At 32.6% G+C, this 144,179-nt stretch overlaps 7 protein-coding genes, 1 long non-coding RNA gene and 1 pseudogene across 14 annotated transcripts in view; all 9 read left to right on the top strand.

Annotated features, from left to right (window-relative positions):
• Window positions 1-50,349: 50,349 nt before the first annotated feature.
• Window positions 50,350-54,238, top strand: LOC128185744 (perlucin-like protein; annotated as a pseudogene).
• An 11,980-nt stretch (window positions 54,239-66,218) lies between these two features.
• Window positions 66,219-69,551, top strand: LOC128185742 (perlucin-like protein). The gene is made up of 5 exons (XM_052855386.1): window positions 66,219-66,297; window positions 66,835-66,932; window positions 67,789-67,885; window positions 68,376-68,586; window positions 69,510-69,551. The coding sequence occupies exons 1-5, from the start codon at window positions 66,249-66,251 to the stop codon at window positions 69,541-69,543; spliced, it is 489 nt and encodes a 162-aa protein (XP_052711346.1). The 5' UTR covers window positions 66,219-66,248; the 3' UTR covers window positions 69,544-69,551.
• Window positions 69,552-76,033: 6,482 nt separating this feature from the next.
• LOC128185741 (perlucin-like) lies at window positions 76,034-79,448 on the top strand. Its single transcript, XM_052855385.1, has 5 exons — window positions 76,034-76,118; window positions 76,677-76,774; window positions 77,639-77,735; window positions 78,229-78,439; window positions 79,343-79,448. The coding sequence occupies exons 1-5, from the start codon at window positions 76,070-76,072 to the stop codon at window positions 79,374-79,376; spliced, it is 489 nt and encodes a 162-aa protein (XP_052711345.1). The 5' UTR covers window positions 76,034-76,069; the 3' UTR covers window positions 79,377-79,448.
• A 6,965-nt stretch (window positions 79,449-86,413) lies between these two features.
• On the top strand, window positions 86,414-89,941 carry LOC128184942 (uncharacterized). The gene is made up of 12 exons (XM_052854594.1): window positions 86,414-86,573; window positions 86,771-86,874; window positions 87,042-87,152; window positions 87,307-87,410; window positions 87,545-87,618; window positions 87,876-87,955; window positions 88,043-88,225; window positions 88,316-88,459; window positions 88,551-88,685; window positions 88,772-88,841; window positions 88,989-89,330; window positions 89,520-89,941. Exons 1-12 carry the CDS (start codon window positions 86,414-86,416, stop codon window positions 89,777-89,779), a joined length of 1,767 nt encoding a protein of 588 aa, XP_052710554.1. The 3' UTR covers window positions 89,780-89,941.
• A 768-nt stretch (window positions 89,942-90,709) lies between these two features.
• Window positions 90,710-114,465, top strand: LOC128183842 (arrestin domain-containing protein 17-like). 7 transcript variants are annotated; one of them, XM_052853017.1, is made up of 8 exons: window positions 90,710-90,946; window positions 104,693-104,824; window positions 106,216-106,326; window positions 106,881-107,107; window positions 107,527-107,709; window positions 109,252-109,434; window positions 110,913-111,171; window positions 111,462-114,465. In XM_052853017.1, exons 2-7 carry the CDS (start codon window positions 104,707-104,709, stop codon window positions 111,153-111,155), a joined length of 1,065 nt encoding a protein of 354 aa, XP_052708977.1. In that variant the 5' UTR covers window positions 90,710-90,946; window positions 104,693-104,706; the 3' UTR covers window positions 111,156-111,171; window positions 111,462-114,465. The 7 variants fall into 7 exon arrangements, with proteins under 7 accessions (XP_052708977.1, XP_052708979.1, XP_052708976.1 ...); XM_052853019.1 differs by lacking the exon at window positions 90,710-90,946 and adding an exon at window positions 93,844-94,068; XM_052853016.1 differs by lacking the exon at window positions 90,710-90,946 and adding an exon at window positions 100,482-100,893 and having other exon boundaries at window positions 110,913-111,160.
• A 1,791-nt stretch (window positions 114,466-116,256) lies between these two features.
• On the top strand, window positions 116,257-119,014 carry LOC128183841 (uncharacterized). Its single transcript, XM_052853014.1, has 2 exons — window positions 116,257-116,304; window positions 116,398-119,014. Exons 1-2 carry the CDS (start codon window positions 116,279-116,281, stop codon window positions 118,415-118,417), a joined length of 2,046 nt encoding a protein of 681 aa, XP_052708974.1. The 5' UTR covers window positions 116,257-116,278; the 3' UTR covers window positions 118,418-119,014.
• A 3,001-nt stretch (window positions 119,015-122,015) lies between these two features.
• Window positions 122,016-130,108, top strand: LOC128183844 (uncharacterized). The gene is made up of 4 exons (XR_008243655.1): window positions 122,016-122,120; window positions 127,388-127,551; window positions 128,417-128,559; window positions 128,918-130,108. It is a non-coding gene; the product is annotated as an uncharacterized LOC128183844 (long non-coding RNA).
• LOC128183843 (uncharacterized) lies at window positions 123,326-124,982 on the top strand. Its single transcript, XM_052853023.1, has 4 exons — window positions 123,326-123,707; window positions 123,829-123,901; window positions 124,020-124,364; window positions 124,585-124,982. Exons 1-4 carry the CDS (start codon window positions 123,675-123,677, stop codon window positions 124,842-124,844), a joined length of 711 nt encoding a protein of 236 aa, XP_052708983.1. The 5' UTR covers window positions 123,326-123,674; the 3' UTR covers window positions 124,845-124,982.
• An 11,333-nt stretch (window positions 130,109-141,441) lies between the features above and the next one.
• LOC128185120 (uncharacterized) overlaps window positions 141,442-144,179 on the top strand; it is a 7,561-nt gene continuing 4,823 nt past the window's right edge. Inside the window, exon 1 of the mRNA XM_052854796.1 lies at window positions 141,442-141,955. Coding sequence (XP_052710756.1) covers window positions 141,442-141,955 — 514 coding nt within the window. The remainder of the gene's footprint in view (window positions 141,956-144,179) is intronic.

Genomic DNA, 144,179 nt, shown 5'->3' with positions numbered 1-144,179 from the left:
TTCATTTACATTTCATTTTTCTAGTGATATGCAGATGTCTTTTGAGACTTGTTATAAGTGATAAACTACATAAATGTCTTAAAAATTAATATCATATTTCAAAGAGAGAGAGAGAGAGAGAGAGAGAGAGAGAGAGAGAGACAATGTCGGTTTACTATTGGGAAGCGAGGATAGGTTACAATGAACATTTTTTATAAAACATTTGATTTTTCACAATCAAGCAGTAGCACATGAAAAATGTCGATAAATTGTCTTATAAGGCCGAATTCATAGCAAGCAGATGGAATTTGCTTTAGAATATACTCGCCAAGGTTTCCCGATTAATCCATGCTATTCTTGGTACGCATGCGCTAAGCCATCGTGCTTACTATGAATGTTTATAAATATTTTAATGTGTAAATGTGACATATATGTTTACCAGTGCTGGCTACGCCTAATCATTATATAATCCACGTAAATAGTAATATCCGCCATAATGTGTACTAATGCACTTCCAGACTCATGACACTTACCAGCCGTCTGTGTACCCTGGAACACAGTAACATTCTTATTTCATTATGCGACAATCCTTGCTCATGCATGGATCTAAAGAGGGGTCCGCCCCTCCGGAAAATTCAATATTAATAAGTTCACGTAGTATAAGGGGAGAGGGAGTCCGGGACCCATCCCCCTGGATAATCAAATTTTATTAATTTTACGAAATAAAATTTCCAAAATATGCCCTCGGAACCTTTTAAACGATCGATAGCTTCGCATTTATAAAAAGACGAAGGCGAAAGCACGAAGATGCGAGGGCGAAAGTGCGAAGTGACGAAAGCGAAGGAGCGATAGTAGAAGCGCTTCTTTGCCGTCGCACCTTTGCACTTTCATCATCGCAACTTCGCACTTTTTCATCTTCGCCTTATAGGCGAAAGTGCGAAGGTCGAATTGGCCCCATTGGAACACCATATGTATCTCATTATTACGAGTGACAACACATTAAAATTATTTCGAGATACAAGACACTATAAAACAAAATTATGTTTATTGGTAATGAAAGAGGAGACTCGATATTATTTATGAGTTATACTTGCATTGACGATTTTTCCATACAACAAACTGTTGGTTACGCAAGTGCATCACCCAGAATTAATGATGAAACCAAAATTATGAGAAGTTAGCAGCAACTAACAGCAGCCATTACGCCAGTAGATGTTAACGGCCAATAAAGACAATCGTCAAGGAACTGAATGTACTTGAACAGAAAATATATTTTACTTTATCATCGACATACTTTAATTGATATCAAGATGGTTAGTGCATCAATAGTCTGTATGAGCATTGACAACTTTGGCTGCAGTAAAGATCGTGTGATCAAATTCAAGGGGAATATAAACCCCTTATATGAGCCCGAACCCTGATCAACACTTTTAGAAACAATCCCTTCTTCTTATAATCGATCAGTGTTTATTATATATTTAAGATTTACTATAGTCAGGCACTCTTCACACATTTGCTCTAAAAGAATGAATTCTCTTCATGATCACAAATACAGTATAAGAACAAAATATTGAAAAACTTGAAACATTAATAAATTTAATCACGAATGTCCCAAGTACATCTTTCTGTTTTGCTTTTTTATCTTTCTTGTTTCTCTTAAAATAGGAACATCTAGATAAAAATTATCAAAAAATAATACTTAACCTGAAAATTAAAATGCATTTTTTCACATTTCAAATAATTTTCCGATAGTAAACTTTTTTTCTCATCCCGCGATTTTATAAATTTCTTATGACTCAAACAATTTGTATCTAATGACATGATAAATATCACGAGATTTCTACTTTGAACACCTCCCGTGAAATATTTACCAATGCTCATCTTCCTAGGATCTTATTATTCAACTTCCCATGGAATCTGTTTCTGTGCTATCATTTTATCATTGCTTTCAAATACTGCCTCTTATCCTAAAGTTTATATTTAATGAGATAAAAATTTGAACTTGAAAACGTGAACCATAGTTGACTATGTTGGGAAAGAAACTACTCATATAATCATATATCATTTTATTGTTTATTTCGATAAACAAAATGTCACAAAATGGAGGTGTCCCTAACCACCTTAAAATAAGTCAGAAAATGTGCCTTAAAATTCAATTAATTGTCCTTGAGCTTTACAACTCATCGGATTGCAAAATAAACATCCCAGGTTTAAGACAATTAAACACCATATTATAAGTTAAATTATGTAACTTCACATTTACATATTTTCTCTCGATATCTTTTTATAATAAACTTAAATAGTGCATTAAATCTTATATTTTCAATTGTCATTATATAATTTATGATATTGATACATTTAAATCAGGCCCCACCTTCACCAACTTTCCTCAAGTCAACACTCAGCATTTTTACTTGTAATTTATGGGGTAATTACTTAATAGGATTTGAGTTGAGGAATGATTTCAGTGATTTGATGATTTGTACATAATGAATTGATTAGCACAATAAAATTGTCATTTTTTACAGATTTAAGGTGGCTCTATACACCCACCGTTTATTCCAATTTTCAATAGAAGACCACAAAACATATACTTATCAAATATTAAAATGACGATAGGGATACTATAGGTATTTTTAAAGAATTATTTAATGTTTTTTCGTGTTTTTGTAACAAAATTTTAAAAAGACAGCTATCAACAAATTGAGAGGAATTATTTTGACATATGACGGATATTTCCTTCGGACACATAAAAAAAATATAACACTTCTTAACATTCAAAAATGTTATTATTGCAATTTTTTTTAGTATTTCCCCAAAACATAATTGTTCATATTTTCTTACTCTGTTGACAAATCATCTAAAAAAAATTGCTTGATGTTATAAGAAAATGTATTTTAATAAATGTGACATAAAAAATTGAATGAAAACCATTGCAAATAAACACAATTTTTTTTTAATTTTATTTGGTATTAAAGTTCCTCATGTAAGGGTTATCGTTCCTAAGTCCCAAGGCCCAAACACCTTGGGGACTTTTCATTTCTGAGTTGAAGAAAATTTCCAAAATATAATGTTGGAATGATAAATACATACATATTTCATCATAGACTTTGCCCTGTATAAGTGAATAAATTCGCTTTAATGCAAAACTAAGTTAAATAAATAAAGGGGAACATTGACTTGGCCAATAGGATTTATGTATCCCAACCTGAGAGAAATTCCAATCAACCCTCTCATCCCCGTTAGGTGTCGATATTAATGTGCATTAAAGTATATTGTAATTGAAATATTTTCACCTGTTTAGAATTTTTCTTTCACGGTATTCAACCAAAAAATACGTTTTAGAAATTTTTGGAAAGTTAGAAAATTTATTGTTCTCAACGGGAATCGAACTCATGACCTACTGGTTTGTAGTGAACCCACTAACCCACTGCGCTACGGTGTAACATATCGATGATGCTAAAGAAACTTTTTAAAAATTTATACTTGCTGATATTGTTTATTTCGATAAATAATACCACACAACGTGAAGGTGTCACATACCACATTACTTGTAAGTAATGAATTTTCCAATTATCAAATTAAATCTATCCATTTAACAATTTTTTCAAAATAGCGGTTCCCATACAATTCACCTCAGTTTAAATCAGCCAGTACCGGAAATGTATGTTTCCAAATTTACTTTTTTGCGTACTGCGTCATCAAAAAGTGGTGTATAGAGCCACCTTAATATTGAAAGTGATAAACAGAATATTTGCAGGAATACTACACTTCTTATACGTATAGTTGGTCAACAGTTGTGGATCTACATTTATGTAAGTGACCTAAGAGTATGGAACTAAGTAACTGTTATATTTTTTAAAATCTGCGCACATATTTTTAAGGATGTGTTTTATTGCTGAAAAAGTTTTATGCAAGTTGCTTACTACTGGTATTCAAATACCGTTAGTTGAGAGCATTAATCGCGTCAATCCTCTGAAACATGTTTTGCAAAGTTCTTTCTGTTGCCTTCAGATGTTTGTTGTTGATACTTTTGAATTCCCAAGATCAAAACTCATGAAAACTAGATGTTATCTGTTGTATATATTTTGGGAAATATTTAGACTAATTAACATGGATCCCTCTTTGTAGGGCACACTATTTGATGTGTAGGCGTTCAGTGTTTCACACTGTAAGACGTGAATTGACACCATGGCACTGTATCTGGAAGTCAGGAGCAGTGCATAGATGAACCATCTAGTATACACATGTCAGCTAATATTATCTCACTGAAAAATCAAACAGTCATTAATATCCAACTGGGATGACCCTTGCTTTCTACATGTTGTTTATTATCTATATTGGTATGTAATAGGAAACTAATGCAGCAATATATTCTTAAACTATTGTATTAGTTTTAAATCATTCAACTTTATTAGATATCATGTACTGAATGATTATGATGCATCATTATAATGAAAGTTTTTACTGTGTTGAAATCAAGTACAATGAATAAATACACCCTGTGTACAAAGAACTGGAATTATCCATTTTTTTCCTTTGTTCACATGCTCTACAAGACTAATACCATCTACAGCAAAACTCGTTTATAACGAATTTCAAGGGACCGTAGAAAAAACTTCGTTATAGCCGTAATTCGCTATACGTTTATAACGAATTCGTCTAAAATATTATAGCGAATTCGTTATAAAATAATCGGCTTACAGTTTTCCACACTATCGTAAGTTATAAAAATGGTATCACCGCAATTTTCAAAAAAATGTCAATATAACCATTTCATTTAAATGAAAAAAAAAATCCGTATACTATTTGAATTTGAGTATCTTATATATGCATCTTAACATTGCATGTATCTTCAATGAAATTTGAAATGGAAAAAAATTCGTTATAAAAATGATAAAATACGTTAAGATTTTGCCAGCGGGGGTCTTAAAATTACTTCGTTATAGCCGTAAATTCGTTATAGCCGTGTTCGTTATATACATTAATTTTCTAAAGGTTTATATAAGAAATTTGCCGGGACATGAATAATAATTCGTTATAGCCGTAAATTCGCTATATCCGTGTTCGTTATATTCGAGTTTTGCTGTAATGGGAAATAGGCTAAACTAGCAAGATTTTGTGATTAAAAAAATTAAGATTTTCAACAGAAAGTGTTTATTGAAAACAAAATCATCATTGACGGACTCATGATTTCTGAGTGTTTACTGAGTTAACTTTTAGAAAGTGTCCTCTATACATCTCTCTCTCTCTCTCTCTCTCTCTCTCTCTCTCTCTCTCTCTCTCTCTCTCTCTCTCTCTCTCTCTCTCTCTGGCATTTCTGATATTTCCTTACCAGAATTTAACTGTCAACAACTATTTTTCTAATGTCTCTTTTTTTAAATAGATACCTATAAATAGAACCATTTTTACAAGACCTTGGACTTTTATTAGTATGTAACGATCTATTTCTTGCGTCAAAACAATTAACAATGACGCTGGTTTGAAGCAAAAAAATACACCAGTTGCGTAGTCTTCGCTCAAAAGCCAGACAAATCGCTGAGTGACTTACAATGAAATAGACAGACCTACGTCACATTGTCGTTTGACTCAACTACCCAAAGTCCAAGCTCTTGTTAGTATGGTTTTGAATAAAACTGGTGTTTTCCAAACAATTTTATCTTCCTGGTTTTTTGATACAATTTTTAATTAGTTATAAAGTATCTTGGATTTTGAAAAAAAATTAAAATTGTTAGATTTGAAATCAAACAGTTCCTAACATCTTCATTTATAGAATAGATCTACCCCTTTTTAGAAGATACCGATAAATAAAGTCTAAAAATGACCAGAACCATCCAGCTCTCAAAGTATGAGAAAAGTATGCATGTCACAGAGATACAGGAAAACTGTATCTTATCTTCTATTACCTTGTCACAATTTTTTTGTGAAAATTGATTTCACCGAAAGGAAGTTTATTTCTTAATCAAGGGGGATGTTTAAATTTTGGTAAATGACAAGCCGATGAGAAAAAGATTTTTAAACCACTCCAAAAAGATCGCTACTCAAAACCTTCTGTAGCGATCTATTAGGAGTGGATCAAAGATCTAATTCTAATTGGAATGGCAAAAATGTATGTTCTCTGCTAAAGCATCACAGACATCAGCTTTCCTTGTACATGTATCAAAGATATAGACCTGTCACCATATACAAGTTAACAACTAGTACAAGTTGTACTAACCATGTGAAACACTCTTACTATGAGGGTTAATTCTGTGTACAATATGAAAATGACTTCTTTTTGTTAAAATTGTGATTAAACAGTATCACATATTTTTCTTCGATGAAGAGAGCATTCCGTATTTGTAACTATTTGTCTAAGGGCCGAAGAGAAAAAGATGTAAAATTTTTATTTGATTAAAACTTGTGAATGCCACTTATTTCATATTGATTATGGAGTCTCTGTAAATTTTATCAATGTTTTATTATATTTTGATGCATTTAATAGTTATCTTGTCAGGAAATAAATATGTTAGTCTGAAAATACTATTATTATCAGACTTAATGGATAAATATATTTATTATGTAAATGATACATGCATTTTCTGACTCTCCATATAGTAGAGGAGTCTCTATTCTTTTTCGTAAAGAACTTAATATAGATATCCTCAACGTGCATAAATCTGAAGATGCAAGAAAACTCTTAGTAAATGTAAAAATAGACGATACTTTAATTTCATTTATTAATGTGTATGCACCGAACACGGAACATGCGAGAATAGGATTTTTTAATAGACTTAGGTCTTTTACTTCTACGCATACAATTCTGGGGAGTAAAGTGTTTTTGTGTGGTGATTTTAATTGTAGTTTTGAAAAGAAAAATGATAAATCACAGAAACGCTTATCTGAAATCTTACATAAATTAGATCTTGTTGATATTTGGAAACATAAATATCCTGATAAAAATGGTTTTACGTGGTGCGATGCAGATAGCTGCCCTAAGAGCAGAATAGATTACATATTTGTTAGTAAAGAAATTTTAGATTTGACGAAAAATATGATTATCAGACGCATTCCAGGTACACATAACAAAAACACGAGAATGAGTGATCTTAGATATCTAAAAGCTTGTGTTGATCTTAACAAATTAGAACGGGGTTCCGGGTATTGGAAATTAAACATTTCTCACCTTGAACACAGTGAATACATAAAAGGAATCATAAATATATTTAAGGATTTAGATAAATCATTAGATTCAATATCAAGATGGGAACTTTTTAAAGTAAAAATCTGAGACTTTTCAATAAATTACGCTAAACAATCAAAAAATAATATAAAACTAAGGATTAAGCTTACTGAAGATAAAGTTGAAGAAATCGAACATCTTCCAAGTGCTCTAATTAACATGAATGAAAAAAGAACTCTTGAAAAGGAATACGATGATATGTACAATCAAATAACAAAAGGTGCACAAATTAAGTCTAAAGCTCAGTGGATAGGACAGGGTGAAAGATATACAAATTTTTCCTCAGTATGGAAAAGAAAAATCAGATAAACAATACAATATATGAAATAAATAATGATAATGGAACGTTTTCTTCCAACTCTGATATCTTGAACGAAATGTGTAATTTTTATGAAAAACTTTATAAAAGTACGTCAATCGACGACAATTACATATCAAACTATTTAAATGATATACATTGCCCAACACTAGATGAAAATGAAAAACAAAATATTGATACATTACCATCAATAGACGAATGTAAAGAAGCAGTTTTTAACATGAAAAATAACAAGTCTCCAGGTTTAGATGGAATACCGTGCGAGTTCTATAAATGTTTTTGGAGTCATATTGGCCCCTTATTTTATGAAGTATTATTATCCGTATTTGATAATCAGGAAATGTCCTTTTCACAACGCCTATCCCTTATTACCCTTTTATTCAAGAAAGGAGATAAAACCGATTTTAAAAACTATAGGCCTAGACCGTTAAGTTTGACAAATACAGATTATATAATTTTTGCCTTCATATTTGCAAGACGATTACAAAAAGTTATTGATAAATTAATTAGTAAAGAGCAATCAGCATACATCAAAGGGCGATTTATTGGAATAAATGCTAGAGTTGTCATAGATATTTATGAATATTGCATGGTACATGCAAATGATGGTATTCTTTTATTTATAGATTTTGAAAAAGCGTTCGATTCGGTGGAATGGAATTTCTTATTTCACGTTCTTAAAAAAATTTATTTTGGGGATAATTTTATACCTGGGTAACATTTGTAACAAAGGCAATCGAAACTGTTGAAAATGTTTGCAATCATGCTGGATCAAAAATTAACCAATAAAAACACAGTGCATACTTTTAAGAAATCTCAAGACAGGTACACAGAAGGTTGTGACATTAGTGTTACCAACAATGCTGTTCGTTGTTTAGGTATCTTTATTGGTCATAACAAAGAAGAATGTTATAATTTTAATTGGTTAAAAATCTATGAAGATATGAAGAAATTATTTGAATCATGGAAGAAAAGAAAGTTACGATTTTTGGAAAAGCATGTGTATTTAACTCCTTAGCCGTATCAAAATTAATATATGTTGGTTCAATCTTACCTATTCCAGAAAACGATTTAATGAAAAAAATGAAAAATAGTATTTTTAACTTTATATGGAATAAACGTGATGAATTAAGAGAGAAACAGTAATAGGAAAACAAGGAAATGGTGGTTTAGGTTTAGTAGATATAGAGCTAAAACTAAAGGCTATTAAGGCATCATGGGTTAAACGATTGATTGATGAATCCAATGTCATTAATTACATTGTAAACAGCTACTTAAATGTAATGAAAATAGATTTGAATTAACTGCTCACACTGTCTGAAACAAAAACCGAAAATTTTACACTAATATCTAAATTGCCCATTTTTTATAAAGAAATATTTAGTAACTTTAATTAATGTAAAAAGATAATATATGTATCTAATTTATCAGACACCAAGTTTGCACGGCAGCCATTGTGAAACAACAATTTGTTTCAATACAAGGGCAAAACATTATGTTTTCAGAATTGGATAGCGAGTAATATTTTGTATGTAAAAGATGTATTTAATGAAAATGGTGTGTTTAAATCATTACAGGAATTTTCAGATATCCTGTCAAATAGGTCCAATTGGTTGTGTGAATATAATATAATTCGAAATGTAATTAAGAAAAAGAGTATTTTGTTTGATATGAAATGCTGTGTTTTTACTAGAACAGACTTTGTAAATACATTCAATTTTCATAACGGTGTTCATTGTATCTTAAAGAAAAAACGGTCATTTTTACTACGAAAATATGTTGTCAAGAAAGTTTAAACCGTCTTGTCATCAATCTTATTTACGCAGAAATTATTGTGTAAATAAAGAGTACTGGCCAAGTATCTATGCAAATAAGATAAAGAACATGTATGACAAGCGTTTAAGTGAATTCAATTACAACCTGCTTAACAATATCTTATGTACCAATTCTTTTTTGCAAAAATGTAAAATAAATTAACAAATTAAATGCAAAATGTGACTATTGTGACATCTCAAATGAAGATATTAAACATCTTATTTTTGATTGTGATAATGTCAAACAGATATGGCATAGTTTGAACAATGCTTTAAATTTTACTGTTAAATGGAAACATGTTGTAATTGGTTTTTATGTTGAAACTAACCCAAAAGTATTGTTTTATAATACAATTATATCTTATATACCTTTTAAGATATACAAATTCAAAATGGGATGTAGAATAAAAAACGAGTGTCAAGATAGTTTAAAATTAAAACAATTTGTTAAAAATTCTTTACTTACGGATATGGATATCATGCTAGATTTTTAAAACATGAATTTGTTTAAAAATATGGTAAAGCGTTTGACAAACCTGTTGTAAATTACTTTTGTTCTGTTATTAGGGTCTTCCGTCTTCAGCGGAAAACCCTTCTATTATTGTAATGTTTCTTTTTCACTTTTTTTTTTATTCTTTTTTTTTCCTTTCCAATTTTTTGTGCAGAAGATTTCTCGGAGTTGGGTGGTCCGATTTTTGTCAAATTTTCAGCATCGATCTATTATTATCTAATGCTGATATGCTTTTTTTTATTTTGTAAAAATCACTTCCGGTTCAGACTTATCCGCCATTTTGTCACTTTTAAAAAAGTTCTTGTCCACACATTTTCTCACAAAAAGAGCAAAGATAGGAAGCTGAAATTTTCAGAAATGATAGATGACCTAAACATCTAGCCTAACGAGGAAAATCATTGTCCGGAAATTCCGAGTACGGAAGCAAGCTGGGGTCAAAATATAGGACACGTTTTTGACGAATACTTCTTGTCCACACATTTCCTCAAAAATGAGCAAAGATAGGAAGCTGAAATTTTCAGAAATGATAGATGATATGAATATCTAGCCTCACGAGGAAAATCATTGTCTGGAAATTCCGAGTACGGAAGCAAGCTGGGGTCAAAATATAGGACACGTTTTTGACGAATAGTCCTTGTCCACACATTTCCTTAAAAACGAGCAAAGATAGGAAGCGGAAATTTTCAGAAGTGATAGATGACATAAACATCTAGCCTCACAAGGAAAATCATTGTCCGGAAATTCCGAGTATGGAAACTAGCTGGGGTCAAAATATAGGACACGTTTTTGTCCGGAAATTCCGAGTAGGGAAGCTAAATTTTAAAACTCATATTAAATGTGTTATAATGACCTCAGACTAATTTTAAAACATAATATCTAAGTTGCACTTTAATTCTGCGTCTAATATAATCTTTTTCAAATTGATGGGATGAAATTCAAATTTTTTGAAAATTTTAAATTTAATTAAATGGTAATAAAATGACCTCAGACTACTTTTAAAACATAATATCTAAGTTGCGCTTAGAATTTTGTGTCCAATGAAATCTTTCTCGAATAAATTGGATGAAATTTAATTTTTTTAAAAATTTAAAATTTAATTAAATTGTGTTAAAATGATCTCAGACTAATTTTAAAACATGATATCCAAGTTGCACTTACAATTCTGCGTCTGATGACATCTTTCTCGAATTGATTGGATAAATTTTAATTTAAAAAAAAATTAAATTTAATTAAATCTTATTAAATTGACCTCAGACTAATTTTTAAATGTAATATTTAGGTTGTGCTTACAATTCTGCCTCTAATGACATCTTTCTCGAATTGATGGGATAATTTTTAAATTTTTTGAAAATTTTGAATTTAATTAAATCGTGTTTAAATGACCTCAGACTAATTTCAAAACTTATTATTTATGTTACGCTTACAATTCTGCGTGTGATGACATCCCTCCCGAATTGATCGAATGAATTTTAAATTTTTAAAAAAATTTAAACTCATTTAAATCGCATTAAAATGACCTCGGATTCATTTTAATTCTCATTATTATTATAATGATGCCAACTTTCCTAATACCCGGGATATCTGGCTTTTGTAAATGGGTATTGTTGTTGAAGTGAAATAAAGCATAATTTTAAAAAAAATGAAAGTATAATTGGATGAAGCACTGACTTTATTTTGATACTGGTTGTATTATATATTCAGTATAATACTTGGGTTATAATGTCCTATACTCTATGTGGGTTTTTTTTTTAAGATTATATTGATTCTGAATGCATAATTTTATTTTAGCCATGAAACATCATCAAGAAATATTAGATATGGCACCATTTGTCAGCAGGACTTTAATAACAGATATTTCAGGAGACCCACTTGTGAAAAGAAGGCCGTAAATATAACTCAACCGACTCAGTCTAAATGTGATGAACCTATTTTGTTGCCAGCATCTGAACCAGAAATGGAGAGTTTTAAACATCAGATGTAAGAATCGGATATGGAGGATGAATTCCTTAAGGGGCATATATCATCAAGTTCATCTGACAGTTCCAGTGAAGTAGAAGTTCTAGATGCTGAGTTGTTTAACGGGTTTTATTTAGATAACATTAAACACAGAGAAAATGAAAGTGAAAAGCAATCTGTAGATATACAGGGGGTATCAAAACTATGCCATTGCAGTGTTGAAAACCTTGCTTGTGGGGCAAGTTGTGCATTTTGTTTCTGATGCAGCATTTTCAGTTTTGTTGTTTTTATTAAGATCTTTGTTTCACCTTTTTTTCATTTTTATCTGATTTAGTTAATTCTTACTACCAAAGTTTCCCAGTTACAATGTACCGATTACACAAATATATTACATCTGAACAAGACAATTTTTAAAAATATGTAGTGGGTCCAAAATGAAATTGTTTGTATGATTTTCAAGGTTGTTGTCATTTAGTTGAGGGCATACAAACTTCAAAACAGTGCTAAAATGTATTAATGACAAATCATGTAATGAGTCATTAATGGAGACCATGTGGTGAATTATTATTGAAGTCAATAAATGTTGAAGGAAAAAAGAAATTGATTGCTAGAGAAACATATTGTTATAAAAGTTTGAAATTGTCTTTGCAAAGATTAGTTATTAGAAAAGATTTTAAAGAAACTTGTGAACTTTGGTGTTTTAGAGAAGTGCCCAAAGATGTTTTCAATGATGTTTAAGATGAGGATATATGGCAGAAATTTAATGGCTTAGAGTATATTGTTTTTTATTTCTGAAAGAAATTAGGTTGTAATGATGAATGTTGATTGGTTCCAACCATTTAAGTACTCAAAATCATTCAGTTGGTGCAATTTATCTAACCATTTTGAGTTTGCCAAGAGAGGAGAGGTTTAAAAAGAAAAAAACATGATACCTGTAGGATTGATTCCAGATATGATATCAAAAACAGCAACAAATTATTTTAAAAAACCTCTTGCTGAAATATTTCTAGAAGCGGGGCATGGGCTAGTTTATAAAGTTATAAGTAAAAAACACCTGTTATTTTAGAATTTGACTTATTATGTTTAAGATGCGAGTGCAAGTAGAAAACGTTGTAATCTGAATGATTATTAGTACGAATTAACAAAAACATTTACGATTTCAAGAACGACTAAAAAAAAATCCGATCGTGTCAAAGTGACTTAAAGAGTTAACAAAAATCGATTTATTTTTGGTACGAGTTAAATTCACATTGAACTTTACACTTTTTATAACCTAGAACGCGGAATCAAAATTTTGTCACCAATATCTCTGCAATGCATCGTCCCATTTTAAAACAGATTTCAGATTTGAATTCACCATGGCAAATTCAATACCACTGTGGTATTGTTTTATTTTGTGAAAAAAATATGAACATTTCCAAAAATTGGAACTACTTCCAGTTTTGAGCAAAAATCTTGATTTAAATGTTAGTCCCAGTACACCATCGAATTGAAACATCTATCATCAGTAAAAAAATTCAAAGCGATACCTTTAAAGTTTATGGAGATTTCCTCCGGACAAAAATTTGTTAAAATTGGAAATTAAAAATTGGCCGTCAAATTTGAACGGAAGTAACGTAAATGCTGAGACTTTAACATCATTGAGGCACGGTTACGTTACAAAAGCTCTGAAAATGTCAATAATATCGGATGATAACTTTTGAGATATAAAACCGAGAACGAGTCAGAAAAAAAATAATAATAAACAAAACCGAAGAAAAACAAGAAGGTCCTCCGTTGCAAACGGAAGACCCTAATGATAACAAACTGTACGAAAACCACCGTTTGAAATGGACGACCTTAATTAGAAAATGTCATGAAAAAATTTACATCAGAAATTACGTTTAAAAAACCTTTTTGTGCAGCAATTAAGTGATCTTTTTATTAAATGTCATATGAAACGATTTTTAACACTATGATTTTCTTTCATAAATATAAAGCTCGGTATAAACAAATGTTAAAATACGTGAATTAAGCTTTTTTTGCCTTTGCATTACTGATAAGTAACTTTGAAAACTCAGCACCTAAACAAATTCTTCCCCGCTTGTCGTTCTTGAGTTTGTGGATTTAGGACGTCACACAGACCCACCAATGTAAACAATGCATCAAAACTAGTGTAATTTTACAGTAGTTTATCGATTTGATTTTAGTAATTTTTGCATATATAAACGTCTCTTTTTTTTCAAATGAATTCATTTGATTTCGTAGTACAGATGAATTAGTTTCGTTAATGAATAAATCTAATATCAGCTTCTCACAAGAGTAAAAGCATGATGAAGATCCCGTACTGCATTGAAAATTTAACGAAAGAAATGCTCCAAACAATAACAGCTGATTAATGAACTATCTTGATCCTTTTGAAATAGAAACATCATTTTCTTCTTTGATACGTATAATGATTGAACTACATTTAAAGGTAATTAAAGCATTTTAATTCATTTGATTTATTTTGCCACATAAAAAAGTATAAGGCAGGCCAATGAAAATGTTTGAGGCATTGTGTACATAGTTTGTATTTAAAAGCTGCTGTAAAATACTGCAAAACAAATCTTAAATTTTATTGTAAAATAATATAAATTTCTGACTTATTGATATATAAATGTAGCAATATCTATAGAAAATACTTTGTGTACACGTGTATTAACGTTTTATCAAATTAGATCGCGGAAATATGGCCTTAAAGGATTTCGAAATGTATCGGTAAAATAAATCGGTTGTTTAATAAAAATAGTTGTGAACGATTGTAAAGATAATCAACAGATTTTATTAAGAACAAGCATCAATAATAATGAAAGAACGAAAGAAAAAAAAAGCAGAAGATGGATCTATGAGTAAACACTGCACACGTTGTAAAATCAAAACACCGCGGCGACTATAAGTACACGTTTCAAAATCAAAAAATTTGAAGAAATTTCTCTAAGACTAAAAATAATTAAATGGTAACATATTTGAGAATTTGAAATCGAAACAAACAGTATAATCGTGAAGCGAATGAGCACAACGAGGCCTATAAGTTGTTTAGAAAAGAAATCTTAATAAATCGCATGAATGTGCAAATGGGAAAAACGATCAGTTATTTTTGAATTTGACAATTTCATTAAAAAGATTGAAATAAAACATATATACATGCATATATTAAAATTATATTGTACTTGCATGAAGATCTATGAAGAAAATCATTTATTTTCCGCGACGTCTCTAAACTGAATATGTATACACGCTATTAAATATAAACGCACACGATTTCATTTCTTGAGAGAAAAAATAATGCCGTGATTGCTTATTGTATTATTATACAAGTTTTTGTTTAAAGTAGTATTTTTTTAATGCTGCAAATGGACATGGATATTTGTATTCACAACATCGCTTTATAAGGCCATTGAGTCTTAATGACGTCATAAGCAAGTGATGTAAGCCGCGTAAGTTAATGTTCCTTTTCCCGATTAAGTGATTTTGATCGAATGTGGCGCTCACATTTTGCATAAAATATTCAATAAACAATGTCAGTCTTATTAAATAGGCACTAATGAACTCATTCCCGTATATAACTCTATATGGTCAGGATATTGTTTCATATGACCTTTAATTATTATTTTAGACTATAGCTAGCGATGTACATGTCCTGCTTTAGATTATTAAAAAGCGAGCATTGATGACAAGTTTGAGAATGAAAATTAAAATAACAAGTATTTAAAGTTGATTAGATTTCAAGTTATTTCACAATTTAATTACTTATGAAAAGGTATCCACCTCTGTGGAAAAAAATCCCTAAATGACAAAGCGTATGTAGATGCAAATAGTGTGTTGAAGATCTATACGTAAATAGCAATAAGAATATTACCCGCTCAGTTTGTTTAATAACAGATGCATTTCGGCATATAACACTATTTTAGAGAGCACTCATAAACATGAAAGGAGTTCTTTTTTAATTTATTAGTTTTCACACAACTTAGTGGTCTGCTTAATTAAAAACATTTAAGCCACCTATAAGGGCTGAACTATTCTTGTGTCGACAAAAAAGCCCACATAACAACTCATTGCATTATCTAAAGTGTGTATTAATTAATGTGGCGACACACACATCTATCCCATGTAACAAATGAGCCTACTCATTGTATTGCCATTTCTGAAAATTTGAATTAGTACATTCTAATCAAATTTTAGAACGAAACTGTAGTTCTGATTCATCATAAGAATATCTAACTTGCGACTGATTCTTTCTTGAACGAAACACATTATAATTTATTGTGTCTGGAACTTTATAATCTATTAATTGAACAATCTAGCCTGGACAAAAATAGTGGACCCCGGGCTGCTTGAAAAGCATTAGGAAAATGCTTCGAGAGAACAAGGTCACAAGCTATAGCACTTGTTTTGAAATTTCAGTAAAAGAAATGTCGAGCGGCGGGGGTATATTGACTACGGTTCACGATATCTTTGCACATTTTCATTTCCATATCACACCAACAAAAATGGGAACACTTATTTGATTCAACGCTTTCATTTTTCAGACATGCAGTAAACTGTTGTCAGTTAACCATGATTCTTTATTCTTGTAATTTAACGCAATTAAAACAAGAACAAGGCGTAATGAGTGCTCACGTAAAACATGAAATTACCAATATCAACAACGTTATTAATTGAATCGCACATAAAAAGGTAAACAAAACTAGAGCCGAGCTTGTTGCAAACCAATGAGGAGGTCTTCTATTGAAACTTATTGTCAAAAATTGATGATTTATATGATAATAGTCATGATGTGATATACGTGTACCAGTGCTTACATGTATAAATGAGTAATTAAATGGATGACATGCGCCATCCCCTTATTGAAAGGACATTTATTCTAATTGAGCAATAATTCAGTCAAGAAAGAAAAACGCATGGTTTTTCTTGATATATATATGACAGTGTATTAATGTTTAAGAATTGAAATATATACAAAAAGAATTTATCAGCAACTGCTTAAGAACTAATGCTATATTTATAATAACAAATTTTCTCGGCAAAGAGATTGACCGATGAAAAGGTTTCAGAATCTTATTTCGATGTATATTTTGTTCTTCGTATTTCAAAAACAGTTACTTTACATGCACATCAATGGGACCCTGCACCTCTCAAATAGCCTTGCTTTATTAATGGATGAGAAAATGAAAATCACGTTGCGTAACTGTTCACTGAAATAAATAGTTCAAGGTCACAGCCCATCCCTTACTTTTCTGGTGAAACTAGAGCTAGATTTGACGAAAGAAGGAGACAGCATAAAATAGATTTCTGTTTTACTTTTGTCTGTAATGATTTTGACCTTTGAATTATAAACTAAGTTTATGATTAGTGCACTCTCATTAACCACAAGTACTGCTTGCGTAAAGCATTGATCTTTATTCTTGCCACTACAGAGAAAAACAATTGTATGCGATGACACTTACTCTCTACATAGAAACTTTAGGTGCTTGATGCCCTTAAAGCAAAAACCAGTCTGAAATATACTACATTGCACCTGACATCATTTAAATAGTGTCCCTCTCAAAAGAATGGGTCGCTAAATTAATGGACATAAGAATAAAAAGCTTTGCATGCAACTTTGTTTAAGTTTTAAATTTAGACTACAGGTCACTGTACATCCTTTACCTACCATGTTTGAGATGGGACTAGCATGCTTTTACTAATTCTTAATTTACATTCTATCGTTTAAATCAATTTAATGATGAATAAAATGATATATATATATAATCGACATTCAATTTCTTTTGGCTTAATCATAAAACCATAAATGTAAAACGCAAGTCTTTTATATATTAGCTCACCGCTGACCGAACGGTAGTCCAGTCGCCACTGAGAATGTCTGGTTTTTTTCATTTTAAAATTTAAATGTTTTTCTAGTGACTTTGTTTTCTTCCTGGTTGCCCTTGAAGAAAACAATTATTTTGTAGACTACATAATCCGGTCAATTTATAGGGTCCTTTCATACACTTAATTTTTCTAAATTTTATCAAAAATAATGGCTTTTAAGATTTTATATGTATATGGTTTTTTGTTTTTGTTTTTGTTTTTTGTTTTTGTTTTTGTTTTGTTTTTTTTGGTTGAAGATTTATGTATAAAGTATTATATTATTAATAAAAGATAAACAAAATAAAACTGACACGGTGCATGAAATGGTCGCATTAAGAGAACATTTCCTTAGCATTAAGATATCGGCAATTAATTAACATCAGGTCTTCTTCCAAATGCTTCCAATAAATGAAGTGAAGTATTCAATCGAAAACGTGTGTTTGGATTAGCAGGGTAAAAATTAAAAAAAATATATATTTCATATTGATTTGAAATGACTTAGAAAATTAAGACGGTCCTTACATCAGTAACATTTTGACAATGTATTAAACGTGATCAAACATCAACAATGTAATAAAAATGGTTCCTACATCGTGTTGTATACGAGCATATTGAGAAAACCAGTCGCGAAATGCTCGATACATGTACGAAAAAACCCCCAGATTTTTAAGTTTAAGTAAAATAATAGATATTCTTTAAAATGAGATTCAAAAATCCATGGACAATTCACTTCCATAACAAGAATAGTACATATAAAATGACAATAACAAACTGTAAACCATATCAAAAATCCTTAAAACGAAATACATATTCAAAGCAGAGCAACACAGACCTCCAAAAAGATAGAGATTGGATCAGGTGCCTAGGAGGAGTGAACATCCTCTGCTAACCGGTCACACCGGCTGTGTGTTCTTTGTCGTATTTGAGAAAAACGGAATTAGGTAATTTATTATGGTCTTACAACTAGTATGAAAAACGTCAGTCAGCATGCGAAAGATTGTATTTGCTAAAAAGGTCGTTGTATCGACCATAGAACTTACGAAAAGATAACTTAAAACGAAATTGTTGACAGTAATTAATTAATTATTTATCCATTCAATCGAGATTGTTAATGGTTAATTTTTATTTAATTGTTTATTGTTAATCCATTACAATTAGAGAGACGATTATCATTATTGAAATACTTACCGATGATTGTGCTATCTTCTTTTGATCCCATCATTGAACATTGAGTGGAATCTTTTTCTGTTGGAATCATCTTGTCATTGCTTTCACACACTGCCTCTTTTCCTAAAGTTAAATATGATTAAAATAATAATATATGTATAATATCTTTGTTAAGTATCTAGTAGTTATATAAACACTAGTGTACTATTGAACTTGTCACAAGACACATATTAGGATCATCTATATATATGAATTAGCTACCAATTAACCAATTAACTAAATGTATATCGGGGGAAAATCATTGTCCTGTCTGTACCTGCAATATAGAAAATTATAATGTAATTTTTATATTTAGAAATAAGTAAAACTTGCTATAACGCGATTTAAATAGAGACCCATTCAAACAATGATCATCCAATGTAAAAAAGAAAAGAAAAAAAAAAGAAATTGTACTAAGAACGCCTCCTTTATCTTTTAAATTTACGGTACGTAGCTTAAAACAACAAGAAAGCCATGGGCCACGTATCGCTCACCTGAACAAAAGTTCTTGTATCATTTAATTTCGAAAGGGTTTATTATGAAGTGAACTCTGAAAAACTATTGTAAGACTCTCATTTATTTCAAGATTTTGTCACATGTTAAGCCATACATAAAAAGGAGCAGAACAATCCCCGACGCCACGTGTTTATATTTTGAGATACATGCTAGCAATATAGTAAATTCAACAAAACTGATGGTTAGGTCCTAAAAGTTGGTGAACGAATAATCTAATTATAAATGGAAGTTTCATCACCTGATTCTTTGTAATATTCTTGATTATAAATGTCTTGTTTTTAATCTTAATTTGATGTATAATTACTTACGTGATTTCATAATTTTGATTTCCTGGATAATTTTCCAACGATGACCAACTGTTAAATTCAACTCTTTAAGAATCTCTTTCAAGTCTTTCTCGTCCGATTCTAGCAGCAAATATAATTCAATGTTCTGTTCCTTAAATTTCTCTACGCAATCTTCCATTTTTATTCGATTTAAGAAAGATTCAATTGTTTCGTTTTCCATGGTGAGTGTTTGTTGAAAGAAAAGAGTTACAGATCTGCAATTGAAATATGTTATGTTTATTCAGCACACTTAAAAGTATTGTTTTATGATTTTTAAATATCTATTTTGTGAGTTGCATTCTCAGATTAGTAGAAACATATTTTAAACAAGAGATATTTTTATCGTATTATGTGCTTATTTTTTTTTTCCACAGTAATCCCAATTTAAACACATGCAGTACATAGCAAAGACTGACAGCACTTAAGGACATGCGATTTTGCGAGAAAATAAACTTTTAAACGAATTCTTCTTTCAACTGCAGAAATGGTCAACATCTAAACTGCAACTTTACGTAATTGCTTAAAATTAAAGTATGTTGTTACCAACTACGAATTTGTTTTCATAGGCGGAGGTCAACACGATTTTTAAATATCCCTACGATAATGAGAACGCCAACTTTTTTACTGAATGCATACATAGTCAGCGCATGTTTGTCTTTTGTTCTCCGTTTCATAGTAGTTGTATATTTGCATTACCAAAGTTTTGTCAAAGGGAGATAAATAGACAAAAATGCACTCGTGGTTTAAATGAAAAAAAACCGTTTCTTCTTACTTTTGCTTTCCCTGTTGTAACCAAGAGTTGATGCATGTTGATTAATATAATTCACCACGTGATTTCTTACCTCAGATATATTTGTGAATACAAAATCTATCACGTGACGTGTAAGGTAGCATGTTATGTGCTAGCTAGGACAATGTTTTCGAACACGTGAGGCAGTCAAGTATTGATTCAAAGTCTTCTGTTCTTACATGGGCGTGTTCTAATTGTTGAAACCATAGTAAATAGTATACTTGTACCATATAGAATAGATAGGGTTATGGTGAAAGAGTGATCACATGAACTTTTATACATGACATTGTTATTCATGCTAGTCTTATTTTAGTACCATTCTGATAATGTCAGCTCCACCTCTCATGCATATGAATATCAATCTTTTTTTTTATCAGGGGAAGATAAGCAAAAATTCTCCTTTTTTCAAAAATTGTAAGAAGAAAAACATAGAATGAGCTTATTGTATCACAGTCTAAAATCTTAATTCATGTTGGAAGTTGACTAGACTCTTTACGAAATTTTAACAAAAGTGATATTAGGTTAAGAAATAAACGCAACAGAAGCGACTAAAAAGGGCCCTAAACCCGGCGCTAAAGTAATCCTTTATTACTTTATGTTAATAGCACTCGTGTTGACATATTGCACAACTTTCATTTTTTTTCTTCCTTTTTTTTAAACTGAGCACACCTTGGAATGAGCAGGATTTTGATGTCTATAAAGATTCTAGAATATACATAATTTACATGAAAGAATTCATCTTTAGTAAGCATTTTTATTATCAAAAGTAATTCCAAAATATTATTCTTATTTATTCTCATTTTGAAATAAAAATTGTTAAAATTAAAATCATTTTTTAGCAATTTAAAATGATTTCAATGACCAATAAAATTTAAAAAAAAACCGCATAGTAATAATTGAAATTATATGCAGCATTGATAAAACCATTGCTGTATTTGCAATGCATATAAATCCAAATAATTATCTGTTTGTGGACAATTACTTGCCAATGGTAAAAATTACGTGATCTCAATATAAAGGTAAATGTATATTTTAAACACCGCTTTTTTGCAATAAATCTTCTGAATGCTATTAATTCGAATTTCAAATTAACCCCAAGGGTCAATTTAGAACTAGAAAAAGGTATTTGACAACTTTTTATTTTAATTGTGGAGGACCTCTTACCAATGTCACATTGCCCATGCAAACAATTTCTTATCCATGCTTTATCAGGCAGCTGCCAAACATATATAATTATTTTGGTCGCCTAGAAATATTAATTTGCTGACTTTCAGACGATAATACGGTGACTGTAAATGTGATTATTTTAGTACGTGGTTAAGTACAGATTTTCTATGGCCAACATACAATACGCATGGGTATTATAAAGGTTGATGCTAGATATATCACACTAAAGATTTGAGTTGTTTACCATACGCGCGGTGGTATTTTACGCGGATTCAAGCTTACCACGTAACTGCTGTAATTTCCCAACGCGTAGATAACAACTTTTTAAGTAATTTATCCGTGCAGAATAAATCATATGCCTCCACCAGAAATGTGTCTAGCTACCACCAAATAATTAATTGACGGCTGCAGCATAATTTATGGAATATCTTTCAGATAAAGTACATTACTGGCACTAATTGGCTTCGGTACACATCAGTTTCTATACGAAGAATTCAACATGGTTTGTAGTCTTTTCATTTCATACAATAAAAATCTTTAAGATATTTACAAAAGTTTGTAGAACAAATAATGTAACGTTCTGCGATTATTTTACATCTTATATCATGAAAAAGGACTGTTTCTAAAATAAAAATTCAGATGAATAAATAATGCAAAAACAAGTTTGAAATAAATTTGAAACAAAGATTATTTTTTTTAAAAACTCGTTAAAAATTATTTACCAACAAGCTTCTCCAGCAATTCTCATATTAATGCCTATGTTTCTCTGTTATGAGATTATCAATAAGCATTTGCTTTATTACAAAAAAAGATAAATAAAACTAAATCTTGATATAGGTAAGTTTCTTTATTTCCCAATAATTATTTATTGGATAAAATTCATTTAAAGCTTACAGACATTCTATCACAAGTGTTGAAAATACTCTTACTTCGGTGCAGGCGTTTCGAAGTTTATGACAAAATGTATTAATTCTTAAGTAAATATGATTGATTTTGCTTGGATTTCAGAAACGTGTTCATGTAATAGAAGCCAACAGGTTTTTTGTTGGATTTTTGGTTGTTGTTTTTTTCTTTTACCCCCACTTTGCTGAATATAATATGGTCTGAGAGAAAGTCTGAAGGAACCGGCCTTTTTTCTTTTATTTTTCAGTGATATATTGAACTGTTACTTTGGCTGTCCTTTCAAGGAATTTGTTATTTATTTTGAACTTTAAATACAGCTTTCAAAAATGCGCAATAATTTTAAAGTGTGTTATACAAATACTTGCATTTAAATAAAGTCATTTTAAATAAAGTATTACGTAAAATTGCAGCATGAATCCATTTAATGCATTTATGTTCAAATGTAGTTCAACTGCAGTGACCTGTTTGTGTTTCAGGAATTCAAAAATATTCATATCAAGAGCAACGATTTAATGGGCATCAAAGAATAAAACATGTGCCTATCAAAATTTTAAAAAGTCGGTATTGAATTTCAAAAAGAAATCAATATGTTTATAAAAGTATGCATTAAAATGTCATGAAAGCAGTTTATATCTAAAAATATGGAAAACGGTTAATAGTCTTAATGTCATAGTCAACGAGAACTAATCATACTAAAAGCATCGTTCCATTAATATGCAATATGGCATATTTAGCATATTAGTCTCACGTCATTGTTAATGGTGAATACATAAAATATATCGGGGGTGGGAGCAATCCAGTGCCAAGATGGCAGGAAGTAATTATAAATTTCTATTTTAAATTAGTAAGCTAGTAAATATAAATGGAACGACCAGTGCGATGAAATACGATGGGATGCATACAAAATGAATCAAACTTAAGATAACTTCTTAAAAACGATAAAATCTACTTTAAAAAAAAAATATGCAAATACCTTAGAAATAGGTTGCAAATTGTAAACGGTACAAATTTAACAATGTATTTTTAAAAAGCTGAGAAGCATTAAATTAAATAATCAGATTAAAAATTGAGTTAAAAGTTATTTATCGTACAAGTTGAACCCAATAAGACTTCAAAACTTTTGCAATTAGTTGTCAATTGAGAAAGGCAAACATATGGCAATTAATGTAAACATGTAAGGCGTAGTTGAAAGGGAAAATATCAGTTTAAATCTACAAATAAATGAAAAATGTATCTAAACATAAATTCTGAACAATCTAAAAGCTTTACTCCTTACCTTAAGCTTGCTGTCTGAAACTATGTAATGTTGCCTGAATTCCGCAATCTAAACACATTTCATTGCATGAATGAGTCTGTTCAGTTTGAACACGAACTAAGGGCTTTTTAAAAGATAAGCAACAAACTAGTGTCATATCCTTATCGGACATTTTGAAATTAACTTTGACGTTGCAACCTAAGCCGATACTGGATTTTTAGAATGGGTTTTTAGCTAACCTGAACCAAAGATTCAAGTGAACTTTTCTGTTCACTTATTGTCCTTCGTCTGTCCGTCTGTCCGTTCGTCTGTCAGTATACTTTTCACATATTTTGACTTCTTCTCAAGAACCAAAGGGCCAAATTTAACGAAACTTGCTACGAAGCATCCTAATGAGGAGGGGATTCTAGATGGTAAAATTAAAGGTCAAATCCCTTCTTAAAAGGGAACTAATCGGAAAAAGTAAAAATAGGATTCATGTCTTACAAATCTTCTTACGAACCACTGTACCAGAAATACCAATATATAGTGAAGACTATAAATTCTTAAAATTGAGACCGCCAGACCAATACTGGGGCCCCAAGAGGGGTTCAAAGTTTAATACATAGAAATATATAGGGAAAATGATCTTCTTGTCAAGATGTATAGCTCCAAGTTGTGATATTACTATGCAAGCATCCTAAAATAATGTAAACTATAAACAGTTTTAATTGTAGTTTTAGGTCCAATTCTGAGGCCTCAAGTGGGGTTCAAAGTTAAACATAGAAATATATATGGAGAATATGTTTAAAATCGTCTTCTTAAGACTACAATGCTACAATTTATGAGATAACTATGCCATCAACCTTAAGATAATGTAGATTCTAAATGTTAATATCGTGACAGTCGACAACTTCTGTTTGGCATATATAAATCCTTGTTTATTTATGCAATTTGGTCCCTACAGCAGTTCTTATACCACGTTTTTTTTACTTATTAACAAATATATTTTAATAGATGTTATAGTTTATTGACAATCAGTTACATATGTAAGATATCACTTTTTCGAGAAAAGTAACAAAAAGTATCTGTAGTTTCTACATTTAGAAACTGATACAAATTAGTATGGTTACCCGTACTATTAACTAGATTCAAATGTCGCTTTTACATAACAGAGTTATATTCAAATGGAGTCAATGCCAAAGTCCTTTTTAGTGTCATTGATTTCAAATTCATGCAAAATCATTTGTACAGTATTCTGCTTTTTGTATTCAGTTCTAAATTCGAAGTTGTGAGATTGGTAATGTTTATATGGTTTTAAAATCAAACATTTAATTTTAAGAAAAAATACATTCTTTTTAAGCCTGTTGTAACATAATAATAAAGATTTGTTTGTGAAAAATATCCAAATGGGATGACGTATGCAATCGATCGTGGATCTAAGGGATGGGGAATTCAAACTTATTAAGGTCACTGATTAAATTAACCTATAATAGGCCTCGGCCCCCCTTCCCACAAATACCCCCCCCCCCCTCCCCAGAATAAAATTTTCTGAATTCACGCATTTGATGAGAAGATCATGTGCCTATTTCTGATCAATGTTAGTAATTTATTTCTCATTGTAAAAGAGACCATGATGAATAATTTTCTCTTCCCCTGTAAATTCACTGGTATCAGTTCCTGTTTAGAATTTGTGCGATTTTCAGAGTGAAATAATGGTGAAGAAATGACAAGTGATCCGAAAAGTGAACTCATACTGGTTATTTGTACAAGGTTATACGATAAAAAAAATCTAAATACCAAGCAGGCAATGCAATCCCTCCTCCCTGCACCATCACCGCCATCTCTATATCCAACCTAAGAAAAAGGAATGGACCCAAAACTAGTAAACATACGGGGTCATTTTTTTACAACCAACACGGAGAAATATGACCCTAAGACCAAAACTTCTTTGCAGTTTCGTCGTTACACAGGCATGAACTCGTAGATTAAAAACCTTAAACATCTAATTTCTGAGTGTCCGTAGACTTACAGTTAATGATAGAAGAAATCAAGTTAAATATGTTCATTTTGCTATTTTTAGCGACACACTTTTCGTCAAGCTTTACTAATGTTCGAGTTTAAAAACTGATATGGTACAAATGTATATTCAAGCAATAGAAATCGTATTTACATTGAATTTTGACGTCAAGGCGGCTCAGCGAAAATACATCAAATTGGTAGAAATCCCAGATGAATACCTTTTTAGGCCAAGCAATTGTCGAAACAAAAACTATACGCTGACAAGGGATAAAGAGTTTTAGTTCATCATCTTGTTTTCACTGATTGTTTAACTAGAATTTAGAGAAAGGGACTAAACTGAAAGTACTTTTTACACAAGAACCAATGTCGATTGTATTAAAATATAAACAAAATGAACAAAAGGACTGCAGGAGACATTCAAAGAAATTTGACTTTCGGGTAAAACTAATTCAATTTTTTCACAAAAAGTAAAGATTGAGAGAAAATGTCAATGATGCCATCTTGAAATAAAAACAAAAAAATGAGAAATATAGAAACTCTCTTAATTGTCTTCGTTTGTAAGGTGATAAAAACACAGGGACAATGAAAAGCGTTAAAATGACCTTGAGAAAAGTTTGCGGTTGCGCCGGGCTACTGGACGAAGGCATGTTGATACGCTTACCAGAATCGATCTAATCATGCAATGGACACACCGCTCAGGAAAGACTTGAACAACTCGACTAAAAATATAAAAAGCTTTTGGACGCCCGGCAGATGACAAGAGACGAATACTTTGACTGGGGCTTTTGAAGTGTAGGAAAGAGCATCTTTACGAAACTTTTAAGAATGAAGCATAAGTTTAGAGGTCAAAATTGTTTTTATTTCTCATTAATATCGCCAGCCATTATATATATATTTATATTTCAAAACAGCCAGGGATCACTATTGCATACCATATGCTGGAACTATGGTAACTGGTTACAACTTATGTAAATCGGATTAAAGATAATCATAAACAATTTCATACATAATATCATATAAAAATATCATGCATCACTAATAGCATTTATCTAGACAATATAGATTTATTTTTCTTAGTATCTCGTACGTTTGACTTGTACAAATTTATTTTCACTTGCAACAACACGCTTCCGTAGAATTAGAATTGTGCACATTCAGATTTCTGAACATTGGCCTCAATGATTTTCTAAATTCTTAAAAATACATTGGTACCATAATCGACATGTACTTATGTTTAATGTAAGAGATTTAACAGTTTGCAATTTAGCGAATATAAGCATAAACACGAAATATGTTTATTTCCGGTAGAAATTTATAACTAATTGTATTTGATCAATCGGTAAATGCATGTACTGTGAACGGCACTTTTAAAATCACTTTAAATATACAGCATATAGTTAAATGTATCATTACATTTGAGTTTGTTTCAATAAATATGTTTCTATAATACTATGATGTACAGTCTTTAATGTACACAGTGCTATTACCATTAACAGATTTTGTATTCAACGAATATGGTGTTTTATCGTTAAAAAAGCACATTATCATAGTGGATAACAAATATGAATGTTTTAGATTCTTTTAAATACTTCATTTTCTACACTGTAACGTAGTTTTGCGTACTTAGTATGAAAACTCTTTCTAACATCATTTATTTTTAGATTATAAAAGAAATAACATTTATTAGATTACAAATGCATTGGCAACATGATAACAAGTTATAAATGCTCGATTTTGATTTTTTAGACATAATAGAGAGGTTTAGCAAACCAACGTGTACGCGTACGTGTACGTGTAGAACGGAAAATATGTGCATTACGTCACCAGTTTGTGTAATGACGAATTTCTACACGTATGTACCCGAATGAACATACGTGTAAATTGCAAAGTACCCGTAAGGTCGAACTTGTAGCCTCTGTTTCCCTGTTGTCTATTAATTTTAATAAAAATGTTAACTTTTCTTAAGCCTGAATATTCAGTGCGAATACTGATATCTACCAACATAAATTTTCATTAGTGTTTAATATGTTATTGGAGTTTTATTTCACGCATCTCTTCCTCCAAAACATGCAGTGGCTCCGTTATCTTATTAATTTGCGATAAATAAAAATGTGCATATATAATAAATGGTGTTTAATAAAATTAACACATGCAGAAATCCTACTTTTCGTTTATAACCCACATTCTCAGCTTAGTAGGAGAGGATATCCATAATTACATTAAAACATTTACACGTACAAGTACACGTTACAACTGCTAAACAAGAAAAGCAATTGAGCTGGTACGCGTAGTTCTAACTTGTAACCTACACGTACAAGTACACGTACACGTTGGTCTGCTAAACCTCTCTAATGTTTTTACAATGCATTGCAAATGTATTTTTAAGATTGTTATATGACAAATATTCCCCACAGTTCCCGTATTACATTCGGATGCCTCAACTCGACTAAAGAATTACTTAACGAGCCGGGTCTAATTTGTTCTGCCCTACATTTTTTAATGAAATTTTTTACATGAATTTCTACTGAATAATTATTATTTTAAGATGAAAAAATAAGGCATTTACCACACCGTTTGTTTAAGGGGTCATCTCAAAGTTTGTTGATTTTTAACATGGGGCCCCATGGGATTTTGCTTGAAATGTATCAATTTTGCACATTTTTTACATATTTTTTAAACTTCTGCCCTAAGGATTTCTTTTTCTGTTCTACATATTAAACTTATTGCTAAAAGGCATCAAATGGTCAAACTAAAAAAACCTTTTACCTCCTGGTTTGTTCCAGGGGTCTTATCAAAGTTGTTTTTTGTATGCCCAATTTCCCAGATTTGTCGGATTATGGCAATTTTTATTTGACTAAGGCGGAAATGTTGATCTTTATAGTATTATTGAAACATGCAGATATATTTACGTAATAAATAAATATATAACATTACATATTAATGGTCATTAATATAAAATACACAGTAACTGTCCTGAAATATATGAATTAATCTATATTTAGGCGGGTTAAGAAAACGTGACAGAAGGCTAGGCTTGCTAAACCCTCTTCACGTTTGACCCGAGCCGAAATATAGCTTATACTTCGAGACATTTATATTTATTCCACAATATAATATCAATTTTACGCATCAAACGAGCTATTTTCAACATATTTCGCTAAATATCTGCAGTTGAAACTATCACGCCATGGCGTCAACAAAGCAAAAAGATGCGTACTCGTTCTGTTCTCGGCCTCGTTAAAGGATTAGCCTATTGGCATTCTTTGCCAACTACTTGTTTTATATAAACATCTTAAACAAGGCATAATCTATAAATTCATATTTTAAGACGTTATCAACATGTGGCTCTCTTAGTTGTCAGTATTTTATTCTCCATTTGGAAGTACTAAATGAATAAAAGAAAAAATGAATAGCTCGTTAGGCAAGAAAATGGGACATCTGTATGTAATTGTAAAAAATTGTGATGCACCAAAATGTTAATCAAAACAGCAAGCGAGTCAAATCAAACAATTAAAAATGGTGAAGTTTCGAAAATAAGTTTTAAATCATTCAGAAGCTTAAACACATTAACCTTAAAAAAAAGTAGGAACAATAGCTGACAAGAATAATTGGGTGCCGCATTTTGATATATGCTTACGATTTGCACACGAGCTACATCTATGAGTGACATAAAGGAGAAATTGAAATCATAGAAAGAGATTAATGCAGGTTGATTTTTATTTGATTTTAGAGTGTTTTTGAAAAATTAAATGTCAAACATTTTTTTCGAAAGTTTTTCCAAGTAACAAAAATAACACATGAAGAAGGGAAAATAAATATCATTTCTTTAAGTTCCCCCGGCGCAATTTAGTGCCTCTTAACCTAGATGTAGATACTCATCAGGTTAAGGTTTTTTTAATAATTGTTCAACATGTCTTTCTCAACTTGAATGGCTGTGCAAATCAATAGCTAAAAACACATTGATTACATCTTTGCATTCTCATCCCTCTTTTATTTTGATTTAGTTTGCATACCCCAAAGCTCCATAACCATAATTTTAAACAAAGAACATGAGCTCAAATACGTAATTAAGCAAAAACAGAGAAGAATACAATGACAAACATTAAATACCCTTGTCAAGATAGCTGATATAAAAATAAAAGATGCTTTAAACTGATATGCTAAACGTGTTTCAATGGAGGCACTGGCCATTGTGATTTTTAATTTAACGCTACTGTAAGGATTCCTCGCAACAACAACAAAATCACGACATAATGTTAGGACCTATTGATAGGTATATTGTGCAATTCGTAAAAAACTTCAAAGAGTTACCATACAACAATAATAAATATTAAATCCATTGCATCAATTCTTTGTAAGAATCAAAAATTTACTTTAGGTTCTGGGTACGCATAATCACTACTTTTTTATATTTCATACATGGTCACACCCACTCACTCATGTCATTTAAAGTAAACAACCCCCCCCCCACAGAATAGAACATGTAAATCTATATGCACTTAAGGTAAAATATCACCTGAGGGTGTGTGTTGCAACCACTTTTGAAATAAAACCACTATTGAAATAAATTATTTCAATAGTGGTTGGGAATGCATTTCATTAGAATAATCACTTTGCAACCACTATTGAAATAAAACCACTATTGAAATAATTTATTTCAATACTAGTTGGGAATGTATTTCATCTGAAGAATCACTTTACAACCACTATTGAAATACAACCACTACTGAAATAAAATATTTAAATAGTATTCCGGGATGTATTCCATTTTGAAAATCAATTTACAGACAGTGTTGAAGTACAAGTACAATTAAAATAATTTTTTCGATCGTAGCTTAGAATGAATTTCTTCATTAATTTTTCTTTGAAAATTTACATTTTTTTCTTTACATTTCTCTTTCTACAAACATATCATGTCCTATGGTATTGTATATTATTTGAACAATTGTACATCTTGTAAATTGCCAGAACTTCTATTCAAACCCCCTGTATATTGAATTATTATTTATTGATAAATATTATTATAAATATCACTATTAATATAAATTATTTCAATAGGTGTTGGGGTTACTTCCTAACGACCACTATTGAAATATATTATTTCAATAGTGGTTTAGGATGCGATTCCTTTCAACCACTATTGAAATAATTTATTTCAATAATGGTTGGGGATACCTTTCATTTCAACCACTATTGAAATAAAGTATTTCAATAGTGGTTGAGGATGCATTTCAGTTTTATGTTTATTATTATGTCTGTTTGTAACACTTTCCTTTCTGCTAGGGGAGTTTCTTAAGAAAAGAAGTATGCCTTATGAGATGATGAATTCCTTTTTGATTATGATGTTCTTTGATTTACCTCTATATGGTCATGTTTCCCAAACCACCTGTCATCTGAAACCGAAAGTGTTATGCACAGTCGGAATAATAGGCATTAGAATAACTTCCTACCACGATTAATTTTTTTTATTTCAATAATGGTTGTAATGAACTGCATCCTTAACCACAATTGAAATAAAATAATTCAATAGTGGTTGTAATAAAATGCCTACCTAACCACGATTAAAATAATTTATTTAAAAAGTGGTTATAATGAAACGCATACCCAACCACTATTGAAATAATTTATCTTAATAGTGATATTCATTATTACATAAATCTATAATGATATATAAGCTATAAATTATTTTTTAATATGCAGGGATTTTGAATAGAAGTTCTGGCAATTTACAACGTTGTCTTCTAGTACAAATAATTTACAATTTCCATAAAACATGATACATCTATAGAAAGAGAAAGGTAAAGAAAAATATGAAAACAATTCTATATGTTAATCTGCGAGGATTGGTTATTTCTGCACAACAGTGAAAATCCTAAAATAAGTACATTTACACATAGTCTTGATTACTATTACCATAAAATATGCAAGTCTTTAGTACCTTAATTGTGTATTTGAATTGTTTGTTAAATAAAAACAAATGTATATGCATGTTTATCTGCGAGAACTGGTTATTTACTTCTACACAGCAGTGAAAATTGTACTATAATTGTGTATTTGATATTATTCGTTAGATTTCTCGCATTTCAAAATAGTTTGCAAATATGATATACAACTTCTTTCTTTCCAAATGTGTTACAGTGATTACATAGTTATGATTATAAGTAATTCATTCCCATCTACAATTAAAAAAAAAATTTAATTGTAGTTGAACTTTAATGGTGCCTGTAAAGTAGTTCTTATCATGAAATACATCCCCAACCTCTATTGAAAGAATTTATTTCAATAGTGGTTTTATTTCAATAGTGGTTGCAAGGTGATTTTTCTAATGAAATACATTCACAACCACTATTGAAATAATTTATTTCAATAGTGGTTTTATTTCAATAGTGGTTGCAACAGGTGTGTCAAGATTTTGAGCCATGCCCATTCGGCAGGTTCAAGGTCATTTAAGAGAAAAGTGCAAAAGAAGGTGTTGCAAAATAGCCGGACTATTCCCTAGCGTGGAAAGAACCTTTAAATATCAGTATCCTTTTAGAGCCATATCTAAACATTGACACATACGTAGACGACTAAAGCGGGTATGTTCCCTAAGTAGGAAAAATAAACATTTTACCCGCACATGTACGGCAACCACTTAAAAAAGTAAGAACGATAACCATATATACTGTATTTGAATGTTAACATATATCAATTTGATTTCTACCGTCCAACATGTTTAAAATATAATTCTTGATATACATGAATAAATTTGATTCTTGCTCTTTAAAACCGTCAGAGTTATAATTATAATCATTCCATGTTCTTATAGTATCTAAATCAACGCTAAGTCTCTATCAAAAGGTACAACAAATTTATCCGTAAATATTTTCATTAACCTTTTGCTTCATCAAGGATTTAAACTTTTTTTAAAGATTTTTGTTTTTGCTTTTAACAACCTGTACATGTATCTTTGAAATCAACATACCAAGTTATTTCGATCATAAAAAGGGTGACAAATCAACTTTCTACATTGATGCATACTGAGTACATTGTTCTAAAATCTCGTGTTTAGGAGAAAGTGTTTATCAAGGTTATTACGGGTAATGTTAAAATATTCGCACGCATGCAAAATATTGCATGTGTTAAAAACAATTATTTTGACATTCTTAAATTACCTATATACATCACCTTTTAATGCAATTACAAGAAATATCTATAGAGAATTTCAACTATTTCTGGATCGATTTGAACCCAGACAAAAAGAGTAAAACATGGTCTTAAATTATTCGAACTGTGTTACCACTTGATTTAACTAAACATGAATGAAATAGTTGCAATTTAACACATCGTTTTACATTTCAAAGGTAATTATAATGATCTTTTCAAAAAGTCAGATGTATTAATTATAAAAGATATGCCATTTTGGAACAAAAATTGAAAGTGGCAGTTTTCAAGAAACTGTCCTACTTTAAACGTTAAAATAATTTTGCATGATGAGGATTCCCTTTTTATGAAGCATGAAATCTCTCACGTTTGTCTTTGTAACCATTTATAAAATAATTTCATGGTCTTTAATTAAATAATAATTAAAAACTTTCCAAATTAAATTCTACACTAATTTATAATTTACAGACAACGATGCATGCAAAAAGGATTTACATCGTATTCTGTAATTCTTTTACTCCTTTAGGAAAAATTAACCAAGGAACTGCTACACCTCATTTGTGTCTGTTCACTATCTTACTTACAGAGAAAAACTGGAAGTTCTTACTTCACACAAAAGTTGCGTATGTCCTGAGGGTCTGTCATTATTTTAACCCAAGGTCATTTGGACAAGTTTAAGGTCCAGAAAGGAAAGGTGAAAGATTCCTGCCCAGTCTATACAATGTATTAAAATATAAACATAGATAAACATTAGAAGTTTACACTTTACAAAACGTTTGCTAGTCATCTAGGGGTGTGTCATGGTTTTGACCCAAGGTCATGTTGGAAATGTATAATTAGCGGGTTTATCAATTGTGAGCTTGCCCACAGAACCTCTAATTATCATTTTACCTGATTTTTAATCTAATATGCAAATGAATAGTAAACGAAAATAATTCTTAATCAATGCTATTCAAATCAGTCCTATCAGTCCTTAATAGCCGATAAGAAAGTAGGACAGAAACAGCTGTTTAAATGATCAGCTGATTTCCCAAGATTTAAAACGGTTTGAACAAAAAATGAGTGATAGTCTCATACTTAATTAGACAGTAAACTATTACAATGAGTAAGTGGGTTTTTTCTTTATCTCTGTCTCTGTCTGTCTGTCTCTCTCTCTCTCTCTCTCTCTCTCTCTCTCTCTCTCTCTCTCTCTCTCTCTCTCTCTCTCTCTCTCTCTCTCTCTGGGTAGAACCGTTTCATATTTGCCAGCGCAGTTAATTCAATAATTTTAAAAAAAGTTTAAACTGTTTTTACAAATCATACAATATAATGATTCTTTGTTGACATGCAATGAAAAATAAAACAAGTTTGTTCTAGACGTGGGCATTTGTAGGTGTATACAATACATCTTTTATGTTAATGTCCATTTCTATGCAAAACTAAAATCTTTAGACTGTAACTAGACATATTTTCATCCGCCTAGTAAAATTCCCTCTATATCTTACGAAAATTGTAATTCATAGCTCTGTAGATACAGGCAGTATTGAAATATACACGCCACGTTTATTATATGTTTATCTATTGGTCGAAAATTTTAGCAACCTACGAAAAGTCACGGACTGCTCGAAATAAGCATTGTCAGACTCAAATTCAATAACTTACTTAATATTACCTATCTTATGTACAAGCGATCTACAAATTTACTAAAAGTAACATGTAAATATAAACAACAAAATGCTTTCTTTAATGAGTCGTCCGGGTTAAAAAGGTTGCAATCATTGCAGCAAAAAATCATATACTGTTTGATTTATTATTTATGATTTATATATATTTATGTATTTTTTCCTGCTATTTCGCAAGCGGCCAGTTTTACCCACGAGATCATAGAAAGTCAAGTAATCAATGCACAAAACTTATATAGATAATAGACATTAGACAGAAAATGCGTTAATCGCTTTCATTTTGTCAATCGTCACTTCCTTTCTCACCGGAAGGGTTCAAACAAATCAAGCTGTTTGAAAGTTTAACAGTTTTTCTTTGATAATTTTAGTAAAATTGATAAACAATAAAGTACAAGTGTTTAATGCTCAAGAAATACTAACTTTTTATTTTCACTGAGCATTTCCGTTTGTCCGTTTCCTGTCAAGAGACAAAATAAAAACCAATTACTCCACGAGATCTCAAAAACGAGGATAACTTGGACAACCAAACTTTGTGGGATTAAAGCCCTAAGAATATTTCCGTGTTTACATTATTTTGTTTGAATCGTCGTTACTTCAAGTCGTCACCGGAAGTACTTAAAAAAAATTCCATATTTGTTTTACATGGAATGAATACCGTTACAGTACCGATCAGACCCAACCTAACAAAAAGTTTTCCCAAACTAAACCCTGGGTATACTTTCTGGGTTTACTCTGGGTTTACTTTGGGTTCACTAGAGTGGACCCAAAGTAAGCCCAAAGAAAACCCCAAGTAAACCCAGAGTGGACACACAAAGTAAACCCAAATCAGAAGTATACTCCTGAAACAGACGCTACATCTGTATTCGCAATATACAAAGGGTAGAAATTAAACGCAGTAAGATGGTAAGACAAAAAACGGTCTGTTTCACGCTTCAGTGCAAACAGTTGACTGCAAAAGCAATTCCTGAGTAAACCCAAAGTTAACCCAGAGTAAACCCCGAGTGGACCTATATTTTCTAAAAGTAAACCCCAAGTAAACCCCAGAAGTAAAGCCAGGGTTTAGTTGGGGTTTACTCTGGTGTAAGGTTGGGTCTGATCGGTACTGTATATCATTACACGATCTTAAAAATGTTAAATAAGCAAACATATTCTACTTCCGGTGAGTTATATCAAATATCTTAGGTACCTAGCCTTTTTACAAATTTGATACCCGCGAGATCATAGTCATTGTAAGTGATTGAGACATTAACTTTTATTAATAATAGACGATTGATGAAGATTTGTTTAACGGGGTTTTTTTTTGTTTACCGTCACTTCCGGTACTCACCAGAAGAGTTCAAACAATTCATCTTTTTAACAAGTTTAACCGATTGTCTTTGGTGTTTCATCTAACATGATAAACGGTGATGTACACTAGGCAAATGTATAAAAAAACTAGAGACGAGCTCGTTGCAAGCAACGATTAGGTTTTCCGTCGTAGCTGCGTCATACTTGTGACGTATTACAAAAAATTGATAGCTGACCATAGTACAATATTAGATGTGTAAACACTGAGAAACAAAGTATTATATACTGTGACCGCGTAGATTTTACGGTGAGAATTCGTCTGGATCTGCATCGGTCGTGTGCAGTACGAACCGGGTGAGGGAATGTTGGCGTAAAGTGTAAAAGGTATAAGGTTGTGGCGCGCTGTGGGCCATAAGCTAAAACGAAGGGTAGGTTTGCCGTATTCCCGAAGGTCCACCAGTATACAGTTCCAGAGAAATAAACAGGCAATTGATGCAAGATTCCACATTATTGGACGAGACTCAACGATGGCAACATTATAACAATTTAACAGACAGACATGTTTCAAACAATTCGGATATGGCCAGTAGTGGCCTCCGGACTCAAGACTCTGGGAGAGTCGGACGTGGCCGGGGCTGGGCGCCGTATTCCAGACTGCACATTGACAATTGTACATAACTATTTATAAGAATCTTAACAATGAGTATAAATTGACAGGTAATAATATAAGTAAGCTGAGTGAAAGGTTCACAGATATAAAATAATGAAATAAATTCAGTGAGTCTTTGATGTCCAAGAAATGAAAATCTGATAATTGCACAATGTTGTTTTGAGAGATTAACAGTCCTTGAGACATGACACTCTGTCTCTTTGAAATCCCATATAAAGTCTGAAAAGTGTCAATCACTAAATAAAAAAGTAACCTTGTAAGATATAAACTGTGAGAAAAAATTACAAATTTTAGAAGTAAAGTAAAAAAAAAATAATTATAATTGAACAGTGCATTTTGCACGACGATACTACATGTTTATAAGCAAATACAGATCTTAACACGTTGTCTCTAGTTTGATTCGCCGCATTTTATTCACAGAGTGGGACTGTGGTTATGCCCGGTACGATGGTAAAAAGACCATTGGCATACGTTTTACACGCATTTTTATTGAACGCAAGCGCCAATGAATCTCTTAGTATATATGCGGAGATCCTGGAAATTTTACAAGGGGTTTTGAAAAATAATTTTGTATTTCGAGGAGAGGGAACATGCGCGGATCAGAAAATTTTTCCGGGATGGGGGTTGAAAGTCAGACGGTTATTTGAGTTTGCCAAGGGATGTCCGAGGCATATTTGGTAAGTTTATAATGTACACGTAATTGAAAGATATTTCGCTGGGGGGGGGGGGGTCTGGAACCCTTCCCCTTCTAGATCCGCGCACGGAGAAGACCGATGCCGGTAATTTTACTATAATTTTAACCATTTTTATTAAATATTCATGTTCATAATTATCAGAAAACCAATATAACCTTTCAAAGCAGTTAAAACTTAAGATACGAATCATTTAGTCTCGGTGAGTATTGCGTCCGCGTACGGAAAATAATGGCAATTTTCAAGAAATTCGGACGGACGATCTAGATCTGTGTCCTAGGTCGTCCATCCGATTCTTTTTCTGACTAAAAGCTACAGACCTGCAGTTAGAGATTGTCAAACTCTTATTGATTATGTCAATTTGTTTGTCTCAAAGAATCATTTTTTAAATCAATAAAGTTTTACCTTAAAAAAAAAGAAAGAAATCGGGCACAATTTTCAATGTTAGCATTTTAGAATTTTATGGTCTAATAAAATTTCAAGAAACAACTCTTCATTGCTTTATCCGAAATATTGCATGAAAAAAAATTTACATCGCATTTTTTAAATTACAAAAGGATATTCAAAATGAACTTGGATTAACCGGTAACAAACAGGCATAAAGAGAGACTGAGAACCAATTTCTTCTCTTTTTTTACATCAAAAGAAATTCAAAAATAAATCAAAAAATATTTTTTCTTTGTATGCGTTAATGAAAATGTAGATCAGCAAGGGGTTCTTTGTCGTGCAAGCACCTACTTACATATATAATGTAACAGATTGTTACACGGGTCTACAACGATGACAAATATCGAAAAGGCAATATTGTGGGTGAAGGATGAATGTGTAGTTTGTTTTTGTAGTTTATTTTTGATACATGTAATTATATTTATCAGGATCGGTTATGTTTGTTAGTTTGTTTTGTTTATTAAAGAGGGGAATAATGAAATGAGTAATTTCCAAGCACGTAGCATCGTTTTTGAAAGGGGGGGAAACTCATCCAACAAATCTTGACAAGCAAAAAAAAGAAAAAAATTTTAAAGAATTTTCCAAAATTTTCAAAATTTCACTCATGATATCATGATTTTCATACCATTTTTTTTTACATGCTACAAAAAAGGGGGGGGGGGGGCAACTCCATGATAATTCAATTTTTTATGTAAATTTTTAAAAAATAGTTGCTGCGAGAAAAAGTGGGGAGAGGACATCTTTATGTCATATAACATGTGAAACTGATTTCATTCCACCCACAAGCTTGAAATAATGAAATAATTTTAAGGAAAACAATATAAATAGACGTCATAAATCCCATATCAAACGACATATTACCACTTGATTCTGCGCGTCTTTTTAATGAATTTATAAACAGCGGCAAATTCTAAAATGTATTTTTAAAGGTAATGTTAGCTGCAAGTCTGTAGACCTTGTTTGAAAAATTTCGGATGGTAGTCAATTTTTCCGGGATACAGACCGAGCGGTACATATGCAGTTAAGGTAACTAAGAATGATTCCAATAAAATACTTTGTTGAGTAATGCAAGCTTATAAGAAAGCAATACTTATATTTGTTTAAAATATAACACCCAAATACTTCGTCTTACATTCGCTATTTGTAGAACAAGCAGAACCAGTATTAGTCTGCCGGCCTCACCATATACATTGTTGGAATTTAATTGTCCTAGCATTGCATTGCTCTGCATGTACACAATTTCTTATAAAAATTAAACACTTAAAGTGTTCATCTATATGGCTACACATAACGTACACACGTGATTCAAAATAACCAACACGGAAAACGGTAAAGAATTCAGTCATTGATTCTACATTTTATAGAACTTGTAAAAAAACACATTGCGGGTCTGAATGTTTGTTGATATGTCAATCTATCAATATACAGTTTGTTAATTATTTTCGATTGCTAAGACTACAGCGTATTTGATGAACATTGAACAACATTTTTTCCATGCCACTTTTTTCCATGGAAGATAGCGAATGTATACAAGTATAAAGCATTTATAAAATTTATTTAATTACCTCTTTAGAATTGTGTTTGGAATAAATAATTTATAAGTTGCTGCTGAAGGTTGTTTGGTATTTTCGTTCGTAGATGTTTTGCAAGTAAAAAACCTGAAACGCGGGCAAAGTCATAATTAATATCCCCAATAACCGTAACTTAGAACTAGCGGCTTTGGATTCAAATATTATCGTATACGAATATTAAGTTCACTTTTTAAAATCATCTCCACGATGATAATTATATTATATCCATCGCAAATCAGTATTTTTTTTTTTTGCTTTAAAAGAATTGTTCTATCGGGAGCAATCCCGCGTTCGTTTAAATTGCCAGCGTACATTTGTCATGTCAGTAACACACATTGTGCTTTATAAGACGGCCGTGTATACGTATTGTAGAAAAGTTGAGTTTAAGTACCATGCATTGGAACCATTTTATTAACACATCTCCCAGTACTGAAACAATTCAAAATGTCTCTGTTACAGTAACACAGTGGGGCGACGCGTTAAACGTGTACGTCCAGCTGCACTATCGTCTAGGCGACGGCCTGAATACAGCTAGCGACTCTCCTATCGATCGGTTACCTGAGTCTCGTAATGCATCTAAATATAGACAGGGGCACAGTTAGGAAACAAACAACAAAAATAAGGTAAAAAAGGTTCATCTATATGAAATGAAAATGTACATATGAATAAAAACATTTGGGAATTTTATGTAGGATTATTTTTTGCGCACTACATGTATCAGTTAGTGCATTACAAGAAGCCCTTTCATAACCTCATAAACGTGCGCACCCCCACAAAAATGGACCGAACTGACAACAATTGTTTCTGCAAATACTGACTATAAATTACGAAAACATTAAATTGAATACTATAGAAGTATTCAAAATCAATTTCTTTACAACTTTGCTTCAATAATGCATTAGAAATGTTTATTCCTTTTTAAGTTATTGACAAGAAACTTTGGACGCCTCTAACTCCGTAATTATAAGGGCTAGCCCCTTTTTTCGGCATACCGAATGAAAGGTCTGAGTAAGACCAAGAACTTTTAAAATACATGTTATAACAAATTTTTATCAGGTAGAAAACTAATACGGAAAATACGCGAATTTTTTTGATTTTTTTTCTTACCTTTGTTTCAACATCTATACCACCCCTTTTATTTGCATTTAAATAATAAATAAAATATATCTCGCACAAATTCAATGTATTAGCTTCCAAACCAGCCCATCTTTGAGACTCTGCCAGTCATCGTTAAAGCTAAACCCCCTGGACAAAAGAAGTCGTTAAATTTTACTAAAAGGGGAATAACTCAAAACCGGATAGGGATTTTCCTCAACTAAAATAAGTAACGACAACATCACGCGGCATGTTATCAGTCCTGAAAATTTCAAAACAATCGGTGAACAAACGAGCGAGATATTAAGGATCAAAGTTGGCGTCTAGAAGAAAAAAAAAATAATAAGAAATTTGAAATTTTTTTCAGAATAATAGTAAGGTTTTCCGCTCCCAGCGGAAAACCTTAAAAACAGCTTTTATTTTCATTAATCACCTTTGTTCGTCCGTTTCCGGTCTCGAACAAAAAAAAAACCCTAGTTTCACCAGGATCTCAGATTTGGCAGAGAGTATCGATATTTCATCGTATCATATGAAACAATCAGACGGCCTACTCGTTACTCGTAACGAGATCTAGTTACAAATACTATTTTAGGGGGGGGGGGGGGTGTTATACCTCGAGTAACTTTGTGTATAGATTGCCGATATGTACCAGTCTTCCTATCTTCTTTTTTTTATTTTATCAGTCATCCACATGATATTATCACACAGTTCTTTAAATCTCTTCCGCTACTACTGCATTTCGTTACAAATATCTCCATTTTCTAACAATGTTGTTCAGATATATGTAACTCAAGTAGCTGTCTATAAAGATTGACAATATCTATAAGGGTTTTCTAATTCAACATGTTATGAGGTCATCCACATGATATTATGACACAAATACTCAGTAATATCTCTTTATGTCGTCAGCTACTAGTTCATTTCGATACAAATATCTAAATTTGAACATTTCATATTCCTCAAGTAGCTGTATATATAGATTGGAGATACCTACAGTTGTTGTGTATTCTAGTAGGTAAACCACTTGATATAAGGACACTTTTACTCGGATATTTTTTAATATTATCAGATACTAGTGCAATTCGCTAAAATATCTTTATTTTTGGCTGTTTTGTCAATATAGCCCAAGTAACTGTCTGTATAGATAGAAGATATATACAAAAAATATATATATACAAAGGATGCTAATTTTAACATTCTCGTAGGTCATCCACATGATATTACGAGACAATTACAAAGATATCTGTCTAAATGTCGCCAGCTACTAAAGTCTTTTTTTAACAAATATCTCCATTTTTAACATTTTCGTTAATATACCTTAAGTGCCTGTAGATATAGATTGAAGATAACTACAAGTGTTGTTTAGTTTTAACATTGTACCAGGTCATCATTATGATATTACGATTTATTTATTCAGATACATCTCTTTATGTCGTCAGCTACATGTACTAGTGCATTTTATTTTACAAATACCTTTATTTTTTAGGGTATGATATGAACCCGTCTTGCTGTTATCAACGCTCTATCCTGTCATCAACACAGTACAACGACAAAATTACTCAGATACCTCTTTCAATATCGTCAGCTTCTAGTGCATTTTGGTTCAATTATCTCCATTTTTAGATGATTTTGTCAATATAACTTAAGTAGCTGTACCTATAGATTGAACATATCTATAAGTAAAGCATCAAACAGAAAGGTAGCTTTTGGCATTACAGAATTGCAGAGATTGCAATGAAGTACGGGACATTAACAAACATTGGGAGTATATGTAGTCAATTAAATGAACTTTTTGCACTTCAAACTTTTTAAAAGAGTTGTCTGTCATTTGGAAAATTTTAAGAATTTGAAAAAAAATTATTTTCAGAAAATATGTGTAAATTATAAACTATCTTAGCATGTTCGAAAAAAGGGAAAGCTTTTGCATTTTTACCGAGACAAATGTTAAAAATTTGCTTGTTCTAAAAATGTATATATTCAAAAATGCATTTTTTCCATTGATTTCAATGTTGACTTCAACATATGATAAATTTGTTAATATTCAATTTTCTCAAATTTTAAAGATGAATCTTAATGAATAGTTATGGATGGATTAAAACGAATCCACAAACCTCACAAAACCGTTAATCCCGAGTTAAATAGAGAGGTTTAGCAAACCAACGTGTACGCGTACTTGTACGTGTAGAACGGAAAATATGTGCATTACGTCATCAGTTTGTGTAATGACGAATTTCTACAAGTATGTACCCGAATGAACATACGTGTAAATTGCAAAGTACCCGTAAGGTCGAACTTGTAGCCTCTGTTTCCCTGTTGTCTATTAATTTTAAAAAATATGTTAACTTTTCTTAAGCCTGAATATTCAATGCAAATACTGATATCTACCAACATAAATTTTCATTAGCGTTTAATATGTTATTGGAGTTTTATTTCACGCATCTCTTCCTCCAAAACATGCAATGGCTCCGTTATCTTATTAATTTGCGATAAATAAAAATGTGCATATATAATAAATGATGTTTAATAAAATGAACACATGCAGAATTCCTACTTTTCGTTTATAACCAACATTCTCAGCTTAGTAGGAGAGGATATCCATAATTACATTAAAACATTTAAACGTACAAGTACACGTTACAACTGCTAAACAAGAAAAGTAATTGAGCTGGTACGGGTAGTTCTAACTTGTAACCTACACGTACAAGTACACGTACACGTTGGTCTGCTTAACCTCTCTAATGTCGGACATTTTAGGCATAGCACAAAGGGGACTAAATAGCATGCTGGGATGCTGTCAAAATTAGTTTTTTATAAATGTGTAGGTTTAGATCGTTCTTTTTTCCGCGGCCCGGCTCTTAAAGCTCGCTTTGCTCTTTGGCGCACAGCGCCAGTCGGCTGCGCTATTATGCCTACATGTAAGAAGTTCAACAACTGGCAATTTTCGAAAGCTTACTAAAAAATCAAAATGCAAGTTATTTATATGTACATTTCTGATAGGCCTATATGTTCAAATTAATCCGCAAAAAAAACCTTCCAATTCCTACTTGAAATCTGATGGGGAAGTTATTCAGCCACCCGCCCGACATTTTCACAATTGAAATGATTCTTCCCACAGGTGATTGAAGACAGGATACCTCCCCCCACCCGCCTCGATAGGGATAACTGGCTTTTTATATAAAAAAAAATTGAACTTGGATTACATTGACAAAATTATCTAAACATGGATTGGTAACTGTGCAAACAAGATTACCAGATTAAGAAACACTTTTGAGTTATCGTGTTGCAATATCATGCGGATGATATAATAGAATGTTGAAATTACCAAAACTTTTCGATTTAATCAATCTATATGTACAGCTACTTGAAAAGTACACAAATATGAAATATATTGAAAAAATGGAGATATTTGTAACGAAATGCATTAATAGCTGACGAGATTTAAAGAGATATCTAGGAAAATGTGTGATGATATCATGCGGATGACCTATTTAATAGAATGTTGAAATTAGCTAACATGGTACATTTTTCAATCTATATAGAAAGATATTTGTATAAAAGAAAATAGAGAAATATCTAAGTAAATGTGTTGTAATATCATGTGGATAACCTAAAAGAATGTTTAAATCAGAAACACTGGTACACGTCTTCAATCTATACAAACAGCTACTTGAGATATCGTATACTGCAAAAACTTCAAAAACGGAGATACTTGTAACGAAATGAACTAGTAGCTGACGGCATTCAGATAGATATCTTTATCATTGTCCATCAAATTATCACAATTCAGCATATCTGTCAAAAGACCTGGTCTAGATGCATTTTCTTTATTAATTCCATGACCCGTAGAGCCCTTTGAAAGGTTTTGGACTGCTTTTTTGGCGCTGTTTACCTTACAAACAATGAGTACTCCTTACGAAAGTCACACTAATATGTTGTGTAACTCTATGTCGCAGAGCTCGCAAATACAAGACGAGCATGAATGCCTCGATACGGTAGATACAATTGATATTGAGACTCTCGTAGTGATATGTGCTCGAATGACGAAAACCTGGTTTGCTGGTACAGAAATGCATTATGCTCACGCACAAAAAACCAACCAGATTGTCCGTCAGGAAAACTTCTTACAAGAAAAACTACATCAGGTGGCTCAAGTATCTCTAAATATGCCAAAGATTTTTTTTCATTTTGTACATATTTCAACAGGGTGAACAATCATGCATCAATGACATTTTCGGTAAACATAAACATATTCCCATCGTTTCTGAAATAAACAAAGTCAATGCAGTCGAATTAAAGACTACCATCCAATCGCTTGTCGAAAGAATGGTGAACTTAGAAAACATATTTAATTCTAAGGATAAAATCATTAGTTCTTTAATTTCCGATCTACAGTCGCTTCAATCACAATTGAATCTAATGCTACGGATTTTGTACTTTTTTTATTTCAAATTTTCTGAAAGTTCTCTGGAATTTTTAGGTATTCACATCTGCTTTACACCACTACTTGAATATACTCTTGTACAGTACGTTTGAAATTTTTCCTTTACTATTTATGAAGGCGTAAAAATAATTGTAGCCTACTAGAACATTTACATATGTACTTGAACCCGTTCTGTATCTTTGATTGTAAGGGTTTTTATGAAGTTTAGGAATTCAATATTAGTAAGGTAATTCAAATTGATTTTAGTTATTGGTGTAGTGTTTGTAATTTACATTACGTATTCTAAGAGTTATAACTCTATGTTATAAGCCCTACTGTGTTATGTTGGGTTATTGCCCCTGAATTATGCGTGACGTTGTTTCCGGTTTTAATAAAGGTCTTCAATGACGAACCTGTTTGATTCATGGCCTAAATCTGGTTAAATTCGTGTGTGAAGCATGCAAGGACGCTACAATTGGGAATATCAAATATAATTAAAACTGACAAATTTTCAAGAATTTCCTCCTTAGAAAGCGAGCTATGAGTATAAGTTGGATTTCCACTTCCAGAATTCCAAGCTTTTTTTCGAAAATACATTTTACATAAATAGCCATACAAAAAAAACAATGTTGTTTACTGCCTTGCCAGCAGGAACCAGTACAAACTGATCGTGCATTTTATCTTGTTCTTTTTTTTTACCTCTAGTTCATCGGATAAAACACTGGTTATGTATTTTTTCTGCAATGTCGCTACCTTTATATCCCGAATGAATCAACAAAAAGAGCATTTTCATAGTAAACTCAGGTGACCTATTGCTATCCGTTTTCGTGCGTCGTCCGTTAACAATTTTACATTTTTAACTTCTTTTTAAAAACTACAAGGCTGAATGTTACCATTTTTAGAGTGAGGCATCTCTATGGTAAGAGAAATCTAGATTGTGAAATTCATGGCTCTACCATCCCCGGGGCGCCACATGTGGGGCCAATTATGCAAAAAAAGCCAACTTTTCAAAAATCTTCTTCTCTACTCCTACACAGGAAGGAAAAAGAGGAAAAATCTGTTGCATAGTTATGATGTCTATGAAGCCCTGTACCAAAATTCATAGTGCCTGGTCAGTAATTCTAGCTCTAGGGTGGGGCAAATATGGCAATATAGTTAAAATGTATTAAATCTTTAAAAATCTTCTTCTCTACTCCCATATATATTTGTTAAAAACTAAATGCCTGGATATGATGCCAATGAGGTCCGCTACAAAAATTGTGAAATTCATGACCCCTGGGTCAGGGGTTCAGGCTCTAAGGTAGGTCCAATATGGTCTTATAGTAAAAATGTATTAATTCTTAGAAAATCTTCTTCTCTATTCCCATATATCTATACAACTATATTGAAATAATAGACTCGAATTTTTGGGCTTTAATACCGAGAAATCGGAAAAGTAATGTATTTTGTTTTATATATTTTAAACATCATTGGTAATTGATTTGTTTTTATTTTTTCTCAATTAAGCTTCGCTTATAATCAGTGAAAATTCCTCAAAAATCTCGGAAATCGTGCGCAATACATTCACGCTAACGGGATCTTTAGTTTATGTTTCCACAATATCATATTCGCATTAATAAACTCAGAAACGATAATACACATACGTGTATATTTTCATTGGAAATTTAATTGCTATATACAGTGGAGCCTCAGTTATCCGGACGCTTTGGTTCCCAAGTCCAAATGTCCGGATAGGTGAAGCGTCCGGATATCTGAAATGTGTCTATTGTTGTCATGAATGATAATGTATTTGTATACAATGGCTCCCAGTATTGATACTAGGTTTTATTTGCCTTTCATTCCATATAGGAACACATGCTAGAGTTGTCTGACGATATGAACGTTTTTAGATATAAAGGACTCTACTTTATCTTATTATTTTGTCATGAAATATTAACCGGACAATAATGATAACCGAATCTAGCTAAATTCTTTGTGTCCAATTGTGATATGTGTGTGATACACTGTTGTTTGCAATTTTCCATGAAAGTGATTTGGGAAGTCAGTGTGTTTATACAAGCTACTCATGAGGATCTAGCACGTAGAAAAGGTGTGAAACTTAATTGACAGGGGTAATCTTTTGTACTGAGTAGGATATAATCATATTTTACCGTCCGGTTAAATGAAGCAGAATTAGTAGTAAATCAGTATTTTGTGGTGAAAACAGACCGTCCGGATCCGGAACGCGGAATTCCGGATAAATGAGACAAAATAACGTATAAAAAATCTGTTCCCAAAAAAAATCGTCCGTAAACTGAGGCGTCCGGTTATCTGGCGTCCGGATATCTGAGGCCCCACTGTATTCTGTTCATATTTATTTATGATTTCTTATGAGAGAAATTATAAAATAACAAATATACATATCTACTTAGTACTTACTTTTGTCTTCGTGATGGCAAAAAATATTTGATTTCATGCAAAAAAATCAAAATATATCTAATATATAGAATGTTTTATCCTTAAAATGATAAAAAATATGTATGTCCTACGGACCCGGTTTTACGATGGAATGCGTTCCGTGTATTGTCTCTCTAGTAAAAAAGAAAATACGTGTACGTTGTTGAAAAAGTGTTGAATTTTTACATTATATGCATTAAATTTTTAGATGAAAGGTATTAACAGACAGTCTCAAAATGGTTTGTTATTATTAATTTCAATGTAACTTCATTATTTTTCTCCAAAATCGTTTGCGGCGATTCTGCAATTTTTTAGCTGTTACATTACGGGTATATTGGAGACATTCTAACTGTCCATGGTGAAGGCCTTTTCTAAGACACAGATAGATTAGATCTATTCTAACTAAGGAAAGTGTAGTGAAATTAAAAGCATTGCTTTGTTATGTGAATATCAACAATATGGTGTGTCAATATACATTGTATCTATTTCGTAAATGTCCTATATGCAATTTCAACCCGTGCACGCACGGGTCAAAGTCTAGCATTTGTTAAAAATCAAATGCATGATTATGATGTCCAAGAAGCCATCTGCCTAAATTATGAAATTCATGACCCTTGGGTCAGGAGTTCAGGCTCTAGGGTGGGGCCATTATGGTAATAAAGTTGAAATGTATTAAATCTTAGAAAATCTTAGAAAATCTTCATCTCTACTCCCATACATATTTGTTAAAAACTAAATGCCTGGTTATAATGTCCATGAGGCCCTCTACCAAAATTGTGAAATTCATGATCCCTTTGTTAGGGGTTCAGGCTCTGGGGTGGGGCCAATATGGCCATATAGTAAAAATATTTTAAAATCTTTAAAAAATCATCTCTACTTTCACACATGTGGGCAAAAAAATGAATACATGGTTATGATGTCCACTAACTCCTCTACCTAAATTTTGAAATTCATGGCCTGCGGGTCAGGGGTTCAGGACATGGGGGGGGGGGGCAATATGGCAATATAGTGTTATTGCATATAATGTTTAACAATTTTCTTCTCTACTCTCACACATCAGTGTAAAAAGCTGACTTTTAATTATGATTACCAGGAAGTCCTCTACTAAAATTTTAATTTTCATGTCCCCTGGAGTATGGGTTTCTACTCTAGGGCAAGCCCAAAATGGATATATAAGTGTTAATGCATATAATGTTTAAAAATTATCTTCTTTACTCCCACACACCTGAAAGGAAAACTGATTTTGTAGACCAGATCTTTAAGTTTTTCGCCAAAATTATAGGTTTCACAGTTCTTTTTGAAAGAGTTCAGGCAGGGAGGTGGTTGTCATTACAAATTTATTATTTTTCTACTCCAGAATGAAATCTTATTAATTAAATGCATATATGAGACTCCTCGACAAGTTTGTGTATGGGTTACTATATGCTGCTCAGGTGACCGTTAAGGCCAATTGGCCTCTTGTTGTTTAAATAATACTAGCTGAAAGTTTAGGTTTCCCTAAATTTTGGACCTTTAGAATAAGAGATTTTAGGTCATCATTATTTACTTTATTTACGTCACCAGTAATGACGTGCAAAGCAGGACTATAGTTGAAGGGTAAAGAAGAACAAGAACACCTTGGAGGACTACGTTTTAGATGCTCGATGTCGAGGCATTGAAGACTTTCCTTGCAATTAAAACTTTGGAAGCAATATCCATGGATAATTGTAAGAATCACAAGAAGTAGACTTCAACTAAGAATATGGTAAAGTACAAGACAGGACGTTCTCTGATTGAGAATATTACTAATTTATAATGCGTCAATTATTCTGATGGCATTTTAATTTTTAATTAAAGAATAAACGTGGATTTTAGCAGTTTCCTCAAAACATGGCGGTTTAAGTAGCCTGTGGTTAACAATATCTATAATACAGAACCGAGTCTGTATTGGGTGTTGAAGAATCAAAAATTGGCATTTCCTTTACTTGTTAAAGCATATTACTTGAAAGTTTCAAAGGGACAAAGTAATCTTTGGTGTAAAGGTGATGGAGACTTGACTGTTTATTTACATAAGGTATAAGTGAATCAAAGGAGACATCGTGAATAATGGGTTATTTGTAAGACCGATATCCATGGCTACGCTTAAGTCTCTATATTTTGTTATTTTTCAACACATTTACATTGTTACACTGTGGACTTATCTGATCAAGACCTATTCTCGTTGTGTACGGAAAGGTGTACTTTGTAAGAGACTATTGTGACGGAGTATGATGGTAAATTTTCTGTAGAATTCTTTTATTGACAAAACAAAGAAATGATCCGCTGAATTGCAGTGTCTGTACAGAAACTGATTGCCAACATTATTTATTTGTAATTGATGTCCCGATATACGTTTAAAAGAATTGTAGAATGAAGAATCCTAACTGTTAGAAAATGAAATGTATATATAATACTCAAGCAGACGACTTAAAATTGTCTTTTTTTAACTTTTTAACAAATATTCTGTTTTTTCAACGTATTCCACATAATGACAAAATATTGCCTGAAAAGTTTCACTATATAATTTCTTTAGGAATTTTTAAATCTTCAATGTATGAAACATTTTTAATAAGGGCAATACACTTTTAAAAGTTTTTCATTCTGAGATGTACATCAAAACCAAAATATAATATAAATTCTATACGACATTTTGTGTATATTCCTCTTAATTTATTTGGCATGGCATGAAATATGCAGTAATTAAAGTCTTTCTCGTCCTCTTACTTTTTCAGAATTACTTTTGAAAGTGTGTTCGGTTTTGTTAATTATATTGATTCAACAAATTACTTTCAACAAGTAAAGCGATTTATACATATACCCCCAAAAATCTTTGTTTTTTGAACAAGGCAATAGTTTGTATACTCTCGTATAGAATGTGCAATGTCAATTATTTGCTAATAATGAAGTCAATAGCTGTAGTTTGTCTAGTTTTCTTACATGTCAAAACCAAATGCAAATTTACTCAACATGTATTTGATTTGGTTTTGCAAATATATCTACGTTTTGAATATGAACTAAATGTCACAGGATATGTGTGATCTTGAGGTAACAATTCTGATCAGTTCATGTACATTAAAGATTAGACATTGAATTCATTGTCTATCTGATAAGGTGGCAATGCAAAACAAACTTCCTATCTGAGAAATGAGGACCATTTGTTTTATTTCCGCCCTTCTTCCATTCATTCAAAGTAAGTTTGTATGTACGTTTAATGAGAATCACGAGAAATATCCGTAGAATTGAAATTAAATAATTTCGTTTATTAAGTTATGACTTTCAATCTAATTTGTAATGTCTTCAATTGAGAAATTCGTTTCAGTTTTCGACGGTCGTATGTAATATGAGCTCAAATGTATAACCAAGCTTATACAAGTCTTCGCATTTCTATAATTCAGAGCGATAAAGATTCTAAGATCATAATACTATTCTATCTTTAGTATGTCAGACTAGGACGTTTTTATCTAGTGCAATATATCTACAAGGAAATGTCAATGCCCGAGAGAGAAGCATAATGAACATGGTCTTGCAAAAATGTATCTTTATATGGTAGACAAAAATATCGACATATTCAACTTTTTTAACTATAGTCTGTCCCAAGTTAATAGTTCCATCACTTTTTGATGGTTTTTAATAAAAATGCATATAACTGCGAAGAAATACGTTGAAATTGATAAAAAGGAAAATATCCAAGATATCTTCATTGACACATTATCATATTTCACTCATAAAACTTCACAGGTTCTTACGGAAATTTAAAATGGGAAATGATTATATCTTTTCGCGATTCGGAATTCGCACGGAATACCTCGCACAATTTTTTACAACGTTTTCACCCGGGCTATTTCATGGCTGATGCAATGCAAAATCCCCGTAGACTTTCTATTTCTGGTTGTGTATTGAAACCTGAAACGGTAGAGGGGTCGTTTCAAAACAGATAACCTGGACATTTTTCATATTAGTGGATGAAATTAGTTTGAGCACAGAGGTATTTTTGATTATCGAAATATCAAGCAAGCAAAAAGTGGTGGAAGCAAAAACTCGGGACAGAGTATAAATGTAAAAAAGGAGTAAAGATATCAGTCTTAATATAAAAGGAGGTCAAAGATCCCAAAAGGTAAAAGAGTTCTCCACTTTTTTTAATGTGATTTGAAGGAAACATTGGGTCTTTCATGACAGTAGTTAACAAAAACTAATTCGCAAAAGACGGTTTCAATGATTGATGGCCTAGGAATAATGGATATAATAAACAATATAGTCTAAAGGATCACTCTTATATCAATTTAAAAAAAGGTATACTTTCATTCACACGTTACACATGTATTAGGTTTTTTTTTCTTTTTGGATGCTTTGTTTAGCATAGTCTGTTTTCACTTCAAGCTTTTTCAAAAAGTGACGTAAGGCCATACTGATTCTAGACGTTTTCATTAAACTTGATTAATCACTGCTATCATTGTTAATTTCATTGAAAGGTGTTTGGTCCGTGGGATGTCCAAACCACTGGAAAAGGCACGGGAATTCCTGTTACCTCTTTATACAGGATGTTCCAGAGGACTTCATCGAAGCCGGGGTATGACAATTTATATAGTGATCTCCTGTTCTCGGAAATTTAAGATATAAAGTTGGCATAAATTAGCTCTTGGATATGCATTATGGCTACCAATGAATTTGTGCTTTAAAAAAGGGAGCAATTAATGCAGCCCATCCAGAATGCGCAAGATTATTTGTTTTATATATGGAAGGTTTTTCATTACTTTTTTTATTATCTTCCTTTTTTATCTCTGGGTAAGTAATATGTTATTTTCACGTCTGCAAAAACATATGTAATTATAATTTGTAGTCATTTTGTGAAAGAAGAAATTCAAAGCTCGTAGAAATCGAAACTGCTGATGAAAATAACTTTTTGCGAGTACAGATTCTTGGTACACATCCACAAGGTAAGTTTATTGAAAGAGACAGCGAGAGGAAGATTTATGAAAGATAATTATATTGACATAATCAATGTAGGGAAATGTCGCCATAAAAGTAAATAAAAGTTTGTACTTCTTGTACATCACCAAATATATGTTATTTTTTATCGGATAAGCTAAAACAGTCAAAGAAAACACAGTTAAATTGATTCGAATTTGATTTAACCCTCCCAGTCACAACCGGAAGTGACGGTTGACAAAATAAAACCCGTGAAACAGATCTTGAATCAAATTGTTATCATCGGAAAAGTTTTTATCTTGATCTTTTACAGTTTCTGACATCTCGCGAGTCCAAAATGTGTTTTTAAAAAAGCTATTTGAGATATCCAACCGGAATTAGAATGTTTTTGTTTATTTGGAATGGCATACATGAAATATTCTATTATAATTCATTCTATGTAAAATAAATTTAATACGTAACAAATAATTTTTGAATTACTTTTGATGACGACTGGAAGTTACGACGAACATAACAAAAGTTTAATGAAGCATTGAATCATAACAAATGTTTAATTAAGCATTGAATCATGATTTTTTTAAAGATACAGTCTCATAACAGCAGCGGTGTGTGCATACAAATTAAGTAATGAAAATCTGTATGCACATATCGCTGCAGTTATGAGACTGTATCTTTCAAAACATCATGATTCAGTGTTTATATTTACATTTTCTTATCGTCTTGCCTTGTCTGCAAATACGATTTTTACCTTTAAAATCTTATCTTATCTTATCCTATGCGTAAGTTCATATTAAAAGAGCCACTGTAACAGCCACAAGCGTGAAGTTTGATTTTCGCTTGCGACGCTGCAGTTTACAGCGTTCAACGTTTGTGACGCCATCATTAAACTCGTCATTTTAACCTTTGAGTACCCTGTGTGTGTTCCAGTGTTATAACTGCCGTAGCTTTTAACACACTTTACAAACAAAAAACATGTGGAATGTAAATATACGCATTTACAACTATAGGTGTTTCAAGTTTGAATGTTCAAGTTTCTACCATTTGTGAGATCTCTAGGTGACAGTATATTTGCCGCAGAACATAAAACTGACGACTGGAAATGAATTTTGAAAGAAAAAAAAAACACCTCGATATAAAATTGTTTTTTTTTTTTCATTCTTGAAAATTTTCAAGAAAATCTATCGAGTCATCTCTGAAATATTCTGCCGACGAAAAAAAGGGAGAATAAATAACGAGAAAAAAAAAGACATTATACAATCACTATAAGGTCTTTTGTTAGAAAACGGAAGACCTTAATAATATTTGTTAAGAAAAACTTTTATAAAGATTGATGATAAAAAAAATGTTTAGCTGTTTGATCAACCAACTTTAATATTGAACATTAGCATCGGGTAGGGTTATTTGGTGCCAATTTGATAATAATAACTTGATAAACACAGCATTACCTTTCGTAGAGGGTTACTGGATTTGACTGTCAGACATCGTGTTTGAGGGGGACTGGGTGTGGACCTCGTCACAGAATTCTGCTTCCTTTACTGACTGGTCCCCCACTAGTCCGGATAATGCTGGAAATCATCAAGATTGTGCCATGTTTTGGGTACCCGATCATTTCCATTGGAATGACCATTACTGTACAGTAAAGGCAGGGTACATCTGTGAGATGGAGTAAGTGAATTTTTTTCCATATTTAAAAGAAGACATTTTCATTTCAATAGCGTGTGAATTGTTTGTAATCTATGTTAAAAGTTATTGTTTCAGTTTTAATGTAGGGTTTCAGGTTTTAAGTACGCTTTAATATTAACAACAGAGCTGTGATTGGTCTCTTAGTTACATTCTTTTGTAAATTAAATTTGAATGTTTTTATCATTACAGTGCAGAAAGCGAACCAGTAGACGTAATAGGATAAACACAGCTAAACGTCATCCCGTTTCTTCAGAAAGTACTCAGAATAACAATTGGGGTGTCTATGTTGTGGTTCTTTGTAACATTACGCCACCAGGCGGCTGGATGAAAATAAAAAATATGAAAATGATAAATCGTCTTTTATTCCCGTAAGGTAACTTTATGAAAATTTCAAATATAATAAAAACGAGGAATTAGTGTATATCATTCCTAGTCCATGTCTTTGTGATTCTAACAAAAATTCGGTACCAATGAAACTTGCTTTAAAAAAGATAAAGTAATTTCTTTTAAAAATGAACATGATTTACACTTACCTATAGTAGTACGACAATATCTTATTAATTAGTCCTAAGTATAATCTAGTACAAATCTACGCCTGTCTTTAACACTATCGCTTCATATATTTAATTTTATTGAGACGGTGAATGTTATGAACATGCGAGGATAAGATTCCTTGAGTTTCTGTCTGTGAACCAAATGAATTAAAATTCATTTGCTTTCTTTATCTTTTGTCAACTTTTTATGGTAGCCCTAAATTGTAATCTTGTGATTGTATTGTAGCTAGTGCAAATATCGAAACTATTCTAATCTTTGTTAATTTTTCAAGGACGGAGCGTTTTTGTTCAAATCTCATAGCATACCATAGCATGGCATACAATATCATTAAGCCCTTCATTTCAATTTCTCATAGCATAGCATACAAATCTCATAGCATAGCATACAAATCTCATACCATATCATAAAAATCGCATAGCATAGCATAAAATTGTAAAAGATATGCATGAAATAACTGTATTTGTCGAAAATTTATTTTATTAACAAACCTTTTATATATAATACACTAGTTTTATGAATATATTCAAGTACATGTATTTACATGTCTTATATCACTTTGTTGGAATGTCCGTTGAATGTCTCTAATTCTTTAATTGCAAACAAAAGTAATTTTGCTCTTTATAAATACACGTTCTAAGCATATTTCTGTTAAATAAAAATTGGAACAATTGGTTGGGTTTTATACATTTTAGTGATTTTTAAAATTTCTTATTTTTGTTCTCACCTTTAACTAATGTAGCATTTTGAAATAGATAGCTGGCGTTGGAAAATATTAAGCAGGAGTTGTTTCCCATTTGATTTAATTCAACAACGCCTTAAGAATTATTCAACAACATTCAACTTGTCCCACTGGAAATTTTGAGGTGTATCGATCTGGTTTTAATGATACATACACAATTGTAAGAACCTAATTCAATTTGATATTGATTATCTCTTGTATGTTTATGACATATTCTTTGGAACTAATTGCTAAAAGGGAAAAATGCAATGTCATATGAAAATTGTCTTTGCAAGGAAACTTCAGAATAATGATGTCGACGTATGAAAACATCCTCAGAATGAATTCCATTAGATTTATTATCAATTTATTCATGTCTCTTATTTTACGAATCATCCTTATTATCGAAATTTATCTATCTCTCTTGCATTAAAAATCTGTTATGTCCATTGTGTACTAGTATTCGTGACATATCCTAAGACACTAGATTTCTCCGAGATATGGGAAAAGAAACATCCTATTTTTATACTGTTGCCTTTTGTTATAACAAAAGCTATTTTAGATATAATTAGGTTTTCATTTCAAAAAATGATACACCCTTTATAATTTATTTTCATGAAGTGGGTAACCTTAATACCTATGGTAATTACGTTGTTCTGAAAACGAAATCTTCCTTAAAAATCATCACATTATATTGGAATTTATGTTATATCTAACGATTCGACGTTATTCTGTCTTTTTCTGATTATGATAGTTTGTATGGATAACTAGGATTAAACTTTTTATTGAAGGATATCACTTCAAACTGAAAGTAATATCAAGCAATGTTTATAGATATATTTTCATCAATAAGTCGTTCCTGCAAGTCACTCTAAAGATGTGTTATTGGCCTACGGTATGAATATACGGTATATATCTATATACATTCTTTTTACATAGATGATATATATGTTATTGATGTTCTGTAAGTATGATATTCATCAATGAATATTACTTGGTGGTGGTACTAATAATTTACCACATCTTAAAATGTACTAAACTTTAAATACAATTTGAGTTATAATACGATTATGTGTCATTATGGTTAAAATGTTGGTTTCCTAACTTTAGTCCATTTAATAAAAACAAGATTTTTTAAACTTTAATATAAGTTTAATTAATATAAATGTTGAAAACTTATTTCGTTTCAGAAATTAACACCCTATTGATATATTTATTTCGGTAGGAGTCCAATCTCGTACAAAAATTAAAATGTGTATCAATTTCAATATACAGATGATATTTACAAGTATTTTTTACCTGCATTTTAGGTAATTAATTACTTATGTATAAGTAACTCCATTTAGATGCAAAGGTGAAGGTCGGACATGCGCAATGTAAGAGGGCTGAAGAAGGTCGTGACCTAGAGGATTTTCTAGTCGAAATACATTATATCCTAATATTCAAATATGCATCAATTGACCATATTTCTTTCTTATCCTAGGCCTAAACGTGTCAAAAATAACAGCATTCGAAAAGAACTATAAGTATTTATAAACACTGACAAAAAGTCACTATGATTTTTATATGTAGATATGAAGGAATGGGGATGCTGGCAAAGTGATATCACCAAACGTAACATATAGTAATTCTTCGGGAAAGGTTTTAATTTTTTACCTACATATTTCTACGTTCAAATGTACATGGCTTTAAAGAGCCAAGTAATAATCCGTGGGACGTGGTTTAAATGATTTAAAGTATACACTATATATGGATGCTTGAAAAGCAATCTCGCAAATTGTAGAATTGAAGTTCATGAAAAGGAAAAGTCTAAACGGGTTTTTACGAAAGCCGAGAAGGATCATTCGAGATTCGAAATTCGAAATACGAGATTCGAAATACGAGATTCGATATTCGAAATTCGAGATTCAATATCTAAATTAACCAATCAAATCAAGGATCTGAAAATATGTATCCTAGCGACATCAAACTGTTCTAAATAAAAATCATACGTACATGCTCTTATATACAAATAAATGCTATGTTCACTTCTCCCTAACTAACTAAATAATTATTTGTATTTACTTTTACACAGAATATCTAAGTAGACTAGTAATAATGCAGTGTGCTTCGCGGATCTAAGTATTTTGTTTGCCCTGGTGCATTTCCACCTGATGCGTTTGAACCCTAAGGTATTTCACCACCAGTAATAGTTTAAAACCCGGGTTTATTCACCCCTTTTGTGTAAAAATGCGGTTATGGTAGAGAACTTCATAAGCGTAGCTAATTTTTTCTGTAGGGGGTCCTAGGCCAATCTTAAAAAATTTTACTATGTAAATTTAATAAGCTCCAATTTTCCCGAGGAGGGGGTCCAGATCCCCTGACCCCCTCCTTTCTAGATCCCTGGCTGGCGTAGTATGCAACTTTAATTTCAATCCTAATTTCCTTACTTTTCATATCAATTTTTTACATTCTCCAAAAAAGTGGGGGGGGGGGGGGCAACTCCATGTTAAGACTATTTTTTATATGTAAATTTTAAAAAATTACTTGCTGCGAGAAAAAGTGGGGGGACCAGGCCCCCCCTGCCCCCCCCCCCCCCCCCCCCTGATGCTACGTGCCTGTAACATACAAGAAGGCGGACGTATCAGGCGGGGATCCAGAACATTTAATTTCAAAAATGATCGGTTGAATTACATTAAATGCTTTGAAAATTGTTTTAAACTACCGCACGGGTCAAAATGCGTGATAGAAGCTATGTACAGTGTAATTGGAAACTTTCATTTTATATCAATATGTAGTATTACCTATTATAACAAATGAGAGTATAGCACAACTGCCACAAGCAATACATGTCCTTTACCGGTGTAACGAAGAATATTGACCCGGGTTGAAAATTGACCCGGGGGTCATTTTTCAACATTGAATATTGACCCGGGGGTCAATTTTCAACGTTGAAAATTGAGACCAAAATCATGAAATTTATACCCGGGGTAATTTTTCAACGGTATGAGAAAGATTTTTCTAAACTCTGATGACCTCGACCCGTTGAAAATTGATCCTGTTGAGAATTGACCCAAACCTCAGAGTTTTGATCTGAACTGGAGCTTACTCTACACGGTTTAAATGTACAGTAATGCACATATTTGAGAGTTTCAGTTTTAAAATGTACAAACTGTCCGATACATATGCGGACGTGGCTAATTTCGTTTAGGCTGATATGTCCAATTAAACATTTAGTTTTTAGATTGAAAATATGATATCCATTTATTATTACAATACTATGTATAAAAGCTAAGAAGATGGTCGTTTGCTTCGGAATGGAGCAGGCAAGTAGGACTAGAATACTTTTTGTCATAGATGACATGGTTTTCATTCCCTCATGTGACAAAAATTTAAAGTTTAAACTTGTCACAATCTCTGATAAATATATCTAACAAACATATTGCCCGTTATCGTCACTTTTAAGGCAATTCAACAGAGCTCTATTCGACAGGCACCTGTATATTTTTCTAATAATTGAAAATATATAACCTCTATACTGCTTTATTGGGTAAAGGGTATATATATTTATATCAAGACAAAGGGATATAATGTCAGATACCTATGCTTAATTTGAAGAAGTCAGAATATTTCACTGACAAAAAAATAAATGATTGGTTGTCATATTTTTATCCTTTTTCATATATACTAGGTTTTTTTGTACGTATATATATAGCATATACATATTTACACATGTTTTTAATTTTTTACGACTTAAAAATAATTTTTCATAAACTTGTCTGATTAACTTTATTGAAGCACCATCCAATTTTCTGCATATACAGTCATAGTTCTTCTTAAAAATGCAATTTGTTTCTATTATTTTGAGTTTTCAATTCTATTATTTACCTGTAAATTAGAAACACAGGCAACTGACGTAATATATTTTCTCAAAATTAAAAACATTTATCCTCTACAGCAAAAATGTTATCAATTTAATAAAAAAGTAGGTTTGCATCTAAATATACAGTCGGAGGATTGTTGATCTAATTATATTAATGGTATATACATGAAAAGGTATGCGAAAAGTATACAACTGATAGATATGTTGTTTGGAGCAACTGTATCAAGGAAAAATCCGAATTGCTTAAACATGTACAAATTGAAGTAACCAGGACAGTTACAGAGATCAGAGTTAATTCTTCTAAAATAATTTTATATAGTGAGCTTAATTTGGAAACCTTGCAATCTCGAAGGGATAACCATAAACTAATTATATTCTACAAGAATATAAATGGTTTAGCACCACAAGATATGTTAGATTGAATTCAATCATATTTTCTTACTGAACATGCATATAATCATAGATCGAATTAGCTTTTTTACTATCTACCACTGTTTACTTATTACAATAGCTTTGCTCCGTCTACATGTAAATTATGGAATAATCTTCATGCACAAAAGAAAATTTCATCAACTTTATCTTTCTTTTAAGTCAAAACTTAAAAAACAAAATATACCTAGAGCTTACAAACCTTTCAGTTAAGACAATAAGAAATATTTTTTTACGTCAATTTCGGAATAAAGCTAGTAAAGCTTACTTATTTAAGGATTTTTTTTATCTGATGTGAGTCGATGTTTATACTGTGGGTCTGAATCTGAAGAAAATGTGATTTCCCCCCTGGATATCCAAGATACACTCAACAAAGAGACGAACTTTTTAAACAACTTTTTGACATTAGTGTACCATTTTATATGAACTATATACTTTATGGTAGTTCTGATTTTTCATATAGATAAAATTGTAAAATTCTTTCCCATGTTTATACTTATATAGATCTCCAAAGCGTTTTTGATTCTCCTAAGGTACACTGTTTAAACCTATTTAAGTATTATACCTGTATATTTACTTAACATACAGTTCATTTTTATTTACTGTTCTTTTCAAATGGGCTGGATCATGAAAATCTCATTCTTATGTTTGTATCTCTGCAGGTATAAATGAAGGTGATATGTTTGTTAATATAGGTGTGAGTGAACATGTCTACCAACAATATGTCATACAATCATATATGATAAATATTCAGATAATTATTTAATATTCAAGTACCTCATGTCTTATATACACATAATATTCACATTTAACACGTTTAAATTAAATTAATAATGTAGGTGGCTGTGATAGGAAGGTCAATCATCTACTCCAACGCTGCTGTTTGATCTTCTACTACTTATTTCTATTCAAAAAATGCAATTTACCAATTTATTGACGAAAACAATTACTGTTAGTAAATTTATGATAAATTTTTGTGATCAAAGCAATTTAGAAACTTTAAAGCAGAATTCTATTGTCATCCTGTACAAAAATTAGGTTGCTAACTTGCTACAGATTCCATGAAGCAGAATTGTTAATGCCTAGAAAAATTAACGATTTGATGATATTTAGTTACATCAAAAGTTATTCTAACGGAACAAATAAAACACCAAAAATCAGCTTTCAAGATATAGTTACTGCAGCATTGTTCATGAAAGAATACAATCATGTTAGCATATCATCATTTTGTAAACTGTTATTGGCTGGATGGGTGTGAATGCAAAATTCAGATAGTCACAGTTTTAACAAACTGAGTGGGTGCAAACACAAAAATCTCAATATGACATGCTGTAATTTTTTTTATTTACACCCACTCAGACAATTTACAATGAACAATATCAAAGTTTCAATTTACTGGGTGAACGTAAAACCAAAATTAAATAATATGTCATTGACGTATTGTAATTTTTTAAAATTATTTAAATTTGTACACTTCTCCAGCAAATTTAAAAAAAGTGTTTTACTGAATTGAATATTTTAACGTGTAACCATGTATACTAATATTATTAAAAAACATATATTTCTTTAAAAATATATAGATATCACACACACCAATTATACGCAAGAAGTTTATTATGAATAAAAAAGTTATTACATGTACATATTTAAAGGGATACTATGTAAATTCAAAAAATAATTATTTAAGTCTCATTTTATTCCCCCCCCCCCCCCCCCCCCGTTGAAAAATGTAAACATGTAAATCTAAAGAATAAATATATAAAAACTGATAATTGTTAATTAAATAAACTCAAGTTATAATATTGATTCGTTAATTTGTGCTTCTTTGCTGTTGAATTTTGAACCGGTGTTGTATAGCAGTTTTTCCCCCATAGTAGCTTTTCCCCCCGGAAAACCTACTATATAGTAGCCTTTCCCCCTGGGGGGAAAACCTACTATATAGTAGCTTTTCCCCCATAGTAGGGTTTCTCCCTCACGTTTTGGTTCAGATTTTATAAAAAATATTTATGGAAATCCAGTAGGGATTAAAATCAATGTTTCTACACTCCCAGGTTGCATACATGTATATCTGCATTCATCTGTACAGGTTAAGTTTCGTTTTGCCGATTTAATAATTTTTATAGACATTGCTGAAAGTTGAACATGTGTGTAATGGAATTACACATAGAACTTAATTTAGGTAATTTATTGAAAAAAGTTTTACAAGTTATACACTTATATGCATAATTCTGTGTTCTGAAATTGTATTAAACGAGAATGTTTTAAGAATTTCTTGATAAATTTATTAGATTGTTTGTCTGTTTGTGAAAATTTCATCCAGGCTAAACCTCTGTTTTAGAGAAATTTTGTTTCCGATGTTTCAGAGCCCGATTTTTAAAATCCTATTATAATAATTATAGTGCATATTCTTTAGGGTCCAATGTCTCATAAACTAGAGATGACCACATCACCATATTTTTATAGTGGCAGTGGTTTACCACTTGAAGATGACTCTGAAAATTTCAGCCCTCAGGGTAGGGGCCCTTGATGTTTCAGGGCCCGATGTTTAAAACCCCATTATAATGATTGAATAGTGTTCTATAAGTGGGGACCCGAATCTCAAATTCTAGAGATGACCAATTAACCATATTTTCACAGTGATAGTAGTATACCACTAGTAGATGACACCGAAAATTTAAGCCCCATGCAGGGTAGGAGCCTTTGTTGTTTTCGAGCCCGATGTTTGAAATCCATTTAAAAGAATATGTATTCTTAGGGCCCCATATCTCAAAAACTATAGATGACCACATGATCATATTTTTACGGTCATTTAAAAGTAAAAATATCATTTAAAAATACTCAATCACTCATATATTTCTTTATCAAAATGATTGAAAATTACGTTTAATTCTGCTGCTTTTTATAAATTTAAGAACAAAATAAGCGCATATACGACTTTTTTACTTGTTAGTTGATTAGAAGAACAAGCTTATATCTAAAAAAAAAAAAAAGTCAGCTCATCACAATATATGTGTTGGTTGTTTTCTGTTTTTTTAATTACCCTTGTTTAATTGTTCGAAGAAATAATATGGTTATTATGGTACACAAGTAAATCTTTATTGCAAAAATATGAAACAAATAGTATTAATTTTTTAGGTAATTGAATCGTATATCTTGATTTATATAGCATCGTTTTCACAATTGTATAGTTATAAATCACGTTGCAAACTTAAAAGTGGAAAAATTAGCAAATAGTGAGTGACAATATAGACATAAAGTTAGTTTAGGCTCCATTTCACATTTTCCAAAGTAACCAGCAAAGATACCGACATTGTTCTGGTTGTGAAGACATTTCATTGTTTTTTTAAATGTTTACATCATAATATCTCGCGTTTTGTAGAAATGTGCTTAAAATATGAATATGCGTAACTTTAAAACGAAATGGTAAACACTAACTTTACACATGCTTTTAATACATAATTAAAATACCCCTTAACCATGATTTAGAACCCCATCAATCAAAGTAAAACTACTGGTAAAACATTTCAGTTTCTCTTCATATCATTGCATCCTGTCTCCCGTTTGATAATTAGAAGAAGAAATATATAATTGTTTTTAAGATCGTCAATTCTAACGGTATTAATTTAAAATTGATAGCCTTTTGGACGAAAGGAGTAATACATTTCCACTTTTTATCCCCTTCCTCTACAAAATTAAGTCAAGATTGGTCAGTCAGTTCCCTGGGAGAAGCTTATACATTGATGGTAATACATTGGAAAATTAAATTTCCAAACCGGCGTATTTTCACTCAAATGTGTTCTCACGTGTTCATAACGTCGAAGTCAAAACTGTACATAAGCATCGATTAGATGAAAAAGATTCGAGGTATTCCGAAATCCGTGTAAAAGGTGTTCAAAAATGGGGTTAGTACAGGTATAATAAACGATGATGACACATGAATGTTATGAAGGCTCATGCCTTAGTTCATATTTGGGGTTGAAAAACCATGTATTTTATTCTATGCATTAATAAATGCCATAATTATCCTTTTTGTGTGAAATTAATATCATATCCGTTATTGCAAATTATTGTCACGAATGGTCCGCAGTAAACATGGCCGGAAAGTAAAAATAGGGGAAAATCCACTATATAGTAGGTTTTCCGTGGGGGTAATCTGGCTATAAAAAGGGGGAAAGCCCACTATATAGTCAGCTTTCCGTGGGGGAAAAACTGCTATATAGCCATTTTTCCGGGGGGAAGAACTGCTATATAGCCATTTTTCCGGGGGGAAAGATGGCTAGGGGGAAAAGGCACTATATAACACCGGTTTCATGATCAAAATTCCACGATGCGGGTCAATTTTCAACGGATTAGGGTCTTTATTCAACACCTTTGGTCTCAATATTCAACGTGGAAAAATGACCCCCGGGTCAATTTTCAACCCGGGTCAAAATTCTTCGTTACACCGGCACCACCTCCCTCCCCATAAAAAAATGAAACAATTGTCGTTTTATTTGCTAAAATGTGTGTGGTTCAAGATTTTTCTAAAGGACATGCCCGATTAGAATTGAAAAAAGAGTCGTACGTTTAAAACTAATTTTGTCAAAACTTTTAGAATCATTTGGTTATATTTTAGTCCATGTGAGTAAATATATGCACCAGCGCAGCTCTAATTTATATATAATTAGGCCATAAATTCAAAATATTTTCAAAAATTAATAGCTTAAATTAAATCCAGTGGATGAAAGAAAAGGAAAGCAAGTCGAACTCGATGAGTGCTAATACCTGTGTTGAATGAATGGTACAGTAGGATATGCGCAAAAAAGTCCCGTCTACTCTTTCCTACCCTATAATTATTGGAATATTAAATCCGATTATAAGAGTCAAATTAAAATCAAGTACGGATATGTACCTGTTTATCAAAAGTAAAACTACTCATAATTTATCTACAGAGCATCGTTATGGAGCCACACAGAAAGTTTTATATTAATTTGCCGAGCCAAATAAAAAAAACCTGGAAAACGAAGAGAAAACAAAGTGGGGACAGAATAACTGACAAATTAATTAGGACTATATAGCCCCCCCCCCCTCCCTCTTGAAATGTATATACTGAAAACAGATTATTGGCGTACAACATCCGCACACAATTTAAAGAAAATTTCATTGTTTTTTTTTTATCATTTTCGCTAGCTAATGTAAGACATCGCGAATACCCCAAGCCCACTCACGGAAAAGGAAATGCTAGGTGATGAGAGAGAGAGAGAGAGAGAGAGAGAGAGAGAGAGAGAGAGAGAGAGAGAGAGAGAGAGAGAGAGAGAGTCGATGTAAATCACAGGTGCGCTAACACCGATAAATTAAAGCTTGCTAGTTGGTCTGCCCTACCCTAGCTACCTCCTCTTTTCTCGTTTTAGAGGCTTAATTATTGTCTATATATGCTCGTAACAAATCAAATCAATTTCAAATTCTAAATCAAACTGAATTTGACACTACAAAACTCTCTCTGTGTCTGTCTGTCTGTCTGTCTGTCTGTCTCTCTCTCTCTCTCTCTCATATCGACAATGGCATTGCCATATCCTACAATACACTATTCTTATCTGGATATTTGTCTTTGAGGTTGTAAATCATTATATCTTCTATGGTTTAAAACTTTATCATAACCTATAGTTTGACATGTCGATTATTTTTTTGAGTTTCGTTTCATAGCTAAAACATTTAGATTAAACAGATCTTTCTTCGCGAGCCGATTTTTACACAGTTGGGGCGAATACACTTCGGGTTAAAATTGTTCGGGGCAAACAAAACCACTCAGATTCGCAAAGCCAACAGTTTTATTTCTAAGTTAATTGTTTATACTATGTGGGGTTACTTCATCAATGTTAATTTAACCATTTTATAACCACTATATAAGAGCTATTAAGACTTTTATTTGTAGGAAAGAGCATGTACGAATGATCTTTATTTAGAACAGTTTGATGTTGCTAGGATACAGGTTTCAGATCCATGATTTGATTGGTTAATTTAGATATTGAATCTCGAATTTCGAATCTCGAATCTCGTATTTCGAATCTCGTATTTCGAATCTCGAATCTCGAATGATCCTTCTCGGCTTTCGTAGGTTTTTCAATTCAACAGTTTAATTCTATGTGGAATTTTGAACTCTCCCTAACTTCGGTTTAAATATGTATATTCTTGATGCCGTGTTTTTTTAAAGAACGCTTTAGGGCGCACGTCCTAATTTAACTGTTTCGTAATTATCTTACTTTTGAAACAGATTTAGCTCTTCATTTAAACAATATAGAATCCCCTTTTCATTAGGTAGTCCTGTACAAAGTTTGGCTAAATTTGGATCAGTATTATGAAAGTCAATGATCTCAGAAGTTTTGATTTTAAGTCAAGAAACTGTACACAACTGGCAACGTCGAAAAATTAACAGGGTGGTTTGAAATACATATAGGCGCAGCAGAATATATCATGCAGTTTCTCAATGTAGAAAAAATGTAATGCCCTTAATGAATAAACCTTTTTCCTCTTTTAGAATTCATTTGCTTATTATTTTTTTTCGTGAAAGTAAAATATTAATTTGACACGCTATTAAATTTATCCTTTATTTTGTATTGAAAACTGAAAACTTTGAAGCGTAGTTTTTTGCCGTAATTTTCTAAATTTTAAATTGCCCTAAAGATTGAGTCAGGAAAAAAAAATAATAATCTTGTTCTATTTACATATATTTATATCCTACGTGTGAACCTTAAATTCGATTATACTTATATTGCGGACCTGATAAGTAAAACAGACAGGTAAAGAGTTTAGTATTATAGAAATGGAGAAGAAACTAATTTTACTTTTAACCATGGTTTCTTTCATATTAGGTAAGTGTACAAGATTAATCTGGATAAAATGATAATGAATACTTAAAATTTTTCAACATTTTCATTCCAAGAATATAGGACCCATGTGTATGGTCGTGTTGTTAATTTCTGGTACTTCGTTTTGACATAATTAAACAGTTTTTAGCGTTTGTCACATTCAGTCAAAACCTGAAATTTTGCTTTCAAAAATGTAAAAAAAAAACCTCTTTGTTTGCAAAAGAATTGCGAGCTCTGTATCTCACTTATAACTCTATAACAGACATTTAAATTTTGGTTTATCATTAGAAATGGGTTTCCAAAGCATTGTTAAATCGGGAGAATAATTTTTGACCAAAATCGTAACGATGCCCCTGTAAAAAGCATGCAAGTTATTCATACTGAGGTAATAGTTAGACCATTCATGTTGAAGTCCATCCTTATTTTTTTTTTTATTTTAAAATTGCCATGCATAAGCAAACATTGTCCCGGCTGATTAAATATTTTACTAATTTATAGGTTTGCATACACAATGATAAAGTCCTGTCTCTCCTTCTGAAGGTGCTTGGTCTGCGGGATGTCCCGACCATTGGAAAAGGCACGGAAATTCTTGTTATGCCTTTATACAGGATGTTCCGGAAGATTTTATTGAGGCCGGAGTATGAAAAATTTTACTTCTGAAATACATTCTACTAGTTATGACAAACACGTGAAATGTTGGCCTTTTCGTGTTTACGATATAGATAGTTTTTTTTAAAGAAATGATGCGTACCTAAAGAGCTTTAATTATAACGATTCTATCAAACGAGGAAAAAAATCGTAAAGTATCGTGATGGTTGAAAACAAGTTGCATTGCCTTTGGATTTTATGTGCATACAGTACTGTAAGGAACTATTACATAACATGTACGTACCAACTTAAACATCGCTCTTGTCATTCAAGAACGGTTTTAATAATATTTTTTTTTACACTTTTGGTATTCAATTATTACTGATAATGCAATCTCTGCACTACCCTGGAGACGGCGCGCATTTGCGACTTTGACATGGTTTGGGACTCAGGTTTCCAGAGATTTTTCTATTTAATAGTTTTTAATCTCTGGGCTTTTTTTCTGGCCGGTCACGTCGTCGATGGAATGATCAGATATTTTGTTTAAAAAGGGTGAGGCAGTGATTTTTTTATATCATATTATATGTACATGATTCATTGATGTATTGTTCAGCTTAAAATTAACTTCCGGTTCCCCCGTATGCATTCTGGGCTAGTCGTCAAATATATATATTTGCTTGTCATTTTTGTAAGAAAAGACTTTAATGTTTAGTACAAAGCAATGCATGTGGCTTCATTTCTTCTGATTTGAACATATTTTTATATCAAAATACAGTTGGGATTGGGCACAAGTTCCATAACTTGTTTCTTCTAGTCTCAATGATCATAGCTTAATTACATGACTGTATTTTTTTTCTTCATTCTCTCGTAATAAAAAACATTGACAGTATGTTTCGAACTTTTTAGTCTTTCTGTGAAAGAAGAAATTCAAAGCTCGTAGAAATTGAATCTGCTGATGAAAATACCTTTCTGCGAACACAAATTACTGGTACACACCCACAAGGTAAGTTTGAGAAAGAAAGAGAGAGAGAGAGAGAGCGACTCACTAATTAAGTCCTGAAAAATCCTGAAAAATGTTTGCGACACAACACTCAATGCTGTTTTCATGAATAGTTTACATTATGTTCCTATGTTTAAGCGTATCAAAGTAACTCTACGTTTAGAAATGTCGAATAGAATTTAAGGCAATAAACAGATATATTTTGAAGACAAAAATGCTTTGAGAATAAAAAATATATTATTATTTATAGTGAAGTGCTACTTAAGAGGCCGTTAATAAAACAACTTGAATAACCCACCTCTTCCATTTGTAGTAAGTTTTTGAGTAGGGCTTTGATTAAAAAATTAAAATAACTCACTTTTACCATTAAGAGAAAGGTTTTAGTAGGGTTTTGTTAAAATAGCTTTAAAAAAATAACAGACATTCTACCATATGTAGATGGTTATTGGGTATACAACAATTGGATTAGCACACCTTTACAATGAATTTTTAGAGGGTTATTGGATTGGGCTGTCAGACATCCTGTTTGAGGGGGACTGGCTATGGACCTCGTCACAGTCCTCTCCCTCCTACACAGACTGGTCCCCCACTAGTCCGAACAATGCCGGACACCATCAAGATTGCGCCATGTTTTATGCACCAGAGAATTTCCACTGGAATGACCATTACTGCACAGTAAAGGCAGCGTTCATCTGTGAGATGGAGTAAGTGTTTTGCAACACCCCCCCCCAAAAAAAAGAAAAAACAAATAATTAAAAACCCCGCATAGATTAATCCTGTCATCAAATTAAACTTGACTGAACTTAAAATGTTTGAAACTAAGCTACCCTCCTACCAGTTTATCTAAAAATAAAAAGACCAAAAAACGACAAACATGTAGTTTATTATAGTTACAGTTTTCCGTAAATGAAGACAGCAATCAAAAAATTCATTTAAAAGTTATCAAACAACGACAAAGTTCATTTAAAATATATCAATCAATTTTATTACATATTTTTGTGAATCAAGACCGTTAAGAATTAAAGATGTATAATTATAAAAAGAAAGAGGGAGCATGCATTTTTCATAGTTTACTGATTTTGCACGTGCATGTTAGGTTTTAATTAAACAGTACAATGCTTTCTTTGGTGATTCATCCGGGGTATGAAGGTGGCGGCATTGCACACCAATTCATAACCCGCGTTAGCATTTTATGTAATTTTTGTCTGCGATGATCGCTTTCTTCATAGTCTGCATGAATAAAATCAAGGTAATCAAAGATATAGTTTTCTATTGTCGATATTTTCATCTTTCTTGTAATAAATCATTGCATTAATCATAAGTACATGCAGTAGGTAAAAGTAAGTATTTTTTGTATATATATCAAAACGTTGGATGAAAAAAATGTTCATGTCTTCGAATTCCTATATGGGAATTTGAGTCTGGCATCATCATGATTATTTCGTACAGTCCGGAATTTTTCTTAGGTTGCTGAAGGTTTCGACCAATCGATAAACTGTTTAGAACTCAATAGTGTATATTTCAATCATTTCTCTCTCTCTCTCTCTCTCCCTCTCTCTCTCGATTGATCGATTGATCGATCGATAGATACACACCTACATGTATTATTATATTTTTTTCATCACAGAGCACAAACAGAGCCGGTAAATGACGTTGGATAAAGATCTTGTACAATGAACTATAAACTGTTCTAAAAGAATATCTTATACATTACAAATCTAGCTGTGACCTCTTTGCATGTGTTGCTTTTTCTTATCTCTTAAATGTTTGAGGTTTGAACCACAGTTGCCACTGTCTAAAGAATCCTTTAATGCAATAGTTTGTAGAATTGCCTTTTTTAAATTTTACTTTATTAGATCTAGATTTTAAAAAAAAGTTCATCGATAAAGTAGAAAGTATACAAGAGAACTAGAAAATGACCAAGAAAAAAAATCTGACTCTAAAAGATTAATTTTGAACCAAACTTTTTTTTATATATACATGCATGTATGCATGTACATCTTGCGTCAGTTAGTAATACCTGTACATGTACTTACATCTTATTTGACTTGAGTAGAGCTGTTGACCCTGTCTGTCGGCGTTGTCTTATCTACGATATATATATATAATATAATAAGTGGGAGTAAGCAACTTATTGACAGCACTAGACTGCAACTGTACTGTCCTTGTAAAGGACACCAAATCACATTGATTTCAGTTCTGAAAGTCAAGATGAGTTTCTAAACAATTTAAATATAATGAAACACTAAAGTATAGTGATTGTATTATTTGAATACATTTTAAGATAGGGCTCTCGAAATGTTTAATTTTTTTAGCGGTGAGGTCGCTACAGATACGCATGTGAAAGTTATCTTTCTCTGAATTCGCACAGACCCCCCCCCCCCCCCATTTCATTGTAAATTAATTCCCTGTTGTCTATTAATTTTGGTTAATACAACGTTTATATTAAAGTTTTGTCATTCAAAGATTCAAAACTAACTAAAACAATTTTAAAAGTTTTGAATTCTTTCAGTTACAAAACTTTAACGTAACACAATTAGTTTACCTATTTATTTCGTTTCAGTCATTAACAGCCTATTGATATAAATATCATCTCGGTAGGGGATCCAATATCTTAAATTTTTTAAAACGTTTATATATGAAACAGTACTGGTTCTATACTTGCAAAAGTGATGTCTGCTGTATCATTGTACAGGTACATGTAAGAGGGCCTGAGATGGTCGTGGCCTAGAGATTTTTTCATTAAAATCAGAAAGGGAAAATATTCAAATTCTAAAGATAAATTATGCGGAATTTTCTTCACTAAATAATAGTTTTTGACTTAAAAAATCATATCTAATTTTAAGGCATGTGTTTAATATTCAGTATCCATACGGGTTATTTGAAACAGAACAGATTTAAATCATATTTAGTTATAAATACAATTTGTACCTTTTCATTATCGATTTTTAAATCAATTCAACATTTACCCGAAGTGCAAGCGCACTTGTTCCCAATTTTACTTTATATTGAAAAGTGTAATACGACGAAACATTCGATTCCTTTATTGTACATAAATATTGGATATTCTTTCATTGTATACTGCTACATGTACATTGTATTATCTTTGGGAAGTGGGAGGTAGGGGTTGAAAATCTAATCAATTTTAAAGCTGCTTGGTCCGATTTTATATCGAATTTTATGCACGCTTTTAAACGATGGTTATGCTAAGTATATCTATAATAATAGACATTGCAGTAGTTTTCCTAGTCAATTAATCCAAATTTCAATGAAGAAAAATACGTACAAAATTTGCTAACAAAACAAACGACATAAAAGGGTACCGCGTTATTTCGCCTTATGTTAAAGTTCACCCCTGACGACGATACGGGTATGGTTGAATTACGATTTTGACATCGCTTTAAGTAAAGGTCGAAATGATCAGACAAATTACAAATAAACATGTGTACGTTTTGTTCGCTAATATTTCTGATGTTTGCTTTCTTTTCAATCGATACATAGCATGCGGGTTGAATAACCCCAATTATTTGGGGGACGAAACCATACCATTTCCTTTTCTAAACATTTCCGTGATGCATTTTAGTTTGTTTTTTCGTTTGCCCAAAAAGAAATTATTTTTATTTACTTTGAATATTTCTAACTTTGAAAGGAGACTGATTTTGCTGGTGTAAATAGGAACAAGAGGCCCATGGGGCCACATCGCTCACCTGAGCAACAATGGGCGTTCAAAAGATATTGTGCTATATGGTCCCTCGGTAGAAAAACAAAAAATAAATATTGTAAAGTATTCGAATTTTACACTTTTTTTGTATACATGTAATCTTTGACATTGTACCTTCATGAAATACTATTTTTTACCAGAATAAGAAAATTCTACGCAAGATATAAAACTAAACATTTGGTAGAGGTATACTGTTAAGTTGTTGACTTCCAAATCCCTATATTTTCGTTCTGCCCCCCCCCCCCCCACTTTGTAAAGCGATCAAAATATATGAGTGCATATAGTTACATTTTTTTCATCAACTACTCACTACTTACTAGTTATTGTTTTAAAAAAAAATAATAGTTATTGTTTTTTATTTTAAAAACCCTACATGTATAGATGTGAAGAAGAAAATTGTACCTCAATGTGCTCAATTTCTCAAATTAAAAACATTCAAAAATTTTATTTGTCTTCTCCATTACAATTAAATGACTGTTATTTACTTCGCGTACAAACCAGGATAATTTTCCGCTGTGATATTCTTAGGAATAGCGATAATTACTTTATCCCCGCAACAGAAATGTGTCAGAAATATGGAAACTGTTTTAAAGATGTCGTTTTTTTTTACTCGTGTCTGAAAAACTATCAAAATTGATGTAGATTTCACATTATTTATTGTATAAAGAGAGGGAGAGTAGATATATACAGAATACTGTGGAATCATTAAATTTCGTGGGGGCCAATTTTCGTGGATGACTTAAATTTTACAGATTCGTGGGGACGTAATTTCGTGTTTTCATATATATCTACAAAAGGGAATATGACTTTATTACCCTAATTCATCAATTCGTGAAGGATGTTATTTCGTGGATGAGAGGTACCCAAGAATTCCACGAAAAATGAGCCACCACGAAATCTAATGATTTCACAGTATCATTATTTTATTTTGTTTGTACAAGTATTTAACATACTCTAATTCATAGAGATTTTCTAATGTTCAACCAAAATTTCAGCGTCAATTGTAGAATTATAAGCAAGATACAGAGCTCACAGTTCGCCTAGGTTTGATTCATATTTTGTTCACATGAGTTTATTACATTCAGCTTATGATTTTTAACTTGGTATTTCCTATTCAGCATTTAAAATGGAAAAAAAGAATGGCCTAAGATTTTATATTCTTTTATTCACTCAATACCAGTTCACTGGTATTTGAGGTTCAAAATCAGTTTATACAAATGTACACAAACACAGTGAAGGATCACATGTACAGTAGGAGTAATAATGACGAAAAAATGTTAAGTTTACAATACAATAAGATGTTAAAGTTGGTTTCTGAACGAACAGACTTTGAAAATTTTCTCAATAAATATTGACAAATTTTTTACTTTTTTAATCTTTAGTTTTTAAGATCTGTGTACAAACATAGAATTGTGAGCAAATCTCTGTATCTTGCTTATAATTTGAAGCTTAACACTCAAATATGGTTAGTTATTAGAAATTGAAAACAATTAAACACAAGAAACATTCACTATAACAAATAAAGAACACAATTTATTTTTTCGAAATGAATCATATAGATACATGTATATACCTACATATTTCCGTCAGCAATGTCAAACTTTATTTAAATTGAATAAACTCGAGAAAATGCCGAGCATCGCAACAAAACCTATTGCATTAATCTACCATTACGCAAAAGATAATGCCGATCGAATTACCGGTAGAATGAATTGTATTTCATTATTTTTTAATACATCAGATTTTGCTTAATTTGCGCAGGTAAACAGTTAACTGTTTGATTTACCAAAGTCTCTGTTTGATTTGATACGTAAAAATCACGAAATAATACAGACGATTGTTCCCAGGTTACAAGCAGAAATAATGAAAACGAAACGATAATCGGAACAAGCTAACACCAACGTCATGTGTGAAAACTGTCAACGCATTGAAATATTTAGCCTCAATTTACTTCACAAAATCGGCAACGATATATTTTGCATGTTTCAAAAATTTCCCTTCATACGCGAACTGTTGCACAACAAGCAAATTCATCATAGTCAGATCGACCCTTTTTCTTATAATGTCATGGCTGCTTTAAACAAAGAACCTCGTTTTAGATGTATGGAATACGAGTCTAGGTAAAATGGGTATGCAAAATAAAAGCCAAGGCAGATCGACAATCGTCAATTCCAAATACGCATTATTTTGCAGCAATATTTACAGCGAATACAAATATACTAGTCCATCAAATATCCTGATATTTTAATGAGATTGGCAGATTAATATCTGCCAATCTTTGTTTTGCCCAGACCAAGTCTTGCCTACCCATTTTACCGGATGCCGGATTACCGGATGCCGAGCCCGAAGCTATTAAACTGATTGAAACACCCATTTCCTTTATTATTATTTTCGTAATAACTCAAATTTGACACAGAATTAGCACTTAATTTTTGCAATTTATATTTTCCTTCCCATAAGGATAATTTATGCTAAACTACGTTGAATTGGAATCAGTAGTTCTTGAGAAGAAGATTTTTAAAAATGCACCCCCCTTTTTCTACATTTTCAAGGTTTTCTCCGCTTTGAATACAGATCGGACTTTTATTTTTGCAATTTATATTCGCCCTCACATAAGGATGCTTTGTGCCAAATTTGGTTGAAATTGGATAAGCGGTTTTAGAGAAGAAGTTCAAAATGTAAAAAGTTTACAGACGGACAGACAGACAGACGGACAGACGGACAGACGGACGACGGACAAAATGTGATCAGAATAGCTCACTTGAGCTTTCAGCTCAGGTGAGCTAAAAAGTCCATAACTTTCTAAGATAAATGGTTTGTATAGAAAAAAAAAATTGATATTGTAATAACAAAAAAAAATTGGACCAAGCAGCTTTAAGAACGACATAAAAATCCGAATGTGTTCAAGTGCGATTTAACAATTATTGCATTATTTTAGGCATGAGTTAATATAATTTTGATCATAAGGTGGCAGGGGACAGTTTTTTTTATCCAATTCATTGTAGCCAAGGGATGCTTGTCTTCGGAACTCTGTAACTAGAATTTCCTCAGTTCCCATTCAGCACAAATACCTTCAATTCAATCTTTATAAGGCCAATCACCAATTTCTGAAGAAAATTACTAATCAAAACCTGTAAATTTCTCTACATACTGGTTTTTATGAGATTTTGACCCTTTCATATTTTGCTAATTTTTCATGATTTTTCAGCTTTTTAGACCTCCCCCAGCTAATTCCTTGCAGAGGGTTGACCTTCCGTACCGCGTGCATGCTGCACTATCACATGTCAGAAACTTACCGGTGTATAGTTTACAAAGTCCCATCCACCTACTTTTCGTGTTATTTTACCTCCCGTCTGTAACTTGCAATTTCACTGTGTAAAGTCAGCACAACAGTCAAAGCCGCAGGTTTCGCATTTTACTTCTGATTCTCATGTACCTAACACAAGGGGCCTACATATTGCATATCAATTTCAACAAGAGACACCCCTCTAACTAATGATAATCATTAAAAATCATTTCATGAATTTTAGCAACACTCATAAGCCTTCAAGTACAGCAACTCTCAATTTTACAAAAATATTGACGAGTACTTTATTCGAAACTGTCCCTTGCTACCTAACACTATTTTCCTAGCCAAGAATGCGGAATCGAAATTTTCAGAAAAACCAATTGTTTACCCCAATATCCATAATGCATAGTCCGATTTTAAAACAGTTTTGAGTTTTAAAGACATAAATTTGTTTAAACACAGCAGAAAAATTGTAATTTTTGTTTAGGGCCCTATATTTCCAAAAATGGTATGTGACATGGGTCACAAAGAAAATAAATGAATATTTAGGTCCCCCTTTATATCCAAGGGGGTTTAAGTTGATCGACATTACTTTTATTTCAGGTGCCAACATCCTTCAGAAGAACGCTTTAGGACACACATCCTTATTAAACTGTTTCGTAATTACAAATTCAGCCGTTCATTTTAACGATTTAGAGTTCTCTTTCCACTATGGTGTTCTATACATGTACAGAATTTGGCTATTTTTGGATCAGTATTATAACTCAAAGATGTCAGAAGTATACTGAGATTAAGTCATTTGTGATTTGAAATATATTAGGCGCACCAGGATATATCAGTTCGTTAATGTAAAAAAAATGTAATGTCTTTAATGAATAAACGTTGACTTTCGTCTTTCGATTCCTTATTTTTTTTTCCGTGAAAGTAAAATATTAATTTGACACGCTTTTTAATTTATCCTTTATTTTGAATTAAAACTGAAAATTTTGAAGCGTTGTTTTTGTCATAATTTTCTGAATTTTAAATTGCCCGAAAAACTGAGTCAGGAAAAAAAAATTGCGATAATAATCTTGTTCTATTTACATATATTTATAACTTACGTATCCACCTTAAATTCGATTATACTTATATTACGGACCTGATAAGTAAAACAGGTAAAAAGTTTAGTACTATAGAAATGGAGAAGAAACTAATTTTACTTTTAACCATGGTTTCTTTCATATCAGGTAAGTGTACAAGATTAATCTGGATAAAATGATATTTAATGCTTAAAATTTGTCAACGTTTTCTTTCAAAGCATATTACACCCATGCATGGTATTGTCGTGTTGTTAATTTCTGGTACTTCGTTACGACATAATTAAATAGTTTTCAGCGTTTGTCACATTCATTCAGTCAAAACCAGAAATTTTGCTTTCAACATTCAAAATATTAAAAAAAAAAAAACTTCTTTGTTTGCATAAAAAAGAATTGCGAGCTCTGCATCTCATTAATAACTCTACCACAAACATTTAAATTTTGGTTTATCATTAGAAATGCGTTTCCAAAGCATTGTTAAATCGGGGCAATAATTTTTTTACCAAAATCGTAACGATGCCCCTGTAAAAAGCATGCAGGTTATTCATACTGAGGTAATGGTTAGACCATTCATGTTGAAGTCCATCCTTATTTTTTTTTAATTTTAAAATTGCCATGCATAAGCAAAGGTTGTCCCGGCTTATTAAATATTTTACTAATCTATAGGTTTGCATACACAATGATAAAGTCCTGTCTCTCTTCCTTAAGGTGCTTGGTCTGCGGGATGTCCCAACCATTGGAAAAGGCACGGAAATTCTTGCTACGCCTTTATACAGGATGTTCCGGAAGATTTTATTGAGGCCGGAGTATGAAAAATTTTACTTCTGAAATACATTCTACTAGTTATGACAAACACGTGAAATTTTGGCCTTTTCGTGTTTACGATATAGATAGTTTTTTTTAAAAGAAATGATGCGTACATAAAGAGCTTTATAACGATTCTATCAAACGAGGAAAAAAATCGTAAAGTATCGTGATGGTTGAAAACTAGTAGCATTGCCTTTGGATTTTATGTGCATACAGTACTGTAAGGAACTATTACATAACATGTACGTACCAACTTCAACATCGCTCTTCTCATTCAAGAACGGTTTTAATAATATTTTTTTTACACTTTTGGTATTCAATTATTACTGATAAGGCAGTCTCTGCACTACCCTGGAGACGGCGCGCATTTGCGACTTTGACATGGTCTGGGACACAAGTTTCCACAGATTTTTCTATTTAATAGTTTCTTATCTCTGTTTTTTTTTTCTGGCCGGTCACGTCGTCGATAAAATGATCAGATATTTTGTTTAAAAAGGGTGAGGCAGTGATTTTTTTATATCATATTATATGTACATGTACATGATACGTTTTTGTATTGTTCAGCTTGAAATAAACTTTATGTTCCCCCGTATGCATTCTGGGCTAGTCGTCAAATGTATGTATTTGCTTGTCATTTTTGTAAGAATAGGTAAGACTTTAGTGTTTAGTACAAAACAATGCATGTGGCTTCATTTCTTCTGATTTGAACATGTTTTTATACCAAAATACAGTTGGGATTGGGCACAAATTCCATAACTTGTTTCTTCTAGTCTCAATGATCATAGCTTAATTACATGACTGTATTTTTTTTTCTTCATTCTCTCGTAATAAAAAACATTGACAGTATGTTTCGAATTTTTTAGTCTTTCTGTGAAAGAAGAAATTCAAAGCTCGTAGAAATTGAATCTGCTGATGAAAATACCTTTCTGCGAACACAAATTACTGGTACACACCCACAAGGTAAGTTTGAGAAAGAAAGAGAGAGAGAGAGACTCGCTAATTACGTTGGTTTCGGTCTGGCAAAAATCCTGAAAAATGTTTGCGACACAACACTCAATGCTGTTTTCATGGATAGTTTACATTATGTTCCTATGTCTAAGCATATCAAAGTTACTCTACGTTTAGAAATGTCTAATATAATTTAAGGCAATAAACAGATATATTTTGAAGACAAAAATGCTTTGAGAATAAAAAATATATTATTATTTATAGTGAAGTGCTACTTAAGAGGCCATTAATAAAACAACTTGAGTAACCCACCTCTTCCATTTGTAGTAAGTTTTTGAGTAGGGCTTTGATTAAAAAATTAAAACAGCTCACTTTTACCATTAAGAGAAAGGTTTTAGTAGGGTTTTGTTAAAATAACTTTTAAAATAACAGACATTCCACCATATGTAGATGGTTATTGGGTATACAACAATTGGATTAGCACATTTTTACAATGAATTTTTAGAGGGTTATTGGATTGGGCTGTCAGACATCGTGTTTGAGGGGGACTGGCTATGGACCTCGTCACAGTCCTCTCCCACCTACACAGACTGGTCCCCCACTAGTCCGAACAATGCCGGACACCATCAAGATTGCGCCATGTTTTATGCACCAGAGAGTTTCCACTGGAATGACCATTACTGCACAGTCAAGGCAGCGTTCATCTGTGAGATGGAGTAAGTGTTTTGCAACACCCCCCACCCCCCAAAAAAAACAAAAAAAAAAACCGCATAGATTAATCACGGCATCAAATTAAACTTGACTGAACCTAACTTACTGAAACCAAGCTAACCTCTTACCATTTCATCTTTTTAAAAAAAAGACATACATGTAGTTTATTATAGTTACAGTTTTCCGTAAATGAACACAGTAATCAAAAAGTTCATTTAATTAAAGGTTATCAAACAACGAGAAAGTTCATTTAATAGTTGTCAACCAATTTTATTACGTAATTTTGTGGAGCAAGGCCGTTAAGATTTAAAGATGTATAATTATAATAAGAAAGAGGAAGCATGCTCTTTTCATAGTTTACTGTTTTTGCACGTTGGGTTTTATTTAAACAGTAAACTGTTTTCTTTGGTGATTCATCCGGGATATGAAGGTGGCGACATTGCAAAACAATTCATAACCCGCGTTACCAGTTTATGTAAAAAAAAGTTCTGCGATGATCGCTTTCTTCATAGTCCACATGAAAAATCAAAGATAGTTTTTTAATGTTGATATTTTCATCTTTCTTGTAATAAATCATTGCATTAATCATAAATACATGTAGTAGGTAAAAGTAAGTATTTTTTGTTAATATAAATCAGTACGTTGGATGAAAGAAATGTCCATATCTTCCTATATGGGAATTTGAGTCTGTCATCATCATGATTATTTCGCACAGTCCGGAATTTTCCGTAGGTTGTTGAAGGTTTCGATCAATCGATAACCTGTTTAGAACTCTATAGTGTACATTTCAATCAATTATCTCTCTCTCTTTCTCTCTCTCTCTCTCTCTCTCTCTCTCTCTCTCTCGATCGATCGATAGATCGATCGATCGATCGAAACACACCTATTATTATAATTTTTCATTACAGGGCACAAACGGAGCCAGTAGATGTCGTTGGATAAAGATCTTGTATAATAAATGACTATACACTGTTCTAAAAGAACATATTATACATTACAGATATGTGACCTCTTTGCATGTGTTCTTATTTCTTATCTCATAAATGTTTGAGGTTTGAACCACTAACGAGAAAGTTCATTTAATAGTTGTCAACCAATTTTGCAACAATGGCAACCATTGTCTAAAGAATCCTTTAATGCAATAGTTTGTAGAATTGCTTTTTTTTAAATCTTACTTAATTAGATCTAGATTTTTTTTTTAAAGTTCATCGATAAATTAGAAAGTATACAAGAGAACTAGAAATTGACCAAGAAAAATAAATCTGACTCTAAAAAATAATTTTGAACCAAACTTTTTTTTCTATATACATGCATGTACATCTCGCGTCAGTTATTTGTAGAGCTTTTGACCCTGTCTGTCGGCGTTGTCTTATCTACGATATATATATAATATTATAAGTGGGAGTAAGCAACTTATTGACAGCACTAGACTGCAACTGTACTGTCCTTGTAAAGGACACCAAATCACGTTGATTTCAGTTCTGAAAGACAAGATGAGTTTCTAAACAATTTAAATATAATGAAACACTCAAGTATAGTGATTGTATTTTTGAATACATTTTAAGATAGGGCTAAATTTTTCAGTGTATACGCATGTGGAAGTTATCTTTCTTTGAATTCGCACAGAACCCCCCCCCCCATTCATTGTGAATTAATTCCCTGCTCGGTGCTGTCTATTAATTTTGGTTAATACAACGTTTATATTAAAGTTTTGTGATTCAAAGATTCAAAACTAACTGAAGAAATTCATACATTGTTTTGAATTATTTCAATTACAAGACTTTAACATAATTGCACAATAAGTTTACCTTTTTATTTCGTCTCAGAAATTGACAGCCTATTGATACAAATATCATCTCGGTAGGGGATCCAATATCTTAAAAATTTTAAAACGTTTAAATAGATGTGACATCGATTCTAATATACAGATGATATTTTTAGGTTTTTCTTTATCTGCATGATATACTTAATTAATTACATAATACATGTGTTTGTATAGTATAACCCCATATAGATGTAAAGATGACGTCAGGGCTGTCACGTTGTATATGTAAGAGGCCCGGAGATGGTCGTGGCCTAGAGATTTTTTCATTAAAATCAGAAAGGGAAAATATTCAAATTCTAAAGATAAATAATGCGGAATTTTCTTCACTAAATGATAGTTTTTGATTTAAAAAATCATATCTAATTTTAAGGCATGTGTTAAATATTCAGTATGCATACGGGTTATTTGAAACAGAACAGATTTAAATCATATTTAGTTATTAATTCAATTTGTACCTTTTCATTATCGATTTCAATCAATTCAACATTTAAAAGTGTAATTACGACGAAATATTAAATTTCTTTATTGTACATAAATATAGGATTTCTTTATTGTATACTGCTACACTGTAATGATCTTTGGGAAGTGGGAGGTAGGGGTTGATTGGGGGCCGAGTTGGGTGCGTTGATAAAAATACCACGATGAATACCAATGTCATGGAGAAAAACTTACAGTTTTTCAATATACTTATTCATCTCTAAAATATGTATTTAAATTTAATAATTCAAACAGTTAATTTTTCATTTTTTTTTTAAATTTGTTATATAATATATTTTTTTTAAAAATGAAAAATTAACTGTTTGAATTATTAAATTTAAATACATATTCCAGAGATGAATAAGTATATTGAAAAACTGTAAGTTTTTTGTCATGTAATCATTTTCAACTTTAGATTGAAAATTAATAAAAGACACATATATACATGTGATTAATTAGAATATATTTAAAAGATGTAAAAAAAAAAAAAAAAACCACAAAAACACAAAAAAAACGAGTTGTGGGCATGATTTTGTTAAACATGTACTGCGGAGAAAATTTATGTACATTGCACATCAGTCATGCAGGTTTATTTTGGACATGTGCGTTTTGTTTGGGGATTTTTTTGACGTTCTTGTCATAGTTTCGGGATTTTTCAACGTTTTTGTCATATGTGGTTTGAGGGTTGTGTGATCAAACGGAGCATGAGGCCATAAATTAAAAACAGGCATATATATCGTAATTAATTATATTATAATTTGGAAATAGTCCCTGCATGCGTGCCTTCTTTAGTATAGAGGGCTAAGGCGTATATCGTCAACGTAAATGTTATCCAATCATTGGACTTGTACTATGCACCGGTCCGTTTTAGGCCTAAATTAATCCGCGGCAAAAGTTTACTTTTAAGAAGGTTATTAATAACTTTATATAATGCATTGCACAAATCGCAGGGCTGAACAATGTGAATAATCATATTTTGGCCTATAATGAGTTCTTTTTTAGATAACAAATATTGTTGTTTATTTCATTCGTACTGAGTCCATTGAAACAGATAACTGAAAAAAGGCTTTTTAGAATCACCTATAGCGTTACTTATTTTAAAAAAAAAGGGGGTTATTTAGATCATTGAATGGTCATCCCTTAACTTTGATCTACACACTTTATTAGTGTTTTAATTTATTAAATGGCATTATTGCATAATTTGTAAACATAGAGGATATCTATATTGTGTGATTTTATATTTGCTTTATCCAACGAGTTGAAATGGTGTATATATTCGCGAGGCTTGCCGAGCGAATATAACCATTTCAACGAGTTGGATAAAGCAAATATAAAATCACACAATTATAGATGTTCTATTTATCTCATACAATTTGATTTATATTATGACGCTTTTGAGACAGTCCCTTGTGTGACCCAAATTGGATTTTTTTTCAAAGATTAAAAACGATGATGCAACGTTGTGTTATGCGGCTATTGTGACCTTGCGCAATACAATTTAGTACGTCATTCCTGAGATAAATCTAACTGTTTTAATGTAAAGTTTCACTGAAATAAACCTTAAAATAATTTTTTAGCTCTAGATAATTTTTCTTAGAGCTTATTCACTTGATTAAATGGAAATTCCGATGAGAAGACTTGAATAATCAGTTTTGTTGACATACACAAAGTTGCGAATGCTCGTTAGTTTGAATTGACTCGAACGAGGAACAGTTGTTGATGCATAATGTTTTATAAAACAAACACTAGGCTAGCCTTATGATTCAAGAATAAGGATGCTTACTGGTGGTGGAATAAAAGTCTTATGAAACATTATTTCGGTAAGTTCTTGTATATAAACACAACCAGAGCGCTCTGTTTTCATCGCATCGTCAGGATGAACTCGATCCTTGACAGTTAACGTAATTTGTAACTGTGTTAGTTTTATAAACTTCACAAAGCAAATTGAAAGTTGGAAGTGGGCTAAATTTATCAAAAATCTTGACAAACAAGAAAAAGGGGTATTGTGGTTACGGTTTTGAATATCTTTGCAAAAAAGGTAGGGGGGGGGGGCTAACCTCCCCCCCCCCCCCCCTCACAATAGCCCCCCGGTTCCGACGCCTGTGCTACGCAGTTATGTGTTTTCCTTCAATTTTGTAACTTTGACAAAATCAATTTTATATTAATTTTTGTAGTAGATATAGTTATGTTGAAAGTACTAGCAAATTTTCGAAAAGCGTTGAAGCGAGGGGCTGTGTCAAAAGTAGTTCCGACCGGAAGTATTTGATATAGCATCACCCGTGTGATATAGCAAAGGTTTATCACACGGGTAATATACACCACACGTATGAGATATAATGTGTTATACGTAGGTGTTTATAACGTTTACAGATGAAATTTATAATCTATAAGTATCTACTAAAAGAAATGGTGCCATGCTTTTATGTGTTTTTTTAAAGGGAAAGGTCAGGCAAAAGTAAACAAGAGTTGAAATATTTATATTTACCATAAAAATAATGTCAACCACAAAATTCTTCTTAACATGATCATAATTCAGCAACAATCACTGATTGAATATCAAAGTTTGACAAAGTCATGGGAGCTGCCATTTTGATGCTCTCCACTGTTTAGAGTTAAATATGTTGTGGCTTATCATCGGGTTTTATCCCAGCATCCCGAAAACTTCCAAATGTTCTGTGATGTCAGCATACCCCATTCACAGTTCTTATCAGTTCACATGTGTGGTCAGTGTCTAGGGAAGTTACACATCCATAAACATCATAAATTGAATAATAGTAATGGAAAGAACATCTGGATTAAGAATTAGAAGATCAAATTGGTCATGGTCAGTTATACAACCTATCTCTCCCATATTTTCTTATGTATAATCGCAATGTTTACAACACATGCATTCCTCGGCAGTGGGCATGACCTCAAACTGTCTACAGGAACACCATTCCTCTAATGTTGGAATAATTGGACTTAATGATTTATTATTGGCAGGCAGATTTTCAACTTCTTCGGTATATTCAGATTTAAATGCATAAGGTACTCTCCCAAATGTATTTTCTTGCGCCATTCTTGCAGAGTTATGTTATACAATAAGTGGGTCAGTTTATCGAAGTGGTATGCTGACGTCACAGAGATGCTATCATGGCAGCCTCCATGCACTTGCAGGAGATTTAACTCTGACCAGATAATTAAACCAAGTTTGATGGCTTAAGATGAGATCATGAGATAAAGTATATGGTGGATGTTTTAAACAAACTTTTGTTTATCTATTTCACTAGAGATGTGTTATACCTGACCTTTCCCTTTAAAGATTGTCCTGTGGATTTTGATGAAAAACACGTGCATGTAACTGAAACGCATCAACGCTGAATAAATTAAATGCCATCTCGTGCGCAGATCCAGATTTCTCTTGGGGGGGGGGGAGGGGGGGTACTTAAGCACATTTTCGGCAATTTTACCGAATAAATGTAAGACATTTTTTGACACCATACACCCCCGGGAACGGGACGTTTCGCCCTTATTGACGTCTCGCCCTGAGACGTTTCGCTCCTAAAGACCTTTCGCACTGAGACGTTTCGCACCTATATTATTTATTATGTATATTGCGATGTTTTCTGGCAAATATTTTTAAGTAATTAAAATTGACTTTATTGAAAACATATCTACAAATGATCATGTTTAATGTGGTACATTCACTGATAATTTTAATAATGTAAAAAGCGATTATCCTATCCACGTTCCAATATAATTATGTTTGTTTAGCAATCATTATTAAGTGTCTGAATCGGTTTTCTAATTAAGATATTATAACTAATTTGGAGGCTCTCCATGTCAAACTAAGGAGGAGAAATTAATTATGAGACGGGTGTTAATTATGAGAACTAGCGGCTACATATGCGAAGATCCCTTCTCCATTTTCATCATCATCAATTCAGTGTTGAAGTTGAAAGTTTCATCTGAGAATGTCTGGTAAGTAATATAAATTTGTTATAAGTTATTGTTAAAGCAATATGAGCTGTATTTTTTTTATAATTTAATTTTGCTGCAAAAACTTGCTAGTTTGATAAGTCTGTGTGTAACTTAAACTTTTATGATAAATAAGATTTGAATAAATCATTAATTTTTGTCAGTAGAATGATTTCTCTTCTAAGGAATACAGCAGATAAATTTTTGTACAGGGCGACAATAATTCAATTTTGCTCGGCATTTCCACGAAAGTATGGCTAACAGAAATTTAAAAACGAAGATATTTTTGTCATTTTATTAGAAAATAACATTTTCGGGGGGAAAATTTCACCGTGAAAATTGCAGCTCATATTGCTTTAAATTAATATTGTGATAAATTCAATGCATTTATTGGTATTTTTTATTTTTTTTATCATTTCCCGTTAGATTATTATACCCCTTGTTTCAATCTTTGCAGTACATGTTTTACATGTTTATACAATATGCATTAGCTAATATTTGTGTGTAATGTTGTTTGCAATGTACACGTAAATCAATCATGATTCAAGATATTATAACTTATTATAACTTGTAATTTCCCATTCAAGTTTTTTTTACTTTGAAATAATCTAAATGAAAATGTTTTAAAGTCTCCTTTATTTCCAATCTTTAAAACAAAGTTTCAAATATTGGGAGTAACAATTCTTGTAAATATTTCAGTGTTAGTGAATGAATATTTTTATTAAAAAATTATTGTTATTTGTATTCGAAATAGATAATAAATGTATACTTAACACTTGGTTTTCGGGAGTAGTATTTTTTAATATACTTTTCTCTTAAACTACGAGGTGATGGACAAATTATTAAAAACTGGAATTCATCTTCAATCTCATTTAAGGTAGTCCATCCATAACTAAGGTGAATTTAATAATTTGGGTGTATGTATGTAGTCAATTAAATGAACTTTTTGCAAAGCTTTTGCAACTTTTAACCAGGAGAAATGTGAGAAAATTACTTGTACTAAAAAAATATATTTAAGAATGCATTTTTCCCATAGACTTCAATGTTAACTTCAACATATGATAAATTTATTAAAATTAATTAAAATTTTTTTTTTTTTTAAGATTTCAAAGGTGAAACTTTATTATTTAATAAACTCCTTATAATCACACTAAGATTTTAGTGATCAAACTTGCAATCTATTAGATATGAAATATGATAGTTATGGATGGACTACCTTAAGTTACAAATCTCCCGTTATATTATTATACTTCCTTGTTTCAATCTTTGTAGTACATGTTTATACAATATACATTTCATTTAAGTTGCAAATCTCCCGTTAAATTATTATCCCTCCTTGTTTCAATCTCATAAAAAAAATAGCAGGGCTGCATTTTACAAAATATTTACGACAAAGTCGTTCATGAAATATTTGATTTTGAAGACCATATTAAAAACCCTTGATGCACTATATTTCTAACTTTAAATAGCAATTTAACAGATGACGATAGATAGTAGATTTACCGTTTACAATTTACCGTTGTAATTAAACAACAGACACTGTATCAAGATAGTTAAATTGATTCACTTGTTCTACGTGATTTCAATGTGTTTAAGTTCAATTGAAACACATGTCACTATGTAATAAATGATTTACTTACTTATACCAAGATTTGATTCAGATAATTTAAAATAACGTAATCATATTGTTATTACTCTACAATTCAATGTACACCTAGATATGTATATTACAGCGAGCGCAGCTTTTACTTATGACACTCATATATTTTATTTTTCATTTATAGACCAGTGTGTAGTTTGTTTTAAGACAGTACGTCATCTCCAGGAAGCATTAGAGTGTGATGGGTGTTCGAAATGGCAACACAGAACATGCAATTCTGGTAAGTGGTTTAAATTTTTTATAGTTTTTATCCTGTCTCATCATTTAAGCAAATAATCACACGAGAATTAAGCAAATAATCACTGGAGGAATTAAGCAAATAATCACATGAGGAATTAAGGAAGCCCATTGTAATAACACAAGATATTATTAGATTGTTCATATATTCTTAAAATTATTTTATTATTTTAAATTTAGGCATTTCAAGACAACTTTACCGGGACCTCAGAAGGCGGAAAGAAGACTTCCCTTTTCTGTGCCAGCCCTGCAGAAATTTCAACATCAGCAGAAATGACAGTTTGGTACTATATTTACATAATTTTATTATATTTGTTGTAAATTTCAATTCTTTAGAAGTGATTTAAATTTTACACTACTTTTACACTATTTTATCTAATTATTTTATATAAAGTACTTTATTTGATTTAAATAAATTATACCGACATAATATTGTTTCCTTATTTTATAGCCTGAGCCAATGGAAGCGTCGAACGAGATTTTACAGTCAACTGTAGTAGAAGATCGGCAAGATGCTCCACCAACACTGGTGATACCACCAATGCCTGAGATGGACTTAGGGGTATAGTTTTAACATTGTGGTTATTTATATAATTCATACAAATCTGTATATTATATTTAATGTGATTTACACTATTTATAAAAAATGTTAGAAAATGTCATCTCTTTCAGATTTCTCTTTTTCCATTAATTAATGCATGTATTTATTATTTCAGCCTGAAGAAGAAGATTCCATATACCGTCCTCCAGAGGTATTAGAGTCCTTTGATATTTCCCACAGACGGGCCATAGATGAAGAGGATTTGGAACCAGAAGAAGGGTATTTTAACGATAAGTCATCTATAAATGTAAATTTACATATATATATATATATATGAATTTATAAATTAATAATTGGATTAACTTGATATGTTATTTGATATATTATTAATAGGTATTTCTTTTTTAAAACAGGTCATTGCAAGAAGATATGGACGACACCATCCTAGACGAGAGGCCCATTCAATTTGAGGTGTTGGAGAAGGGAAGCAAAAGAGGTGGAAAGCTGCTTGTGGCCTCCGATGGGTTTACGTATGGAGTAAAGGTATATCTCACAAAAAAATTAAACGGAAGTATTTAAAATATATTAGTATTTTTGTATATGTGGTCAGTAATAATGATTTTTCCTTGTCTGAATAAAAATGTTTCTTTTCTTCATAGCGAGAGAACAAGACATCAACAGCGTGGACGTGTGCCGTACGATCAACGAAGATGAGGTGCCATGCCACCGTGCTGCAGAAGGGAGACTCCTTTGTTAGAGGTCCTGCCCAGCATTGCCATCCGGGAGATCTGAAACTTCCAGTGCTGAAGAAGATTTCTTCTAAGGTATAAAGGTCTAACGAACAGTATAATTCATATGTTTATTTTGCCACTAAATGTTAATATTTCAATGTCTATTTTTTTTATTCACAGGCGAAGGAGATTGCCAGACAACAGGTGTTCAGACAGGCCCGGGACATCGTAGAGAAAACCGTCGCTGATCAGTTGGTTGATGACCAGAGGTTCCTCGCCCCAAAGTCATCAAACGTGAAGCGTTACGTCAATCGACACAGAGCTGGCTTCAGACCGACAGAGCCATCGAATCTGGATTTTGAGGTAAACTGGTAAACACTGTACTTCTTTTTTATCCTCTACATGAATATGCTCGTGTTTTCATTATTTTAATATCTCTCTTTTACTCTGTAGATTGACATGAATTTCTTGGGCTGTCCTGACTTCTTGTTAGCTGACATCAGTCATGATGGTGCCAGGCATCTTGTCTTCGCCACGGATCACCAGCTTGGGTTACTTGGAAACGCCAAGAGATGGTACATTGATGGCACATTCAAGGTAAGCAAAATGTAAATTCGGTATTATTTAAAGTATAAAGGAAATAAAATAATCAAGAACTATTGGATGATTATGATTTTGTCTTTCACAGATTGTTCCCAGCTTCATGAAACCCAACGGCCAGCTTCTCTCCATCCATGCCTTCGTTCACAAAGATGGGAAGTCGATGCAGTTCCCGTTGGTGTTTGCACTGATGTCTAGGCGACGCAAAGAAGATTATGTTGAGGTAAAAATATTATATTTGTTTTAATAGTTCTAATTGAATACGCCTGTGTTGTTAATATTATTAATAGTTATTTATTTTTTATGTAGGTCTTCAGGGCAATTCAGGATCGACTGGACAGTGTTGCTGTGGAGATGATGACAGCAGATTTTGAAGCAGGTGTGTACTATTGATTTAATGAAATATAGGTGACATACATTAAAGTTAACGATATATATTAATGCGAATTAAAAAATAAGATATTTTTAATGAACTTAATTATGTAACAATCCAGAATAGAATTAATTATGTTCTACATATTTTCAGGTGTATGGCAGGCCATTCGGCAGGTTTTTCCAGAAGTCATCATCAAGGGCTGTGCCTTCCACTGGACGAAGGCTGTTTGGACGAAGGTGCAGAACCTTGGGCTTGCGACAACCTTCAGGGAGAGGGAGACAACCCACGTCTTCATCAAACAGCTGATGGCATTGCCGTTCCTACCCTGGAATCATGTTGAGGACGTTTTCAACGCCATGACCAACAGATGTCCACCGCATCTAGAGGAGCTGGTAGGATACGTCAAGACTCAGTGGATGCAGAATCCAGTCTTCCCTATCCGATCCTGGAGCGTCTTTGACTTCAAAGTGAGAACCAACAACGATGTTGAAGGTATGCTATAAATATTTTGTTCACACTCAAATCTATTACTTTTAAATTATTTTGTAAGTTGGAAGAATGAAAAATTCTATATTTGGCTAGAATAAGTCATTTTACTAAAGGTGAAAATTGTAGTTATAATTTATATTCATTTGTTCTACGAGTAAGAATTTGTATATTTATTCACTATTTATTTTTCAGGTTGGCATCGCAGGATGAACGTGAAGGCCCAAGGACTCTCTCTTCCTTTATATCACCTGATCCCCCTGCTGCTGAGGGAAGCAGAGTTGGTGAAGACAAGGATCGCCGCATGTGACCTGGAGAGGAACGTGAGGCAGATAGTGACAACCACGCAGAAGAAGATAGAAGATGCGGCAGCCAGATACATGGAGGACATCATCACCGCGTCCCATTTCCTGAAGGTCTGCGGATCTATTTACGCTGGTGTGTTTGACGTTTGAGGTGCGATGTGATGTACCGTGATGTACTGTGATGTACTGTGATTCTGTGAAACATTGTGTTTGTATTGAGATAACTTACTTATTCATGTTTGTATATGATATTGTTTATGTATGTGTTATGTATTCATGTTTGCAGTTGAAAACATTGAAAATAAAAAAGAATATTTATTTTGCCTAGTTTTGTTGTTTTATCCAGGTGTTATCTCTAAATCATTGTGAAGGAAATATTATCTCATTTATACAAAATATTATAATTTGAGTAAATATTAATATGAAATATATCGTAATTCATCATATAAAAATTTATAACTATTTATATAATCCGATGTTAATATATATATATATATATATATATATATATATATATATATAATTATAATCATATATTAGAATAATTTGATTAGCCAAAGGTGTTAAAACTTATTTGGAGGCTCTCAATGGTAGGTTAATATCAATTTACTGTTACCACATAATTAAAAGCCGCAAAACATCTAAATCAAGCAATCATAATTATGTGTCTCATCAAATTTTTAATTACCCTAAGGTGTATCAATTTACTGTTACCACATAATTAATAGGCGCGAAACATCTCGGGGCGAAACGTCTCAGAGCGAAAGGTCTTTAGGGGCGAACCGTCCCGCACTCTACACCCCCCCCCCCCCCCCCCCCCTTGGATCCACCAATGCACCTCTACATGTATATGACTTTGGAATCTTTAGGATATAAAAAAAGAAAAAATAAAATTTTAAAAAAAGACTAATGAAGCATATATTTTTTATTTAATTATACTTTATGATCAAATATTATAACGTTGATACTGAGGATTTAAAAAAAAATAGGTTGGGGGGGGGGGGGATGTTCTACGTACGAATTGATTATACTTTAATCTTTCGGAAGTCACCAGAGTTTACACTAATCTTACAGTGACACCCGAATAGCACTCGAAAACTCCACCTGTCGACAGTTTGAGATAAAAAAGAAAATATTAAAATTATCTGCGCTGTGTTATCAAATCAGGAAAGAGTAAACAAAGAATGGAGCAATCACGAACTTTGGCGCAAACTTCGAGAATTCCGAGATAAAAGGGAAAGAAGCGGTGAAATATTTGAGATGAATTGTGTGACTTCTGCGAACTGAGGAACTACCCGTTCATTGTTCATACATGAGGTATGTACCAGTGCAGTGTCTGTTGTCTGATTAACATGAATAATCTTATGATTTTATTTTTCTACACAAGCCCCTGAGTTGGGAAATGAGAAAATACAAAAGCGCGTGTGATTTTTGAAGCACATAATATGTGTGTGTAATATAGTGTCACTGTTGAAACTGGCATATTTATTTAGAATATAACAGTGTATAATGATAAATCATATATGTACATGTTAACACTTTTGTTTGTTACAGACATACATGTATATTCTGTTTAACATTAATGTCTTGAATTGACATTGACATTCACACATTGACTGCATGAGGACTATAGAGTAATTGAAATTATGTGTTCCCCGGTGCACTTCACTTGCATCATGTGCATGTCACCAGGACTAACACATGATACATGTAAATTGTTGGTCCTTGCAGTATGTTAATTTATGGTTTATTATTCTTTGATGCATATATATGTTCTTTGGTGCATGTTAGGATGATCTCTCTTTGGAGAACTAAAAGGGAAAAACCGATCTAGTAATATCATCATGATTGTAATCATGTGTTCTTCGTTGAGAGGTTGCAGGGTGGAAAAAGCAAATCAGCTCAGACGCTTCTTAATTTCAAAATTTAGTTGTTGTCAGACCTAAGGATGCATTTTATATTAACCACTGGTTGGACTCAGGGGCATGTATACATCCCTGGAGGACAGAATGGATTGATTTTCACACAGAAAACAGCTGAAAACAGTTGATGAATTTAAGCTGTATAAAAGTAAACTCTCTCATAGTTTCTACATGCATATGCATGTTCATGTATCCTTTGATGTCAATTTTTATTCATTGATGGTACTAATCTTAGAATAATTATGATCTTCTTAATAAGTGGCATCACTAAAGGACACCTCCATACTGTGACATACTTCCTATTGAAATAATAAGATCACGTATGATTATATAAATGTTTCTTTCCAAAAATTGTTATTAACACTGTGTAGTGCAATGGGTTAGAGCGTTTACGAAGAATCTGTAAGTCATGAGTTCGAGTCCCGCTGGGGCTCATTTGTTATTTTTACCTTTCCAAAAAATTTTAAAACATTTTTTGGTCAAATATTGCAAAATTTTAAAATTCTAAACCAGTGAAAGTATTTTGATTATAATGTACTTTTATCAATCTTAATATCAACAGGTGTCCCATACCAACTAAATACTTGAATAGTAATACCACTTGTCTTTAAACTTACTCTAGGCTAGTTGTCTTTTAGAATATACAGAAACGATCAGACCCAACCTACATGTACATGTAACAGAAAGTAAACCCCAACTAAACCCTTGGTGTCCAAGTAGCGTAGTGGACAATGCACTCGCTTTCACCACTGCGATCCGAGTTCAATCCCCGTGATCATGGGGATCGACAGTGGTTGTATGTGATAGGGTATGGCGGTCGCCCGCTTGGACACATGGATTCTCTCCGGGTACTCCGGCTTCTTCCCACACCAATGACCCCCTCGCGCTAACATCCATGCCAACGAGAGATATTAATATAAGTTGTAGAACTTGCTTATCAATTGTTGTAAAATAAAGTTCAGGTTCAAACCCTGGGTTTACTGGAGCCGACCCAGAGTAAACCCAAAGTAAACCCAGAGTGGACACAGAGAGTAAACCCCAATCCAAAGTAGACCCCTGAAAGCAGATGCTACAAGTGTATTTGGAATATACAAGGGGTGGGAATTACAGGCAGTAAGAGAAAAGAGTAGAAAGAGTAAGAGAAAAGAAATGTCTGCTTCACACTTCATTGCATTAAGTGGACCCCAAATTCAAACCCAGAGTAAACCCAAAGTAAAACCCGAGTGGACCCAATGTAAATCCTGGATAGACACAAATTTTCAAATAGCGGACCTAGAGTAAACCCTGAGGAAACTCCAAAATGTAAACCTGGGGTTTAGTGTGTGTCTGCTCTGGTGTTAGGTTGGGTCTGGTCGGTACTGTATATACTGAACAAAATAATGCAAGTCTCAAAAGTTGAAATTCAGATAATGATGGTCTCGATATAAGACAAGGTTGAAAATCATATAATGAAACATTTGTGATTATTATACTTTCATGTTAAATACTGAAATCTGATTGGTTTAGACGCAGTTGATAATCCGTCCTATTACTCTCAGCGTTAGCAATGCACTTAGCAACGGGTTACATAACGAATTGTTACATGCGCGTAAATTATGCGCGTACGGTTCGCCTTAGAATTCATGTCATTTCTATATAAAAGCAATATAAAAATTCTCTAAAATTAAGACATTCAGTATAATAAAATAAATAGTGCCTGTTTGGGAGGATAACAGTTGAAATTGAAACCCCTCGAAAACCAATGTCAACCTCCGCTTCGCGTCGGTTGACAATGGTTTCCACGGGGTGTCAATTTCAACTGTTACCCTCCCAAACAGGCACTATTTATATAATAACAAATCATTTTCATCTGAGGTCACAACTACATAATTAGGTATAATTTGGTAGATGTGCTCTGAAGAGTTTTGACATTAGTTTCTTATAATAAGATTAGAATCTTGTATGAATTGTGACAACATACTTACATGTAATAAAAAACTTTATTGTGAACATTGAAAGATATTTCATATCAGAACTACGTAGACATATAAGTATTCAATCTTCGTCTGAATAGACCATCACAATTACAATGGATCTTTTTATTCTCTTAAAACATAAGTCCTGATAAGAATCTAGCCTGGAGATGTGGTAAAAATAACTTTAATACCCCTAAAACAAAGGACCAGATGTATTAGATGATATTTATGTAATTCCTAATAGAATATTCTCTCAGTTTTAACACAAAAAGGAGACCTGTGATGAAATAAAGGGGTATTTTTGGCCACAGTTTCTACGTCAGCATTGCAATATATGTGCATGTACCGATATCTACCGTCCATAAATAACAAAGCAAATGAAGGATGATTAGCTCGTAAAAGGATTATCTATAATTAATTGCGGTCTTCCAACACCATTGCTGTTGCATGCAGTTTCTTGGGCCTTGGTATTACTTCAATGTTGGTTCACTATTGATCCTACAAGAGAACGCTTCGTCTCCTAACTTCTAGGAATACCTTCTGACTATGTCCAGTGTAAACTGTAAGTAGAAAAGAGGCATTGTACTGTGTAACAGTATTTAGTATACTGAGTTAAGTACATGGTCATTTAATTAGAGATTATCTTTGACTAGGAACCAATTTGTACTTAACACAGTCTATAGAGCACCTGTTTGAGTGCAGGGTCGTTTATTTGAGGGATCAATTTTTAGACCAACCAATTTGTACAACTGATAAATACATGTATACAGTTAGTATATCAACATGGAAACTGCTCGTGGTGGTAACAGTAAAAAAAGTCTATAAAATATGGAAAGAAAATAAAGTTGTTGCCCTTAGAGTAAGATTAATACCACAATGTATGTTAAATGAGTTTATATATATAATGTGTGTTTGCTGTTGTTACAAATAGAGGGCTATATAGGATCAGGAATAATTTGTGGCCCCGCTCAACGTGTTAGATTACTAATGTGTATTGAGTGAGGAAGGTACACATTAATAGGAGAGCAGGTCCCTGTATACAGCAGCAGGTGACTGTTTACATTCATTCTGAGCTACATATAGTACTATAAGGTAGATTGATACATGGGGCAGTCCCTCGGTGGCTGACCAGCAGATAAATGGTCCATCTGTCAACTACTGTCTAATGTAAGTACTTAAAGCTACTGAACAAAGAAGTCTTCTTCCTGTGTTTTGAAGGCCTTTACCAACAGCTGGTAATTATTGTTTACCTTTGATTTATCATCTCAAAAGAAATCTTATCTCACTTTAACCTATTTATATTTTTAATATTTTTTTTTCAAATCAATTTATTGTTTATTCATACCTGTTTTATATCTATATATAAATATTTATTGTTTGATCGTTATTTTAGTTTTTATTTAATTTGATAACATGTAAAAGAATGATTTTCATAGTTTAATTTAGTTATGATATAATATTTTTTCATTTTTAAATTATTAATTTTTTTTTTATTTTATTTTAAATGATAAAGTAACTTTTGATTTATCATGTGAAAAAAAATAATTTCTCACTTTAACATATTTTTATCCAGTTCTGATTAGAATTGTTGGCAGAGTGTATTAAAAAAAAAAAGAGGTAAAGTTTAATTTTTATCTTACAACACAAACTTTTATATACTTTGATTTATACTTTAATTTAAAGCTTCATTTTTCATGCACAGTTGAATATTTTTTTTTACTGAAATGTTCTTTTCTACTAAAATAACAAAAATATCATGGTTTTTCAATTTCTGTTAGCCATATTCTTGTGGAAAAGGCCGTTAAGAAGCTTTTTTTGGAGCCCAATTGAATTATTGTCATCCTGTACAAAAATTGATTTGCTATATTCCTTAGAAGAGAAATATTTCCTTTGACAAAAATCAATGTTTTTTTCAAATATTATTTATCATAAAAGTTTAAGTTTTGTGCAGACTTATCATACTAGCAGGTTTTTGCAGCAAAATAAAATTCTAAAAAATACAGCTCATATTGCTTTAAGTGAAGAGAGATTAACAGGCAGTCAACATTTTATGCACTTCTGTGTTAGGTCATTGATCTTGTATTTAAGGTTTTATTTGTTTACTGGCTCTAGTCAGATCCGAATTGAAAAGTGACCTAATATTTGAGAAGTTTTAAGAAATTTAAGAATGAGTAAAGAGAGGTCACTCTGAGGTGTAGAAGTTTCTATTTATCAAGTAAATGTAATTTCACTTGTTTCATGTCACATGTAATTCAAAAATGCCTTGATTTTACATTACTTTATGTACATTGTAAAACATTGCTAGTAATCCTGAGTTGTGCTTAGCAGGTCTGAAACTGCATAGAGATTGAGATTTAATTTTTTTTTTTAAATGATAGAAATGTTTAGAATGATCGAGTAGCAGTTGTGTAAAGGGGAAACTCCATTCTATATTTGACCTCAAAGTTGCGCTATTAATTTTTAAAGTTGCAGAGATATCATTAAATTTTGTTAAAGTGTACAAAAACATAATTATGAATCTGTATTTAATGTATTGTCAGATATATCAATTTCAACATTTTACTCTCAAAATGAGTAGAACTAACAAAAAAGATAGCAACTATCCCCCCCCCCCCCCCAACACATGCACACCTCCTATTCAATCTCTATCTTGCTGTTATCTCCTAACCTACTCTAGGGAGGATGAGGAAATTAAACCAGCCGATTCCTGGGGACAGTAATTAGAATGGTCAGTGGCTCAGAAAGAAGAAGAAGCTAGGGCTCATCACTCTAGAGGAGGTTGACTCTGTGTGTATCTAGGGATGTTAACCCCAGGCAACAGCTGCTGAAAATGACAATGTGGGGAGGGATGTTGGGGGGGGGGGCTAGATAAATATAAAAAGATTGCACAGACAGCTGTTGGTGACAGTTCCTTTGTTGTGGTAACAGTTGGAGGCTTCAGATATGTTGAATCCCTGAGGTAGAGGCAACTGAACTGATTAAAAGTAATTTTCTCTGGAGTTTTTAAGGGTTTCAATTATTGAATAAAAATGTATGGTGAAACTAGAACTGGGTGTGGAACATTCAGAGTGTTACATACAGAATATCTTGATCGGCCAAAATAATCATTACTGTTTGTTTTTTAATTGCTTCCCACCTCATTGAAATGTACCCTTGCTGATCAAGTTTTATTAGCAAAAAAAAAAAAAAAAAAAATTATTTATTTTTTTAATATGGAGATTTTTATTTTTTACCAGGTTTTAATTAGTTAACTTCAACTTTCAATTGAAAAATAAAATTCATCCCTCCCTCCTTGGTCTAGAAACCAGCAGGCAGCAATTCCAAACAAACATTTTTTTTTTAAAAAAGATATGGCCTTCTCCTGATAACCTAAGTCAATATATCACATGTAGATGCACATGTATTGATGCAGTCTATACATTTTCAATTGCAATAATCATGGTTTTCTCTTATTTGTCTTAAATTTTAAATCTTCAATTTTATGTATTTAGCAAATTTGCAACTAAATTTTTCAACACTCTAACTTTTTTAAACATATTAATATGCCATGATGAATTTTTAATTTTCTCAATCTCTGACTGATTCAGAAATAGATTCTAGTTCGGTATATATGGTGAAATCTACAGGCATATATGTATAATTGATGGGAACTCTGTGTCCTCAGAATGTCATGTACATAATCCTATTATTTCGGGCTGGCCTTTGCATGGGAAAAAACGATCAGCTTAATACATCAGATTTATGTTGATGTAATTGTATTATACTGTATGCTGAACTATGGCTTTTAAAATTAGGCCATGTTTTGTCACAGATCTTTCAGCAGGATACAGTTATAATTGGACCATTGTCTAAAATCAGAAATGTTTTTACAACTAATTACCCAAAACAGTAAAATGGAGGTTCTGAATTACATTTTGAAATGCAGACAATTTGTCTCCATTTAGAGCAAGTCTACCATTTCGATGTATAACTATTCTAAGTGCACCTCTTCGTCCTAGCCAATTAAATACACGAAAGTCTGAATATTGACCACTAAAACTGGGGAGGGGGTAGGGACTTTATAAAAATCCTCTAAAATTACATGATCACCCTATGCAGATTTCTGATGACTTTGCAAATTCATTGTGTAAATTATAAATGTAAAAGGACTACAACTATACATGCTATAAAGCTTTTTCATCTTCTGATGTAATTGATATTTGCAAAGATAAATTTTTAAAACTGTCAATAAAGCATGTTAAAAGAAAAAAAAAATGAGAATTACAATGTAAACCGATAATTCTCCCCCCAAATTACAGATCCGAGGCAAACATTTATAACCCAGTCCACATTTTAAGAGATGCATCGTAAGTATTGTGTCTGCAACAGATAGCAGCATTGATTGGAGGAATCCAGGGATTTATTTGTACAGGGTAAATGAATTTTGTATGCCGATTTGTTTTAAAGCCTGAAAGGCGACACATTTACCACTAAGGTCAATTTTTTTTTCTTCAAACGGAAAATTGATTTTTTTGGTGTGTTCTGTATTCTGTCTGCAACAAATGTTGTGTATTGCAAATTGACGGTAATAATTCTTATCGGGTATATTGAATTATATTTCAAAGGGGAAAAATTGATAATGTTTTTATCAGTTTTATGCTACAATTGGACAGATGATAAAGTTGGCAGTGGAATAAGTATTGTATATATTATTTTAGAGAAAGGACTTCCGATCACGTCTACGTAATTCACAGTCTCCACCAATTTTGAGGATTGCAGTTAATGATATTCTATTGTGTTCAAAGGCCAACGTTTTACTGTTAGATAAATAGTCACCTGGGGTTACCACCAGATCATATAGGGCCTTTTATAATATACCACTGGAAATCTGTGAATCTGTAATAAAAATATTAAGTCAAGTGTGTACTGTGTATAGCGGCAGTTGTTTGGACTAGAACCATTGTGGTGTTTATCATTCAATATTGTTCCGCTGAAGGATAAATGTACTTGAATATAAGGTGGGTTGAAACTGCATGGCCATGTTTCTGATGTGGATGTTTTTCACTAGGTGGTATAGGACAACTCAATAGTGTGTCGTATTATTCATCAAAATAAACATTGAAATCAAGTATAATTTTAAAAATAGTTTAATAGTTTCTTAATTTCCAAATATTAATATTTCTTACCTAACGGCATTATAGCGCCTGACCAGTGGGTTAGAGCATTCACTACGAATCTGTAAGAAATGAGTTTGAATCATGCTTGTAAATATAGATTTTTTACCTTTCAAACAAAATTTTAGAACATATTTTTTGGTCAAATATTGTCAAAATTTAAAAAATCCTTAAAGTAGTCCGAGTATCGCACTACGTCATAATACGGATTTTACAATATTGGTTCGACTTTTACAAAGCGTTTTTGATACCCGGTATTGATTTTGCTCTACATAGCTGTTGTAAACAATGGCAATAATAAGCAATTAGAACGGTAATATATGTATTCTATGAGAGATAGAAATGATTAATGTTGAGAAACTCAATTCTGTTAAAGTAAAATGAAAAACGAAGTTTCTGATTAACCAGGATCTCAGGTATGCTTATATCTTCTTTGTTTTGACCCCCCCCCCCCCCTACTGAATTTTTCTTTTTCTTTTACATAAAACCAGTTTAAATTTAGAGACAGAAGCTATTTCGAATTTAATCAATCGTCAATTGATTAATGTTTAAATGATATCTAACATTGTTGACAGATCTAGGCAGAAAACTGTAGCAAAATGTGATTTTTACGGATTTTTTCGTCAGGGTCTACTTGGTTTAGAGCTTATAGCGTGTAAAGTAATCCGTCAACATATAATTTATTTTACCAAATCTTTTTCCTAAGATGTCAATCTATAGAATAAACACCATGAATTTAAGTTTGAGTCCATAAAATAGTAAAAAAAATTACCAAACGCGATACTAGCATTGCATTTTTTGTATTCTATTTTGATACATCAGGTCCATAAAGCGTACTTACTTACAAAAATTTGCGCAAAATTATTGATGAGATATGGCTTAAATAAATATTTATACTCTATTTTGTATGTTCAGTTCTAATTTTCCCAAAATTGGTAATTTTTTTAGGAAAAACGGACGTCTGGCAAATTTCATAATTGTCAATAAATTTCGCAAGGGGGTACACCCGTCTGAGAGGTGATAACAAACAAACTAGCATGTAAACATACATATTTTCTTTTGTATATGTTTTGCTAGAATGTATATTTATCATTTAAAGCTAAGCTTATAATGATTGAGCCCATTTAGTGCCGAGTATAGGACTACCTTAAGTGGCGAAAAGATTTTAATTACAATTTACATGTACCTTAATACACGTTAATATCGACAAATGTTCCAATATATACCACCTTTGTAGAAGTGGACAGGAAAAGCCTTCATTAGAAATATCCAAGATATTTTGAGGATGTTAACTAAACTGCCTCTCCACTTCTCTAAAGAGAGTTATATATTTTCATGTGTTTTTTTTTTCTTTTCAATATTCTATTGGACTTAAAAATCTTAACATTCTTGAAATTTTTTTCGTTCTATACTTATTTTTAAGTGCCTTGAACTTTTTGACATATTGTTCAGAAATTACTTGATTTGAGATAATCAGATTAGCCAGTCAGAACTAAACACCTGCAATATGTATTTATTAGCCAAGAATTGCTGCTAATTATCACTGTTAATGAAGACGAATGGATTCCCAGCTTGCTTTGTTCCCCAGAGTTGAAAGATGCTGAACAAACACTGGGTAATGAAATGCCTTCTGGGGATGTTGATTTGTGTATTGGGCAATAATTAACAGAGAGAGAAAGAGCGTTGTTGATTTGTGTATTGACATGTGTATTGAGGAAAAGAGAGCACTAGGCATTATTGAGAATTATGTTATGAATGAATTATCTCCTCGGCTTTACCCCATTGTTACTGGAGGATTTAAAATCATTTAGTGACGGCATGGTTTAAATGCGTCTAACGGTAGAATTTTCACCCTTCATTGAGTCCCTTCTGTTTAGAGAACCCTTGTGTTATTTTCGCCTTGCCAATACACAAATTTTTTTTTATATTTTTTTTTTGTTCCCATTTGGTGAAGGGCTTTTATTCCTGCACTCTGTCTCTCGATCTCTACTATAGCGGTCTCTTTTTGTTGTTTAACGAACAAATTGAGCTTGAAATTGTCTGTTTGATTTTACCCATTGTGAATGACTTCTGAGCCAACTATTTTCGAACTGGGGGCAAGAATTGTGTCAATGAAAGGTATTTTTTTTCCTTCTGGAAACTGTGTCGAAGAGAAATTTTATTCCCGTGGAAGAAAAATATTTATAGAGGAGACATAATTGGAGTTGATCAGCATAAATTTCATGATAATTAAGGTAACTTTTGAATTAACATGTTCATTTTTTACATAATGACCATTTAATTAAATGAATAAGGGTTTGAAAATTTGAAATATCATGATTTTACAAGTGCATGGTTTTGAATGTTGAATCAACAGAGTATAATAATTGATTTATTTGTTTAAGTTATTAATGCAGTTAATAGAAATGGTAACAATCGTTGTAACCATGAAGGACCCAGTGTTTAGAGTGATGCTGCAAGCACTTTTCTTCTAGCTCAAAATATTTTCATTGATTAATTTAAAAGTACTATTCATATTTTACAATACTTATTGAATATAATGATCTGATAAATTATTCTTTTGAAAATAATGATAAAAGTGCATGAAGGGGTAGTTTTGAGAACATTTTGATATAAAATGTATATAAATGGGTCATTTTCAATGTTTTGATGATTGCTGGCCCCCACTTTCCCCCACCCCACTCGTACTCCCTAAAAAAAAGGAAGGGGGGGGGTGGGTAGTCAGTAAATCATGCTATTATGTATACATGTATAATAATTGTTTTTTGTGAATCCACTTTACATTTAGTACATGCCAGTAACCGCATGAAGAAGATTATCTCTTTGTCTTTAATTAATCAATTCATTATAAAAAGGCCTCCTCAATATTATAAAGATGCTTAGATGCCTGTTAACTAACCCAGAAAGGTCCTGCTGAGAATTGGAAATTTATGTATTCTTGAGTTTCTCTAAAATTAGACCTCTTGTAATTTATTTGTGTTATCATTAAAACTCTGTCATGTTACAGTTCGCACTTAAAACCATCCAGTTGCTGAAGATCAGAAAAAGAAAAGAAGCTGATGTGTAAAATGAAATAATTAATAGGAACTATTAATTGCTTGTGCTTGGTTATTTTAAGACCTAATTTGTTATTTAAACAAAAAAAATTCCTGAAGCGTTTTATATTTACAACAAAGAATAAACTTCACAAGCCTGCATGCAAAACAAGTAGAAAAAACCCATACCCTCAATATTGTCTTATTACCAGCACTTGCCCCCCCCCCCCCCCCAAAAAAAAAAAAAAAAAAAAAAACTTTAATGGTAAAATTTGAAGAAAAAAAAAAAATTGACAGAAATTAATCACTTTAGCAACTACATGTAGATTGTGTAGACACCTGAATTGGCTAACTTCCTCTCATTAAGTAAATACATGAGAATGAGAAAATTAACAGTAAATTAATTAGTGTTTAAAGTACAGTCATGAAGTGCTGAGGGTTTGTGCCATGCATTCGCATGCCCAAAATCGTTTAACAGAGTAAATCAGATGTGAAGCTCCTGAATGAACGCTTTACATGTCAGTTTGACAGTTGTCAAAATAAAACTCAACTCGTAAAAAAGAAAACATTTGATAGAACATGACCAGATCAGATTAAGGGAGATATTTTTTGTCTTTTCAAGTATATCAGGTATCGCATCTCTCTGCCAATCTCTGTTAGCCCATTGTGCGCAAATATGTAGCCCAAATTTCGAGGTGTCGCAATTAATATGGAATACCTATGTCCCTGTGACGTCAGCCAAGATAGCACGCAATTCGTTGGTTTTTTAAAACCCTTTTGGGTCAATAAGGCCAAATTCTGATCCAAATATAATTCCATTCAGTCTATTTAAATGCAGTCGCTGTGCAGGATTAAGTTTTACTTAAGGTTATATAATAGCCTTTCAAGTATTGTTTTAATATTTAAAACACGCAATTTTAATTGCCCACATACAGTGGCGTTCAATAGAGACATATCAATCAAGTGTTTATATTGCTGTGTATTAATAAGGATGAGCCTCGACTGATAACAAAGATCTAGTTCTTTTAAACGTTTTGTATTGGAAGCCGGGCTGACTTGTATAGATCTGCATGGGTCAGATGTTTCTGATCTTTCCGGGCGTTTTACAGATTTATCTAATGACTGCCTTTGTACAAGGAAATTGACAGTCTGCCAGAGTATAAGTCAATGATTTCATTTAATAGAGAACACCAAGGGTTGGTTTTTTTTTTCTTTTTCTTTCTTTCTTGCCCTCTTGGGGGGATTGTGAAGCCATCATTGTAATCGACGGAAAACTGAAACCTAGGAGGCCTTGTTAAGGCGAATTAAGTTTCCAAAAACGGAATCTGGAAGTTTCGGGAAAAAAACAGTTAGGCCGCTATTGATTGTATTAATATCGGATTCTTTGTCTCTCTTGTCAATACAAAGCATGCAATATCCCTGGACCTGATAGAATCTATGTTCATCATTATATTGTCTGGGCGAGACAGCAATCATATTCAGGAAATGTATCTGGAAATTGTCAGTTTATCTCGCACATAACGCCAGTCAGTTATGTATTTTTGACCCAACTTCAAGCATTTCATAACGGACCCCACAGGGTAGCATTGTTGAAGTAACTGTAACTGATGCATTTCTCAGGTAAGCTAGATGTAGAAACTAAAAAAGCTCAGATAATGAGAATGGAAATTAAGTCCTGGGTCAGACAGTATAATTTGGTTAACTGAGAATTTCAGTTCTTGCATTAAATTTTTGAAATCTTCAAGAATTGAAGGAGACTGGCTTGAAATATTTGATGGAGGTTTGTTTGCCTAATTGGTCTTCACCTGGTTTTTTTCTACTGTGTTAGAAGCATGGCCTCTAACTGTCAAACTAGATTCTTTTTAATGAACATTTGCAAATTGTAACACAATGAAAATGTGTTAGAATTGTGTGAATGCCAGATCTCTCTCTCTCTCTCTCTCTCTCTCTCTCTCTCTCTCTCTCTCTCTCTATTAAATATACTTCGAGATGAAAGTAAATTGTGTATAAGAATGTAAATTTCTCCTGATGATAAAATTTATGAATGAATATCCATTCCTTTCAGCATTTCTGTAAGCTACTATCTGCTTGTAACAAATTAAATTTCAGAGTTCACACTTAGTGTCCTCTTTATCATCATGCAGGCACCTAAAAACCCCTCTGAACTCTGAAAAAAAATAATTATGATTTATAACCACCAGACCCCCCCCCCAAATTTTTGAGGTTTAAAAGATTGATTACATCAGCTTATGTCTAACCGTGAGGTGCTGATACGTATTTATTAGGCTAACCATTTTTATTTGAACTTCGTAAAGAACTGGGATGAAAAGCTTTCTGCAAACAGGAAGTCGCTATTAACGTTTTAACACAGGAACAAGAAAGAAGATCATCACTCGCTGATATCTGTGTAATTCGGCTGATAGCAGGAATTGTTTGACTATAAGTCTTGTTCGTTTACACAAATTACCAGCAACTGTAGCTTGTTATGCTCAGGGAAGTTTACATTGTGTTGACAATGAAATGATGCAGGCTGCTTTCTTAATCTCTGGCTGTACAGATAACAGGTTATTATTATACGCAGGTACTTGCAAACTGAGAATTGTGAAATCCTTGTATTATATCAATCTCTCTGTTATTCTTTAATTTCATTTAAAGAATTTTTTATGGAATGAATAGAAAATTTGAAAATATTTGGATTTGTTCTTATATATCTGTTTAAAGGTGTTAAATGTTTTTGTTGTGTAATGGTGGTATGAGGAGAGCTGTTCTCGTATTAACTCAGTGATTTGAATGAAGATTATGTTTATTGGAAAAAAAGATTTTGTTGAATATGCTGCTGAATTTATTTTGGACTGTCTATTTGATGTTATAGTTAATGCACAAGTTGGTGGAAAGAGAAAGGGGAGGGGGGTGCATGGCTGGTGTTATTAAAAATGAATTAGGGAGATGATACTAGCTAGGAAAGCAAAATTAATATATTTGTTCATTTTTTTTTCAGTGTGAACTGTAGCCATGGAGCAACTGGAGAAGTTTCAGATCATCTTCAACAATCCGTCTGCCATCTACAATGCCGGTGACACAGTGTATGGGTATGGCTGGGCAGTGTTCAAGGAACCTCTACACGTACAGAGTAAGTACATGTGTACAGAGTAAGTACATGTGTACTAAGGTCGGGGAAATACAGTTTATGTACAGAGTAAGTACCGGTACATGTGTACTAAGGTCACGGGGAAATACAGTTTATGTACAGAGTAAGTACATGTGTACTAAGGTCACGGGGAAATACAGTTTATGTACAATGTGATTGTGGTGATCCAAAGTAAATTAGTACAATTTTTTAAGTGGATCGAGTGTCAAGATCAGTTTTTTCTGTGCATTATGGATGTAATTAATTCAGTGAACTGTACTAAGAGAGGGGAACATTTCATCAAAAGTCATTCATTCAGCTGTTTTCAATGTAAAGAGTCAAGGTCACAAAAAATCTTTGAATTAAGGAAGGTAAAAAAATCAATTCTATCATTTTCAGATGTCTCATTACAAAGAGTTTATATGCTAGGGTGATTGACCTAAAACATATGTATAAATGGAGGGGAAGGAATCAATTATGTCTGGTTCAGCTGTTTTGGGTTATCAAGGTCAAGGTCATTCAAACTTCTTTTATAATGGAGGTGTGATTAAGTTGTCTCAACTGTCAAGTTAATTCAAACAGAATTCTGACAATCAGACATCAACAAAATGTGCACTCTTAATGTAAATGAAGGGGAAGAAGTGAGGAGGGGAGGGGGATTATATTATAATTATGTTGTTGTTTTTCAAGTTTGACAAAGAGTTTGCCAAGGTCATTACTTTGTTTAAGAAGTAAAAGTAATGAATACCTGATATTTCTGTGTTTCCCTGTCATAACAACTAAGTGATGATTATCAGCTTTCTTTGATCCTAAGGAGAAATCTGATTGGGCCGTAAGCACCAAATTCTTAAACTCAAGGTCATTTTTCCTCTGCTTTGAATGCAAATTCATTTTTGTGGAAAAAGAACATAAGTACTTTGAATTGTGAAAAGAAAAAAATTGCTTGCCCCTGAAGCATCTGTTTATTGACATTGTTAGCAGAGATTTCTTTTTAGAAAATAATTTGCAGCTGCATTGTCCGTTCATTTAATTTAAAAAAAACATTTCAGATCTATGCAATAATGGACAAAGTGTACATACATGTGATTATATCTAACCAATAACTTTCAAAAGGAAAAGTAGTGGCAGTTCCTTTAGTACTTTTTGACCAGACGGTGTGTCATGGCCTTCACCCAAATCTTTAAACAAGCTCAAGGTCACAGAGAAAATCTCCTGTTATTGAAAATAAAATATGAGATAAAGATTGCCCTAATGACCCAAACAGTTATTTATTGGACTTTGTTGACTCATATTGTATGTATTGTATGTATATTAATAATCCACTATTGGATTGGCTTTTGGTGACAGCTGTGTGTGTTGAAGTTATCCACTATAGCATTGACTTTTGTTGACAGCTGTATGTATGGAGGCCATTGGTGAGGCGCGCGTGGAGTGGATGAGTTCCAGTGACATCCAGGCATCGGATGAAGAAGTGTTCAACTACACAACAGTCCTTCCCATCAAAGGTAAGGTAAACCCCCTGAACCCCTGCAAACTCCAACTCCCACCCCTCCGCCCCAACTCCTTCATTTTAATGCTCCCTCAACGCCCCAATCTTCAGCCCTGCCTCCTCAACCCCAGCCTCTCAATCCCAACCATCAGCTGCATTATTGTGTCGTTGTTAAGTTTGCCACCATACATTCATTCACTAATGAGCAAGATTAAAGAGCCATTTTCCTGTATGGCCCCACTATATTTATAAGCTCTAATAATGTGACCCCAAATCTACTGTGGAATCGTTTTTATTTGTTAGGGTCAATGTTTGTGAGTAGCTAACATTTTCCTGGTTCATCTGGGGCATAATTTTCATTGGTAGTGTAATCAGGACAATTTTGATAAATATTAAAACAAATGATTGTGTATAGCTTCAAAGGAATGTAAATTCGTGGGCAAGGGTTACCCATGAAAACCACGGACATTGGTCCCCCACAAACAATGATAATTCCACAGTAATCGAACACACTTCATTTAACCAGTCTGCACATATACAGGGGTAATTACAATTTTGTTATTTTTTCAGGTGAGGACAAGAACAGTCAGGGTGCTATGTTACATGAGGGTTCTCACTACTTCCCGTTCGAGTTCACGCTACCGTCTCATCTTCCATCGTCTTTCAAGGGTAAACACGGTCGTCTGCGATACTTTGTCCGGATGACGATCTGTACGTCGGGTGGCCCACATCCGACACGCACCAGTAAATTCGGAGTTCAGGGGTCACTTGATCTGAATGGGGAACCTAATGCCGCTGTAAGTACCTATCAATAGGTGAAGGTATAAGAATATTAAGTACTGAAGTGCTGCATAAACTTACGTCTGATTTTCTATGATATTAAGTATCTAAGATAAGTTATTATTAACCTTGCGGCTTTAAAATGAATCCCACTTTTCATTGTCGCAGCATAAAATGTATTCCATGGCTTAAGTTCTGTCAACAGTCAGTGTTAATCAAAGAATAACCACTCTATTAAATGACATTGAACTACTTTATCTTAATCAAATTCAAGTTGTACGATTCTAGGCTTTTTCTTTCAATATGGTACGGACAGAAAAAAATGTGCTAAGCAATATTCTTTTCCGAGGTACCTGGTAATTATACAAACTTATGTTAAGGACTCTCTAAGATAGAGATTGTAATTATGAAACTTAATATATATTTATTTTTTCAGCTTTCGGTAGAGAATGACACATTTGAGCCCCTGGGGTCTTGGTGCTGTGTATCGGGGACGGTGACCGCCAAGCTTCGCTTGGAGAAGAAGGGCTACACAGTGAAGGAGTCAGTCCCCGTGTGTGCCGAAATCAAAAACCTCAGCAGTCGACGAATTAGCTCAACATCAGTCTCGTTGATACAGGTAATAAATATAGATTTTAATGATAATGTTCAATGTTAATCATGTTATTCAGTTATAGATTAAAGATCTTGGTATTTAGAATGAAAAAAAAAATAATTATTATGATTTTTTCTATCTTAATGTTGCAATGTTAGTCTAAATTGTTAATTGATACAGCAAGTGAATGTGAAATTGTAACGATATTTATGGTTAGCATTAAATTTAACACTGTAATTGGATTTGATGAGATTGCTTCCAAATAGCCTTAGCTATAGTAAAAAATTATTCATACATTGTGCGGATTTTTAGCTCTGATTATATTGTGCCTTAATTAAAATTCTTCTTATTAAAATAATTAGAAAATTCTCAAAGTTTTTGGCTTAGTTAGAGTTCAAGTGCTCCCTTAAAAAATATGAATGTTCACTCTAATAGTTTGATTGATTTAAAAAAGATTTAGATGTAACCATAATGTTGCCAAAAGTACACTGCTCTTATGTCTTCTTGTGATCAATCATTTCAAGATATGTGTTTTTAAATGTGTGTATTAAAGGGGCAATGCGAGTTGAATTCATAACAAAGAGACCCACTTGACTTGTTCAACTCTTAGATACCTATTTATTATGTAACAGTTCAGCTAGATTTTGGAAGTAAGACACATTGCGCAATTACCAGTACAGGGGGCTAGCACAATGGAGTTTTTATGTAGAATTTATGTTTTATGTTGATGGCATTGTTCTAGTTCTGAAAGAGGTTGTTGACTTTTTAATGTTATAGAACCATTTGGCACTGCCATGATAATGAAAGGAAAAGAGGGTTTGTTTTATAAATAGTCTGATCATTAACCAAGTTCTCCTTTGTGTTTCCTGAATGTTTATGTTGCAATAACTCTAAATTTTTATTGAAGGAAGAATTTGTTTCATACTAGCAGTTGAAAAGAACTCTTGAGTGCAGTTTTGAATGGTTAAAGGGAAGAAAATCCTTAAAGGAGAGTGATAAAAGAATTTTCTCAGAGGGTTTTCATACAAGTAGTTGAAATGAACCTTTGAGTGCAGTGTTCAATAGTTAAAGGGAAGGAAATTCTTAAACTAGTCTGATAAAAGAATTTTCTCAGAAGATGGTGCAAAAAAGTAACTTAATTGTTGGATTATTGTAGCTTGAGATGTTTAGTATTTCTTTCAGTCTGCTATTTCTCTAACAGGTCCCACTGCTCAAAGGGATTTTCTCTCATGAAAAGAACTCAACAACTTAATCTCCTAATTTGTTTCCAATATGCAATGCATTTGTTGCACTTCTGACGAAGCAGTTGATGTTGCATTCATTAGTTTTCTTTTCTTAACAATAGTTTGAACATGTTTTCAAGGAGGTTGAGACTTCTAATGTATTCTAGCTTGCAATAGGTCATTGATCAGTTAGTTTTGATCATAAAGAAAATTTGATATAGTTACTCATGTTACTGTACGTTGTATTTTATTTTGAATTTTTTTTTTCAATTCTGAAATATATAGAATTTTTTTTTTTTTAAGATTTTAAACTATAGTTTTAATTTTTTTTTGTCTTTTGTAGAATGTGACCTACTATTCATACCGAGGCCGATTTTCCGAAACAACCAAACTGGTGACCATTCATAAAGGTGGGGTGGGGCCGCGGGGGAAACAGACGTGGCAAAAAGAGCTCCTCAGTATCCCCACCACCCCACCCTCCCATCTCCACGGCTGTAAAATTATAGATATTCAATACTGTATAGAGGTACGTAAACAGGCTGTAAATCATAGATATACTTAAATGTATAGAGGTATGTTAACAGGCTGTAAAATCATAGATATACAATACTGAATAGAGGTATGTTAACAGGCTGTAAATCATGGATATACTTTGATGTATAGAGGTATGTTAACAGGCTGTAAAATCATAGATATACAATAATGTATAGAGGTACATAAACAGGCTGTAAATCATGGATATACTTTAATGTATAGAGGTATGTTAACAGGCTGTAAAATCATAGATATACAATACTGAATAGAGGTATGTTAACAGGCTGTAAATCATGGATATACATTACTGAATAGAGGTATGTTAACAGGCTGTAAATCATGGATATACTTTGATGTATAGAGGTGTGTTAACAGGCTGTAAAATCATAGATATACTATAATGTATAGAGGTACGTAAACATGCTGTAATATCATAGATATACAATAATGTATAGAGGTGTGTTAACAGGCTGTAAAATCATAGATATACTTTAATGTATAGAGGTATGTTAACAGGCTGTAAAATCATAGATATACTATAATGTATAGAGGTATGTTAACAGGCTGTAAAATCATAGATATACTTTAATGTATAGAGGTATGTTAACAGGCTGTAAATCAAAGATGATATACTTTAATGTATTGAGGTACATAAACAGGCTGTAAAATCATGTATATGAAATGTTGTGTAGTGCTTTGTGTATCATATGTACTGTGAAATCATTAAAATTCGTGGGGACCAATTTTCGTGGATTATTTAAATTTTACAGGTTCGTGGGGACGTAATTTCGTGTATTTTCTTATACATACAAAAGGACTATGACTTTATAGCCCTAATTTATTAATTTGTGGGGATGTTAATTCGTGGATAAGAGGTGGCCACGAATTCCACGAAAATTGAGCCACCACGAAATCTAATGATTCCACAGTAATGTCTTACATTCATGTAAATGACACTGTATAGATACACATGTATTACATGTAGTTGTGTAAAGGATGCTCGGTTATACTGTCATTGACTAAAGGGACACAACTCAATGATACTTTCATTACATGCATTACATTGCTGGACTTTTTACTCATCATCAAAAGAGGAATATACAGCTGATCTAATAATATATAGACTTTGCTTAGGGTTTAGGGAGACAACTCCCTGAAACTTTTAATAAAGCAACATTGCTGGCATTTTTACATATAAATTAAATGATAAATATACAGTTTTGATATATCATAAACTTAAGACATTAGGAAGGAGATTGACTCAAATTAAAAAAAAAAAATGTAATCCACTTAATTGCAAGAGTTTGTTTTCTTTTTGTATTGCAGTTAGCTATCAATAGAATACCCTCACTGGCATTTCTACATACAAATTAAATGATAAATATACAGATTTGATATTATATAGACGTTATTAAGGGGATTTACTTTAACTAAGAAATGTAATTGCATGAGTTCTTTTTATTGTTACAGTTGGCTATCAAGCCGTCAGGGTTTGGTAGGAAGGTCAAGATCCCGGTGGACATCACAATTGGCACGGTGCCAATCCAAGAGCCCCAGACCCAGAAGACGTCTTACCACCCCCTCCCGTCCATAGTCAAGGATGACGTAATCCCCTTCCCGTTCTTTGAGCTCGGGAGAAGTCCTAGTCAGTTAATAAGTCAGTACATGCTTCCGACGGCCCCTCCCTGGGAGGAGGATGACGATATCCCATGATTCCTGTAATTTCCTGGTATTTTCAAAGATCTTGATATTTATAGAAATAAGAAATAAAATTCTATAAACTCACACTGATGCTTAATCATAATGCATGTAAAAGGGTAAATTATATTAATATACAACTTTTTTATAAAAGATCTTGTTATTTATTTTAGTTTTTCAAATTAAATAAAAAGAAACATCTAAAAACTCATAGTGATGCTACATGGAGGTGATAATAGTGATCTAAAATATTTTTCTGTTCTGTTTTTATATAGTTTAAAAACCTAACATATAGTTCATGATTGAAATTGTATTTTGCAGATTAGAATTTTTTAATGCAGTGGCAAGACATCGATTATCCAAAGTAAGATCGTAACATCTGTATATCTATTGTGTTGCCTTGGAAACTTCAGGAGCTCTTAGAACTATCAGGGACCATGCAGTCATGATCAAATGCACAGTTATGTGATGCCATATTGAAAAACAGACAAATGGAAAGATGTCCATTTTTTTTTTTGATTACTTACTTAAAATGTTTAGAAACTCAAAGGAGCAGGCTGATACTTGGATCTGATAACCTTGACATATTCATTGTACAAGTTAATTTGTACATTTGGTTATGTTAGTTATGTTGATTTTTTATCAAAATCATCGTTGTTCAAAAACATTGTTTTTCACTCCAAAAAATGTACAGAATTAATGTGTGATGATGAGGAAGGTTTTATATCCCAAATACAAGTGCTAAGTCCATGCTATTTTTAGAATGATTATTATAGAATTATTTATTATGCTTGTACATGTATGTAAGATTATGCAACATTTGTTGATTTCAGCAAAATTTGGGTTTGTCAATGTAAAAAAACACAAAAGACTGATAAAACTTAGAGATGTAACAATCTGTTCCTTGCTCCGATAGGTTTTACATAACGTGTATTCCGGTATTTTGTAATGAGTACATGTTACATTGAGAAATTGATTGTTACGAGGGATTGTACATGTAGATAGACTTGGATAGGTGTGAGAGGCTTAATTAGTGTTAAAGTAACTTTAAAAAGTATTATATATACCATATGCAACTTTCACCAAATTGTTAGTAAAGGCTTTAATGATTTGTGCATTACTTGATCATTTCAACACATTATTTATATAAAACATAATACCATAGAAATGTGATTAAGAAAAGTAAACAAGAAACACGTGTTACACAGAAACTGTCTTTAAGATAACATTTTAGTTTATGTTGAACCATTTTGTTTTGTTTATTTTTTGCAAATACTTTTCACATTGTCAATGTATTTTATTAAGGTCACAAACTCACAACACAAAATATTCAAAAATTTTTATCAAGTGAAGTTTTTTTTAAATGCAGAAATGTTCCCTCATTGCTTTGTATCACATCTCGAAAGGCGACTTCATAATCTCAAATATTCTGAAAATGAGGAAGACATGATTTTTTGCGTGCAAAGATTGATTTATTTTTGTATTCCTGTGGTATATACTGAGTATACACAAGCTATCAATTCCCAGATTAAAGTGCTAAATGCATAGACTGTAGATTTTAGTATTTTATAATGGTTTTATATTTTATGTGGATTCTGTACTAGACTAGATCGATTTACAAACCATTCATGTGTTCACTGGGGAAAGAAGGTGAAATCTCAGAGCAAGAATTCTCAGTGCATCCCAAAATCAACATTTCATCAGCTGGTTCCTCTGATTTCATTTTAACACCCCCCCCCACCCCCCCTCCCCCAATTTTTGTTATAATCTTGAAATAATTTCCATAATGCAATTTTTACTTTTCATGTAATACCAAAGCAGATTTGTCATACAACTTCATATTGTTTTTCTCCATCCAATACATTTTATCAGAGCTAACCTGAAAAATTTACAACTTTTAAGCTCATTAATTTTGTTGTAGATTTTATTTGTGGTTAGTAATATAACATGAGATTTTGGGGTTTTTTCTTTACATATTGTTCAGTTTTTTAAAATCATCAAATCTTCATCACATAAAAACTTTTTATGTTTTGTTATTGTTCATAAAAAAACCCTGTTTTTATACTATTTTTTTTATACCAATTGTCAAAAACCCTGAATATTTTGGTTGTATTTTTCTCTCCATCTTTTATTATATACATCAGTCACCACCATTTTGATGAGTTGTTTTACACAGAATGCAGGGTATGTTACTTATAAACTGAAACTGTACAATCAGATATGATCACCCAATATGCAAAAAAAGTCATGTTTCTATGGAAACAGAATAGATGATACCACAGTATTATTTACAGTCTGATCAACAGAATTTGGGTTTACCCCAAAAATGCAATTTTGATTTTCCAAACAATGATATTGTTGGTCAAACAAGTGTCTACGGTGTACAAGGAATTAAGTGTAAAGTTGTGTTTTACATTTATTAATGGTGTATTGTGAAAAGATTTGCCATGCAAATGCTTTTTGAAATTAACCATTCACATGTTTTATTCCTGATTTTACAAATGCTGTGTAAAAGCTTTTTATGGCTTTGGAGATGCAATTATATACCGGTATAAAGGTGGGCTGAGTAAAGCAGTTTAATCCAATATTTTGTAAAATGTAAACTTGCTGTTAAAAAACAGATAGAGTAAATTTTTAATCAAGAAATAGTGTAAAGTGTAAATATTGAATGCAGAAACAGTGTAAAGTGTAAACTTGTTACAAACACTTAGTACCTGTTATGTAAACTATCATTTGTTTGGAAAGAAAAAAAAAAATCCTCCTCAGCAAGATTTTACACGTACCAAAATTTTAATGAATTTAGAAATGTGCGTTGAATTTGTAAAGTTACTCTAAAGTGTCACTAAAACCTTTCTTTAGATTAGAATTAGTGAAAATTGTTTTGCTGCACTATAAATGCATTGATCAATAGTATTTTTGTTCAATCCAAATCATATTCTTTTCATCAGAAATAATTCATGTGTATTTTATATATTTCCCTTTTTCTCTCTATTTTCTGCCTTTTACTTTTGCTATACACTGATATTCAGGGCTTATGTAAACTGTAAAACCTTTATATTAACAATTTTGTCATTTTTAAAATATGTTTACAAGTGCTCATTTTGTTATATTTTAATTTCTTTTTATTTTAGTTTGACAAATACATTGTACACACCGTTGATTCTGTTGTGATTTTGTTCATCTATTCAGTCCACTACATATGCTGGTACATGTATGTGTATGTTTTCTGTATGTTTGTTTGTTTGATTTTGTATCTGTGTACGATACAGTACATGTGTTGATGAAATAATTAACAATTAAAGATAAAAGAAAATGCAATGTCTTGTGTGTTTGTCATGCGTTATACCAAGATCTATGGCAAGATTTTGAAAACGGGAATGATTCAATCCTTTTTTTAATTAAAATATTTTAGTTAATCCGTGAGCAACTTTTGTCTTTTTAGGCAAACCCTTATGCTCTTTCGTACTAATATTTGCTCTCTTTTTATAGTAAATTTTCTTTTGATATTTCCACTCTGTATAAAAACATGCCACCTATCAAATTCAGTAACTAACATGGTAACCAAAACATAAGGGTATTGATATATTTTATCCTTAAAATGTTGACTTTATGCCTGATGTCAGTGCACACATAGATATACTATATATATATATATATATATATATATATATATATATATATATATATATATATATATATATATATATATATATATATATATATATATATATATATATATATATATATATATATAAATTTAAGGATAACTAAAGAGATATTCAAAGAAATAACATTTATTTTCGAGCAAATCATTCTTACACACATCAAAAGTGTACAATGTCTTTATATATATATATAAATTCCTATCATAGAAATGTCTGTATTGTTTTACAATGCCGTGTAGTCCTGCTATCTATCCAGAATTGTCTATGTGTCTACAATTATCCACAATGGTATTATAGCTGTCAATAAAAAAAGAGTCAAGATTCTGCTCTAAGGTACTTGTTATATGTTGTACACTACCTTGTAGTATAGTGACTACATTCTATAGACACCCATACTGTAGCCCCCTCTTTCAATTTGCTGCCGACGCCAGTGCATAACCAATATTAAATCTTGCATCAAATTTTGAGTAGGAAAAAATTATGATGTTACATTATTACGGTACTATGACTGCAACTGCACATGTACTTTGTTAAATCCAGTACAATCTGAATGATGAAAATAGTCATTCATGTGCTCTTTATGCATGACTGAAGGAGACAGAAGATGGCTGTTGCTGTAGAACACAAAGTACAGAGTGAAAGAAAGAAGCAGAGAGAGAGAGAGAGAGAGAGAAAATGAAACTTGGTATACATTTTTGTCATAACAAAAATACATGTAAATACCCTATACCTAATAATTTTGTATATTGTATTTATTTTTATATATCTTGACAAAATTAAATTTATAACGTCAAGTGACTGTTAATATGTTGGATATTTCGGATATATACATGTAGTCTGAGTCAGACTGTTTTCCCCTACTTTTTGCATTTGTTTTTCGATTTTTCATTGTAATATTTTTTTTATAGAAATTACTATAGTCAGTAGACAGAAAATAGGCAAATTAATTGGCAGATAGATTCAGCCTTAAACAAGGATTTATTGTACAGTTTTTCCTCCACTCATCCCCTGAACGCCTCATCTTACATTTATATCTACATCTGCGACAAAGATAAGTATTATACTGCTTTTTATATTTGAAAAAAAATCCAAGACAGATAAAGTAATTACCTTTTTATCCCTTTTTAAGACTTTCAATAGACATAAAATTTCATAAACATCATATTTACATTTTTCCCCTTTGTAAAGCCGCATGAGCGACAGAGATATTTTTGGTAACCTCCGTCACGATGTTGTAAGTACCTAAAAACAGAAGAAAGAAAAAAAATCGGATGACGATGGGTCAAAAGAAAAAGTATATTATATATGACATACGAATATGAATGACAATATTTAATGAATCTACAGCGACCACGACTGGCTGTCAGGCATTTTGATGTTTGTTTGTTTTTAAAAGTAAGTAGTAAAGTGCATACATTTATCTATGTATCGGGATTTTCAAAGGCTAAAAATAAAACACTAAAATCCCCAGTGATGGACTCTTCTATGGCAAAACAAAAGTAAGAAAAACTTTGTTAAACAGAACACTTAATATATTGATGACTGTATTTTGTCACAATTAGAACCGACAACATTCATTTTCATTTCCTTAGGATGGCTGTTCGGAGCATATCTGAGTCAGTGTATGTAGGAATGTGTCTTAAGATTGGAACCCCACAACAGGTGGCCTCAAGAAGAGATACAGGGGACATTGCAGAGATGTTGAAAAACAACGACGTGATGAAAAACCCGTACACAGCGATGATGAGTGGGAGTGCAAGAGAAGGATTTAGATTGCATGGGACAGACAGAGACACGATGTATTGGCAAAATAACCACCGAGTGATCTGGGACTTCTCTCAGGTACAGTTTTACAACGAACAAGAAAACGCTGTTATTCTCTGTGACAGTTCTGAGAGTCCACCAGGATTCACTTTACTATGGTTACCAATAGAAAGAGCGAACAGTTTCGTGAAATCAGCTGGTGTAAGGCTGTATGGCGGGTTTTATATATCAAGTTCAAAGTACAGAGAGGTCATGCTATCTATTGTCAGTCATAAATGTAGTTGTACAATCCATGGACCATGTAGTACTGGATTATTTTATGGTGTGGTAGAATACGATGATGCCCATTGCTTTGTTAGTGATTTCTGGCCTCCTTCTGCCTCCTCGTGGATAGGCAGGTGTCAATTATGGCCCCCACCTCATGTTGTCAACGACATCGTCAGGAATGGATGTCACTTTGTAGCAATTGGACACAAGCTAGGAAATCATACAAACAACGAATGGAGAGTTTCATTTTCTCAGGCGGAATACAAACTTGTTTGTTCGATGAATCACACACAATTCTTAACGTATGGATTACTGAAATTGTTCCTTAAGGAAATAATTAACAAAGGTTTGAGAGAAGAGGATAAACTACTCTGCTCGTATCATATGAAAACGACTGTTTTCTGGGCGATTCAACAAAATACACAAACTCACTGGCATCCACAAAATATCCTGGGCGGTTTCTGGGTCTGCTTTAAACTTCTTCTTAAATGGGTGTACGAGGGAGTGTGTCCGAACTTTTTTATCCCAGAAAACAACATGTTTCTGAGCAATATCTATGGTGAAGCACAGAAGACTTTATTCACAAGACTATATAGATTGTATAAGACAGGCATTACATTACTGCTACACAGTCCCTCCTTCAGTTTCTACATCACTAATGTTCTGTGTAATCCTCGACTTACAATTTGTACTGATGAACACAATCTGATATCTGAAGTTGAACTTGATAAAGATATTTTCAGCGAGATCGATACAAATGATGCGATAGGCGCATTGGACCTACATAAATGTGAATTATATCTACATACGGTAGGACAGTTAATAGGTTTACCGCTGACACAGTATCACATTGTCATGTTACAAAAACTTACAACCACCATATTTCAGCGGTGCGCATTTATATTACACAACATGTACAGTTACACAGGTTCAAACAAACAGTTGTATATTGTAGACAAGCTATCCTGTTATATGCTGAAATTAACAGCTAAGTTTGGGTATGTGTCTGACGTCTTATATATTGCAATGTATTATTACAAGACATTTAGATATAGGGAAGCATTATCTGTTATAGATTTCACAAAAGTTAAGTTAGCACGGCCATACCTGATGTATAAGAGTCATGTAGATAGAGAGATGTATACCGAGGCTGTAGGGGGACAGTCCTTGTCTACAAAGATAAGAGAGGCTGTGGCACATAATATCTCTCTTTACAATAAAATCTTTTATATCAATGAATTAATGCAAGAACAACAGTCTAGTGAACAGAACAGTTGGCCGAAGTTATGTATCCCACCTTTGATACTATTGCACATGTTAGACTTTTTGTGCTCTAGACATGTTGACACGATTAGAGCACAGAGATCTTTAGATGATCTACAGGTCCTAGTCCATCATGACCAGGGACAGTTAGTACCTGAAACATTCAGAGACATCTCCTGGGAGATCCTAGGGATCTGTCAACAGATATCAGGGAACCTCCAGGGTGCCCTGTACTCATACCAACAGTCACTCAGACAATATCCATTCAATAGAATACAAACTGCTACCATACAGAGAATTCAGGAACTACATTTATGAACTTACTGACAAGCATATTTGAAAGTATTGCTTGTCATATACACACTGACATTGTTTATAATTGTGTTTGTTCTGTTTAATTTGGTGTGTAGGGGAGGGACTGCCCTTTTGATTTGTATAACCATGAAGACTTGTGTATATTACAATAAAACTTATTACTCAGTATCCCAATTTTTAAATAAAAATTCATAATTACAATATCTACATGTCATGATTATTTTCAAATTTCAAAACAATTGAATGTCTCAATTTTAAGTACAATAAGCTGCCTACTTTATTGCCTTATAAGTTTACAAGTATTGGCCAGGTGCATCTATCAGCCTTGAATGTATGACTCTTTCCAGTTTGTTCTTGATATTCTTTTTTTTTATATATATCTATTTTCAAGACCTTAAGATGAGCATCTTTTAAGTAGTGCACTATCAAATGCAATTTTAATCAATTCTCAACTGCAATTTGAGGTGAATATATGTCGCGAGCAAAAAAAACCGATTAATTAAGAACATAAACTAAATTCCAATGTTTTTATAAGTTATTAGTTATGAGAAATGTATATTTGGCGTTCGTGATATTATATTCTGGAGCATTGACTGCTGCAAAACAGTAGAGTCGCGGATTAAAACACTTTTGTAAGACAAGGAATAAATATATTAGTTATGAGAAATGTACATGCCAGTGTGTGTGTGTGTGTGTGTGTGTGTGTGTGTGTGTGTGTGTGTGTGTGTGTGTGTGTGTGTGTGTGTGTGTGTGTGTGTGCGTTCGTAAACACTGCCAACTGAGAGCCGACGTCAAGTTACACAGCAACAACTGAGAAAACAAAATTCAAGTGAGGACAAAAATCTGGTCCTCACTTGAATTTCACCTTAGAAATGCTTAAAATCATGCTATAAACCATATATGTGAAAATTGGTGCATGGACCAGTTGGAAGTATTTTTCCGTTTTGTGTATGTTGTGTGTATAAAATTATCAGCCCGTCAGCATGGCGGTATACACACCACAAAGTGTAACACGCATGCGCGGGTTAAAACGGAAGTTTACATTCTATCTGGATCATATAAGCGCTTGAAAACATACAGATATCAAGGACGATCAATGTCGCGTAAAAAGATAAAGGTAAGTATTATTTGTTTTGGTTTTTAAAAAATATTTTATCGCATAGTGTGTGTTATAAATATGTTAAGGAATTTATTCAACAAACGGAAATTTACATCCATACTTGTTTTATCGATTAAATTGAATCATACCTTCAGATACAAATACAGTGCAAGAAGCCGTGTATGATCGATACAAACTGGTAAAATGGTCAATTATTTCCAACAGTGTAAGTCAGTATTTACTTAAAGTCGTTATTAGTATACATGTACATAAACCATCACATACAATGTCATACAACTAACTAAAGACGTCACAACAAAAATTGCTCATTATACTTTAAAGGCATCCATATTAACAGCCATTGTCTTTGCAGGATGATCATTGTATTCATATATTACATACAGACGATGTGCAATTTTTAAAGCAATATTAATTAATGTGTTATCAAACGAAAAGCTAGATATGCACAATAAATATGCCCTACAAGTTGCATGGCGTTAAAGAAAATATCCATGTAAACATGAAATCAGCAAGTACTGGGGACGTGTAGAGGAAAATAAAAGCAATAATTTCATTTTTAGAAGTTGCTAACCTAGCTATCATGACATAAAAACGTGTTATAACCATTATGGTTTGTACATTGTTGATTTTGAAGTAGTTTAATGTACTATGTAAACACAATATATCAACATCATTTTCCCCCAACACCCCTCCCTTAAGTAAATGTTAGATCCATGTTTCCATATCATTACATCATACAACTTATATATGAATTTATATGATATCCTAGAAATTTGTCCTTTTTTAAATGAAAAGATATCAACGCATCAATTTAAGCTATAAATGCACAATCAATATAACATACCAATTGCAAGGCGTAAAAGATTATTAAATGAAAAGATACCAACGAATTTAATACACACATATAAATATAAAGACTCAACAAAAAACCCACACATATTGTAACCGCTGGCAATTGGGAAAAAATGAAGGCATTACAATTAGCGTCAATTATCAAAATTTAATTATGTAATGACTATAAGTATCCATCATTATATTTTTTGTGAAATATATCGTTGTGTATGATTTTAATTTTTGTGATTGATTATTTGTGGTGTATCTTCTCGTCTGAGGCTATAACTAGGGTTTTTAATGCGTACAGTAAAAAAAAAATACAATTTAAATAAATCATAAGACTTACCTTTAATGTTACAGTTTAATTTGTATTACGTTTAATAATATTGCTGTTTTCATTTTTTATCTGTCTAAACATTTGCATAAATATATTACATGTAACATGTGTTTTAATAAATTATATTATGCCAGGCGCGGATTCCACTAAAAAAAATAAGGCCGTGAAATCTAAAAGAAAAAAAAACTTAGGAGGGCTGCGTTCAGGATCGTAGCGGCTACGTGGGGCTACGTAGCAGCTACGCTGTTGAACAGAAAGCTAGCCAAGCCGCTAGTAGATATACCTAGCCTACATTTTTAATGCTAAGCATCAAACTCGAAATTGCTACCTTAGTTACCACTTTGTACCAAACATGATATTTATCCTATTTAGTTATATTTAGTTCATATGATAAGTTATTATGAATTTTAACTTGTACTGTACGTTATATTTCCGCTTGAAATTAACAAAATATGTCGGTTTAATAAGTGGTTGGCTGAATTTAAAGATCTAGCGGCTAGGCTGGTAGCTTATAGTACTGTTTTATATACCTAGATATTCATCTACGACCTAGCGGCTAATTTAGCCGCTACGCTGTTGAACGCAGCCAAGTAGTCTAAGATAGGGGTTTCTGAACTAAATAAAGTTTCAAATTACATAAGATAAAAAACCGCATTCAGTGGATTCAACACACATATTCTAGTGTCCAGATTGACCTACATGTAGCTGCATGGCCAACTTAGAAGATTAATTATTGATTATAAATAAGATTCTTTTGATAAAATTAGGGCTATAAAAACTATTATTCTGAATCAAAAAAGCCGCTGCTCGTATCCTCATTGGATTAAATTGTTTTCAAAACAAAGCGAACATATAGAAAACAGCTTTCCATAATTTTCAGTTTAAATTATTAACCATTAAATAATTAACATTATCCACTGTTAAAATAATTGCGTCTTAAACATTTAAAAAAGAATACTTTGATTTCAGTTAAAGTCAGTTATTTAAAGAAAATTTAGTTTTATTGAACAATTGTAAACATTGTTAACGGAATTAAAAATATAACATCGATGATAAATGTTGGATGAAAAAGATAGAAAAATGAAAACTTCTTCATTCACAGTATTTTTTTTTTAAATGTCTAAGACGTAATCATTTCAACATTGACAAGCTAAATAAAAAGACGTAATTCACCAATCGCCATTATGCCTATTTTGTTGATTTGCCCCCCCCCCCCCCCCCCCCGATGCTACGTTCCAATTATGGCGAACGGACTCGGGCGAACAGGTAGATGGGGCGAACGAACCCGATACCTTTTAGCGCATGCGTTAAGGATCATCAAAATGGCCAAGTTGAATGCATGTCTATCTTTCCAACTAGTAAACACTAGATACGAAACACCTTACAACATCTTTTGCAGCTAGAGCCGTCGGAAGGTATTTATCCTTATGTTTGCCTGTGTGAAGGGGGGTTTAATCTATTTTTGCCGAAACGATCGTTCGTTAGGGGTACCATCCCGTCAGAATCCGGGTGGTTTCGCTCCGATCGCTTGTTCGCCCTGAGAGGTTTCGCTCCGAATGCATGATCGCCCCGAGTGGATTCGCCCCGATTGTATTAATAAACACTACAATACACACTGCTTGTTGCTTTGGTTTTTTAATATATAATTTAAATTATTTCTATCTATACATAAGTGGTAAATTAAATGTTTTAGAAAGTAATTTAGTTTAATTAGACAATAATTTTATACACATCGCCTGAGCAGTTTAATTAGTCGGCAATTAATCCATCATCAATAAAACCGTTAAATAAATAGCTTTGATTGCGATCTAATTTGGAGAACTAACTGATGAGTATCTCAAGAATTCGTTAGCGCGTATTTTTTGGAACCAGTATTCAGAAAGAGTATAGCGAAGAAATGGTTCGTGAATGCTGCCTCTACTGCCATAAGTTGGTGAGTACCTAAAATATAATGCATTATATGATATGATAGATTATAAAATGATATAAATAATGCATAAAATTCCATAAGATGCTCGCATATACATGTTAAATTAATGTATTCATTATATTTTCAATCGGACTTTGAATATTTTCTATTTTGCAAGCTATATGATATTTTTTTATGTCCATTTGGCCATTGCATATATATATATATTACCAATGTCATATTTTATAAACTGATTATAATGATCATATATATGTAGAAGAATTAATCGTTCTTAAGAATTTTCCCTTGTTAAATCAAATATTACATTTTCCAGACTTATTCCAGACAGAGTAATTGCAAATAATTATATCAAATAGTGTTGATATACAGTATAAAAATAGCAATAACAAAAAGAAAATTAATTATTAAATCTTCAATACTATTTGATAAAGTTTATTTATTGATTTATGAATAATATTGATTTTATAATAATAATATCCATAAATATATTAAAAAAGAAATGCATACATAGACTAAACATTGTTTTATGAAGTGTCCTTGGTATAATTTTGAAAGAGATATACGTATAAATAATTTAAATAATATTAATTTAATTTAAGAAGTATGTTATGCAAGTATATAGATACATTGAAATGGATTGAACAGCAGGCACAATGCCTATTTATGTTCTCTCCTAGCTGTAGTCAAGGCATAACATGAGTAATTATATAATTTTATATAAGATATATATACATATATATTGCAACTGAATTTCGTATAATAGATTAATATTATAAATAGCATTGGAAGGAGGTACAGTGCAAAAAAATAAACAAAACAAATAGCTTATGATAGGAAAATGAAAATTAAAAAAAAGATAGAAAAAAGATGGTTAATTGCTAAGGTTTATCACTTCCAAAAAGTAGATTATTAGAAATAATATTGGTGTTGAATTTTTAAATTTAAACATATCTTATTAATATCATTATCATTGCTGTCATTACATGGTTTCGTCAGAAGAGATGGGAAAGAACAACAATTTCCACTGGCATTTGCACTGATGTCATCAAGGCAGGAGTCGGATTATGTAAAGGTAGAATAATTGTTTTATGTTGTTGTATATATACCATTCAAGTACATTTATAGTATTATATTTAATAAAAATCAAGCATAAAATGCATACAATTAATGAGTTTTATTTTATTGTCTTATAGGTCTTCAATGCCATTCTTGAAGCCCTTCCAGCAAGGCCAGCTGTTGAGATGTTTATGGTGGACTTTGAGCTAGGTAAGAGGCTTTTAAAAAATCTTGAATATATGTTATAAATAGCATTGATAATTAACTACAAAAAATATTAATAAGTAGTGTAGATATATATGGTATTTATGATCTTATTTTATTACAGGTGCCTGGAATGCCATTTCTGCAGTATTCCCTGATGCTGTGACCAAGGGATGCACATTCCATTGGTGCCAGGCCGTATGGAGGCACATCCAGGAGCTGGGCCTTGCAGCCACATACATGAAGAGGGAGGCTACTCATCGCTACTTGAAGCAGCTTATGGCCTTACCCTTCCTACCTTCACCAGACATCCCCGCCGCATTCCAGACATTGAAGGAGAGAGCCAACACAGAGCCCCTCCAGTCCCTGGTGGGTTACATCGACAGACAGTGGATGAACCATTCCGTCTTCCACCCATCATCATGGACCGTCTACCGCCAGGCCGTCAGGACCAACAATGTTGTAGAAGGTGATTATATATTGCAAATAATTTTTGTGATAATAATTTTGTTATTTTTTGAAAATGAATTTAAACATTGTGTTCTAGAGATATACATAAAAGTATTCATTTAAAAAAAGGTAAACTGTCTTGTGAACAATAACTGCATATAATTATTAATTATTAACCTGATTCTTTTTGTATTTTTGGAAAATGGCATTAATGAATATATTATTTGTATTTATTAAAGGTTGGCATCACATGGTCAACGGCAAAGCTGGACATCGGGGATGCACCTTCTACAAGCTTGTCCCTCTTCTTTTGCATGAGGCAAAGTTAGTGGAGACTCGTGTGTCCAGCGAGAACCTCTTCAGGGATGTAAGACAGTCATCATCTGCACATGCAACCCAGAAGAAATTGACGGAGGCCTGGGAGCAGTATGATGCAGGACAGTTGTCAACTGGACACTTTCTACGGTTGTGCGGTACCGTGTATGCTCCATGCGAGTGACTTGATACTACTGTGATTTCCGGCTGTGCAAATTAAGTGTGCGAGTGACACCCATAGTGAACTAATAGACTATCACTAGTGCTTTGAATTTGACTTTGATAGTGCACCTACCACCTCAATCACTAGTGCTTTTTTTTAAAATATGTGTTGATGTATGTTGATATGTTTTCTCAATATTTTCTATGACTTTTATATTACAATAAATCTATAAAAGTTTACATGTCTTCTTCTTTTCTTCTGTTCACCATATAATTAAGTTAAAGAGTAATAGATGATAGAGATCACAACAGCATAATTATCTATATATACAAGATGAATACTACATAATTAATTAAGAAAACCTATGAACATTATACATAATTAAGTGAAATCACGGAAAATTTGCAAAAAATGATTTCACTCCCATGACAATGACATTACAAATGTTCATAAATGCATTAAGAAAGCAATGTAAGTAATGTTAAAATTTAACATAACTAAGTGAAATCACGGACATATAATGGCTCAAGGAAAATTGGCTAAAAATGCCTTCACTATACACAAATGTTTATAAAAGGCATTAATTAAGACGGCTCGATTACGTAAAATCACGATAATTTTATATTATTCCATAAAACACAACGTTAGCAATTATTTGGGGTTTGCTTAGATCGATAAATACAGGTAATCATTGATCGTTAATAATACCTATATCATATATTGAAAAGGGGCGAAACCACTCGGCGCGAAACCTCTCAGGGCGAGCAAGCGATCGGAGCGAAACCACCCGTTACCTCCCGTCATGGGTCCTGCATGAAGTCCACTCGTTGACGTAATCCGAGACTCCTCTGACTCTAACCCCGCTTTATATTGTGACTTGCAGGGGAGAGTCAAAGGAATCTCGGATTATCGTTGACGTTGAGAGGATGTGCCCAATCCTTCGTCGATTTTAAACTCTCTCTCTCTCTCTCTCTCTCTCTCTCTCTCTCTCTCTCTCCTGCTTTTGACGAAGCTCCCACTTGACACATTGAAACATTGAATGTTGTGATGCTCTAACCGTCAGGATTTGTTATACACAATTTTGGTGTAAATTAAAAAATAATGTTTGAAAAAAACTTAATTTTTAGTTAAAGAAGAAACCCATTTTCACAATAATGAGGCTTATTGTTATTTCTTGCACAAACCCTTGACAAAAGTTGAGGTCATGAGACATTACACCATCATTAAAAAAAAAAACACCCATTGAAATCGCAGCGTCTATTTGTTCTTTACATTGCTAAAGTTTAAAGGCCGAACATTTTACAAATGCCCCCTTTTTTACCTGGTGTACAGACTTCAAAATGATGCCGCTTGAAAATACGCAATTTATATTTGAATCATGTTGAATGTATGTGACCTACTAAATTCCACGAAGATGCATGAGCAGCTCCAAAACATGTAAAAAAAAAAAATTAAACAATCTTATGAGCTACTAAAGCTGCATGTATTTACTGGAAATACACTCAACTAGAACTTTTTGCACGAAAACGTCACTACATGGAAAACTAACACCAATAATACTGTCATCGTAAAAAGGCTAGCTGCCTTTACATTCCATATTCCTATACTAAATAGTGGTTTTCTTATACAATTATATTGATTAAAATTTACTTCCTAAACAATATGTCAAGTGCTAAACACAATGTACTGAGTCACATTTTTAGAGCAGAATTAATTTAATGATTTTTTTTAAATTGTACTTTACACAGTCACATGAAATTCGGACAATGCGTAACATTTCCGTAAAAAAATAGCTTCGTCTGGTCATTAGAACAACAGCATATTCAAACTAAGACCAATTCTGACTGATTATTTATTAGTCCCCTACTGGTTTTCACTGGAGGGGACTATAGCTTTCCTCTGCGTCCGTCTGTCTGTCTGTCCCTTTTCAGTTTTCCATACTTTTTTTCTTAATGCTGTTGAGGAATAATATGAAATTTGCTGAACAGCTTCAAAATGTCAAACTACAGATCAAGTTTACACTTTTGTAACATCTGGTTGACATATTTTTGAGAAAATTAATTTTTTATGTTCCAATTTTTTAATGTTCGGGTTCGATATTCTGCATAAAAGTGCATTGTTTTCACAATTTCCACAAACCGGTAGGGGACGTGTATTGCTTATGCAATACTCTCAGAATGCTTGTTTCCTGTGTATTAATTCGCTTCTTGTGTATAATGATTAACAGCTTTCACGACCGCGGGCCGGTAGACTGCAAGCCCCGGAGGCTTCTACACATCTAGAAATTAAGCCCCGCCCTCACCTGAGATTTACCACCCGGTAAAAATGTTCGGCCTTTAAGGACAGTCAAATGGTGTAAACATTATTATGTTCCCCCACCCATAACTACTTTTTAGACTCATCTATAAAAGTTATCTAACAGTTTCTAATTGTTATTCGACAGAATGATAATTGGGTTTTTTTCTGTTTACTTTTATGATCATCAGTTTAAAATTTGTGATTATACACAGAGAAAACTGTTTTATAAACTACCGGGATTTACTATAATCTCTCAATCTTTGCAGTGTGGAAAACAGTAAACAAACAAAATAATGGATGTGCTTTAGCATTTTGAAAACCATGTCAAGAAAAGAACGAAAAAGAGTTAATCCCATTGAAGAGTCAAGGAAATGGAGTGAAAAGAATATTGATCCACCAGGATTTAATATAAGCTTATTTGAGAACAAAGGTAAGGACAAATTTTTGAATTGCCCTAAATCAAACTTCTGAATTTTGTTTGGAGACCAATCTAGTTGGTATTACTACTCTATTGTGAGTTAAATATTTCATGAATCCTATAATTACTTTTGCGTTCTTCATGGTTATCAACAGGTATTACTCCATATCAATAAATTCTGCTATATGGCCCGCTGATAGCTGCACAAATATAAATACATTAAATTTAAAACCAAGGAACTTCATTTTCCAAGGAAGTACATGTAATATTGAATAAAAAATTCAGTTGACTAGTGACTACTGTGGATTCATCATTGTGGAAGAACATTTTTGGTATTAAAATTTTCACAAAATATGTTCCTAATAAATTAGTTTAATTACTGTGGAATCATTAAATTTCGTGGGGGCCAATTTTCGTGGATGACTTAAATTTTACAGGTTCGTGGGGACGTAATTTCGTGTATTCATATATATCTACAAAAGGGAATATGACTTTATTACCCTAATTCATCAATTCGTGAAGGATGTTATTTCGTGGATGAGAGGTACCCACGAAGTCCACGAAAAATAAGCCACCACGAAATCTAATGATTTCACAGTAGTCCAAAACCATGTGGAACTTTTTGTGTGCAATAAATATACAATTTTTGCATGGGTGGAACTGTAGCTCTACGGTCTGTCAACCTGAATTTCACGTGGAGCTACTGTTCTACAAAAATACAAAAATTTTCTTTTGTACAAATTCTGTGACATGTGATATCAGTGCAATTCATCTAATAGTATATACATGTACTTATGACAATAACATATAAATTGAAATCAACAATTTCTTTATAATTTCCATGTAGCTTCCTGTACGCTTTTATTATGTATTATAGGCAGAGGAGTCGGAACAACTGTCCGCAGAAGTGCAGGCGACTTTTTGTTAGTGTATACAGGAAAGGTTATAACAAAGAAGGAAGGTGAGAACTTGGAAGAAGGGTTCTCATCTGGCTACAGATTTTGTTTACAGAGATTTGTGGTAAGTGTCTAGATTCTCATGAGATACTTTTTTGTTTTCTTACGTACCTAAATATATGGATATTGGTTTAATGCCAGGCCATGGCTTAATCAAGTATATAGCTAAACATATTTGGCTGGTTTTATGGTGGTAGTCAAGGGTTCCAGCAGTTGGAAAATTCAACATTCAAAAAGTCTAAAAATTCATATTATAAAAAAGTGCGTAATTCAAATACAGACTACTTTATAGACTTATTGCCATGCAAGATAAGTTGATTTTAAAATAAATGATAATCGATAAAATCAACTCCCGTCAGTACTTCATTACTTCGATTATTTGATAACGTTATATTCTTTTTTTTCCTGAATTCAATTTTCAGTCAAAACGTAATTTAGTTTATGGAGAAGTATACATGCTGAAGTCCGGTTGTGTCGATGTGGATAATATTTTCATATCGTGGTATTCAGCTGTTTGTGTGATTGTTTATTTGTGAAATCGCAGAGCATGCGAGACATGAAACTGTCAAGAAAAGGACATTAGGAATGATGATGATGAATCCTTTGATCAGTCATAATTATACAGCCAGTGGTCGTCAAGCACTTATGAACTATGTGTATGGTTTGAACTTTGCTAACTGTGATTTTTTTTCCAAGTCTGTCTGAGCGCTTTGTGATCAAACTGCAATACACTTTTATATGCAGCAACAAATCGTCACCAGTCGGTAGAGTACTATCTGTCAAGTTTTATTTATTCATCATTCTGTGTTCATTTTTTAAATATATATAATATGTACAGTTTTTTTTTCAATATGCCAGCATTTTTTATTGGTAAACTTTCTATAGGTTCATGTAAATGTAATGTAAAACAGGTTCAGCACAATCTACTGATTTAGTTATATAGCTTGAAAAACTATATAGCTTAATAAAGCTATTAAGAATAGGTTGATTTAGCTATTTTGTCATTCAATTTTCATAAATGTGTATATTTTTCCAGCATGTAAACAAAATCGCACTTTAGTGCAGTTAAAGTTTTCAACTTTGAACTGTTTTGTAAACAATGCATGTAAAGATTAATCATCAATTTGTGTCTCTATTATTTAGAAACTTTGCATTCAAAATTCTAAAAGCGTTGAGGCAATTGATTCATGATCTCACAGTTACTTCTTGAATGAAATATAAAGGAGGCCAGTTATTGTAAATAAGATAATTAATTGGTAATAATTCAACACAATCTTACCCACGCCTCATATCAGTGCACACAACGTGGTGGACAGTTACCCAAACAATGGAAATATATTTTTTGCTTAAAAGTGTTCAAAAACAGCAATGTTGAAACTAAATTAAAATAGGGTTGCCTTTTTAATGGTCCATGGTATAAATATGAACCGTAATAAACTTGCGATTTTTTGCATATTTCTGATAACTAACATTTTTGTGAAAAACTGCAAATAAATAGCTATACCAAGTTATTCTGAATAGCTTTATTAAGTTATTTAGCTTTTTTAAGCTATATAGCTAAATCAAGAGATTGTGCCGGACCTGTTAAACAATGTATAAAAATGTATTTTTAAAATGACAGATGTAAATATATATTGATATTTTTGATTTAAATTTTGTCAATTGTCTTTGAAGTACGAAACTGTTGCACATGAGCCCCATGAGTCTCATTAGCCTCATGTGAACAAAACTTTTGGTGAGCAGATCTATTCCTTACGAAATGCTCATGTGCAGATTTTTTTTCACTCGGGCATTTTATCTAATTTGCATGTTAAATTGCACATGAAACTAACAAGAGAATTTAATTAAGCTCACGTGAGGAAATCTTGTTAGTCCTCACGTGGGCTGCTCATTGGCAAATTGTGAGAATATTTTGTTATGTGTCTTTCCATAAGGATCCTTTGAATCAAGTTTGGTTAAAATTGGCCCAGTTGTTTTTTAGAAGTCAAAAATGTGAAAAGTGTACAGACGGACAGACAGACAGACGGACAGACAACGGGTGTTCAGAAAAGCTCAGTTGAACCTTCGGTTTATGTGAGCTAAAAACTATAAACTAGCATACCAAGGTGTCAGATTTAAGCATTTATAAAGGCACATAATTGGTTTGATTATTACTATTTTCAATCGTCCTAATTTTAAAACAAGTTACCTCTCACGTCGTTTTGGGTGTTGTTTTTTTTTTTGTTTCAATCGATTATACTTCCCGCACACATGATGCGTACATAAGACTTTGTTATATGGCGTTTTGTCTACGAATGAGGCAATACTATACCGTATCTATACATGAGAATTCTGCTTAAACGTAAATCATTTTTGCATATGCATCGAAAAATATCTATCTCTTTTATACGATACGTGTATTACATGTATCAAATAACGCAACACCTTATAATGATCTGTCGCAAGTCGTAAGGCTTTGTTATACACAGCTTATCATACAAACTTAGAGTTAGTTTTTTACACATTGCAAAAATGGTGTTAAATTCTGAACATAATACATCAAATTTCTATGTAAACATTTTTAATTTATATATATAAAAATTATATTTTGAAAATGTTGAATAAAGATATTCTACAAAGATTAAGGCTGCAAAAACATTAAATATGACCTTTATAATTCCTCGCATTTCACTATAATCAGCACTCGTGCGAATATTTTTTAATATTTCAATACGTCTAAAAAAGACTTCTTCCTTTAGTCTGCATGACTTGGAGGTCGATGTAAATAGATTGCCTTACCTTTGTAAACCTCTCTGCACGGTTCATGTGTGTTGTCTCCACAAAACAAAAATCAACAACCATTAGTGCAAAAATGAACTTTGGCAGACAACTAAAGCCGAGCAATTTGGGTATCATAATTTTGATGTCCAGTGTTATTTAGATTTGTTTTATGTTGTTTCCTATGAAGAAAAATATTATTATTTTATAAATCACACAAAAAATACCAATAATAGGCCCATGGGCCACATCGCTCATCTGAGCAACAATTGACACAGTAAAATCAGCTTTATGGAATCTTATACAAAATATCTGGACAAAGTATAATAATAGATCCTCTTTTAAACGATATTTAATTCCCTGGATATTCTTATGTTTACCATTGAGCCCCATTTTTTAACAGAACGATTCATATCCATATCTCATATTGAGCATTGCAGTTAAAAGAAGATCTTAAACAACTGTGTATATATGGTATATAAACTACATCCACCTTTGAACCCCTTGTAAAGCCAAAAAACTATCCAGGGGCCAAAGTCTAAACAGTTTACAGGAATCGACAATATGTCCAAAAAGCTTGCATATAGGTAAAACCATGTATTAAAACATTTCAGTTTTTGTAAATACCGTAATCTAAAATGCTCTCCTTTATTAAATTGGAGCCTATTGTTGCCCCACCCTACCACTGAAGATCATGATTTTAATCGATTTGATTTTACACTATCTGAGGTTGTTTTCTTTAAAGTTAAAGCTTTTCTAGGCATATTATTTATTTAAGAAGATTTCTGAGAAAAAAAAATTACATTCCTATTTAAAAATTAATCCCCATCCCCGGAGATCTTGATTTGAGCAAGCTTGAAACTACACTATCTGAGGATGTTTGAACACAAATTTCCGCTTTTCTGGCCATATGCTTAAAAAAAGAATTTTAAAGACCTTTCTCCATGTATCTCCCTCTTTGTAAACATCCCCTATTGTGGTCCTACCCTACCCGCAGGGATCCTGATTTGAACAAACTTGAATCTATCCAACCTAAAAATACTTATACTTTCACACAAGTTTCAGCTTTTCTGGCCATCGGTTTTTGAGGCGATTTCTACAGATTTTTCTCTACATATTCCTACGTAAATATTCGACCCCATTGTGGCTCCACCCTAACCACGGTAATCCCAATTTGAACAAATATGAATCTATCCGACCTGAAAATGGTTCCACACAAGTTTCAGCTTTACTGGCGGTAAGGTTTCTGAAAAGAAGATTTCTACAGATTATTTTCTATCCAAGCCCATGTAAAAATTCTACCCTCTTTTGTGGCCCAACCCAAACCCCGGAGATGATGATTTTAGCAAACTTGCAGGTACATTACATAAGGATGCTTCCACACAAGTAACAGCTATCCGGCCGATTGGTTTCTAAATAGAAGATTTTTTAAAGACTTACTTAATATATTCCTATGTATAAAATTTGAACCACCACCCCCCTCCCCCCCTCCATTGTAGCCCAATTTTACCCCCGAAGATCGTGATTTTTAAAATAAACTTGAACATACCCTACCTGCACGAGAATGCTTCCACACAAGTTTAAGCTTTTCTGGCCAAATGGTTATTCTCTATATATTGTTCTCGTTTTAAGTGTACATACATGCATATAAAGCTCAAAAAAATGATGTACCTGAAAATGACTGCAAAGGATTTAGTGTAGAAATAGACAATCAATTATCCTTCTAACCCCGCCTCTTGTCAGATTCTGAGGTGCCACACCGTAACTATAGTGAGGGAATTTAATAGACACAAAAAGTTGGTTATAATCATATACTCCCAAATATAATTAAAGAGAGGCCCTTTTATTGCATGATTTTATGTGTAAATCCTTAATTTATGCAAAATATCATTATGTTATTTTATTAACTAATGTATAAAATGATCACTCGGAATATATTCGACTACAGTCATATTATCCAACTTGTATACATGTACATAGACTATTATTCGATTTAAATCATGTCTCACCCTGAAATTAAACATTAAGGGACTTATTGCATGCATCTTCGTGTAGACTTTACAAGCTGGACACATGTGGACACTTCGTGTAGCGATATGTTACTCTGCTTGACAGACCTTGCCTCTTTTTAGATTCTAACCTTGCTAAGTGGATGCAAAACACATCATCATTATAACATATCACAGAAAGGCCCTTTGATCCCATTTATTCATTTAATGTATTTTTGTGTGTAACTCCTTATTTTATCCAAAAGATTCTACTGTCATTTTAATAATAATGTCTCAAATTATCATACGGACTATGTTCACTGCATACATAGCTAACCTTTCATAAAAATAATATACATCGTTGCATAGATCATTTAAGTTAAAAAATTTATCAACAATACTTATTAAAATCAACACTACTAATCATACTTTACATTTTGTATCAATAATAATAATTTTTCATTAATGTGTTAGTGTGGTTGTGAGTTGTTTTTTTTATATTTTGAAACATGGGTTGTGAAATTCTGATCAGGTTTGGATAATTATAAAAGTTAAAAACAATTAATGTAGAATTGTTTTATAGAAGTAAAAAGATTTTTGGGTTTTTTTTACAACTTGAAAACTATGCTCAATATTTCTTTAATTATTTTGACTATTATGAATGATATCTTTTTGGTTAAAAATCTTTAAAAAACAAGAGATGTTTGTGAAACACTTATGTCCCCTCCCTTGGAAACATCCACAAAGAAAATGAACGTAAACTGCAAATATTTGGAATTTTTTTAGGTCCAAGAGGCATAACTCTGTCGAAAATTGCTCGATCATAACCAATATCAAACTTGACCTAGATATTATCATGATAAACCTGTATACCAAATTTCATTTCAATATGTGCACCCTCTGCGAAGAAAATGAGCGGAAACTGCAAATAACTGGAATTTTTCTACGTCCAAGAGCAATAACTCTGTCAAAAATTGCTCGATTGCACCTAATATTATCATGAAATACCTGTATACCAAATTCCATTTCAATATGTTCATCCTCTGCGGAGAAAATGAGCGTAAACTGCAAATAACTGAAATAGTCTACGTCCAAGAGCCATAACTCCGTTGAAAATAGCTCGATTGTACCCAATATCAAACTTGACCTAGATAGTATCATGATAAACCTGTATACCAAATTTCATTTCAATATGTTCATCCTCTGCGAAGAAATTGAGCGGAAACTGCTAATAACTTTTTCTACGTTCAAGGGTCATAACTCTGTCGCTCTATCGTACCTTATATTATCATGATAAACCTGTTTACCAAATTTCATTTTAATATGCTCATCCTCTGCAAAGAAAATGAACGGAAACTGTTGGTGGACCGACCGACCGAACGACCGACAGACAGCAGCAAAGCAATATGCCCTCCCTTCTTCGAAGGGGGGTCGGGGGGGGGGGGTATAAAAAGATATTTGGAACTTTAATCCTTTGTTTGTGGATGTTTTTTAAATAATTTCAAAACAGACATCAATTTTGACAAAGGTAATAAATATGCAGTTAAACTTATTTTAAAGCAATAAAAAAATCAATATGTCAAACATATGAGATATAAGCAAGGAAGGATAACTCTGTCAAATCTATCAAAAGTATTTACCTAATAAGAGTAGTATTCCCTTGTCAGTATTTACAAAGATAATTAAAGATAGTGACTACTATACTTCTTCAACATAATCTTAGTTAATGAATATGTATATATGTAAATAATAATTATGATAAATATTAAGTTAACATTTAATATGGACAACACATATTATATTATCATTATTTTTTTTTTTATATTTTTATAAATTTGTTGATCAAGCTGAACATTAAAACGAAAGAAGTGATAATTCTTCTAAATACTTAGCCATTTATTTAACAGATTATCTATTCTTCATTGACTTTTGATTAAAAAAAACAATATATGGATATTAGTTTCCACGGAAATTTTGTCATCTAAACTTTAATTAAAAATCTTTTTGAAATAAGTATTCATGGTAAGAGGATATCAATGAACTTTGCAAACATAATTGCAGGCCTATATACCGGTTTCACGGTATAAACATTGCAAGTTTATACTCTCCTATACTCTCCCTGGAGGTCTGATGTTAATTTGATAACGGTATGCTACCAAAATTGTAAATTGTATATGTCACACAAGGTAGGGGTTCTATCTCTAGGGTGGGGGTAAAAATGTTCAAAAAGTTTAAATGTATATAATGCTTGATAATCTTGTAATTTACTTTAATTGAAAGATATGAACCGGACACGGATTTTGCACTTGTCCTGTGAGTGACCTTGACCTTGCCCAAATGAAGATGTTTTTGTGAAGTTGGAATAATGTTTCTTCATAAGAAAGATATGGACCAGACACGAATTTTGCACAGAAAGACGGACAAGGTGATTCCTATATACCCCCTTACTTCGATTACGGGGGTATAACTTGGGTAAGAAAGGGATTATATAAGAGTATCTATATCAAAGATTAAGTACAGCTAGTGTACATGCAAAATAAAAAGAGAAATACCGAAATTAAAATTTTGTCGATTTAGTAGGGCCGTATTTCACATCATACATTCAAAGAAAACGATCTAAGTCATATCAAACAACTAATAATGATTTTTTTTAAAGATGTTGTCTTAAAACTGCAATATTACTGTCAATGCTTATTTATGCATATACAATTTCAGAGGACCTATTGCAATTTGTAACCGTCCGCGCACGTTGTCCATCTGTGTGCATTAACAATTGAACATTTTAACTTCTTCTTGAAAATAAAACTCTAATTTTATTCAAATGTGTTATACATTTATGCTATATCTTTGGGGTAATATGAACATTAACTGTAAGATTCATGAATCTATCTTTTACAGGTGCCATAGGCAAGGCCAAAATCGTTTAGCTTTATGTAATGTATTATTATTAATGAGGCAATTTATTCAACGTCATTTTTAGCAAACGTCACTCAAAAGTAACCTAAGCGTTAAGTAAGATTGTATTATTCCAGAGGATTTCAATCTTTTAAATGCGGGAACCTGAATATCTACTACCAAAGACTAAATTGTTTTCAGTCAATATTAACCATCATCTTGCTTGACAAAATATCGAGAATGTCCCGTCATATATATCCCTGAGTACCCAAACTCTGTCACCATAAGCAAAAAACATTCCGCGTTTCTCTGCAAATTATTTTTTGCGGTTTTTATCATTTGCAATCACTAAATATAACCTGAAACGTTATAAGTTAAAGGAAATCTTTTATAAAAAAAATATATATTTACATACATGTACATGTATTATGAAAAAAAGTACTTGGGCTTACAAGATAGTGCAGATGCCCATTGGTTTAATCAAAAAATGCAATTTTTAAATTTCTATTTAGATTTACTTCTGTAAATTCAATTGCAAACCTCTAGGCTCTTCAGTGGATTAAAAATTGTAACAGTATAATAACTACATTTTAATGTGCATGGCCACAGCTCGGCTGGGTAAAGAACAAGTAACCACTTTTTAGGCAAAATTCTTTTTGCCTGTGTGTGTATGTGCAATGAAGTCCTCATTTGTCCGCGTGTGTATCAAATTGACCTTATTTGACTGTGAGTATATTAAAGTTCCCATTTGACAATTTGAGTATCAATTTGAGCTCCACCCATGACTCCATGAGTGATCATATAGTTACGCATGTTTATGTCAAACGAATTAAATCGACGCTGTCGATCAAACCGGTACTTAAAATGCATGTACATGTTGTACATGTACTTTTCCAGCACACAATAGAAAATCTATTCCAGAAAAATAAGTTAACTATAGGACCAAAAGATAAGCCATGGTTTGATTTAGCTTTGCGTAATGAAATTACATGTATAATAAGAAAAATCTTCTAAACGTCAACAACAACAACCCCCCCCCCCCCCCCCCCCCCCCCCGTAATTTGCAAAAGAAATTAAAGATTTTCTACACATTGAGGTTTTTAAATTTTTACTTCCATGCAGTGTAATAACACATTGCCTTGATTAATATAGCAGCTAGGGGTATGTTGTTTACATCGATTTCTCATTGCTCATTTTGAGAGCCTGTTTTCTATATGAGCGCATTTATTTTAATGTTTCAAGTTTTCGTAAATATGGTTAATGAAAACAGTTACATTTATCATTCACATCCATGGAATAAATTGAAACAGCCGTGCGTTCATTTGTTTTTTATTTAAAAAGTGCAAAATTTTGTGTGCGTGTCTCTATTAGGTGCCTTGTTTACGAATTTCAACCCGTCTTGCCCTCATGAATAACAATCACGTGCACGTGATCTAACTCTATCACATTCACGCTTTTAGCATACCTATTCCACATCGTGATCGAAAATCAAATCACGTCATGTCTCGTCAAAATCCTTTTTGTGGGTGCAGTTTGATGCATTGGACAAGGAGGACCCTATCAAATATTGGTACTGCCAGTTCAAGTCTGGAGCACGCTTAGTGAGCAGCTGTGCGCATGTTGCATAAGTACGCATGTTGCATCAGTGCTGTGGTACACAGAAATTCAGAGACATGCAATGTACTTCAGAGTCAAATTATGCCCGTAAGTTTTATGGACTGTACCTACACTGACTTTTTTTAGAAGTGATAATACTGATATTTAATTACAATTTTTTAAAACGATTTATTCCCTATACAAAGAGCGTAGTTCAATTTAACCGCATATTTGTCGGAACACTCAGATTTTTCAAAATTATATGCTTAATAAAATAAATTCTAGAAATTCACGGAAATATAATAAGATCTAATTATCTCTTAAGAAAAAAGGGTTCTGTAAATTATGGAAAATATTGTATCCATTGGCAGGCGTTCTGTTTACATTTTCGATTTGCATTTAAAGCATACATTTTAATCCAACGAATTATTTGCCATTAAATAATTTCAAAGACATCTCGTAAGTCAAGCAGTAAAAACAAAATCTAAATTTGTATTATACCCTGTCGGTCTCAAGCTTGAAAAAGGTGAGGTGGTTTTTAGATTGCTTTCTTTGGTATCACTTTAAAAAATGATATACACCTCGAACACACGCTAATATACTCATGCATACTATTCGCACGCTTGAATGACGCCCCGCCTTTTTATTCAAATAATACATTGACCTACATAGCCGTAACGGCTAAGTTTGCACTGAAGTATACAATTTTTTGTGATCGGCTTCGGTCGATCACAGTGCATCCTGCAAACTTAACTATCTGCGCATACATAACGTCTCGCGCTACTTTATTAACTATGCTATGCCAGCTTCGTATTAATCCTTATTCGATACTTTTATAACTAAGGAACATTATTTTGATGCATTTATCTTGACATTTAAACAATTATCAATTTACACAAAACATTTATCAAGTTATACACAATGATTCAGAATTTCACTAAATGTTTATATTTCTTTCCATGCGTAAGCCGAAGCATGACCTTGCTATTTCGGACCCCCCCCCCCCCCCCCCCCCAAAAAAAAAAAAAAAAAAAAAAATTAAAAAAATATTGGTGTTTTAAAAAGGGAAAAGATCGCAGTGTTTAGAGGATTCATTCTTTGCAAAGAAATTCGTGTATGAAAAAAATTGTAAGAAAACTATGATTTTTGTTATGTTACTATACAGCATAACATTTAAGCCGCATGATGTTCTTTAATAATTCTTTTATAAGACACTAAGTTCAAAATAAGAATAAGATTAAAAAAACCAACATGAATCCAAAGGAAGGAGGATCGCTCTTCTGCCTTCGACTTTCACTCTTTCTTGTATACTCGAGCTTTGCGGTCGCATCTTTGCAATATCGCAAATTCATACCCGCATGAATCACCAAAGTAAGCATTTTATTGTTTAAGTTAAGGTGGTATGGGGCACCTGGCGATATTAATGTGAATAAAAGTACATTATAATCAAAATGCTTTCATTGGTTTAGAATTTTTAAATTTTACAATATTTGCCAATACGTTAATTAAATTTTTTTTGGATAGGTAAAAATTGTAAAAGCCCCGAAGGATACGAACTCATGACGTACAGATTCGCAACCGACGCTTTAATTGATTGCGCTAAGCTGTTAGGTACATACTTGTGAAAGAAAAATTATATAGAATTAAACTGAATTTTTTGTTTATTTCTATAAAAAGCACGTCGCAATATGGAGGTGTTCCATACCACCTTAAAAGAAAGATGTAAATATAACCACGCGGGTTATGTATTTTTTCTCCAATGTCGCTTCCTTCATTCCCGCGTAAATCATCAAAGACAGCATTATATTGTTTAAGTGAAAATAATAAATAAATGTTTTCACTATTAATGCACAGCGACACAATCTATTTTCACAGCTGCGACGATTATAATAGCCGCCCAATGACCATAAACTTAATCACTGGTGAAATCCGTGCATCATTCACTGATTGGTTGCAGTTATCAAAGTTGTGCGAAAAGTACCGATAAAATTGAAGTGATAATAATCAGCTGCAGGCATATAGCGGGGGGGGGGGGGGGGGGGGGGGGCAGGGGCAACAGAGATATTTTAAGAAATATATAAATTTCTGCCCCCCCCCCCCCCCCCCCACACACATACTTTGTTAAAAATGGTATGCATTTGGAAATGAACAAAATAAGCACTATAATGCAAGTTTGAGTAACTTTCAGACCCGATTGACGAATTAGGTTTTTTTGCTTGTGAATTGTGAAGTCTGCCCCCCCCCCCCCCCCCCCACACAATTTCAAAAACGATGCTACGTGCCTGAGCTGTGTGTATATTTTTTACCGTAATTTAATATGTACTCACGAAGAGGTTGGTAGTGGACTTTGGTTACTAAATTTGAGACAAACTGATTCTTAGTTGGCAGTGTGTGTACGTATATTAAAGTCCTCATTTGACGGTATATGTATCAATTTGACCTCATTTGAGAGTGCATATATAAGAGTTTTCATTTTGACGGTACATTCTCTAAATAATTTACGTTCGATCTCCGTGCGTTCAGTCGAGCGTCGCTAACCATGCGCTCTCCGTTCACAAAGCGCTCGCGCTTACCGTTCATAAGGCGTTCACCATTCGCTCACCGTGCGTTCAACTTGTGTTCTTAAATCGTTCACTCAAAGTGCATTAGTCATTGTCATTCGGAATTCCAAAGTGAAAAGATCGTTCTCAGAAAAAAAGAAGATATGAAAACAGTTCTATGCACGCGATGAAATCAAATTGAATTAATTCAGCGAGATCATCAGAAGCTGGAGTAACTATTGTGAAAACTAAAAACTTAAACCTACTACGAATTGTGCCGATGTCATATAACATCAAAGCCTGCCTTCAAAATACGCTAAATGCACATGTATCCGGGAATTCGTTACACGATTGACGAGGTACATTGTTTTGTTTTTAAATTCATAATGCTTTATTTACTTTATCATCTGCAATACAAATCAATGTAAAATGAATCAAGTTTTCCAGTATGTCCAAGATCCCAGCATGTTGTTAATTTTTAATAAATATGACGCAATAAAGAACACGTAAAATAAAAAGCCCTGAAAAAGATACAATATTTTTATAATTCATATTAAAGAATGATATATGTTTAAGTATATTTTCATATACAATAATATGTGATGCAGTTTTAAGATATTTTTTAATAGCTCGCAAACATATATCGGTAAATAAAATGTGTTTTTTTCCGTGATCTTGTCTTTATTTACTTCTTTGATATAATTCAAGGCCTGATTTAAAAAATAATTCTCCTAAAGAATTTAAAGTACAAAACACGTATTAAATTTATATTCTCTAATATTTAATGTATAGTCTAAACATGTGCTTCTTTTTAAAAATTGTTCCCTCCCACGACAGGAGAGAGATAAAGAAAGAGAGGAAGGTGTACATGGAATTTAACATAAACGAACATGTATATCAATTACACTATCTCATCACAATTCATAAAATTTCAGTGTACATAAAATTAATCGTTTAATGATAATGCTTAAATTCAATCAATTAGTTACAGGCGAGTCCACGTACTCCAGTCAATCAAAATCAGTTGTTCATTCCACAACAAATTACCACGTGCTGTTTGAAGTACGAGAGACACAAAAAAAATACGTAGAAAATGTCGCTGTCTGCAATTTATCCACCAACATACTGTCCTTTCCGATATATTTTATTTTATCAAATAAAACATACAACATGACTACTTTAGGAGCAGACGCAATTAAGGTGGACCCGAGGACCCTGGAAGAACTGAGGAACGTGGCCATCAGATCTGAGGTCGCAGAGAGGAGACGCAACAACTCTACCACCATTCAGGAGAACACCAACCTTGCGCTCCTCAATGCTTTGCAAGACATAAGGGATGATTTGAAGTCCAACAATCAGCAACCACCTCAATACCAACAACAACCCAGACGATCTGGAAGACAGAGACCACCACACCCAGGCTTTCATCATCAGCAGCCGCAGCAACAACCCCGGTGGCCAGACTTTCAACAACCCCAGTGGCAGCAATCTCGGTGGCCAGATCAACAACAACCTCGGTGGTCAGCACAGCCGCAACAGCAACCTGAATGGCAAGAACCTGATTGGCAGCAACCTCAGGGTCAGCAACATCAGTGGCAGCAACCCCAGTGGCAGCATGGACCACGGCCTGCCGGACCTCCTCATCATGGACCTCGCAGACCAGCCCAGTCCTACCACAAGAAGGGTGAGTTTTGTGATTCTGGTCAAAATTACAATAATGATTCTTTAGTTAGATGTTTTTATTGTAGAGAGTTGGGTCATTTTAAGAAACACTGCCCACACAAAAACACTTCTTACAGGCCACACATTCGCCACACTCCACAACAAACTCCAGCACCTACACAGTACATGTCACAACAATAGGGGTACGCGCCTGTCTTTGGAAAGTTTTCTGAAGATGGGCACCACACAGACTTCTCCGTCCCACAAATCAATTTGGTGGCTCACATGACAAAAAACACAATCCCTGTTCATGTGGGAGGTCGTACGACTAGTGCTTTAATTGACTCTGGTGCTTCCGTTACAATTATTAACAAAGAATTCTTTAAAAAAACTCATTATGCCAGTCATCGGTTGTCTCCTCCAGCCTTTCAGTCAGTAAAAGGGGCAAGTGGCAAGTTACTTCCGGTCTTGGGGCAAATACAGTTAGAGATAACTATCAATGGGAAGGAATACTCATTCAAAACTCATGTTGTAGACGGCATTCATCATGCATTCATTTTAGGGGTTGACTTTTTATGTGCTCATGACACAGTGCTAAGATTTTCAGCGTCCAACACTTTACACATCCCGGACCAATATGGTGAGAACAATGTTTGTGTAATAACAACTGAAAATGGGTATGCTAGGGCCAAATGTCCTGTTTCAATTCCAAAGAGGTGTGAAATGAATGTTCTGGTTCATATTTCTCGCCATCAGAATGGTGAAATTGTTTTATTAGAACCACATGTAGAATTAGAATCTTTCAACATTTCTGCAGCAAGATGTTGTGTACAGGTGAACCACAGCAGTGCTTATTTTAGAATTATTAACCCCACTTTTGAAACGGTTGAACTACCTACTAATTTTGTTGTTGCACAGGTAGTTGACATTGATCAAGACAACATTTTGTCATTAGAGGGTGAATCAAGAGAGGTCAGTGCTCTGAATCCAGACAATTCAAAAACAACAAGTCAAAATCAAGTTCAGTTTGATTTAGGAAATTCAGATTTAGATCAAAATCAAAAAGAAATTCTTCTGAAATTTTTGTCAAGATACAGAGAAAACTTTGCTTTAGATCTCAGCGAATTGGGTTGCACAAAGGCACACAAACACAAAATTGAAATTAAACCAAATTCAAAACCTGTTCGGCTTCAATTTTACAGAACTTCTCCACAAGCTTCCAAAGAAATTGAAAATCAAGTTTCGGAAATGCTAAAGCATGATATCATTCAACCTTCAAATTCAGAATGGCATTCGCCAGTTGTTTTGGTAAAGAAAAAGAATGGTCAGTTTCGGTTTGCATGCGATTATCGCGCTCTCAACAAAATTACAGTGCCAATGTCCTTCCCACTTCCGCATTTGGAAACAGTTTTTGATGCGATAGGAGAGGCAAAAGCCAATTATTTTACCAATTTGGATCTAATGTCTGGATTCTGGCAGATGGAGCTTGATGAGGATAGTAGACAAAGGGCAGCATTCATAACTCAAGGTGGAGTTTATGAGTGGAAACGTATGCCTTTTGGCCTTACTAACTCACCAATCTCATTTCAGACCTTGATGTCTAATGTGCTCCGCGGTCTGAATTGGAAATCAGTGCTCGTGTACGTTGATGACATTTTGATTTTCTCGCGTTCTTTCGATGAACATCTCACTCACTTAGCACAAGTGTTTGATCGTCTGAATGAGGCAAATTTAAAGCTACAACCGGCCAAATGTCACTTCGCAGTCAAAGAAGTCAAATTTTTAGGGCACATTATTTCACGTCAAGGTGTACGAGTGGACTCAGAGAAAACCGCAGCAGTAAGTGAGTTCCCCACACCCAAAACGCAGAAACAGGTTCGTAGCTTCCTTGGCATGGCTAACTACTATCGGAGGTTTGTTCAAGATTTTGCCAAAATTGCCACTCCTTTAAATTCGTTATTAAACAAAGACAAGAAATTTGAATGGAATATACAGTGTCAGAGTGCATTTGAGACTTTGAAAGAAAAATTAATTTCAGCACCTATTTTGGCCTACCCTGACACTTCAAAATCATTTATTTTAACATGCGATGCCTCCGATAGTGCAGTTGGTTATGTGTTAGGCCAAATTGACGACGAGAACAGAGAATATGTTATCTGTTACGGAGGTAAGTCGTTGTCAACAGATCAAAAGAAATTCAATACCACCGAAAAAGAGTGTCTTGCAGTACTAGAAGGTATAGCTGC

This window comes from Crassostrea angulata, chromosome 5 (assembly GCF_025612915.1).
Source record: "Crassostrea angulata isolate pt1a10 chromosome 5, ASM2561291v2, whole genome shotgun sequence".
Classification (NCBI taxonomy): domain Eukaryota; kingdom Metazoa; phylum Mollusca; class Bivalvia; order Ostreida; family Ostreidae; genus Magallana; species Magallana angulata.
Note: the sequence above shows the minus strand (reverse complement) of the source record. Positions and strands in the feature narration are given on the sequence as shown.

Coding starts and splice junctions, on each gene's coding strand:
- LOC128183843 (XM_052853023.1), top strand. CDS start 123,675: ATGTCATCAAGGCAGGAGTCGGATTATGTAAAG. Junction 123,902..124,019: donor TATGGTGGACTTTGAGCTAG/GTAAGAGGCTTT, acceptor ATTTTATTACAG/GTGCCTGGAATGCCATTTCT. Junction 124,365..124,584: donor GACCAACAATGTTGTAGAAG/GTGATTATATAT, acceptor TATTTATTAAAG/GTTGGCATCACATGGTCAAC.
- LOC128185742 (XM_052855386.1), top strand. CDS start 66,249: ATGGAGAAGAAACTAATTTTACTTTTAACCATGGTTTCTTTCATATTA. Junction 66,933..67,788: donor AAGATTTTATTGAGGCCGGA/GTATGAAAAATT, acceptor CGAACTTTTTAG/TCTTTCTGTGAAAGAAGAAA. Junction 67,886..68,375: donor TACTGGTACACACCCACAAG/GTAAGTTTGAGA, acceptor ATGAATTTTTAG/AGGGTTATTGGATTGGGCTG.
- LOC128184942 (XM_052854594.1), top strand. CDS start 86,414: ATGTATATTACAGCGAGCGCAGCTTTTACTTATGACACTCATATATTT. Junction 88,460..88,550: donor ACATTGATGGCACATTCAAG/GTAAGCAAAATG, acceptor TGTCTTTCACAG/ATTGTTCCCAGCTTCATGAA. Junction 89,331..89,519: donor AACCAACAACGATGTTGAAG/GTATGCTATAAA, acceptor TTTATTTTTCAG/GTTGGCATCGCAGGATGAAC.
- LOC128183842 (XM_052853017.1), top strand. CDS start 104,707: ATGGAGCAACTGGAGAAGTTTCAGATCATCTTCAACAATCCGTCTGCC. Junction 107,710..109,251: donor CATCAGTCTCGTTGATACAG/GTAATAAATATA, acceptor TGTCTTTTGTAG/AATGTGACCTACTATTCATA. Junction 109,435..110,912: donor ATATTCAATACTGTATAGAG/GTACGTAAACAG, acceptor TTATTGTTACAG/TTGGCTATCAAGCCGTCAGG.
- LOC128183841 (XM_052853014.1), top strand. CDS start 116,279: ATGGACTCTTCTATGGCAAAACAAAA. Junction 116,305..116,397: donor TCTTCTATGGCAAAACAAAA/GTAAGAAAAACT, acceptor TCATTTCCTTAG/GATGGCTGTTCGGAGCATAT.
- LOC128185741 (XM_052855385.1), top strand. CDS start 76,070: ATGGAGAAGAAACTAATTTTACTTTTAACCATGGTTTCTTTCATATCA. Junction 76,119..76,676: donor CATGGTTTCTTTCATATCAG/GTAAGTGTACAA, acceptor CTCTTCCTTAAG/GTGCTTGGTCTGCGGGATGT. Junction 77,736..78,228: donor TACTGGTACACACCCACAAG/GTAAGTTTGAGA, acceptor ATGAATTTTTAG/AGGGTTATTGGATTGGGCTG.